Here is a 144,179-nt window from a genome sequence, read left to right on the forward strand (position 1 = left end):
GGCATCCCTCGCATCCATCCAATCTTGACCGTAATGTGTCCCTGCCTAGAGTCTCCATGCATCCACTCATTCACGGTCCCCAGTTGCGTGGCCCAATAGTAGCACTGAAGGTCGGGCAGGCCGATTCCCCCCTTGCCCCCTTCAACGCAGAGCGTTGCAGTGTTTTGATGGCGATGCATGGCTGCTTCCCACCCCACAACAACCAGTAAAGGGTAGCGTTGATCTTGGCAAAAACCGAGTTGGTGTCTGGGAGTGGAGCGTTTTGTAGTAAATATAGGAATTTTGGAAGAGTTAACATCTTAAAGAGCGCCGCTTTACCCAGTAGTGGAAGAGACTGCTAGTGTGCCATATTGAGTGCAAACCTATCCCATTCCCCCATCCAGCCACTCCAACCATGCAAACATCTTACCCGCCATGTGTCATGACTCATGGACCTGACTCTGCACAGCACAGTGTACTGATTTAGCAGTGTCCCACGTGACATTGCGAAGCCCCTCTTGTGCTGTGATCAGTGTCTTGTGAGATGCCCGGGAACCAGAAGCGAGAAACCCCTCTTCCAGCTGGAGAGATGCCCCCTCAGCCTCCTCCACCTTCTGTGCATGCCGTCTATGATGTGCTGCCAGAAGAGAAATTGCCTCCCCTCTTAGGCCCACCTTATAGCCATCCCAAAGTGTAACCGGGGCTGTCAACAGTCCCCTCACTAATCTTAAAGTATTCCACCGCGGTACTGGACAAACCCTCTGTGAATTCAGAGAAACCCAAATAATATGTGTTAAATCGCCACATCACTCCGGGTTTTGCCCGTCCACTTTTCAGGTCGACAAGCAATGGTGAGTGGTCTGAGATCCCTCTGACCAAATATTTTGCAGAGAGAAGCCATGGGCCAAGCAGAGTGGGATAAAAAATGATTGATCCATGACATTGAGGCATGTACCCCAGAGAATAAGGAGTACCCCCGGTCTAATGCAGGCATCACCCGCCATGCGTCCGCCAACCCTGTAGCTGTAGCAATGGAATGTAGCTTTGTGGGGAGATTGGGGAATTTCTTGTGCCCATGTGGGTCCTCTCCAGTCTTGGGTCCACAACCTCATTGAAGTCCCCCCCCAACACCTATGTGTCACATTGGACCTGTAGTTTCAATGACTGGAGGTCATTCAACAGCTCAAGCATGCAAGGGGGAGGGACGTAAACAGTCACTATGCCTCATGTGGCCCCCCATAGTTCTCCCTTGAGCAAGACACCCACGCTGCTCAGGGCACGCTTCTATGAGCCAGAAGGGCCATCGTCTTATGCATCAGTATCAATATTGCCCGTGCCCCTCTCGAGAAGCCTGTGTGAAAGGCTGACTTGTAGTTAGATCTTTGAAAGAACTTGCAGTCCGTTCCCACCAGGTGTGTTTCAGTAAGGAGTGCAAAGCCTGGCGCATACCGTAGAGGAACTGTAGTACCAGCCTCCGCTTATCCACGTTAGGAAGGAGACCACCCCCTCATGAGACATCAACCCAGAACATTGGCTTCAAGGATCGAATAATGCAGAAATTCCACCCACTCGCCACAGCCAGCATGTCAAAATATAGTCGCCCACCACCTGGTCCCGTGGGTATTCCAAGCAAGGTAACAAACTGAAATGCAACAACCATGAAAACTTCCCCAACAGTCCCCCCTACCCCGTACTTCCCCCAAAGCAGAGGCACCTGTCGTCCTAACCCTGCATGAACCGGATGCGGGAGAACCACATCAACCATGTGTGGGGTGACCAGCACTGAGGCCGGTGCAAGCCCAAGCCCCCCCGTCCAGGCACGCCAGTAGACAAAGAGCCCTATTGTTAAAATAGTGAGTGTCCATGGGCCGGTACCATCCCGGCAGCCAGTTCAGCCATTGCCATCTGTTTCTGAGACCCTCCAGGCCAGCGGACCGCTCCGTGGGTTGCATCTCGAACAGAACTGGGGATGCCTCCAATTCCAGCTCCAGCCGTGGCTGTTCCCTAGGAGGCTAAGTCCCAGGTGTGGACAAGATCTGTGTTTCAATCCAGATCCTTGAGTCCTTGGGGTTATGAAAGGGGTGAGCTGTCCCTCCGTGATACACCATAAACTGAGCAGGGATGAAGAGGGCATACTTGACACCCAACGAGATCAGCTTTTCTTCACTGAATCAAAGGATTTACGAGCCTTCTGGACCTTCCTAGTGTAGGCAGGCAAAAACCCTATCCTGCAGCCATTGTAAGTATCTCGGCCAGTGGCCCTTGCCATTTGCAGCAGAGCATCCCGATCCCTGTATTTCAAGTCTTGCAATTAATGTGGTCGGCCAATCGAAACCCTGTGGGCTCGTTCTATAGAGAAGAATTTGGAAAGCTTCATTGGTACAAACAGGTCCGCCAGCCATTGTTTCAAAAAGAGCTCCATGTTCGGCCCCTCCTCTCTTTCTGACACCCCAAAAATGCAGAGGTTGTTGACCCGTGACCTTCCCTCACTGTGTTCTGCTCTGCTTTCCAGGCGCCAAGTGCTTTTCCATGTGCCTGATAGCATCCTTGGACTCCGAGATGCGCTTCTCAACCTCCCACACTCTTGAAGCAAGTTGTCAGCAGGTCACGCCATAAAAAGGACACTTCTGATGCTAGGCCATCCATGTTTCCTTCCATGGAGGCCCTGGATGCACCACCTGTGCTCATAATGTCATTAAGGGAGAGTTGAGAGTCCAGCACCTCATGCCAGTGTCCGCCATCACCGGTGTGAGCCGTAGAGGGCGGGGTCCACTTACGGTATACTGATCTGTTTTGTTCTGGAGCACTGCTTTCTTTGCTTTGTCATTGACCATGGCACCGTTCGAAACAGACTTTGTGGGCGTACCAACTTGCAGCGACCACCTGGCGCCTGCCACCCCCTGGCTCCTGTGTCACAGGTTATGTTGCAGCCCTGCTGCCTTCGAGGTATGTCTGTGGCTCTAGCGAGGCTGCCGCGCCAATCTCGCCTGCCCGCTCTGCTAGGATGATGCCCCTCCAGTGTACAGCCCAACCAGATCCCAATGGCCAGGAAGGGGCTATGATGTTGTGTGCTCCCAGGCGTCGACAGAGGGACCAAAGGCAGTGTCCCCTCACTCAATGTTACAGCACGCTGAGTCAACCAATGAGGAAAGGGGGCATCCCCTCACTTCTTCCTGTAGTGTGTGCTTCTTTGGCTTCCGGCTTACACTGCCCTTATAGTAACAGGAAGTCAGTTCTTCACTAAGGGGCCCCCAGAGCAGGTGCGCCCTCCCACCAGACCACCAACAGTGGCAGATGCTTTATGCCACTTTCTCACCAGCGTTCTTTGCTGGGGCCCGGGAGCCCACTCTCCGCATTATAGCACCCACCCCCGCCACTGGGAGTATCTTCTGGGCACCCGCTCGGGTTCTGGTGCCCCCACAACCAGCAGCATCCATGGTGCTTGGGCCTGCAAACACCTGTCTTGCCAACCCAAGCCTCGGCCAAAGCCGCTGTCACCACTACACACTTTACTTCTCTCCGATGGTTGCTGGTAAAATGGACCTGCAGGCACACCACCAATACCGGGGTCCTGGCGGTCTGTGTTGCTGGGCTCCAGGCGTGCCTGAGCCGGCCACTGCACTATTGTGGCTACTCAATTGATCGATGTTAGCAGCCACAGACCGCCAACCTCACTGGCCTCACTGCCAAGATGGCACCCGGGAGCTTGTTACCACGAATGTCGTTTCAAGGTCTCCAGGCACCACTTCCTCCCCGGATCAAAGTGGAATGTAGCCAACAAACTCTAGTTCCCGAAAATGGGCCGCTTGCACCAGGATATGCAGGCAAAGCAGGATTTTTACTTAAGGAGAGCAGCAACAGAGGCTCACATCTACATTAGCTCCCTGCGCAACAGCGTCGCCCCGATTCTAGGTTGAATTTGACACTCTACCATATCTCCCATCTTCTTTTCCATTTCACTATTTGTGGTTGGTGATTTCAAATTTCTTATCCCTCAGGTAGACTCTTCTCAGGATCCTTTCATATTCTCTGCTACAAAATAATCTCTCTTTGGTTCTCTCCCCACCTACGCATATTAAGGGAGCTATTCTTGATGTTATATTCACTTCAGTCTGATATTTCTAATGGTTCTTCTGTACAGACTTTTCTTCATTCTCCTTACCACGTGTGTTTGTTCTATGCTCTTCTCCCTCATCTCGTTTTTATCAGCATGATTTTCGTAAGACTCCTCTCTACTCAGTGATTCTATTTCCACAGGCATCTAATCCCTGGTTAAGTTCTACTAAAAAATCAAATGATTTTGCAAATTTGTTTCCTCATCTAAAATTACGACATCAGATCTTCTTTAGATCTCTGTGTGTCTTCCTCTTCATCTAAGAAACCTGTGATTACAGACCCTGTTATTTCTTTATCTACGTTTGTCCCGGTTTCAGACAGTGATGTCTTATCTATTATCAGTTGTTTTCATCCCACATCTGCCCTTTCTGGTTGACTTCCTGCATGTCTGGTAAATGTCCTTTTCCTTACCTGTGTTCTTCTTTTCAATACTTTCTTTAATCTGGCGTTATCATCTGGTTCTTTCCAGCCTTTATTGAAGAAACCCTCCTTGCATATCGCCAAGCTATCAAATTTTCAACCTATCCATCGTTTGCCTTATTTATCAAAGAATCTTCAATGCGTTGTGTACTTTCCACTTCCTTCTTATCTGAATCTTCATCATCTTTTTCCTTCATATCAATCTGCATTCCGCCCAGGTCATTCTACAGAAACCACTCTCCTGTCTGTTTCCAATTCTACCTTACATGCTTCTCATCTAAAACTTCTTCTATACTGATCTTGTTTGACCGCATTGCTGCCTTTTGACGCACTAGATTACCCAACATTGATTTCTACTTTATCTTCCATGGAGATTTTGAGTAGGGCCCCTTAGTGGTTTTCTTCCTATCTTTCTTGCTGTTCTTTTGTTGCATCTTGGATAAATTATTCATCTAATTCTTTTCTTCACCTCTTTGGAATACCTCAGGGGTCTCTTCTTGGCCCTCTTCCTTTTAGTCTTTATACTTTGGGCTACTTGATTTCTGCTCATGGTTTTCAGTCCCTCTTACATTGATGACATCCACATTTTCCTTTCTTTCCCTTCCTTTAGTGGCAACTATCTATCAACGTCTCTCTGCTTGTCTTTTGGTATGAACAATTGGGTGTGCTCTTGTCTTCAATGACTTAATCCAAAGAAAGCAAACATTCTCTTTCTTCTCTGCATCCTCTTCTATCACTTCAGCCTCCTCTATTGTTTTTCCACCTCTTACCCCACTGGTTCTCTCTCCTACTGGGCTTAACTTTTGATTCTGCTTTTTCCCTTCAAATTCAGATTTCTACTATTGCTCAACCTAGTCCTTTTGAACTTTGTAATATGAAGAAAATTCCCCATCTTCTAGCCTTTTCTTCTACTAAATTACTATTGCACGCGTTCGTTTTTTCTCGTCTTAGTTGTTGACATTCTTCACACGTTGGTTCTGCTGTTTATGCTCTTTTTCCTCTTCATTCTGTCCTCCATTAGGCGGTTAGAGAATTGCTTGGTCTATATCATTCCTCTAATATTCCTCATTTTTTATCCTACTCTGTTGACTTCCAATAAGCAAGATTTGAGTTTAGTTTTCTTTGTCCGGTTTTTAAATGTGATCACGCATTGGCTCCTGGTTATTGGTCTTTTTTCGTTTCCCTATATCATCCTCCTAGGGTTCTTCGTTCTAAATCTGAATTTCTTCTATCTGTTGCTCGTCCTTCCTGTGCAACTTCTCGTTTTCGTTCTTTTGAATTATTTTCTCCTAAACTATGGGTTTCCCTCTATCTAGATGTTTGTTCTTGTTCTAACTTACAAAACAAAGGGGGTCTGGGAGTCTCTCTACCAGCACGAACACAGCCCATTGACCTGTTCTTGGGTGGATAGCCCCTGGGAGAGCTCAACCATGTTTTTAGCTCACTGTCCTGTTCGCAGAGGAGAAATATCCCTGCATATCAGTTTTTATGCTGCCCAGGGGCAGTCCAGCAACGAAATGCTAGGCAATTCTTCTCTGAACAAGAGTACCAACAGCAACCCCAGACACATGTTTCGGCCTAGTCGCGCATCATCAGTGAGATGGAGCTGTGCCTCTATAGGAACAGTGAGCAAGGGGTCCACTTCTGGATTCCCCTGGTAACCCAAAGTTACTTAATATGCAAAACAAAGGGGGGTCTGGGAACCTATTTTCTGTCTGTTGTTGACAAGTACATTTTGTTCAGATCTTTTCATCCAGTAATGCTATGTTCACTGTGGTATACATAGTTTGCATGGCACAACACCTGTAGCATTCTCACCTTCCTGTGTGTATTATATTGATCATGTGCAATGATACATCTGAGTGTCCCGATAGTTCAGAGGATAGCTCAGTGTGTTAAGCATTCATTGCAGAGATATGCGTTCACATGCAAGATTACAATACCAAATTCCAGCAAGGCCAACTCAGCATTTCCAATGTATGAAATTGTTAAGCCTGCATGTACATATACTTTGTTCTATAGCACCCCAGGTGTTCTCATCACCAATGTACCTGCACTAGATAGTGGTTGCTATAGAAACTAACATAGCATCAGTATGGTGATGGTCTAGGAATTGGTTTGTTTAGATGGGGAGTTGTAAAACCTAAGCAGGCACCTCCAATGATGACAATAAAGTGTTAGAGGTGTTTAAGTATTCCAGACTGTGGGACCAAAGCGTTCATGCTTGGATCCTGGCTTTGCCAGCAGACGAGACAGTGATCCTGGACAAATCGTATATCACTGACAGTACTGTACTGCCTTCAATGAAAAGTTTTCTTCTCACATACTGGTGGCATTGTTTGGCCAATTACCTGATCTTTAATATCATGTAGGCCATTTGAGTGGAAGGAGTTCCAGACAGAGCAGATCAGATATTGCAGGCTTCTTACCAGAAGATTTTAAGGTCTGCTTATGTGACAACAAAACAGTTGTAGGCACATTTTTAAATAACATTGCACAAGCCCGTGTTTGGGGTGTATTTAAAGCTTTACAATACAAAAGAGAAACCTACCTGAAATCTTTTAAGATCACATCCATTAGTGTGCTGGTATTTATATACTTTCCTTGATGATGGAGACAATGAAGCTAGAATCATTCTCTTTTTGAATAATATGTTTCTATAATGTTTTGTTTTTTAAATGTTTATATTGGGTTATGTGATCTTCATATTTTCCAAGTCAGTTCTGTTAATACTAGAAAATATATTGGTAAAACCAGAAATTGTGGGTACGAATCCCAGCTTCACCTCTTAATCAATGTGTGATCCTGGGTATCTCATTTAATCTTGTATTTCCTCACTTGTCAAAATTGCAAGTCCATAAACCTTTCAAAATTGTCAGCCCTTCAGTGTTATTTCGTTCTCAGGGTATGATCTTTAAAAAAGACTAATTCATGGTTTCACTGGCTATATATAGTGTTGCTTGCTCTATAATGATAGTGAGCATTGATATATTGCACACCACAGCCACCTGTTTCTTTGCTCTCAAATGGTGACACTACTTGAAAACCATGTCCTCATAGTAATCTCAGTCTGTTTGGATACAGACACCTTCCTGGTATCTTCAAATCGTCATCCACTCTCTATGCTATGGTATCTGTGGTTTGATCCTTGCTTCCCATTGGTCGCCTGTATCCATGCTTGAACACTTTTGCTGTCTCTGAGGCAGCTAATCTCAGACTATACTGGATTATGCGTACCTTTGTAAAATCTGTGCCATGCAGTTATACTATGTTGAGTATACCTTACAGAAGGCTGCTATTGATGAAATGTTTGCTATACCTATGCTTGAACATAAGTACCCTCGCATAGACTGCTAATGTTGCCCTTGAAATGCTACTTGTTTATCACTCTGATTACAACATGAATGAACAGTGTAGGGTATCTGAAAGGGAGTTTGCCATGCTTATTTTGATCTCTGCGAGACAGCATATCAAGCTATGGTTTGTTATCGTGACACAGGGTGGGGCGCACTAGATATTCTATATCCCTTAATTCCTTTGGTCTGTTGGAGGGGGTCCCCAGAGGTGTCCTTGCCCCGGGCCCCCAAAGTGCTTAAGATGGCCCTGTACCCAGGCTCAGAGCCTTCAGCACGAAAATACTCTTCGGAGTGAAAGATGCTCTGTATAAAACCTACACAGTACCATGGGCCTCATTCCAAGTCTGGTGGTAATTCGGAATTTTTGGCACTACATTTACAAGGTGATACTCGTGGGTTGGCAGCACAGCAAATGCCGCAGTTCACCAAAAAAAGTGTTAGTAATGGATACTGCCTGGCCAAACTTGTACCTTTCATTTTTGTTAAATGGGGTCATTACATCTGAGTACAACATTTAGGGGACACTAGTTTGCGCGTCTATGAGGTCGGGCTGTAGAATGAGTGACTTTAAGTCGCCATCCACCCTTTTATAAGCCATGGCAGTGCCGTGTCTGTTTCACGCTGCTCGGTCCCGAAGACGCCTGCAGCTACCAGGCACCTCAAGTGACCGGGACTTAAAAGGAGCCCAGAGGCTGGCAGGCAGCTTCTGCCCGTGCCGTGGCCAATATCCTGCAGTTAACAGTCATCTCCTGTGACAGAGCGCTTCAAAGCCCCCAAGGCGGAGCGCGCAGCTCCGCTGGCCCAGGCCCCCAATGCTCCTGCCACAAAGACAGAAGAAGAATCCCACAGCCAGCAGGCAGCCCCTGTGACAGTGACAGAAGCGTACACTGAAAGTGACAGGGAACAGTGAAAACCTGTGTCAGACTTCCACCATGATCTCTCCGCCAGCAGGCAGCCCCCGTGACAGCGACAGAAGCGTACACTGAAATTGACAGGAAACAGTGAAAGCCTGTGTCAGACTTCCACCATGATCTCTCCGCCAGCAGGGAGCCCCCCGTGACAGCGACAGAAGCGTACACTGAAAGTGACAGGGAACGGTGAGAACCTGTGTCAGACTTCCACCATAATCTCTCCGCCAGCAGGCAGCCCCTGTGACAGCAACAAAAATGTACACTGAAAGTGACAGGGAACGGTGAAAACCTGTGTCAGACTTCCACCAGGATCTCTCTGCCAGCAGGCAGCCCCGTGACAGTGACAGAAGAGTACACTGAAAGTGACAGGGAACAGTGAAAACCTGTGTCAGACTTCCACCAGGATCTCTCCGCCAGCAGGCCTCCCCGTGACAGTGACAGAAGCATACACTGAAAGTGACAGGGAATGGTGAAAACCTGTGTCAGACTTCCACCAGGATCTCTACGCCAGCAGGCAGCCCCCGTGACAGTGACAGAAGCGTACACTGAAAGTGACAGGGAACGGTGAAAACCTGTGTCAGACTTCCACCGTGATCCCTCAGCCAGCAGGCAGCCCCCGTGACAGTGACAGAAGCGTACACTGAAAGTGACAGGGAACGGTGAAAACCTGTGTCAGACTTCCACCAGGATCTCTCCGCCAGCAGGCAGCCCCCGTGACAGTGACAGAAGCGTACACTGAAAGTGACAGGTAATGGTGAAAACCTGTGTCAGACTTCCACCAGGATCTCTCGCCAGCAGACAGCCCCCGTGACAGTGACAGAAGCTTACACTGAAAGTGACAGGGAACGGTGAAAACCTGTGTCAGACTTCCACCAGGATCTCTCTGCCAGCAGACAGCCCCGTGACAGTGACAGAAGCGTACACTGAAAGTGACAGGGAACGGTGAAAACCTGTGTCAGACTTCCACCAGGATCTCTCCGCCAGCAGGCAACCCCCGTGACAGTGACAGAAGCGTACACTGAAAGTGACAGGGAATGGTGAAAACCTGTGTCAGACTTCCACCAGGATCTCTCCGCCAGCAGGCAGCCCCCGTGACAGTGACAGAAGCGTACACTGAAAGTGACAGGGAACGGTGAAAACCTGTGTCAGACTTCCACCAGGATATCTCCGCCAGCAGGCAGCCCCTGTGACAGTGACAGAAGCGTACACTGAAAGTTACAGGGAACGGTGAAAACCTGTGTCAGACTTTCACCAGGATCTCTCTGCCAGCAGGCAGCCCCCGTGACAGTGACAGAAGCGTACACTGAAAGGGACAGGGAACAGTGAAAACCCGTGTCAGACTTCCTCGATGATCTCTCCACCAGCAGGCAGCCCCCGTGGCAGAGGGGTACTCTGCACCTGACAGGGAACCAGGCCCGGCCTTAGTGGGGGCGTGCCAGGCACCATTAGCCCTCACCACTTCAGGGGAGTCTTTCAATGGCTTCCCTGAGCTGGCATAGTGGCAGAAGGCGTGGCAGACGCCTCACTGTTACCAAAGGTGCCCGCGGCAACGGAGCGCATCACCAACAACAGGGTACGAGGAGGTTTTAAATTATTATTTTTTTAAAGTGCCATCTCCTGGCCCCGACCCCTGTTGACCAGGGCAGCGCAGGGGAAGGGGCACCAATTCGCCCAGGGCGCTGCTGCCTCCAAAGCCGGCCCTGCAGGGAACAGTCGCACCTGTGTCAGACCTGTGCATGATCTCTCTGCCAGCAGGCAGCCCCCGTGACAGTGACACTGAAAGTTTGCGTCCTGGTGTGAAAGTGTCAGCCTTGGCGAGGAGCGGGGAGCCTGTGGAAGCATCACATGTTCATGTTTAAGAGATGTCGCGGTTAATAAATGATGACTGTTTACACCGGTTGCTAAGTGTCTTCCTTGTCCACTGCATTGCTAGATCGCGGGTGGCCACTGCGTCATTCCGCGTTCCCTTCTGCGTTTCCCGCTCACTTCTCCTGTGCAGTGTTGCTGGTTTGGGGCGCAGCTGAGTTAAACTAAAACTAAAAAGTGATGGATGGAAGATTTTGAATTAATCATAACAACTGTCATGGCCCTGGGCAATCTTTCAAGCCATTGTTTTTAGACTGTCTGTGCTTGGAAACCTCTGGGTATTAAGCGTGTCATAAATAACCAAATATTATAATAATACAGATGGTGGAAGGTTACAGGCGAATTGTTCCTGTACCTGTTACCAATAGGGACAGCCCGCCATGAGCTTCTAGGCCATGTCCCCTCCGCACAAGAAGGCAAGCAACCCCAGACATGTTTGGGACTTGGTGCGGGCCACATGAGGAAGCTGCACTATGTTTCCTAGGATGGAGCCAGCAATCTCCATCCCCCCCCCCCGCCCCCTCCCCCCCGCCCCCTCCCCCCCGGCTGCGGAATCCCTGCTCTTTAGTTTGCCAATTGGGATGGCTATGCTCTGATGTGAGTCCCACCAACACCTCACTGACGAGGCCCATCCAGACTGAAAAATGCCTAGACTTATTTGTGCTCTCCTGCAAAAGGGGTTTGACTTAGCAGTTTGGGTTTGATTGCCCCTTCTGGGCTGATTTACAGATAATCTTTCCCCTTCTGTGATGGCATGGCCTTTGAGGGTCGGAGGATTGCCAGTGGCAATGCCATGGTTATGAGTCATTCCAAGCCTTCCAGCCATCACTGTTCAGTTTTCCCTCTTTCTTAACCCCTTAACTGCTAGGCATTTATGCAAGTCTATGCAAAAAGGACAAGCATACTCGTCCTTGGCACTTATTAAAGGGCCCATCAAATGGCTACTCCAACCTAGAACAACAATCGGAGCTCAGACGCTGGCAGGTGCTTCCAATGACACACGTGACGGTATGTTCGTGCCACAGTTCACTGTGACTCTAATGTGTATGTATATACACACATATACACAAGAGTCCCAGTGGGCACGGTTACACGACAATGAGAATGTACACAGGAAAATGCAAAAACGCCTTCCTCCCTATGTTTCGTTGCCATCCCCGAGAGGTCCCCCCATCTGGTGTGGGACGCATCCAACCAGATCCGCAACCTCTTCTGTAGTTTCACCAGCGTTTTCATCGCCAAAATCGAAATGCTTTCAATTGCGATTTCTGCAGAAAAGAAGGGAAGAGCAGACCCTCAGGCGGTACACCTCGAAATTGCCAGCCCGACTCGCAAGTTGCTTGCCACGCACTGGCCCTTATCCGGAAGGTGTGCACTCTCGATCTGCCAAAGTCGAGGTCCGTTTTTAAGGAAAGTGATCGGTCTATTTGTTAATTTGCAGTGGATCCATGCAATAATGTCGCCTGAAAAATGCGTCATGTTCTGGCGACTTTTTCCTGGCTACTAACATTCTCTCCCCAAATATTCTAGCAGGGGTATAATTACATATTATTACCTCCAGTCCTATAATATATGGGGAAATTGTTTGATAGCCTGGAGGGTGAATTATGAATGCACTTTTCTTTTAAAAAAGACGCCAACCTGACTACTTTTTTCATGGCAACATTATTACCTGACCCCTTTGCAGCAATAGGGTCAGAGGGACAAAAGGAAACATACAAATCACACAATGACAAATGTACCACAGTATGTAGAAGACAATCTTCTGCATGCAATAGTGCCAGAGGAGCAACACGAAAAAGACATATACCCGCAAAATGAAACACACCCCATACAATATACAAGACAGTTGTCCGCATCCAACACAAAGACACCCAACACACACTGACACACATAGGTGCACCCTCCTCTTCCCAAACCATAACAGGACTGGAGAGACAACATACAATTAAAAATATACCAAATTAAATGCCACACACGTCATCATCCGTTGCACTCACCACTCAGTTGAGCCAACGGGACAACATAAAAATCCCAAATACACAAATATATCACAAAATGAAAAGTAAATAAGGAAGCATAAAAGATGATCCTCTGTACACACACCACCGCAGAACACAATCTAATCCGCTACTCCTAATGCACCCACCGCAGCCACACACACACACCGCAGCCACACACACACACTGCAGCCACACACACACACCGCAGCCACACACACTCACCGCAGCCACACACACCCACCGCAGCCACACACACACACACACACTGCAGCCACACACACCCACCGCAGCCACACACACACACACCGCCGGACCACCAGATGCTTGGATTATTGCATTCAGTGGAGCACGCGCGGTACAAGTTAGCACAATAGCCAGACACACAAAAAAAGAGCAGAGCAGTGGAACAGGAACACATGTTAAGACTGTTTAAGGTTACTATTGATAAAAGTGGGAATTCTACAAAGGCGGTAGGTAGTGTGTTTCAATGTGACACATAAATATACATTTGTAAAAACAGATTGTTTTGAAGGTTGAGGTACCCCAAATCTATGTGTGTAAATGTACTGCAAGTTTTCCACATTGCTTCCGTAATATTGTTTTTTATTTCTGTGTATGTCCCAATTCCCGGAGCATTGAAGCACGGAATGTGTCCCAGTGGTGTTCGCATCCCATGTATCGTAGAGTTCTTTGCTTTTAGTTCAAATATGTTTTGGAGCACAGTCCACCTTTCGGTTTCCCTTTTTTGTTATAATTGTCAACTCTATGTCATTATATTTACTGACTTGGTTAGTCCAATTAGCAGCATTTAATTGAAATAACACATTTTAGCACATGTCTCAAACCTAAGCTGTTTCCACATTTTTAAAAGCTGCCATCATTAGAATGGAATAAATGTGGAGCTTCATATAATTTGTGTATAATTGGTTATTAATAACACACTTTTAGGCGCGGACCCAGGGATCGAACCTGTGTTGCTTGCATCGTTATACTGCCAAAGCGAGCACGTTGCCCCTGAGCTATCCTCTGGAGACGGAGCTTTAATCTTACTCTAATGTAAAACCAGGATTGCAATAGACGCGTAACATCCTGCTGTTATGCATCAGCACAAGACATGTTTAGAAAAAATCCTCTAGGCCAAACGCATACGAGAAAGTTTGCTGTATTACATTCATTCCAATATAATCTATTTGAGAACATAAAAACTGGGCCATCTGATTGTGGGCGTTCCAAAAACAGGCATATAAATGAATTCATTTCAATTTCAGGTTGCTTAATGTTTCTTAAAGAAATATTTATTTTGGTTCGATGGTATACTATGGGCCTCATGATAAGTTTGCCGATCTGGTAACAACGGTACTGGTAAGCTTGCCGGTACCGTTGTTACCGGATCAGCAAACTACGAGTTCTGATTGCGGGTGCCTTCCCGCCTGCCAGGTCTGGCCTGGTGGGCATACCGGCACCGGCGAGCAGTGCTTGTCGGAAGTACCGCACCATTCACCAACGGTGCCGGTGCATCCGACCTTCCCATTCCCACTCAATGGGAATGGGGAGCATTTTTTCTGACACCTGCGAGTGGGCAAATACCGGGTCCGGCCGGGCGGTAATGACCCGGTAATGGTCCATTCGCGGGCACCGGAAAAAAACTGATACCGGCGGCAGCCGTGCCATTTTTTACCGGCACGGCTACAGCAGGTCTCATAATGAGGCCCTGTATTATTAAACAAACAATTAGCGTCTCAATGCCTCTCGGTTGTTTGTGTGCTTTATAAATTAAATAAATAAATTGAACTTTAATCCGGTTGATTTTTCGGATAGCTGTTACCAGAGTGATTTTAATATTCCTGTTGTTTCTGCTACCTGTTTATTGGCGTTCAATATTAATGTGCAGAGTTTGTGGGTGTTTTGGCCTGTGTGTGTAATTCCTGTATATATAAATTGCTCTCTCAGCGTTGTGTAATCATTCCTGTTCCAATGCAGCGTGCCTAGCATGGTTCACTTTTTTGTGTGACTGGATAATCCCTCTCCGACATTCATACCTGGTTCCAGGAAGTCCTAATGATATCCTCTGAATAGAGCTTTAAATGAACGTGTACATTGTCATGATCGAGCCAAGGAATACTGGCCTTTTCTCTGAACGTTTCTGCCAAAGACCCTTCAGAAATGCTAAACAGCAACACAGACAATGGGCTCCCTTGCCTTATCTGGTATCATACTGCAAAAGATTGATGCATGGCCCTTGGCAGTAGCAGAAGACCTGGGTGATACCATAGGAAGGTTTAGTAGCTGCACACCATCTGACACACTCCTACGTCCCATCGACTTGTTCTAGTCCCTGTTTCTTTTCAAAGCTGAATCACTTTGTCTGTGGGGATTATCATGCCATATCTTCTTATTGTACTTGTCTTACTTAAGCAATCCGGTTCGGGTCTTTAGCATCCTGGGTTTTAAATCCGGAAACCCAGGGTGCTAAGAGCAATTTATTTTCTTTCAATGAACGGGATGCTTTTGAGCCGCCATGCATCTGGACAGTGGGGCTCCATACAGAGTTCCTCTTCCATTTCCATGGTGACCCAGGCGGCTGGAGCAATGGTGGTGGCGTTAATGTAGCCGCCACCAAAAGAGATCAGGTAAGTGGTGTGGGAGGCGGCCGGAGACCTGAGGGGAAGGTGGGGGGAAGATGGCGGGCGGGGGAAGAAGCCATCATGTTGCTTGGAATGTGGGCTTGGATCATGGGATTCTGAGCAACCCGAATGGCTGGCTTCCCTGCCCTGGGTGCCACATGAATATATTGCTTCCCAAACCAGAGCACTGTTATCCTTTTATTGGCCTCTTTCCAAAGCAAATGAGCTTCCTGGACTAAGATATTGTTTGCTGTCTTGTGACTCAACCCATCCAACCCATCCAATGTTACCTCTCTTATTTCTGGTTTGAACTCGCGAATAGTCCAGCTCAATAGCTTCATGTTCTCGATTCTTGTCTAACACTCTCGATAAATCCGGTCTCTTCTCTCTTCCGGTTGCCAGACTAACTACTTGGACAGTATTGTACAAAAGGTTGATGGAGGGTAAGTCCCACGCTTTGACTCTTCTTTACATTTCTAAATTGAATTGCCACACAACACTTTTGGTAAAGTGACCCTATAAACCTGTCACTATAGGTACTGGGGAAACAAACATGCCCTGAGAGTGCATATTGCACCAATACATACAATCAAAGTAGCCTGGTAAGTGTAACTCAGCAGTAAGACCCTAATCTTACTAAGACATACATTAATAAAGTTCCTAACACAATGAGTTTTTAATTCAATTATTTAAAAAAAAGGTTTAATTCTGACCAGCCACAAATGAGTCCCATAGTCCAAATATAGCCTCCCACCATGTGTGTCGCCCCACCCTGGCCTTTCGCAGGGCTAAGCAATGTTCCCCATTCTGTCTTCTTGTGAGTCTCATACAATTTTACAATTCTGTTAATTCACATCCCACATCATCATGGACTCCTCTTAAATATTCCCAGCACGCTTTCACGATTTTGATTGATTTGCACCAAATATGGTTATTGCTTCCTACTAAATATTCCAGTCGTGCAAAATCCAATGTCCGTTTTATGGTTCCTCCAAACTCAGAGCCCTTTAATCGATTAAGAATAGTTCTTGTGACTGTACAAAGTGAATTCAAGTCTTGTTCTGAATCTTCCAAATTCACAGTTGCTGGAATGTGGTTCACGTAGCTTGGTCTCTGGACTCCATCGGCCACCATGAGATGTCTGTTCATCTCGGCCATGTTCGGCCTTCTTTCGCTTTAGCATATCCCTTTCCTGACTTATTTATATGCCTTTTGGTTCCTTACTAGAATTTTTATTTTGTGAGGTTTTATATGTCCGTTTGATGCAAAGTGAACGATAGGGTGGTCTCCGACCAAAGCTCATAACCTCGATAAAATGTCTTTAGTGTCCTCTTTTCACCTTCTTATATTGATTAGTCATTCTTTAAAATCCTGTGCGTTGTTAAAGGCCTTCATTGCAGAAAGACTTTGAACCAAGAAGTCGGCCATTTTATCCTGCCCTTATGCTGAATATTGTGCCCTATTTTGGATCCCTGTCTGCATGCCTGAGAAGGGGGAGAATTTGACTTCTGATCCACCAATCTTTTTCTGGTCTGTTACTTGACCATTTCATTTTCATAAACATTAGATCATTTCATTGTTAGACCCCTCAGGAACCTCAGGAACATTTTCTTCAAAGGTTCTACTCTAGCACCTCTGGGAATGGGTGGATTTTGATGATATCATCATAAACCACTTAACACTTACAGGCTGACTCTCAGACAGGGATAAGAACCCTTGACCAAAGCTTTCTCCTTTATTTGATTCTGATGAAGTACACAATTTTAAACAGATGCAAAAGCTGTGCTGTCTATGTCAATCTTAAGACTGTGTTTCAGTGTACCTAGGAAGTTTTTATGGCAGGTTTTGGCTAAGAAAAATATATCAGGTCACCTGCTGGCCATAATACATGAACGGTATACAGATAACAGGGCGGTTGTGCGATAGGGCCTGAGGAGGAGGTGATCCCTCCTTTCAGTGAAGAGAAAGGAGGGAGGCAGGAATGCATCATTGACCTGCTGCTTTTTAGTATCTACATCAATGAGGTCTTCGAAGAGCTGGTCAAGTACGGCCTTGTTCCGCCCAGACAGGGCAGTGACAGACTGTCGGACCTGTTTTTTGCTGACAATGCAGTTTTACTTGTAAGGAGTTGAAACTGGAATTAAAAAGAGAAGACCAAAGGAATGGTATTTAGGCGTAGATTGTCCAAGCATACCAGCCTGAAGGTTGAGGTGGATGGTCGCAGATTAGACCAAGTTACCTTCTACGGTTACCTAGGCGACAGAATCACAGAAAATGGCTTGTGGACAGCACAAGTGGAGAAAGCTTGTGTAATATTAGATGAGAAGAGCGGGGGCATTACAAGATCTTCAGCCCGTCCTGGAGGGGGCAGTAACACTGGCATTCGAGATCTACAATTTGTAAGCCCTATCTTCAGCCCTTTATGGCGCCAAGATCTGGAGATCCACTCGCGCTCAGTCTCTGGCTGTCATAGAAAATAAGTCCATTAATCGATTGCCTACCCTACCCATGAGTGCCCCTAATGCATTGATCTACACGGAAAGCGACTTGCGACCAATGGGGGAGCTTGCCAGCCTTAAACCACTGCTTTATTGGGTGAGGATCTGGGGTACACCAGGGTTGACAAAGTACAGAGAGGCGCTAATGCATATGTTGTCATTAGAGCGAGACCGTGTCCCCCCCACCCTGGTTTACCTGGCATGCGAAGCAAAGGCTATCTGCCATGAATTTAAGTAGCCTTTGGTTAAATCCAAAGGACATGATAAGTGAGAGCAAAGGCATGGTTAAAAGGGCCGCCATGATGTCTTTCAGGACAGGCATGGAGGATGCTTGCCTTAGATTGAGCAGCGGCATGTCCTATGTGTGCAATAAGCAGGAGTTTGGGTTTGAAGGCTTTTTAGATGTGACAACACTGACATATGCACGTGCACTCTTCATCAAATTCAGGATGAATACACTGAGAGTGGCCAGCGTCACTAGAAACTGGCCTGGGCACAGCTATGCTACGTTTCTGGCCAGTGGAAATGACGAAGAGTCTGTTACACACTTTATGTTTTTCTGCTATGGTTTTAAAGAACTGACAGCATTTAAGGCTCCTCCGCACAGAAGAAGCCATGGCCTACTGTGAAACCACCAGTAATTTAAATGTCGTCTATTTTGCATCTAAATATATTCACTGTGCATGATTTAGGAGGACCAGACTAATCAATAGTTACACCCCTGTTATACTGAACACTATAATGGCATCTTAACCTCAAAGTGTCTTAAACTGCATCTTTAATGGGGTTTTATTTTATCCCCATCACAGGGATATCCTATATTTTTTAGCTGTGTGTTCTCTATGTTACATCAACATTTATCATGTACTGTGTGTTTATGGTTTACACTGATTAAATCGAACAAACTGATATTATTTGCACTCTTTTTTTGTATTTATAGTTTAAAGGGTGGACCTAGGTCGAGAGCAGGGGAGCGCTGTACAGAGTGTGGGTAGCCAGCACCTGTGCTGCCATCTTTAAACAGTTGTGCAGTACTCTGAAGTCTGGATGTTGGTCTGTGGTAATTTGGTCAAATTTCGGTGCTCCTCTAATAAGACGTGCTGCAGCATGGTGGACTGTTTTTAGGGGAGTTAAGTGAGCCGCTAAAACCCCTGCAGGAGAGCATTTCCCTCATCGATGCGCAAGACCACAAGGGTCTGCATTACGGTCCGGAAGTCCTGCGTCAGGATGAAGAGTTTGATTTTTTCGAAGGTAGAGATTCTGAGCCATGCTATTTGGGCCTTCTTGACTATGGGGGTAATTCATAGATTTCAGCGCAGAGGCAGCTCACGCGAGCATTGCAGAGAGGGAGCGTGCGCCAGCGTGCACTAGCCGTGTGTGCTAAACAGCATTCTGGCGCACCGCGTATTAATGGAATTTCCAAGCCATTTTGAGCGCTGGCGCAGCGAACATCCCGCAGCGCCAGCTACGCCCCCAAAAACGCCAATTGCGCAAGGAAAAGCCATTGAAATCCCCAATGCAGCACAAAGGGGCGCGCTAACCCTGGACCAGTTTACAGGGCCGCTACACTGTAATCGCGTGAAAATACTACGTGTACCCCGCTCATGGCAGCCTAAAAGCATGAAAATGTACTCGCGCACCCCTCGGAATAAGCGTACCTCGCTCGCGCCAGGTAAATTGCATAGAAAAAGAACCCTCTGTGGTGTGGGCTGTCTGTGGGGCATGCCCAGGACATATGGCCTGCCTGCGGGGCCTGGGGAAGGTGAGTGGGGTGCCTGTGGGGCATGCCCAGGTGGCTGGGGTGCCTACGTGTATTCCGGCGTTATGCGGGAAGTATCACATTGGATAGGCCTTGGGCAAGCATGGCACATGTATTTCGGGGGTGCGCTGGAAGTTTCACACGCGATAGGCCTTGGGCCAGCGGGGTATGTGTATTTCGGGGGTGCGCTGGAAGTTTCACACGCGATAGGCCTTGGGCCAGCGGGGTATGTGTATTTCGGGGGTGATTGGAAAGTTTCACACGCGATAGGCCTTGGGCCAGCGGGGTATGTGTATTTCGGGGGTGCGTGGGAAGTTTCACACGCGATAGGCCTTGGGCCAGCAGGGTACATGTATTTCAGGGGTGCACAGGAAGTTTCATACGCGATAGGCCTTGGGCGAGCAGGGTATGTGTATTTCAGGGGTGCGCGGGAAGTTTCACACGTGATAGGCCTTAGGCGAGTGGGGTACGTGTATTTCGGGGGTGCGTGGGAAGTTTCACACGCGATAGTCATTGGGCCAGGGTGCACAGGGTGTTTAACACGCGATTTGGCATTGTGGCCCCTCCCGGGTGTGCCCTTCCCCCCTCCCCATGCCCTGCAGGCATCCCACACCACAGGGGACTACCATACACCCCTCACCATGCCCTGCAGGCAGCCCACATGGCACCATGCACTTGTGAGCGCACTTGTGAGACCCGACTCATGTCCCCCACCCAGCCACCCACCCACCATTGACGGGCACCTGCCAGCAGGCCCCGACTCATGTCCCTCACTCACCCAACATTGATGGGCACCTGCCAGCAGGCCCCGACTCATGTCCCCCACCCACCATTGACAGGCACCTGCCAGCAGGCCCTGACTCATGTCCCCTACCCACACACCATTAACGGGCACCTGCCAGCAGGCCCCGACTCATGTCTCCCATCCACCATTGACGGGCACCTTCCAGCAGGCCCTGACTCATGTCCTCACCCACCCACCCACACACCATTGACGGGCACCTGCCAGCAGGCCCCGACTCATGTCCCTCACCCACCCACCATTAACGGGCACCTGCCAGCAGGCCCGACTCATGTTCCCCACCCACCCACCATTGACGGGCACCTGCCAGCAGGCCCGACTCATGTCCCCCACCCACCATTGACGGGCAGCTGCCAGCAGGCCCCGACTCATGTCCGCCACCCACCCACTATTGACGGACACCTGCCAGCAGGCCCCGACTCATGTTCCCCACCCACCCATAATTGATGGGCACTTGCCAGCAGGCCCCGACTCATATTGCCCAAACACCCACCCACCCACACACCATTGACGGGCACCTGCCAGCAGGCCCCAACTCATGTCCCCCTCCCACCCACCATTGACGGGCACCTGCCAGCAGGCCCCGACTCATGTCCCCCCACCCGACACATCATCACACTCCAGACCCATGGCCCTTATGGATACCCAAAAATCACCCTACGCCACCCCAGTCCAAACACCCAACCATGCATTCCATCCACTCCACATTGAATTCCCAATGTCATGATAGAAAATACATAACTAGCATGCCCATGAATACATGTCCCTCAGACCCACACAATGGCGACACATGACTGTGAAAAACAACATTGTGACATGCACAAAACAAATGAGAGATGACCACACAAGTAAAGTATAGAAAAAAAAGTGTATTGAAGAATAAACCAAATGAATAAAACAAAAGCACACAAAAATATTCCAAGTCCGGAAGTCCAAAAATGAAAAAAAAAATGAATGCTGTAACCAATAAAATCCAAATGAAAATGGCTCCAATGGGTCTGTCCATCAAACAAAAATCAGAGTTTTAAAAAAAAAGTATTCCACCATGGGTCCAAGAAAAAGAAATCCAGGTCCAAAACTATTTACAAATGAACATCCAAGGGTCCATGAGCCCAACAATCCAAAGGAACCCTAACCTAAATCCTACCCAAGTAATAACTATATACAAAAAGGCGGGGCCCCAAAGGAAAAAAAATAGAAAGGAAACTTACACCTACAAAACTATTTACTAAGGTGGCGGGCAAGTCCCAGGGCTCACTTGTTAATGTTCAGGGCCAGGGCATCATCGAACTCCTCTTCAACATCCCTGAGGCGGGCCTCTTCACTGGCCCTGAGGTCTCGCAGGGATGCTGCCATGGCCTCCTCCAACTCCATGTGAGTTGCCTCGAGGCACTCAGCCCGCCTCAACGCCCTGTGCATGGAGTTCTCCGCCCTGACCATAGTGAGCATGCCTCTTCCGCCCATCGCCGCTCCGCATCTATTTTCCGGCACAACCACTGGCACACGGAAGACACTCCCAATCCAAGGTCTTCCTGCCCTCTGGCCGATGCCTGCCCGTCTGATGTTGATGGCCCTGAGCCATCATAGCTCCCACCTTGAGCCTGCTGCTGCCGTGCATGTGCCCTGCTTGTTGATGCCTGCACGTCCTCCTCCTGCTGGGGTCCAGTTGTTGTGGTGGCCACCCCTGCTGGACCTCCGACTCCTGACTGTGGCAGGGATGTGTCCTCCACCAGCCTGGCCGCTGGGTCAGGGGCAGCTCCACAGGGTGCCCAGGTGATACTTGGGCAGGAAGATGGCACGGAGGACGACTGGCGCATAGGGGGTTCAGTTGAGGAGGGGGTCGGTAGAAGGGCCAGCACACAGAGGAACCCAGCACTAGTGACCAGTCCTAGTAGGTCGACGCGGTCAACAAGGCATCTGAAATAACGTGCAGTGTCCTCATGAGAACCCTGCACGTCATCCCGAATGCCACGTTGATGCAACGCCACCCCAGCCAGGACAGGCTCAAAACGGTCCCGGATTGCCATGTCCGCAGGGAGAGGAAGGCCAGTTATTGTGTGCGCATCCCCTCCCTGAAAACGGGTCTGGACGAAGGCATCCCTGCTGGTGCGGATGATGCAGTCACTCATGGGATCGGGGGACATGATTACACACAGGCACCACCGCGGCCGCCTGTGCTACCTCCTGTCCCTACCCCTGGACTGCACCATTAGCACCAGTGGAATCCCCCCTCCAGACCCCGCGTGTGGGCCTTCCACGGCCTCCTCCTCAACCAAACCCCCCACCAACCTGGATGACTCTGTACCATCTTCCTCCATAGGCCCCTGTGGGGTCTCACTTGCCCCTTCTGATGCCCAGGGGTCCACCTCCGACCTCCTCCTCTTGGACCTACCCTCGGCAGCTGCAGCCGCGGATGCGGCACCAGACTCCTCACTCCCCGACGAGATGACAACATGGGAGGGGAGCTGGGCCTTGCGTCTCCGGCTGGCGGTGGGATCCCTGCCGCTGTGCTCCACAGCACCCTCTCCGCCCTCTTCATCAGTTGACGCTGCAGACAGGGAGAGACAGAACACAGGCATCAGGGCACTGTACAATGGTCTGATACACACATGACAGTTGCACATGAGTGGCAGTGTCAAACTTCACACATGGCATCACACTCCCCAACACACATATCATTTGAACCCACACACATGCGCAAATTAACAGGAATGTTGCAGCAGGCAGCACCATCCATACACATACAACAGCATGACCATGCGAAGGTTAGCCTGACGTCACATGCAACACGGGGAGTGCCGAACAAATGCACACACGCCACCAGACATACATGCATCTGTACATCTCCACCACCTGTCGCAGTGAAATCATCGGCATCCATGTCACATCTGCCAATCAGCCTCCTACATGTCGGTGTCACATGCATCCATGGTGTATCACAGTGGCACACATGTCAAATACACACACATGCACATTTACATTGTGCACATACATGAGGGGGGAACCAGCATCCATGTGTCACACCACAACCATGCCACAGTACATACACAGAAATGTAAACATGTGTGCACCCACACATGCATTTGGGCATCATGCATTTGAACACATGCACCATTGATGTGCGTCACACATGACTGGACCCACATGCGGCAGGCTCATGTCCCTGTAAATACACATCCATACATGGGCCTTTCAAGACATATGTCCAACATGCACATTCCTGGCACACTTCAACATGCACTGCGTCCAATCAGTATGCATGGACACTTACCGCTCGACTCCGGACAGGTCTGCCTCTGAAGGACCTGGAGGTGGAGCGATGGGTGTATGCGTTCCAGGACCCTCATCTGGATGTTGGTAAGGTGGACCCGGCACCCCTCTGCATGCGCTGCCTTCAAGAGGCGCCGGGCCTTGCTGAGAGTCTTGGACCTGAAGTCCTCCCAGGCTTCCAGTCATGTTGCATGTTGCGGGCTGCCACCCCCTCCACGTTGATGGCAGCCACATGTCCTTCCAGATCTTCTTCTGTCCTTCATTGCCGGTGCGTGAACCTCCGAAGAGGGCATCATAATGCACCAGGACTTGCTCCACCAGGATACCAACTTCTGTGGCACTGAAGCTGGTAGCCCTCTGCTACTCTGGCTGGGGGTTGCCAGTGGTCTCCAATGGTGTTCCCCCCCGACATGGCAACCCAAGAGGCAGGTGAGGGTGGGCAACTGGGTCCTGGTGCTGGGCCGTGGAGCGATGGAACTTCAGTCGGGAGTCTTCTGTCCAGCAGGGGTGGTCACAGCAAATGGACCCCTGCAGATGGCTGAAGTGCAGGCAACAAATAGCAGGGCACGTGGCCAGCAGGCAGGCAGGCAGCAGCAGATGGCAGGTGGAAACGTGCTCGGGGGCAGGAAAATGGCCTTCTGGGCAGGAGCATGGTCTTCCGTGTGTTGTCGCGTGGCCAGCTTGATACAGAGTGAATTGGCACTTGAAAAAATAGTACATCTGCGTGTAATTCGAGGAAAGGTCCTTAGCGTGTAAGCTCGTCTGTGACGTAACGTGTAAGGGCACGGGTGCATGTTGATTGTACACGTGTAAAAACTGCACGTCCGGGTGTCACTGCGTGCAATTGGAGGAAAGGCCCTTAGCGCGTGCACGCGTAAGTGACGTTAAACTTGTGGGCTGGGTTAAAAGGTACGCGTAGGACGGCATTTACTTGTACGTGCTTTTTGTGGAGAGCGAGCGGGTGATTCTTGTACTTCTTGTCAGTTCACACACGATTACTTCACAACGGTTCTAGTTCGTACTCCTTGTATACTCAGACAGCGTTCAATGCTTCTTTTGGCAGGGGTATTGCCAACGTGCACACGCCGCGCGTCTTTTTCACGTTCTTTTTCCAGGCAGATGGTGAGTCGCGCACGTATTTTTCAACTGTTTGCCCCGTGTGTCGCGTTCCCATTCAGAGGTCATTGTAGCCTGCGTGCACCATGCATATGCCTATTTTTGTGTTTCTGGGTTCCACAGCGTAGTGTGGGTTCTTTATTCCACGCACGTGGTGTCAAGGCGAGTTACGTTCCACGCAGAAGCAGCACGAACTCCTACCTCCCCTTGGCGGTCTTGGTGCCTGGATTAGGCAAACGCAGGTCACCGCGACCCCAACGGGGAAAGAGGGTTGGGGTCCTTGGATTGGATGGCTAGAGGGTTGTTAGGTACACCGGATTGAGGTTTAGGGAGCGGTTATGGATAGGCAGGGGATTTCTAGGAAGGGCATGCTCCTTGGCCCTGTCCTCGGCTAGCTGTTACAATAGGCAGAGGTATTGCAGCCTTCACGGCTTTTTCCACATCTCATGCATTCCCTCATACATGCGTTACCCTTTCGGGGATCAAGACATGCATTCAACATTCATGCATGCGTTACCCACATGGTGTTGCAGCCCCACTCTCTGTTTTAAAATCAGCACAGAGGTGGACATTTGAATTGCAGGTTAGAAACAATAACACAACAGTATGCTATTCAGTGTCTCCAGTTGTTCAGGAAAATAAAACCAAATACTAGATTGGAACGAGCACTCCTGCGCGTGTACAACAAAACAGATTGTTTTCATGCATAGGCAAAAAACTTATAGGCACTTAGCTCTGGCTTCGCCAAGCGTCCAGCTCCCTTGCGGTTTGGGCGGATTCTGTAGGCTGCTAGGGCTGAGGCGTTTTCGTTCCTGACACACACACAAAAAGAAAACTGTTAGTGCAAGCCCCCCTAGAAGTGTGTAGATCCTGTCTCCCAATCAGCCCAAACAATGCCCGCAACTGGCGAGCATAACGTAGCATGCAGTTAGGAGTTAGTATGTTGGAGCGTTCCGCTATTCACTCGTGGTCGCTTCCCAAAAGTTAGTATTTCAGAACTGGTCAAAAACCCGCTCCGGAAAACTTCCGTAGCAGTAACACTAAAGCAGCACTTATCTCATGAAGCGCGGGGCCAAGGAAGGTGTTTTTCCGGCGAGGACGGGCCCCACGAGGTAGGTTTGCCGGAGCTCCGCTGAATGCGTCCTGTCCGATGCAATCTCAAGCGCGAACAAGCGTTCGCGGGTTGCGCATGCGCGGTAGCTCTCTCGCGCATGCGCGATGCCTTGGGCGTGGACTTGGGCGTTGCCTGGGCCTTTTGCTGGTCCCGTGTGCCTGGCTTGTTCCAGAGAGTCGGCTGGGCAGCTGAGGCTGTGGTCCTATGCCCGGAGGCTGCTGGGATTTGAAGTCCTGCTACGAGCCTCTTCTTGCTTCTAATAGTTGTCCTGCTATCACACAAAGCACATCTGCAACCTGGACACAAATGACATCTACTTAATGGCTTACCCATACCTGTTCCAACAGCAACTTTATGCTTTTCTTCATTAGTGTTCGCCTTTACGACAGTACACCCCCTCCCCACCAAAGGGCCTGGCTTAGAGGGGTGGTTGCGATGGAACAGGCGCATGAGCCGAGGAGCATGTACATTAGAGGCGGGTTCCCATGATCTATCTTCAGGACCAAAACCCACCCAATCTATGAAGTAAAATAACTGGCCTCCCCGTATTCGTGAATTAAGTATGGCCTTTACCTCATATTCTGGAAACCCCTCGACTATAATGGGTAGTGGTCTTTGCATTCGTATGTGAGGGGCTGCAGGCTTCAAGAGAGCCACATGAAAAACAGGGTGGACCTTCATGTGGGAAGGCAAACGCAGTCGCATGGCCACTGGGTTGATAACTTGTGTGATGCAGAATGGGCCAATAAAACGTGGTTTTAGCTTTTGAGGGCCTGATATACGTAAGTGCTTGGTTGAAAGCCACACCTTATCAGCTATTTGATATTCTGGGTTGGCTCGACGCTTTTTATCAGCATATTGTTTGTTCGTGATTTTAGCTTTTATCAAATTCTGATGAGCCTTTTTCCAAGTTTCTGTTAACAAGTTTATTCTTGTCTGCACTGATGGTAAAGTATCTGGAAGTACTGCGGTAGATGGTTGCACGTGTGGATTATACCCATATGTTGCGAAGAACGGTGAGTACCCAGTGGCAGTATGTTGTGAGTTGTTGTATGCTAGTTCTGCAAGCCACAGGGTGTCCAGTCAACTTTCTTCTGCCCCATGTGTAAAACAACGAAGATATTGTTCGAGAGTTTGGTTCAAGCGCTTGGTCTGTCCGTCTGTTTCGGGATGGTAACTGCTGGACAACTGTAACTGTATACCGATCTTTTTACAGAAGAGACGCCAGAATTGGGACGTAAACTGAGACCCCCGATCTGAAATGATGTGTTGTGGTACTCCATGCAATCGGACTATGTGCTGCAGGAACAAGTCTGCAAATTCACCCGCAGACGGTAGGCCTTGACAAGGAACAAAGTGAGCGAGTTTAGTGAATGAGTCTATTACCACTAATATGGTTGTGTAATTCCGGTCCGGAGGCAATTCCACAATAAAGTCCAGTGACACGGTATGCCACGGCTGACATGGTGTTGGTAAAGGTCTAAGCAGACCCATGGGTTTCTTGTGGTCTGTCTTGTTCCGAGCACACACTTCGCATTGTGTTACATATTCTCGAACTTCTTTATGAAGGTTCGGCCACTAGTAATGTCGTTGAATCAACTCCTGAGTTTTATTAATGCCTGGATGTCCCGCTAATGGCGAATCATGGCACCAGTTGAGTGCTTGGGTTCGCAGTGTTTGCGTTGGTAAATACACGACCTTGCCCTGATACGGTATCCCTTCTTTCAATCGTCGCTCCTGTGTTGGATCTTCCCACTGGAGCAATTCCTGTGCCGTCATTGCATCACCAATTTGTTCCAATAAGGTATTGGTTGTACCTCCTATGATTTTAGTTGAGGGTACTATAGGTTTTGCTTCCTCATCAGTGTTAGGACAGCTTGGTGGCTCTGGATACCTAGATAACAGGTCAGCTTTCTTATTCTCTTGACCTGGGCGGTATGTTACCACGAAATCAAAGTCCGCGAAGTACATGGCCCACCGTAGTTGACGTGGGGTAAGGGCACGTGCAGATTTTAAGAATTGAAGGTTACGATGATCCGTTAGTACAGTTATTGTGTGCCTTGCCCATAACAAATAGTGTCTCCATTCCGCAAAGGCGGCTTTGATAGCAAGTAGTTCAAGGTCAGCGATGGTGTAGTTCTGTTCTGCAGAATTGAGTTTTCTTGAATAGTAGGCTACCGGATGTAATTGTCCAGACTGATCCCGTTGTGACAATATAGCCCCCAATGCGTAACTAGAAGCGTCTGTTTCCACCAAAAAAGGCAACGTGGGATCTGGATGGAGAAGAACAGGCGCTGAGGTAAACGCTTCTTTCAGTTGTTGAAAACTATGTTCCGCCTCAGGCCCCCACACAAATGGTTTTCCTTTTCTCAGCAGTCGAGTGATGGCTAAGCTTTTTTGCGCAAATCCCTGGATAAATCTTCGATAAAAGTTTGCAAACCCCAGTACGGATTGCACTTCTTTGATGTTTCGTGGGGCCGGCCAATCCAGAATTGCTTGTACTTTATGCGAATCCATCTTGACTCCGTCGGGTGATAGAATGAACCCGAGAAACTCCACCGTAGTACAATGAAAAGTACATTTCTCCAATTTGGCGTATAGATGGTGCTCACGCAAACGTTGTAATACAGATTTTACATGGTCTATGTGTTCCTGTTTGTTACGGGAGTCAATCAGGATATCGTCGATGTAGACCACGACGAAAACATCCAGGAATCCTCGCAGAACCTCATCCAGAAAATGTTGAAAGGCGGCGGGTGCGTTACAGAGACCAAATGGCATGACCTGATATTCGTAGAGTCCGAACTTCGTCCTAAAGGCGGTCTTCCATTCATCTCCTTGACGCACCCGCACCAGATGGTAGGCCCCGCGTAGGTCCAGTTTTGTGTAGATTGTCGCTCCACGTACTTGGTCCAATAAGACTGGTATCAGGGGGAGTGGGTATCGATTCTTAATCGTGATCCGATTTATTGCCCTATAGTCTATGCACGTCCTAAGGTCCCCGGTCTTTTTCGGGACGAAGAATAATGGCGAGGAGACTGGGGAAGTAGAATGGCGGATGAAACCATTTCGGAAGTTGGTGTCTATGTACTCCTTAAGATGCCGGTTTTCTGCTTCTATGAGGGCGTATATCCGACTGCACGGTAAGGTGGCTCCGTGTTCCAAATTTATCCTACAGTCAAAGGATCTATGTGGTGGTAAAGTCTCGGCGGCTCCCTTGCTGAAAACAGCGCAGAAGTCCTCATATTCTTGGGGCAAATCCCCTAACAGACTACGGTCATCTTCGTTTGTGGCCCCCAACACTTGCACCACGTGTTTTACGTTCTTGGTGCAATGTGTATTGCAATATTCTGAGGAAAAGCGAACCGTGCCATAACTCCAGTCAATTACTGGATTGTGTAACATGAGCCAAAGCAGACCGAGGATGAATACAAATTGGGGGGCCGCAATAACATCAAATCTGATTAGTTCCTTATGACCTCGAATGTCCAATACCATCTCACCCGTTTCCTCCGTCACAGGCCCGGACTTCAATGGAGACCCATCGACTGAACAGACCGCTTCTTGTACCTCTTTAAGTTGTACTGGTAAGCCCATCTTTTGAACATAAGCAGCATCCACGAAATTGCCCGTGGCTCCCGAATCCACCATGAGAGTGACGGGCTGATCAGCTTGACGTGTCTGTAGAATCCCTGTGACGGTGATGTGTATTTTACTGCTGTAAATTACGTTACCCAATGTGTGCTTAGGGGCGTTGTGATGGTTTTGGCTCGACAGATTTGCCCTACTCACTGGCGAGCACTGGCGTTTCCCAAAGGCGTGCCGGAACTTCCCTGCGATGACATTTTGTTTGGTTTTACTTCACATTCCTTTACGAAATGTCCTGCTTTGCCACAATACAAGCAAAGCTTTTCTCGCCGCCGCTTTTCCCTTTCTTCTCTGGAAATCGGTCCTCTAATTGACCCTATCTGCATGGGCTCTGACTCTGGAGCTCTTTCTGCCTTAGCTGAACTGATCGGGCCTTTCTGATAGTCCAACCTAGCCGAGTTTGGTTTATTCTCCCATCTCCTTCTGTCTTGCCTTCTTTCGTTTTGACGATGATCTAAGCGTAAGGCCAGATCTATCATTGCTGAACACGTGGTTGGTTGGGGATCTACTTGTGCTATCAAGTCCTTTAGCTCCTCCCGAAGTCCCTGATAGAAGAGGGCCATTCTCTTCTCGTGTGGCCACTCGGCCTCCACTACCAGACGATTGAAGGTGGTGACATATGTAATCAAATCCTTGCTTCCTTGTCGCAAAGTGAGGAGTTCCCGATCCCGTACTAAAGAGGCTGCTTTCCTATTGAATATTTTCCCAAATTCTTCTTGGAACTCCCCCAATCATACAAAATGGCATCATCTTTTTGCACTAACGGGGTTGCCCAGGCTGCGGCATCTCCCGTAAGATAAGAAATAAGAAAAGCGGTCCGGGATTGCGCGGTACGAAATATAGTTGGTTTGGTGAGGAAGTGTAACTGGCATTGTGTCATGAATACTGAGTATTTGTGTGGGTCCCCCCCGTACCTTTCTGGGGCAGTCAAGGGCATAGGTGGCTCAGTAGTCACTTGGACCTGCACCGGGGTTGGTGGGGGCCCCCCTGGTAGTGGCCTACCCTGTGCGGTAAGCTCCTGCACTCGAGTGGTCAAAGTAGCATAATCCTGCCTAGTAAGATCTAGTGCAGCCTGCAGGTCGTTTAAGACACAAGCTATGTCCTCCATTTCTTGTTTCTGAGTTCGTGCTACTTGGGCGTATGAGTTATACGTGGGTTCGCGCTTCTGTCAAGGCGAGTTCCATTCCACGCAGAAGCAGCACGAACACCTACCTCCCCTTGGCGGTCTTGGTGCCTGGATTAGGCAAACGCAGGTCACCGCGACCCCCACTGGGAAAGAGGGTTGGGGTCCTTGGATTGGATGGGTAGAGGGTTGTTAGGTACACCGGATTGAGGTTTAGGGAGCGGTTATGGATAGGCAGGGGATTTCTAGGAAAGGCATGCTCCTTGGCTCTGTCCTCGGCTAGCTGTTACAATAGGCAGAGGTATTGCAGCCTTCACGGCTTTTTCCACATCTCATGCATTCCCTCATACATGCGTTACCCTTTCTGGGATCAAGACATGCAGTCAACATTCATGCATGCGTTACCCACTTGGTGTTGCAGCCCCACTCTCTGTTTTAAAATCAGCACAGAGGTGGACATTTGAATTGCAGGTTAGAAACAATAACACAACAGTATGCTATTCAGTGTCTCCAGTTGTCCAGGAAAATAAAACCAAATACTAGATTGGAACGAGCACTCCTGCGCGTGTACAACAAAACAGATTGTTTTCATGCATAGGCAAAAAACTTATAGGCACTTAGCTCTGGCTTCGCCAAGCGTCCTGCTCCCTTGCGGTTTGGGCTGATTCTGTAGGCTGCTAGGGCTGAGGCGTTTTCGTTCCTGACACACACACAAAAAGAAAACTGTTAGTGCGTGCCCCCCTAGAAGTGTGTAGATCCTGTCTCCCAATCAGCCCAAACAATGCCCGCAACTGGCGAGCATAACGTAGCATGCAGTTAGGAGTTAGTATGTTGGAGCGTTCCGCTATTCACTCGTGGTCGCTTCCCAAAAGTTAGTATTTCAGAACTGGTCAAAAACCCGCTCCGGAAAACTTCCGTAGCAGTAACACTAGAGCAGCACTTATCTCATGAAGCGCGGGGCCAAGGAAGGTGTTTTTCCGGCGAGGACGGGCCCCGCGAGGGAGGTTTGCCGGAGCTCCGCTGAATGCGTCCTGTCCGATGCAATCTCAAGCGCGATGCCTTGGGCGTGGACTTGGGCGTTGCCTGGGCCTTTTGCTGGTCCCGTGTGCCTGGCTTGTTCCAGAGAGTCGGCTGGGCAGCTGAGGCTGTGGTCCTATGCCCGGAGGCTGCTGGGATTTGAAGTCCTGCTACAAGCCTCTTCTTGCTTCTAATTGTTGTCCTGCTATCACACAAAGCACATCTGCAACCTGGACACAAATGACATCTACTTAATGGCTTACCCATACCTGTTCCAGCAGCAACTTTATGCTTTTCTTCATTAGTGTTCGCCTTTACGACACGTGGGCTACCAGGGGTCGCGTGCACATTAAATTTTGTTTTGGGGTGCCTGAGCATTGCGTGACCCACCATCTTCCCCCAGGGGTCACAGACAGCCTTGCTAGAGCACTAGGGTACGTATTCCATCTAGTACCATGCCCCTTTCACCCCAATTGCCCAGGACAATTGTTTACTGCACCTCCCATTCGCACAAAAACATCAGTGCCATGGTTGGGAGGCGACCAAGTGGTAAGGGAGGCAAAGGTGGCCGACCTACAAGAGGTGTCCGGTGTAGGAGACATGGCCAAGATGTGCAGGGTGGCCCAAGAGGCCAGTGTGTGAAGGACCAATCAGGGACACCTATGCCCCCCCCCAATGGGTCGGGTAGATGCAGCTGACACCATCCCAGCTCAGGCGCTGTTAATCTGGTCTATAATGTTGACCTGCACCGGCACAGGATGACTCACAGGCCGACTTCCGTGTCACCAAGTCAAAGCCACGTGTGGTGGTGAAAGTTGCTGTCACCAGGCCACGTGGATCTGGGGCAGCAATGTCATCTGCTGCCCCAAGTAGTCAAGGTGAGGAGGCTGCAGAGGCAGCTGCAGCTCAATCCACCCCAGCTCTGAGTCACCCAGCCGGGACAGTGTTGGTCCAAGACCATCACACCAAGGTTGATCCTGCCAACATCACCCAGCAGCCAATGCCTGCAGTGAGACCTTTGGTCATCGTGCCTTTGGCTACTTCATGTGCCCAGTCCACCTGCGCTTCAGCCCCTACCGACCAGAGCAGCGTAAACCACTCAGGGTCCGCACCACCTCTCAAGAGGAAGAAGGGTGTTCTTGCGGTACAGGCTGGGACCCCAGACACGGCTCCCCCCTCCGGCACGTCAAGGAAGCAGAGTTTCAATGATGTAGAACTAGAAGCACTTGTGGGCTACGTGTCGGCTCATGGCCGTGAAATTCTGGTGACTGCAGGGTGCAAGACTACGACTGCTCAACGTAAGGCCCACTGGCAGTGCATCACGGACCAGATTAGTTCCCTTGGATGTGTGAGGAGCACAGCTGATGATTGCTCTAAGTGGTGGAATGACCTCAAACGCAGAACACAGAACAAGCTGGCTTCCAATCATGCCTCTACCTTGGTGACTGGCAGTGGGTCTCCACCAGAGGAGGAAGTACTCACAGAACATGAGTCAATCGCTGGAGGCTTCATCACAGAGGATCAGATCCAAGGCGTGGGAGACCTACCAGATCTTGAGGCAATATCCGGTGAGTGGGCATGCATGTGTGTGCAAACCATGTGTATGTTGCTTGGGTGATCTGTTCTGATTGAGTGCCAGGTGAGGCTGTGTAGTCATGACTGCTATGGGTCACCCATGTGGTGCCTCCAAACCATCCCCCGGCCCTGGGTTTGGGTTTTACAGTATCCCTTCTGACCACAGTTAGCAATTTCCTCCTGATTACTGCACTTGCCCTTCAACTGCCATCATTCCACAACATTGTTCATACTGTTTTCCTGTTCATTCAGCCTGATTGATGGAATCCTTTGCATGTTTAACACACATGTTTGTGCCGTTGTGCCCCAAAAACATACTTCAGACATAGATTACACCCCACAGTGCCCCACATTTATTTACTTATTATGGGAGTGATTTCATCAAACAGGCTGATTGAGTTTTGTGCACCTACACATGCCCTGCACACAATCACTTTGGGGCCCTGTTTGAATGTTCAACATGACAATTGTCTTCTGTCATCTCCAAGTGACCAACCATTGATGTATCCATGTGCCTCCCGTCACTGCATTAGTGAACACTGGCTTTGTTGCAGCGTGTGGCACATGTGTGTTTTGTCACACTCTTTTGAATGTTCTATTTCATGATGACCATATCACATGTATGGGTGACAGTACTGATTTGCTAACATCTGGGTGTCCTTGTCAGATTTGCCGTGGCTATGCTACGTGCCATCTGTGTGCTGGCATGTGTCATGTATGTGGATTGTCCATGCCACTCACAGGCTGATGTGTGATGCAGGTGCTATGCAGCATGCAGCGCGTGTGTTGCTTTTCCATCTTGGAGTCCTCAGTGTCTGCTTTCTGGCTCCCCTTCCACTTCATTGCCAGTGCATGCATGCCAGAGTTATTGTAATGTGTTGCATGTGTCATTTATGTATTCGATGTCTACCTCGTCATGGTTATGTGTGTGGGCTATGCTGATCATGCCTGTTTTCATTACTTTTCTTTTATGTTTTTACAGGTGATGAGGCACTAGATGCTGTTGAGGAGGAGAGGATGGCGCAGAGGTAGGAGTACTCACAGCCACAACCAGTCACCAGTGGAGGACGTAGGGTGGTGGTGGGTGAAAATCCATTACTCCTACAGACCATCCTGTCCACGGGTGTCTCTGGGTACACCTCCGGAGACCTCTATGAATCAGGTACTGAATCTGACATTGAGACATATGTCCCATCGCAGGTGAGTGTTTCTGGCAGGGATGCTATTCTGTCCAACCCACCTACACTCGGGGTAGACCCCTCTATGGGCCATTCAGTGTTGGAAAGTCCACCTGTGGTGGTTAGGGATGCAGGGTTACACTCCACTATATTTACTCCTGTTCCTGGGCCAGCAGATCAAAGGAGGAATGAAGTCCTGCAGCCTCAGGCAGTGCCAGCACAGCAAGGTGCACATCACTTTGCCCCAAACAGGTGTGGTGCCCGCCAACACGGTGGCCATGCGCCACCAGGCAATACTGTGTGGGAGAACTCCATGTATACTATTGCAGCACACCAGGGGGCATCGTGTGAGATGATGGCTCAGGCCGTGGATAGGGTGGCCACTTAAATTTTCCCCACTGAAAGGCAGGTGGAGCTCCAGCAGCAGGCAACAGAGTCCATGTGCCGCTCACACAAGGAGGACATGTTGGCGTCCAACAGGGACCGACGGGCTGGACTGGAGACTCTGCGCACAGACATATCTGCAGAGTCACAGGCCCACAGGGATGCCCATGAGGTTGGAACACAGGTCCCTCAGAGATACTCTGGGTGCATTTGAGGTGTCCCAGAGTACAAGGTCAGAACAGCAGCTGGAGTAACTAACACGCACACTCTCAGCTGAGCTCCAGGCAACCCGTGAGGAGATCCGGGCATCAAGCGAGGCCTTGCAGGCAGAAATGCATGCTACGCGTGAGGTGCTGCATGGGGATCTCCCTACCATCATCCTGCAGAACCAAACATTTCAGACCCGCATGCTTGCATGCCAGGGCTTTGCGTGGACTGCCTCCCATATCATGCCCACCTTCTAATGTACCACCATCGGGTGATGACAGCGACAGCAGTTCTCCCACTGTAGGGTAGCCATGCAGGCCATGAGCCCATGGAGTTTTTTTTTCTCAACATCCACGCATGTGGGTGTTGGGGTGCACCATGTACCTCCTCCCTCCTGGGTGCCCCCCCCCGGTCCACACATGGCCATTTTTGATTTTTCTTTTTCTTTTACTTTTTCTTTTGGTTTTTTCATATTTCATTCCGAATTGCAAAATAGAATTAGTATTTAATTCATTTATTATCTTTTTTCATCTTCTTTTTTCTATTTATTATTTTCATTTTATTTTCATTTTTAATTTATTTTAATTTTCATAGATTTTTTTAAATTTAAATTGTATTTAGATTTTTACTTTATTATTTTATTTGTTTGGTTTACTTTACATTTACTTTTTCTTTTTCTTTATTTAATTTGCATTTACTTTTTTGTGTAAACTATTTTCTTTCAGATTGTGAATTCATGCTACAGTGTGTTGCTTTGTGTGGCTCCCGTAGGCATCCACTCTGTATTCCAGCTGGGCATATGCAGGCTTGTCCTGTCTTTGGGTTAGAAACTTGAGTTCCTGACACACACACCCCTCCTGCTTCCCCTTTCCATGGACTCGCAAAGGGTGTGACCAAGTGACAGTAACTTACACAGAGGCATTGGGCTCCCATAAGTTGTGTGCGCAGTCTGTAGTCCAAACTGTGTATACATCCCTAGTGGGGATTGATGATTTCTCCACTGCATGGTGGATTTGTATATGGTTTTACATACAGGACTTTTTGCATATATACATGTAGCTTCTTCATGTCTTAACGAGCCCATCTCCATTGCAGATGCAGTTCATGTTCTATGCAGTACACTGCCACATTTGCCTACCAGCAACACACTGCAGTTGCAAGGGGTCGCTGTGCTGCCTTTGCCAGGCTGTGACACTTGTACTACTTTCATTCTTTACTTATGTTGCCACTGTTGGACCCTGTACTGATGTTTTGTCTTGCTGGTAAATATTTGTTCACGTGTGCTGGTTTTTTTTCCTTAGTGAGAGGAAATTGCCTCTGGCCTGTTTCCGTTTGGGATGGTGCACTTTGTGAGACTTGTGTCATGTGTTGTGCATTCATTTGGTTGCTTTCACATCGCATGCCATGCCATGGTGTGTTGGGTAGCTGAGATGGGATTAGGGAGGGGTTGGGTGACATGCCACTATTTGGTTGTAGTATTTTGCAAGGGGGTAGTCCTGCATGCTGCATGAATGTGTGCCTTTTTACTGACACAGTGTGTTTAAGTAGCTAGGGATGCACAAAACGTACCACTTCCAGGTAAACAATATCAGTGTGGTATAGTTGTGACAGTTCACTGTCCCTTTTGTCATCATCATAAATTGTCAGCTGGTATGTGCCAGGCCTGTGTGCACTCCGCAGGGGTGGGATTTTAGGTGAAGAAATTTGCCACAAGCTGGGTACGGGCTGCCTCGACACGTGCCCTTTCACCTCCTATGCGCAGCGGCCGTGCATGTGGTTGGGGATGTGGGGACACCACCATGTCCACTGCACGCCCCGGCGGGTTGCAATGGTGTGCAGGACACATGCTGCCACTATGATTCTGCACACTACTGGGGGCGCATATAGCAGCTGCCCACCAGAGCAGTCAAGGGAGCGAAAGTGTGACTTCAGCACTCCGAATGTGCGCTCCACTATGCCCCTGGTTGCAATATGGGCTGTGTTGTATCTTACCTCGGGTGGTGGGGTTCCGTATTGGCGTCATCATGTAGGTGCTCAGAGGATAGGCACTGTCCCCTGGGGAGGGGATAATGGTTGTCATTAGTTGGGTTTTCCCATTTCTCAGTGTCTGACATGCATGCATGTGGAGAGGCATTTATACTCACCAATCAGCCATGTGTCGCCATGCCGCCCAGCTTCCAGGTCCCGGTTTAGGGGTGACATTCGGAATATTAAACTATCATGGCTGGACCCTTGATAGTTGGCATATACTGAGGTGATGATTCTCTTGGCATCACATACTACCTGCACGTTGATGGAATGCCAGTGCTGGCGGTTTCGATAGATGTGCTCAGTGGCCCTGGGAGGACGTAGAGCCATATGGGTGCAATCAATGGCACCTAGCACTTTGGGGAAGTGTGCCACCCTGTAAAAGTCCTGGATGACGGCCTGCCTTTCTGCAGGTGTTCTGGGCAGGTATATGTGCCTGCGGACTGAGGGGCGTGCAGTCATGATCGCCAACACCTGGTGTAGGCAGCATGACTGCGTGGCCTGTGAGACACCCCCAACTATGGCACTTGTCCGATTTTCACACTTGCGCTCCCCTTTTTGGCGCACATTTATTCCATGAATTACCCTATATGTGTTTCTGGAATGACAGGCTGCTGTCAATTGTGAAGCCTAAGGATTTTGCTGACTCTGAGAGTTGTGGATTAAATCCTTCTAGGCACATATCATCGAGCCATTGCCGGACAAGTACCTGCTCAGGATGTTTGCATGCTTGAATCACATTCCAAGAAAAATGTGTCAAATATGAAAATATGTGCTCATTCTTATGTTCCCAAAATGGACTTTGATATTACACAAACCAGCCAGGAGCCCACATTTGTGACATTTGCCCACCTCCCCTTCCAAAAAAGATATTTTAAATAGAATTAAATTAAATAGAATTAGGGACATTTTCTCAGTTATTGAATTGTTTATACATGGACCATGAGAGTGATTTAGGTACAGACAGAGATGTATTTACAAACTGAGCCAGAGACAGATTTATTTACAATATGCAGACTGGGTGCATACAAGACCATGTGAGGCCATGTTGCCTGGCCCAGAAAACATGTTTGCAGGTTTTCATGATGTATTGTTTAGGACAGGTAGCCACCTGCCGCCTTAAGGCCGTGCTGGACAGCCACGTCCAGCACTTAGACCACACCCACTTGTTAGACCCCCTGTCCACCGATTTCTCATCCCACTTAAGGCACTCAAAAATACATAGCACATGTTAATGGCAATCAGAACTGATCAATGCAATTTATCTATAAGGCCACCATTTGTACTGCAAGAACTGGGGGCAAGGACAGAGTAGGGAAGAGGGGAAAAGGAATGAGAAACCACCATTGGCAACAACAGTTTGGGCAATTGTGTACGCATGGGCAAGCACTTGCCAGGCACTGCCGTAGTGTTATTACTGGTCATTGATTATAGCGGGTGAGACAATGCTGCGAGTACCTGGGCATCTAATAGCCGTGCCTGGCAAATGACTAATACTTATACACAAGTCAAAACTTTTGGCTTTACCAATGCTTGTTTGTAACAGGACTTCAGTGTAGGACAGGCAGAGTGCTTATAAATTAAGTGGCTGACGGCAGACATAGTTAAGACTTTTTTATTGCGCCAGTAGCACATTTTCAGCTTCCGTTAAGGCATTAACTCTGAGAAGGTTGCTTTGAAAAAACACTGGCAGGCACTTCGAGCCCAAAGTTTGATAGTAAGTCTTTTAAAACAAGCTTGAAGAGTTCCTATGAGGAGGTTTTTCTGGGCAGGCAGAGAGGGGCAGGAACTGGTGGGAATGGCCACAAGGATTAGCATGGCCATGGGCAGTGAATGGGTGGAAAAATAACCCAACAACACCAACAGGCTGTATGTCCCGTCACATATGACATTTCTGCCTATCTGTACTCTGATGCAATAGTTCTGGCTTATAGTGGCGTTTTAGGCCCCCCTACTGGACCAAACTAAAAATGTATAAGCTGTTACTGCTAACAGCATTCAGGAAAGTTCTCTCTCAGAGACGCTAAGAACATTGAGGAATGTTCTCTCTAACGAGACCCACGGAATGGTTCTCTCTCAGAGACAGTCAGCGAATTTCTGGAAATGAAACAGGGAGTAACATATGCATGGCTATGTCTGACCTTCTTGGTGTCAGCACTGCCGTGTTGGTGTGCGCACTGAACACCGAGGGTATCCCAACTAATGCTCTACCTGAGCTAAGAGGGCCTATACAATTTTAATTAAAGACGTTCATTTTTTATGTTAACTATTGTGCACAAGGAAAATATTGGAATAGCTATGTTTTTAACATGGATGTTCGTTGTTTCTTGCCTAAAAATAATCTAATCAACAATGAAAACAACGGTTGTGCTCCAAGAAAAATCCTTCCACTAACAATTTCCAAACGAAGGGAGCAAAGTACCCTCCGCCTCTTAATCGTAGCAGGTGCAAAATGGTGTGAGTACTTGGGCCTAATAGCAGTACCTGGCAAATGCCAAGTACTTGTACACAAGCCAAAACTGTTGGCTTTGCCAATTCTTGTTTATAACAGGATTTCAACGAAGGACATGCAGCGTAATTACAAATCGAGTGGCTAAAGGCAGACCTGGTTTAGACATTTTAATTACATTAGTAGCAGTTTTACGATTCCAATTAAGTCATTCACTGTCAGAAGACTGCTTTAAAAAACACTAGCGGGCACTTCAAGTGCAAACTTTGAAAGTAAGGCAAGATTAAAGTGAGCTGAATTAATTCTCATGACAAGGTTCTATGGGGGTGGAAGGGCAGAAATTGGGTGGGCATAGTCATAGTGATTAGTCTGGCCGTGGGCAGTCAATGGGTGGCCAAATAACCAAACAACACCTAGAACCATTGTGTCCCTCCTCATATGCCATTTCTCACTCTTTGTACTGTTATGCAATAGTTTCAGCTTATAGGTGGCACAAGCGACACCTAATAGCCCAAACTAATAATTTGCTACGATGGTGTAGCGGTTTAGAGTGAGTGAAGAAGGTGTGACCTGCATCAGAAACAAAACCATCAATTTCATTAAGAAGTATCTCTCGCTGGCAACTCAGACTGGGCAAAAGGGTGATGATTGAAGGGCCAATCCGATTGGATAGTGTGGGGACCACTTTAGAAAGTGGAACATAGAGAGCCTATTTTATGTGTTAGCCCACTGCACAGCTCGTAGTTTTTACCAATGTTATTGTCACAATGTCTATTAAAAGACACTATTTGCAACATATTTTACCAGAATTGTGGCCATAGTTTGGGGATGCTTGTGGCCATAGTTTGGGGATGCTTGTGGTCTCGTGCAGAAGAGCTGTGAACTAGCAGTTCGGGCTGGACCGCCCCTTTTTGGGGTGGAACCAAGCCTGATTTGCATATGGTCTTTACCCTTCTGTAATGGCTTGGCAAGCGAAGAACAATGGTCTGGAAGGTTGCCCAGAGCTTTGCCCATGGTTATGATTCATTCAAAACCTTTCAGCCATCCTCTTTCTGTTTTGCTTAAGTCACCCCGAGTGGGACCGGTATACCCAGACACGGGTCCCGAGTCTGCCGGGCCTATTGACCCAAGCTAATCCTCACTGATGAGGCCCAACAAGGGTGAAACATGTTTGGGGATGCTTGTGGTCTCGTGCAGAAGGGATGTGACCTAGCGGTTCGGGCTGGACTGCCCCTTTTGGTGTAGGACCAAGCGTGATTTGCATATGGTTTTTCCCCTTCTGTAATGGCTTGGCAGGCTGAAAAACGATGGTTTGGAGGGTTGCCCAGAGCTTTGGCCGTGATTATGATTAATTCAAAACCTTCCAGCCATCACCTTTCTGTTTTGCTAAAGTCACCCCGAGTGGGACGGGTATGCCCAGACGTGGGTCTCGAGTCTGCTAGGCCTAGAGACCCAAGCTAATCCTCACTGATGAGGCCCAACAAGGCTAAAGCATGTTTGGGGATGCGTGTGCTCTAGTGCAGAAGGGATGGGACCTCGCAGTTCGGGCTGGACTGCCCCTTTTAGGGCGGAATCAAAGCCTGATTTTCATATGGTCTTTCCCCTTCTGTAAAGGTTTGGCAGGCGAAGAACAATGGTCTGTAGGGTTGCCCAGAGCAATGCCAGAGGTTAATTCTAAACCTTTCAGCCATTCTCTTTGTTTTTGCTTTGTCACCCTCAGTGGGGCGGGTATGTCTGGGGATGCTTGTGGTCTCGTGCAGAAGGGATGTGAACTAGCAGTTCGGGCTGGACTGCCCCTTTTGGAGTGGGAACAAGCCTGGTTTGCATATGGTTGTACCTCTTTCTGTAATGGGTTGGCAGGCGAAGAACGATGGTCTGGAGGGTTTCCCAGAGCAATGCCAGATGTTAAGAGTCATTCTAAACCTCCCAGCCATCACCTCTTTTGTTTTGCATAGTCACTTCTCACACGTTTTTGGCAAAAAGCAATACATTATAATTCTTGAGTGTGGACAAACGTCTTAGTGCCGTGTCCCTGACTGACCCGGCTTGCTGAGGCAGTCACGGGGGAGGGGATATGGGACTAGTGGCCCCATTTCAGTAGTGAACACAAAGCATCTTACTGTAAACACCTGCTTTCATAAAGCGTCTTCTGTAACAGTTTCGTTGTTTCACAGCACTGCAAAAAGCAGGCGTTGCCATCTCAGCGCTGCTCTTTCTTTCAGCGTTGTCATATTTGAATCTTTTAGTGCAACACATATAGTGCACCTCGACCCCGATTACTTCAGCTATTGGTGCAGCGCTGCTTTGCACGGTATTTGGACGCTGGCAAAAATGACCCTGCCCCAAGAATTCATTAAAACAGTACGTACTGGGGTAATTGTTTTGCCACGTGTCAAACGCTATCTAAAGTTGTGCTTGCACGTGTGAAGTGTTTATGTGCAACGTCATAGTTTCAATTCCAATGTCAAGTAGGTGTTGCGTAGCAATTCTGATTGTGTACGCATGCGTGGGCCGCATCGAGGCTCGCGTATGCGCAGATAGCATTAAAGGCGGTGCGCCGGCAGTTCGCGCCGGCGACCGAAGCAGACACACGTCTCCGGCGTCATCTCTCTGTGTGCCTGCCTGCATGCGTGAGTGTGTGTGTGAGTGAGGCCCCGGCACGCCCCAAAGCCCACAACACTGGCGACGAGGGCGGACACGGAGCCATCCTCTGCTCCGACGACATCGGAGTGAAGGAACGCTACTGCGTGTGTATCGATCGGATGCACACGGACCCACGCGCACGGACGGCGGCCATTTTCTTTCTCTTCTCTACACGCGGATTGCAGTGGTTGCGGCCCGAGTGGGTGCTCGTGCGCCATCTGCCTCCTGCACTGCTCCAGAGCAATTTTTGGAACCACCACAGCCCAGACACCACAGGGTTGTGGTAAGGACAAGAAAGAGGGTGCGAAAGCACTCTGAAGGTCACCAGTTACCTCAAATCCTACCAGACAAGGATCACTATGAGTACACAATGGGGGAAGAAGGAGAGGAAGAAGATAATGCTGTTGCCCCAATACCTCGCAGAATGCATAGTACTCTAGCTCTTATGCCTGAATTTGATACCACGGGCCCCCCATCCAAGTTAGGGCCGAAGTGGATCACATGGGTCAAGAAGCTGGAAATGTTTTTTAGAGCCTCGGGGGAAACGGAAGATGAGGCGAAGATTGCCATCATGGTCTATTCTGCAGGGACCGAGGTTCAACGCATATATGACACTCTCAACATTCCAGCAGCGAATTATGATGCAGTCAAGCAAGCCTTCCGTGACCACTTCCTTCCTATGGCGAATGTTGACTTTGACAGGTTTGTCATGGGCGCTGAGAAACAATTGGAAGAGGAATCATTGGACCAGTTTTGCACTCGTCTGAGACAACTAGCGAGCTCCTGCAGATGGGTCAACGAGGAAGAAATGGTTTGCAACCAACTGCTGCAAGGTTGCTGCTCAGGGAAATTGAGGAGACAAGTGCTAAGAGAACCTGGACTGACTCTGCAGCAAATTCTGGACATGGGGAGAGCGAACGAACTGGCGGAGGCAAGAGGGGTGAAAATGGACGCTGCTACACGCTCCAGGAAGGAGGCAGAGGCATATGCAATAGGGCGTTCGGCCATGGGGAAGGCAAGATGGACACCAAAGAGAACCGAAGGGCCCACAACGCAAGGGAATGTCTCATCGTGTTCATACTGTGGATACGATCTGTCACATGCGGGAGAGTGCCCAGCAAAGTCGAGGACCTGTGGTCGATGCGGCACACTGGAACACTATGCGAGAATGTGCAGGGCAACGACGCCAGTTACAGTTTTGAGAGGACCAGAGAGAGTTGGCAGGGGTGTCACTGAAAGAGTAAGGGGTGTGTCCTCTGTCGAACAAGGAATGCAAGATCTCAATATCGCGGAAGAGGAGGAAGAAGATGAAGAAATATTTTTCATCTCAAGCATTGCGCAAGGCCCTGGGGACCGTCGACAACCGCAACATGCGCACAGCGAGGGCCACTCTGAATGAGAAAGAGACTGCACGGCGGAGACTACCCGAGAGGGCGATCGCAATAGGGGACACCATGCTGGTGCGCAACAGGAAGCCAGAGGGGAAGCTATCACTGCCATTTGAACCACAACCATTGGGCGTGACCCATGTCAAAGGGTCGATGGTCACGGCCGCCAATGCAAGAGGGACTGTTACCAGAAATGTTTCGTTCTTCAAACGCATAGAAACTGCAACCCCTGAAGCAGCCATCAGAGATGATCCCGACCCGAGTACGGGAGTGCTGGTGGAAGACGATGGGCCGCCAGAAGCTCCGGTGGCACCCGAGGACCCCGACGCCGGAGCACGCAGGTACCCGAGCCGGGTGGGGCGCAAGCCACCGCTGACGTTCAAAGACTTCATCATGGACCCTACCTCGTAATTAAGGCAGAGGTATCGTGAAAGTTATGATGGACCCTGTTGGTCCCCATGTTTGATAACGTTGATTTTGTTTTGGGGGAAAAGGAGGGATGTTGCCTGGCAATTCTGATTGTGTACGCATGCGCGGGCCGCATCGAGGCTCGCGCATGCGCAGATAGCATTAAAGGCGGTGCGCCGGCAGTTCGCGCCGGCGACCGGAGCAGACACACGTCTCCGGCGTCATCTCTCTGTGTGCCTGCCTGCATGCGTGAGTGTGTTTGCGAGTGAGGCCCCGGCACGCCCCACGGCCCACAACAGTAGGGTACAGAGTTACCCATGACCAACCCATCCCCAGAGAATTCAAATGGAAGTCACTAGATGTGCTAGCAGGCGTAGGACGAGGAGGGGTACAGGTTTCATTGCCCTTGGAAGGAAAGTAAGGGGCTTTAGACACCCCAGAAGTGGAAGCTCTGACCCCAAGCTTGCACAGATCTCAGCAGACGGCGCTACACTGTGTCAGGAAGCTGGCCGGCAGGGGGGCCACGCAACAGTTCCAGCGCCTCGCTCCCAGAGACCCTATTTACTGGGACATCGTCTCGCCATCTTGCCCACTGTCAAGGCTGGCGTAATCAACTCTGCATACATTTATCCGATATCTGCTGGGTTTTCTGTCTGGAAAAATCTGCGCCTGACATCTTGCTGAGCGCTCCTCCCGGTCTAAGAACCGTGGGCATCCCATTGCAGGCCAGCATATGGCAGGCTTCCTCCCACCAGCAGGGGGAGCGCGCCCGGGAGCGCGACCGCGGGCTCTGCAGGGTCTTCTTGATCCGGCTGCTCCTTGTTGCACAACAAAAAGCCTTGATGTCTGTGAAGGAAAACATGCCCAGGCCTTAATCAGAAAAGCTGGTGGTGCCGGTTTGAAATCTTCATCTCCAGCCGGTCTCTGGGTGCTGTGACACTTTGAGGGGGGAGTCTGGGAGTTACCCACAGCCTGACTGTTCCTCCGTGCAGAATTGAAGGCACAGAAATACACTCATAGGCTAAGAAAAGCACTGAACATTCAAAAAGGCTACCGTTATTATTAACATTGGAAGTGACATTAAAAGTGGGGAGTGCACCCATAGAAAAGTCCAACTGCTTCCACCTGCATCCAAGATGGTGTCCATTTCTGGAGCGAACACCCATTTCTTTATTATTTATTTATTTATTCACATTTGTAGAGCACGCAAGCAGCCCAGAGGCCTTCATGTGTCGGTCATCCTTCTCACTGGGCCTATTGTAGATTCAGTTTAATTTACTTATAAATCTTCTCGGTATCTCAGCGCCGTTCCGCTCAACGGGCGGACCACAGCAGGTGGCAAAGAGTTCCCAGACACTCAATAACTGTGTTGGTTTACCTCTCTGCTCTCGTGCCTACCCTGGGAGGTGGTAACATAAGAAATGATCTATTCCGGAGAAGTTGATATCACCAGGTGCCTCAACTGGTACCACTCTTCCTCTACTGGTGACTACAATCGAACTGGCCACTGGGTGGTAGCTCAAGCTAAGGGTGGTGGTTGGGGAATCAAGTTCCCTGCCACTCGCCAGCCAACATGCCTTGGATGAACGCAGCAAGGCTACTAATACTCAGGCCAAGTGATGAGGCTACTCCGCCGGGTCCCTATTCATGACATTGTTTTTGTTCCCTGTGGGGTGACGTTTGGATGCACGCCACTTGATGACTCACGCCCCTCCCCCTAACAAGTCTCCCTAGCCTAGAGGACCTTGTTAGCGGTGCAGTGCGGAGGCCTCCGGATTAGGCTGTCACACCACCTTCTGTGCCCATCAAAACACAATATCACACAGATACGCAGAACTTGGGCAGCTGCGTATTTATTTATTTATTTATCTATTTAGCATTTATTATGCTTAGAACTGCGTCATTGCAGCACCGGCCTGAGTCTGACTGCAGCCAGAATTTGCACACCCTCTGCGTTTGCGCCAGGCCCTCAGGTGATTGCACATGTATTGCCCACACTGCTGGAAAATGTTGCACCCGTGCAAGGAACTTCCAGGAAGGATCTTTGCACTTACAGACCGGTGCAACACTAACGTTAGTGATCACTGACCATTGCAAAGGTCTCTTCGGGCTGGGAAAACTGGCCAGCTCTGGTGCAAGTTATGTCATCTGCACCTAGGGTTCAAAATCCAAATCTGCTGCAGTTGTCAGGGTTAGGATTGTGCAAAGAGCAAACTTCACCGCGCAAAAGGGGCATTATTATAAAATAACTGCACTGTGGTGAAGAGTGGCTCCGATCGATTTCACTGCTTTGTTGTGGCTTTCGTAATGAGGACTGGAGTAAATATACATCACGCATAGTTTTTCACTAGGCGAGGATTGTGAAAATAGTGTAAAACCTTGTGAAGTATCTATTGCTTCTTTTACTTAAGTTATGTTATACTGTCCAATATTTATACTGCGCCCATCGCCACTGAAGTGGTTTGATGGCACCTGGCCTTGTCTGGAAGGTGGCATATTGTGATCCTGCCAGGGTGTCGTCAGACCTTAGCCTGTGGAGAAAAAAGGGAGGGTGGGGAAGTAGGTGATGTGAAAGACAATTTAGACAACAGAATGACCAAAATCAGAGAGGAAACACAAGTGGGGTGAGTATGAGGGTATGGTTGTTGAAGTAGGGGTGCATGTTTGCCAAATACAGTGGTCGAAGTGAGCGGGAACTGTCCGGAGCGGAGTTCCACTACTTTTATTGTTTACTCTTAAACAGTTCCACTAGTATTTGCAACCATTTTCACCCTTCCGAAACTGTTCTTTGTGAAGTTGAAGCACATTTCTCCACTTTACCACCTAATAGCAGTTACAGCTAAACTGAAATCTGTTTCAACTGAATTGGCTGTCAAACAGCATGGTTACAACCCTTGAAAAATGTTTTGTACGTTGCTCCCTGCCCGGGTCCCAGTTTTTCGACTTTTCTTGGTAAACTTCTACCACTGCCCAAATGTGATAAGTTATTGGTAAACATGAGTGCAGCAAACTGATTTATCGCTGTTTTTGGTGCTTCCATTTTGCAACACATCCCTTCTTTCCCATCTGAAACGTGGATAACATGTGTTTGCAACATTTCTTATCATATAAACACATCAACAGAAATGCAAACCCAGTTGATGTCAGTCTATTCGACCTGGGCAATAAGGGTGCATTTGGAGAAAACTTAGTGTCTTTCCCTATATAGCAAGCAGCAGATGGTGCCAAATGCAGATGTTCTGGTCTCTGCAGCTGTGCAGGAATGACAGAACAGATAGCACTGGTGCCAAACCACACCTTCATAGATAGGAGAAGTACAGTCCAGCCTGGGATCTCCCTCCACTGAGGTCCCGACACCTGCCTCTCGGATACAAGTGTTAGTTCCTCCATGATAATTGAGACGAGAGAGGAGACATCAAGCCATCCGGGTCACTAGTTGACTTAGAGGACCTCATACCAAGTCCAGCTTAAGTGGTGAAATACATCGCTTGCCTTTTTGCTCTACCAAGAGCCTTCATCTGCTAAATGCAAAATGGATGTGGTCAAAAAAGGCTCATTGATTCTCATTTCAAGTAGTTAGTTATCTGTGCAAGTACTGAAGAATGGAATTTTGTTTCATACCCTTATAAACGGTACAGGAGCAGAAGCAGGCGGTATATTCTACAGGCACCTAAAACACATACATCCAAAGGTGGTGCCTTACCCAAATTCTACCTCTCCCATTCTACCCCTGACATCTGCCTCTCTCTCACCCTGAGCTCTCTTCCAGTTTCCCTTTCACCAGGACCTCACTCCAATCTCCTCAATCTCTCACGGTGCTACCATCCTCTAATTGCCTCTGTCTCTCTCATTCTGCCCCTGCCTGCTGCCTGTGTCTCACTCTTAGCTCACCTTCACTTTGCCTTGCACCAAGACATCAATCCTCTAATCGTCTCTTTCTCTCCCATTCGACCCCTGAACTCTTCCTCTGTCTCACCCTGAGCTCTCTTCCAGTTTCCCTTACACCAGGACCTCCCTCTAATCTCCTCGATCTCTCACGGTGCTACCAACCTCTGCATCAGTCTCACTCTTATCTCGCATCCACTGTGCCATCCAAAAGGACATCAATCCTCTAATTGCCTCTGTCTCTCCCATTCTGCCCCTAACCTCTGCATCAGTCTCACTCTTAGCTCGCATCCACTTTGCCTTCCACCAGGATCTCCATCCTCTAATTGCCTCTGTCTCTCCCATTCTGCCCCTGACTGCTGCCTCTGCCTCACTCTTAGCTCACCTCCACTTTGCCTTGCACCAAGACATCAATCCTCTAATCGTCTCTATCTCTCCCATTCGACCCCTGAACTCTTCCTCTGTCTCACCCTGAGCTCTTTTCCAGTTTCCATTTCACCAGGACTGAGCTTAGGGCCCTTTAGGAACATGTATGCAATGGATGGGTTCGCAGAATAACTCTGAGTCCAAATAACTGAACCAACTCAGGAAGATGGCAAAGTACTGTTTTATTAACAATTATCTAAAACAGGGAGTTTAGAACGAACATCAACGGACATACGCTCAGTCTCTCAGCGATCTTTATACAAATCATAGCTTTTATATCAAAAATACGTCAGAGGGGACGTCATACTAGGTGGCAATAATGAAAAACCTATCAAGGGTTGGAATTGGCTTAGGGGAACATCTAAGTATACTTTCTATAGGAACTAGGATTGTGATTGGCTGCCCACTAACAGGTGGACAACATATTCCTACCTCTAGAACATGTCATCTTCCAAAACATTAGATACACAGTTTCTCAGTGGTCTTCAAACTATAAGGTCCTTCATTATATGGACTACTATAACTGGTTGGCACGCTTGTGCCAGGTCTGGAACATTCAGTTCACTTAGCAGCACGTAAGCCCAGACCCAGATGCAAGGAGATGGGGCATGACACTACCTCCCCACCCAATTAGCCCAGCATCTCTCATCGCCCATGCCTTCTGCCATGAAGATTGTCTTTGAACTTGGCCTTGCAAAGTATCCTTGTCTTTAGAATACACAGGAGTGAGAGCACTCACTATCGTGTTCTGGGACTCCAAGTTCAAACTCTGTTTTCATCCTCGGCTCACATGACAGGAGACCACGATTTGGTCCATTTCACAGGTTTTAAATGTTTTAAATGAATTAAACTTGGCACTATTGGTGTTCTTTCCTTGCACTTTAACAAGGGATGATTCTCTGCACGTTCGCTCATTTCCAGAATAGATAGTTGACCTTGGCTGTTCCAGTCTTGACTCCAGACCAGATAGCCTCGTCTTGCAACTTCATGGGTCCTGGCATACTAAATTTATGATGCAATGTCCAGCTTCTATGTAATGGCAGCTTCACCTGCAGTCTATTCACTACGTATAGCCAGCTTCTATGATGACTTAGTCTACCTTCCATTTCAGTATCTGTACATTTATTGAATGGTTGGTTTTGTACGGCACTTTGTGCATGCGTATTCTTTGGTTTGTATTTAAATTTCACTTGATTCTTTACTTGGGTATTATTTTCTTTAGAATCTATGCATCCTCTTCAGTCAGTATCTTGGGATGTCGTACATACTTTTTATGATGTCACTCACTTATTTTCTTTGCTCTTTCTCATATTCCTTGAGGGAGTTCCCCCCTTAGGTTGTCATCACTTCGGGGATAGATTTGATAGGGTTGTCTTAATGAGCATCTTCTTTCGAACACACGCTGCAGTATTGGCACAATGGGTGGTGTCAAACACGGCACTGTCTCATATCTCCAACATATAGGCGAAAGGGGGGCAGGGTTTCCTGAAGAGGTATGCAGCTGCTCCTCTACATTCCCGCCTCTGGTCGGATCCTCGACCGCCTCCTTAAGTGTTTCTACATCCTGGTATTTTATCTTGAAGAAGTGTTTCTTGGGTTTCCATATTTTCATCACCCACCTCAGGGTGCCTGCTGATTTGACATTTTCATCTACACTCCAGGTCATGAAGTTACATTTTCCATTCAGGGTACAATAGACCTATCGTCCCACATACTGCTTATGATCCTTTGGATACAGAAACTTTGTACCCTCAGGTGCCACAATGCAAGCCTTTATGTATTCTCTGACCGCATTGTCAATCAGCTCGTTGGCATTTATATTCATCATTGGCATCAATCATGATCTTCATTCCTACCACCTTCTTTGCCATTTTCTTCCATTGGGCAATCACCATCCTGACTATACAGAATCCAAACATTACTAGAACCAGTATTACTCCAAGAACCTTGAATACTTTTACCAACCACTGAGAGATCCATGAGAACAAGGAGGTAAACCACTGTCATCTTCAATGTCATCTGTCTCGTCTTCCATCTTGGTATGCAGGTCTGTCAACATCGATATGGCCTCTGTCAAGGTCCCTTTCTGGCCATCGTGAGAAGGTTTAAATGTGCCCCATGATGGCCCAATTTTGGCGCGAACACCTCATTCCATCGCTGCGATCATATCAAGGACATACCTATTCTGGAGGGTCATCAATCGTATGGCCATCAGCTCTTCTTTAATGGCGTTGAATCCTTTAATGGTAGTGTTGATTGTCTGCAAAAGCTCCCATCTGGTGATTTGCAACCATTTGGTGTTCACCACTGTCTGAATTCCAAGCAAGAATATAGCTGTCATTATAATAGCAGTCTTGCTGAATAACTTGTGCTCCTCAGGAATAGTTTCATACGCTGTTATTGATTTGTCTGAGAAATACGTTTCTCTTTTCATCTGCCGAGGTTCAAGCAATCTTATTTTTCTCAAATGGTCATATACTTTTGGAGATTCATCAATATTTAGATCGCTCTGAAGAATTGCTAATGCTGGAACATGTATGAGCAACAGGTAACACACTCCGCCCCATTCCTTGCGCAACTTAGTATAGGCTCTAGAGCCACAAGTCCAATATCGATCCATAAGCTAAAAATGTCTTGCCCCATTCCGCAGAAAATAAGTAGCGACCATGGCACTGATGTACATAGCTATCCCCCAACATATGGTGTGAGCCACCTGATCAGACATCATTGTTACATTTCTGGAGCAGTTAAACAGATGGTGACCACACTGCTAATGTCTTTATACCCGGCCTGCATTATGCCACTCGATGTCCTCATTTAGCCCATGTATATGACTTGGTGTCTTAAAAATTATTTTCAACAGTAGACGTTATGCTGTTTTTTTCATATGGTGGGTCTGGGAGTTTGACAGAATGTTTTGTTCATTACCTTGCTGTAGGATATGGAGCAAATAGCTCTGATGTATTGCAATACGCAGTCACAAAAGTAAGTTGGTTGTTCTGGCCGTGCTACATATTGTGAGTGGCAACTTTCATTGGAGGTACGTAATGGAGCCGTTGTGTGTGGTCTGATGGGATGTAGACTCACATTTTGTTTGTGAGTGTGTTGGGTAATATGGCATACCTCTGTGGGTTTCTGTTTTGTGCAGTGCCATTCTCAGACCCATTATAAGGGTGTTGTAAGAAAGAAGTCCTATTGAAGAGGATGTTTGTCATATGTGTTCTCCATTAGATGGAATTCTGTGATGCTACAAGAGCAGGTACTTTTCAGCAAAAATTAAATGCTGGTGTGCTTATCCATGCATACCAAGATGCTTTATTAATGAATGCCATCTTGATAATTGACACATGGATTGATTTCTTTGGGTAAATTGGTGTGGTGACTTTCTGTTTTTTAATGTTTTTTGATTATTAGCTTTTTTAAGTGACCTTCTTCCCAGGAACAAAAGTGTTTGGAATAGGATACCCCCTGATGAAGGCCTAACCACAATTTGTTGACAGCCTCGTGTTGACAGAAACATTTTGGGTTCTTTGTAAACACAACACAAGAAATAGATCAATTTGGTATTAAGTTTTGTGATGTGTTTGTGTTTTAGGTAATTTGTGTAATGGTGTTTATAAATGTGCATTGTTGGATGTGATGTGTTTGGCTATCTACCTGGGTAAAGGGTATTTATAAGGTGTTTTAGAATTGTATTAATTTGATATTGAATGAAATAAAAATAATGTATATTTCTTACTATTAAAAAACTTTTTCTACACTTATTATTAGTGTTTTGAAAAAACTAACAGGTCACCTTTGGAAAAAAAAGGTAACGTTGTATACGTCCTTTTTTGTAACTATTGTATGTTGTCTTTCCTTGGCAGTGCAGTTAGTTGTGTCTTGCAATAGACTAAAATTAGGGAAAGTATACAAACCTGTATGATAGTAATGCTTACAAAGTTTGTTCTCTGAATTACATAGGTTTCTGTTAGTGTAATGTAACCATAGCATCCCTTTAAGAACGTTTTTTCACTGAATTTCATGGGTTTTTATCAGTGCACCCTAATTTGCTACAACTTCCTAATATAATACTTAACTCCAATATAGCTGCATTTTCGACCAATGTACAAAGTTTTAACTTAAAACTGTGGCATTCCCCACCTCCTAGCAACATTCTTAACACTTTCCACTGATTTTGTGTTCATGAATGTCTGATGTCTCTGCGTACTTTAGGGACAGTGTCACCTGACCTCGCGCACGCGCAGAATGATGATGTGTTAGTGAGTGCGTCCGCACTTCGTGAACGGGTACGTGCTTCATGAACAGTTGGAAACAGCATTTGGATCTGATCTAGGAGGTTTTAAACTGAAAATTTACCCTTGCACAGCTCCTGTGCCTATTTTTACTGATTATCCATTTGCAATCTAGGAAACATCACATGCTTGGAAGAATATTAGCAAAACTGCTATTTATCTTAAAAAAGGCATCAGCTATTGCCATGCCTACTCCCCAGGAGCCACCATAACTACTACCACCAGCTGGTAAGAAGTGCAATAATTATGAAAACAATCAAGAGGACCAGAAAGATGAGGTAGATGAGGTAGAAGATGAGGTAGAGGAAATGCCTAGCTCTAGCACCCAGAGAGAATCATGAGTGTGGTAGTTCTTTACCACCATTGACAGTGTACCAAAGGCTAAAGCTACCAATGTAAAATGCAACGTTGTACTCAGCCGTGGACAACCTGGGCAATACTCCTACGTGGCCACCACCATGTGCCGCTACACCAAATCCAACCACCGGGATGCTCTGAGAAAGACTGTTTCTTTCTCAGGAAGTAGTAGGCTGTCTTCCTCTTCATCATCTTCGTCAACCAATACTGCCACCAGCTAGGCTACTCCTGTGGCACACAGGATCCCGCTCGCTACCTTGCAAGCTATAAAAGAGGCTGATGATCCTTATCTTTCGAAGACAACTGTACACTGTGTATACTGCAACACACCACTCGGTATGGGGGGGAACAGTTTCAACGCGCTTTCGAGGCTGCAGTCAAGGAGCGTGAGAAACACTACCCCCTACCTTAGATTTAATGCATGGCCAAAATCTTCGGCTGTTCACCTGCCCCTCCATAGCTGTGCTTGCTACCCCTTCCCTTACTTCCCTCCCCACCTTACTTCCCGGCCTCTCCTGCAACAAACAAAAAAACATTAAAATAAAAAAAACACCAAAAAAAAGGTTCCTTCAGGAATCACCTTTTAGAGTTAAAAAATATAAGTAAAAAATATAAGCTTATAGACTCCATCTACTTAACATTATTCATTAAAGTAGTTAGACTCAATAGGATTCTCCAGCATCCCCATTAACGTGTTGTACTATGCTAATTGGAATAATGGACAATAGTATACTTGAGGAAAAGAACAAAACACAGAAACACATTTCTGTCCCAAATACTTTTTTCTAGCATACACCATGGACCTTCATGACTATCCGGGGTCTCCACAGTCCCCTCTCTAGGCCAGGCATCATTAAAAAACCTGGATTGCACGTGTACATCATCGCACAAAACAGCCATTCTACCCTTTTTACTGTTATGCTTGTACCACTCCCTCATTATCTACTTCAAAACAGTCATGCATATATCCACCAATTAGTTAAAGAAAACTCTACATATAACCCTATCAACATATTAAACTTCCACACACCAACTGCCACTTAAAAACATTGTACAAATCTTTTCATATGCATTTCCCTTGATTATCCAAGAAAATTGTAAACACAGCTGCTATAAATGCACATGTGCATTGTGCAGTAAAAGAAGTGCATGAATGGAAAGAGAAGTAGTGAATGCCAAGTGCTCATAGAAGTCCAGAGGAAAAGTACCAGGGGATGCCAAGGTGGGACGCTACTAGCTACCTGCTGGGGCAGACATTTCCCAAGGGTGTGGTACACAGCCACCAGGTGGTACACCTGCAAGTGCAGTGCTGAAGGGTGTAGGAGTGTACTGGTTTCAACAAGATATAGGAACTGGGACCTTTAAGCTTTATCAGGGGTCAAGTCACTAGTGTCAATGGCAGGGCTATTTGTTAGCAGGGAAGGGATTGAGTAAAACAGGATCACAAAAGCACAGTTTTCAGAAGTTTTTGGAACTTGAGGAAGTCCAGCTCAAGTATAAAAGGAGCAGGAAGGCTGTTCCAAAGAGTGGTTCCGGTCAAAGACAGAGACATGCCTCCTGTTCTCTGTTTTAACAAGCATTTCACAAGCAGAGTATTGGAGTTACAGCAGCAGAGCGCCATAACCGGGCAGTATTTACAGAAACAAAGTTGGACATATTATAGTCCTTGCAATTAGCAGTACCCAATGTACACATTTTCGGGATGCAGCGATACCATCCCTGGTCTACAGGCCAAGGATAAGTCTTGCAGCCCTATTCTAGATTAGCCAAAGGGGTTATATGCAACAAATGGGGAGGTTAAAGAAGAGGCTATTGCCGTAGTTCAGCCTACACAGTACCAGGGCTCTACAAACGTTGAACTTCTGGGGGAAGGTAATGAACAGTACAATACCTGACTAGGCCTGTTACATGTGCTTGAGTTTTTCTCCCATTTTGGATCCTGAGTTTTGCCCTTGTTCCTCTTCTTCGCACCGGTTTAATGCTTTCTGTGCTTCTTGTTTGTCCTGTTGTTTTATGTGTGCACGCCCTGAGGCCCATGGGCATGTGGTGCGATGTTACAAGAACTTTAAATAAATATTTAAATTCCTGTAAGGAGGTGAAGCTCAAACCATAGGCTTTCTTTACATGCTCCAAAATGTAAGGAGTAAAAGAAAGAAAAGATTTAAAGATAACTCCAAGGTTTTTGGCCTCACAGAATGGTAAGAGCAGATGGCCCAAAGATAACAGCCATGGGGTAGGAGAAAAACAGGGTACAGGTGTCATAATGAGAAAGATCTCCGTCTTACTGTCATTGTGACAGATATTGTTAGCCACACACAATGCCTAAATGGCGGTCAGACAATCAGGGATACAAAACAAGGAGAACAAATTAGTTCAGGGAAGTTTAAAGAAAGCTGTGTGTCATTAACATAACACTGGAAATGAGAAAAGAAGAAAGACTTCAGCAGAGTAGGAGGGAGGAAATACATATGTAATTGCCACAATGGTAGGATAAAACACTGAGGTACTCTGCGGGTACACAGTGCGGTGGTGGTGTACAAGCAGCCCAGTAGCAGCTCGAAAAGGCGGTTTGTGAGGAAACAGATGAGCCAGACCAGTGCCCGGTCCATGATGCTAAAGATATCATATAACCATTTAATAATGATACAGTGCTTCAATGTATGAAAGGTGCATGAGACATCAATAAGCACTATTCAATTGTAGTACACTAATAAATGCCATATACACTTTAATGATATCTTTCCACCATATTACAAATACTGTACACGCCCCCTGTATTACCTGTAATTACTATACACTTATTACTATACTATGGGCCTCATTACGAGGTAGGAGGTAGCCAGGGTGCTCGAAATAGGGACTTACCGGGTCATTCCAACCTTGGAGGACCCGGTAAGTCCCCATTCCGAGAACCATTCCCCATTCCCATTCGAGCCCCCATAGGGCTCAATGGGAATGGGGATGGAGCTAGTAACCGGCCCGTTATTAGCTCTGAAGTCCCTTAGCGGCTCCCGCCTGGTGGCGGAACCCGCTAAGGGACCTCAGAATAGGGTGGTAAGAGTTTACCGGCACCGGTCTCCTTACCGGTGCCCAATAACACTTACCGCCCGCCTCGTAATGAGACCCTATGTGTTGTCAATGGCTAGATTAGGAATCTGAACACTGGCCACAACCACCACAGTAGATTTTTACATACAATAAACCTTCAAATAACAAAACTCGCCCAGAACTCCCTGCCATCTAAATAATGTCCGTGGACAGTAAGAGGTGACTGTGGACTCTGTGGCACCTGCACACCCCTTTTTCACCACCTAGAAAAACAGCTTTATATTATCTACATTCCACTGCCCTACCCCTTCTATGCCCTCTTTCAGTCATCAAATAACCCCAAATGTGTTTCCAAATTGTTCATTCTGAGCGCTGTCGGCAGACTATCATGGTGTCCGTGGACTGGGTGGCACTCGCACACACTTTTTTCACCTAGAAAAACAGCTCCACATAAACTTTATTCCACACCCCTAACCCCTCCAATCCCTCTTTCAACCACCATATAATCCCAAATGTGTTTTCCAGACTTTTCCCCACAGCGCTATCCACGGCCAATGGACGCTGTCTGCGGATCCAACATGGTGACGTTTAAAAAAATATGACGCACCTAACGCTTTTCACCAGCGAATCATATAACTTTGCCCCCACTTGATGATACCACACCAGACCTCGCAGAATCATTCCGCAGGGGCCATATACTTTGTTTGCAAAGTTTGGTGAGAATTCGCCCATTGCGGGTGAAGTTATAAGCCACCCAAAAAATGCTCTTCCTTTGGGTTGAGCTACTTAACCATAACGACTGTAATATATATACACACATATATCTATAGTAGACCAAGACAACATATTTCCTTAATAAGGGTGAAACCAGGCATGCAGTTGTCCTGGCAGACTTGCAAGTGTCTGTCTTGGGTTGATTAAGCTTTGTATAAAGTAGCACTGCCCTCTTAGACAAAGACACTTTCCTGGAGAAAAAGGTTTGCTTCTGAGCTAATTTGCATACCCACAATTCCTTGCTGTTGTGGTTCAGAACTGGAGGTGAACTTCCAGCGATGGCTACTAGGTGGCCTTGTGGAATGTGTGACTTGGCTCAAATGGACTTTCCTACTGATACATATATATATATATATATATATATATATATATTATAATTGGTTATTTATAGTGCGCTTAATACCCAGAGATTTCTAAACATGGACCCGGGGATCGAACCTGTGTTGCTCCGCATCGTTTAGCGCGTTGCCCATGAGCTATCCTCCCGAGCCTATATACACCCTCTAATGTACATTATAAGAATAGTGGAAGTCACTCAGGACTGAGCAAATAGAGGCAGGAGGAGAAGGCCGAGTGCTTTTATAAAGTCGCGGTCCTCCAAGGTGACTTGGAATATACTTTTCATATGAGGTGTGGGTATTTTATGTCTTATTTCCAAGACTTCATGAAGATGTTATCTCATTGATAGAGAGGCCAATTCTGCATTTTCTCGGGCGACATGCAGCTGAGCTGCCGCTCTAGCCAGGCTCCAGGCTCTATCACCCCAAGGACACATTTATGATCAGAACACCCGACCACACTGTCAGTCTCTGTATGTATAATTCACGGGGTGCTACACCCGCGACCCCCCTGAAATGCAGCGCAGCCTTCCGGCTGGATTCGTATGTTCCTTTAAACGTGCGTTGCAAACAGATATAATCCCTCACAGATTCTGAGCACTGCGTAAGAGGGAGGAATAGGAAAGCGAAGAAAACAGATGGAGCGTTAATTGCATTCTGCTTAGACAAAGATGGGCCCAATTAAGACTCCGTGTGAGATAGTTATCAAGTGAGAGTTCCCTCCGCTCCTTGCTGAATTCAAATGCACCGACGCCCGAGACACTCTGCTCGTTTACTTCAATGGGCTCTCGTCCACCCACCTGGGACGGGTGGAGGGGGGCATTTGGAGAGCAGGACATGTGCACCGGGAAAGGACTAGGAAGCAGAGAGGGTGGCAAGCATGCAGAGAAACTATAGAGGGCATTAACTCTGCAGCCCATCTCCTGATAAACCCCCACGGGTAACAGAAAGCTGGGGTGCACACACAGTCTTTATTCTACTTTAAAGTCCAACTGAAGCCTGTTCACAAGAAAGCCTTACATCAAGCCAAGTGTTCCATAAAACACAATCTTTTTTTCTAAGCAGGCTTTTCTTTACTCTGAAGCGCTGCTCTTTTTCTGGCTCTGCTCTGATATGTTTAACACGGACATAATAAGAGTGACAAGGCACCACTTGAAACATTCGAACTGGCCTTGTACTTTGGTCCACACCAGAAATCCCCTTGCACTGGGGGCCTAATAGGTAATCACACAATACACCCCGGCTACTTCCTGGTCAGCGACTGGGGGAACCCTAACTGGGCACGACACCCAGCAATATCTACATTTGAAGCATTTGGTAAATCGTGCTTCTCTGCTACAGCCTTTCAGCCAATGGCCAGTCTGGACTTCATCACGTAAGGGTCTGATTGGCAACATGTCTGCCAAGAAGGAGGATTTAGAAGGTCACCAGTGCCCATTCCCCAACTACTTCTGATGTGTCATTAACCTAACTTCAGAAGCAACCCATATTTACACAAGATGGCCGACACCTGTGGCGCGTGAGCACAATAACGGCTAGTAAATAGGACTGGTTCTTGGGTGATAAGTGATTTTGTAATACTGTGTCCATCAAGAATACAAGGCTGGGGAATTCGTATTTGTGTGGTTCTGATAAATTGTTGTGGGGTAAGGGGACAGGTTAAGGTAGGGGGAAGTCTACTCCCTACCCCCGCATTATTGTCACGCCTGTCAATCCTGTTGCCCGTTCATCCAAAACTGTACACCATCAAGGGACTCATTTTGCTCATAGAACGGCTAAACCGTTCTACACGAACTGGCCGATTCCTTGCCAGGAAAGCGGCCATTACTATTTTCTATCCGTTGAGATCAGGTGTTGGTTCTAGTCACGTGATTCTCCACGTACTCTTTAGCGGCGCTAGTAAATCCGCCCGCTGCTTCTGATTGAGTTCTTTTCGGCTACTCTGCTTCCTGAAGCTACGTTTTGTTCCGGTAGCTTGCAGATTCTGTTTATTCTTATCTCTGCGGCTCCGCATTTCTAATTGGATTTACGATGCTGATTGCATGCGGTACTCTCATCAACCAGGCCGAAAGGAAGGTCTAATTCCTTAAGCATCCGGTTCCTGGTTATAGCGGTCCTCGCTTGATTACCGTCATGTCAGCATATTGCAGACTCAGTGGCTGTCCTTGGCCCTCAGATGCCGTCACCCTGACACGGCGGTTGTTTCTCTCAGCCACTACCGCCACGCTGACTCGACGGCTGTCAGTTACTCGCCGACACAGTCGCATTGACCTGGCTGCTGTCGCCCCTCAGTTCCCAGCCACACAGACACAGTGGTTTCTCCAACTTCAGTATACAACCATATTGCCACAGCGTGGGCAGCGGCATTGTTTAAGGTAACGTTATCCTCACATTAACTCTCTCTGGTTTTCTACTTGGACACCCCTGGGAACTGTTTATTTCTGTTCAAGGACATCACTGTTCTCCTACTTGGATAATCCTGGGAATTGTTTATTTCTGTTGCAAAGGCATTGATATTTTGCTACAGGCCAGAACTCCCACTCTCCAATTGACTCTCCCACATCATTGTGTTTACTTGTGCACATGACTATTTAGACGCTCTCGTGTCATTCGGGATAAGTTTCCTATACTAACTTCCCTTTCCTGTCGTTGTTTCCATTTGGAGTTTTGGTGTTCCATGACGGATTTGCTGTGTAGTTCATATACCGACAGGTTAGTGGCTACGTTGCTAGTTCATAGCAGCAGAATCATACAGTTCGAACATCACTGACGAGCCTATTCTTGCTCTCACAGCCTGGAGTGTATCCTGCCCTTACCAGACCTTTCCATTAATTCCTCCCTCTGACTGTGGTAATCATCAGTCATAGAGTGTCATCAATTGGAAGGTCTTCTTTCGCCAGTCCGCTTCCATCGAGCCGTTCTCGGGGAGATTTTCAAGAAGCGGGTACTATCCTTATCATTGTACCCTTTATTGTGGTCATTGACCTGTATCCTTTCACGCATATCAATACTGTGAATAAGTGCTATATTCATGACAATTCAAAACAAAAACATGCAATTACAAAAAATGTGGTCATTTCTCAGTAGGGCATTTGTTTCCATTCATTTCATGGTAATCCAGTTTTTAAACATCAAGCAATTAGACGATCCTTTAAGGAGTTACCAGAATTATGGCAATTGCAGTTGCCATACAAAAATTCGCCATACGAAATACGTCTGTACTCCGGAAGATTGGGTGACTGCTCCTACCATATAGCGCTGCATTTGTATTGGTAGGTTTGTGAGACAATGTACACTTTAAAAATGTGTAGTCAAGAAGCTCCATCTTCCTAACAGGATATATTGAAGAGAATGCAAGATTCAGATCATTCGTGTTGTCCATTTCACTGGGCTTTTGTAGCTGAGCAATAGTCATTTTTCAAATGATGAATGAATCACCTATGCGGTGTGACCAGAGCACAGTCTGATGTACGTAGTTCTGATTGTTGCTGTTTGAGGCCAACGTCTCCTACCACCAACCCATAAACAAAACAGCTTAGGTTGGGATGACCCTGCGGTGCTGCCCCTCTTCTCTTTGAAATGTTCACCTTTGGAAATGAATACCTTGTGTCACCAACAGCCTTTCACTGTCTCAACCATCCGCTATGTGTGGTGCATGCATCTGGAGGAATTATTGGAGACTCGGCTAGCTTGAGCAATCAGTCGTAGCGTTGTTTCAATTTATGATCTCAGAATCAATACGCTTGGTTGCAGATGCGTGTCTATATGTCCAGTTGTGGGTTCTTGGAGCAAGGTTAATGATAAGGGAAGGATCTGCTGGGGTGCAGGTTGGGCGGGATCCTTGCAGATCTCGGGCAAGATATGAACATTGGAGTGATACTGAACCAACATTTCATGTTGATTGTAGACCCAGTTTATCTGCGAGGCATTCATATTCTCATTTGACGTGCATAGGTGGGTCTTGATGAATTTTATAGCAACATGGGTTGAATTACCTGACTCGAGGATGGAACCACCGAATCTATCCACACCATGCATGAGTCGCGGGTATCCAGGGCTGCCGACTCTTCTGAGCGGCAAATGCTGAGTCGTAAAAAGCATGGTCCACTTTCTATGACCAGTGCTTTCTGTGAAGAAGCAGGACGTGGAACGGCGCGCACTGAGGAGAAAGAGGTTAGGTGGCCATGTTTGCGGGGTAGGGTTAGGGGGTATGGGGTTGGTTAGGTGAGCGGACATGGGCACAGGGAGTGGATATTCCAATTCCAGGCACAGATGCTAGTGGAGTGGGGGCTAGGGTGCTTGCAGGCAGTTGATGCTGGTATATGGAGGGTAGGTGGGGACTAAGGTGTGGTGGGCAGTGGAAACCAGGGGCATGCAGTTTTACATTTCCCCATTATGGAACAGACGAGGGGTTGGGGGAGAGACAATAAACACATTCCATGGGGTGGATTTGGCGGTAAAGGGCTGTGCGATCTCTGATCAGTGGATGGGATGTGCTGGGTGGGATTCGGCAGGTGTACGGATCTGAGAATGGGAATCGCTGCACACACATAGATCCTTCAACAATTTGTGTGCTCTGCAGCCACTACCACTCCACGCCCACCCACACCCACCCCATCAACTGCTGGTTACAAGTCCACCCCACTACAAATGAACCATTTACTCAGAGTAGACGACTACTTCACAACACTGGCTTTCCATGATAGGTACATCACTGCAATGCAGCGCCACTAGGTGTCTGTCAACAAGGGTCGAGGCGCCGGCACTGGTGCGCCCCGTCCCAAATTCACGCCGGCGCTCTGTTCCCAAGCACGAGCCATAACCAGGGCATCATTGCACACAGTTAGGGCACTCAGCCTGGGTGAAGCAAGAAGCCAAAAGTGCTGGGTTCAAGCCATGTCACTTTTTATTTAACAAGGCATCCGTTATATTCTTATGGCATGTATGTATGTGACCGGAACTAGTTAATTGCAATAATACTTTTTCCCCAAAATAAATCTGTTTATCACTTCTCCTCTTTCTTTTGAACTTGCTTTGTGTAGCTTGGTCTCTCCGTCCATAATGGTGTAAGGGTCATGTTTTTGACTGGGTCTTCTAGAGGAATGTCTCCCCTTGGAGTCTGACAATCTTACTGAAGCCCACTCCCACAGCTGGCACTGGACTGGCAAGAGAAGTAGCTTCAGTAAAATCACTACTCATCTGAACCAAGTTCAAATCCATGCCAACCCCACACTGTATGTATTGACCCCCTTCCATAGCATGCCACAGTGCGTATTGACCCCCTTCAATAGCATGCCACAGTGCGCATGCCACAGTGCGCATTGAACCCTTCATAGCATGCCACAGTGCGTATTGACCCCCATCCATAGCATGCTACAGTGCGTATTGACCCCCATCCATAGCATGCTACAGTGCGTATTGACCCCCTTCAATAGCATGCCACAGTGCGCATGCCACAGTGCGCATTGAACCCTTCCATAGCATGCCACAGTGCGTATTGACCCCCATCCATAGCATGCTACAGTGCGTATTGACCCCCATCCATAGCATGCTACAGTGCGTATTGACCCCCTTCAATAGCATGCCACAGTGCATATTGACCCCCTTCAATAGCATGCCACAGTGTATATTGACCCCCTTCCATAGGATGCCACAGTATGTATTGACCCCCCTTCTATAGCATGCCACAGTGCGTATTGGCTCCCTCCCATAGCATGCCACAGTGCGTATTGACCCCATTCCATAGCATGCCACAGTGCGTATTGACCCCCTTCCATAGCATGCCACAGTGTGTATTGACCCCCTTCCATAGTGTGCCATGGTGTGGATTGACCCCCTTACATAGCATGCCACAGTGTGTATTGACCTCCTTCCATAGCGTGCCATGGTGTGTATTGACCCCCTTCCATAGCATGCCACAGTGTGTATTGACCACCTTCCATAGCGTGCCAACGTGTGTATTGGCTACCTTCTATAGCATGCCACAGTGTGTATTGACCCCCTTCCATAGCGTGCCACAGTGTGTATTAACCCCTTTCCATAGCGTGAACCCCCTTCTATAGCGTGCCACAGTGTGTATTGACCACCTTCCATAACGTGCCACAGTGTGTATTGACCCCCTTTCATAGCATGCCACAGTGTGTATTGACCCCCTTCCATAGCATACCACAGTGTGTGTATTAACCCCCTTCCATAACGTGCCACAGTGTGTATTGACCCCCTTCCATAGCGTGCCACAGTGTGTATTGACCATCTTCCATAACGTGCCACAGTGTGTATTGACCCCCTTCCATAGCATGCCACAGTGTGTATTGACCCCCTTCATGGCGTGCCACAGTGTGTGTATTAATCCCCTTCCATAACGTGCCACAGTGTGTATTGACCCCCTTCCATAGCATGCCACAGTGTGTATTGACCCCCTTCCATAGCATGCCACAGTGTGTATTTACCCCCTTCCATAGTGTGCCACAGTGTGTATTGACCACCTTCCATAACGTGCCACAGTGTGTATTGACCCCCTTCCATAGCATGCCACAGTGTGTATTGACCCCCTTTTATAGCGTACCACAGTGTGTGTATTAACCCCCTTCCATAACGTGCCACAGTGTGTATTGACCCCCTTCCATAGCATGCCACAGTGTGTATTTACCCCCTTCCATAGCGTGCCACAGTGTGTGTATTAACCCCCTTCCATAGCATGCCACAGTGTGTATTTACCCCCTTCCATAGCGTGCCACAGTGTGTGTATTTACCCCCTTCCATAGCGTGCCACAGTGTGTATTGACCCCCTTCCATAGCATGCCACAGTGTGTATTGACCCCCTTCATGGCGTGCCACAGTGTGTGTATTAACCCCCTTCCATAACGTGCCACAGTGTGTATTGACCCCCTTCCATAGCATGCCACAGTGTGTATTTACCCCCTTCCATAGCGTGCCACAGTGTGTATTGACCCCTTCCATAGCATGCCACAGTGTGTATTGACCCCCTTCCATAGCATGCCACAGTGTGTATTTACCCCCTTCCATAGCGTGCCACAGTGTGTATTGACCCCCTTCCATAGCATGCCACAGTGTGTATTGACCCCCTTCATGGCGTGCCACAGTGTGTGTATTAACCCCCTTCCATAACGTGCCACAGTGTGTATTGACCCCCTTCCATAGCATGCCACAGTGTGTATTTACCCCCTTCCATAGCGTGCCACAGTGTGTATTGACCCCTTCCATAACGTGCCACAGTGTGTATTGACCCCCTTCCATAGCATGCCACAGTGTGTATTTACCCCCTTCCATAGCGTGCCACAGTGTGTATTGACCCCTTCCATAGCATGCCACAGTGTGTATTGACCCCCTTCCATAGCGTGCCAGTACTTAAAACAGAAAAAAGGCAGGCATTTTCATGGTAAAACGTCTGCTAATGTTACACTGGCCAATGTTGGGCCAAAACACTGGGAAGGATTGAAAGTGTGCAAATTATTGCAGGTTCAAGTCAGTGTTTGGCAAGTCTCGAGCTGTTAATGGCACCAATCTCTAAAGGGAGACTGGCGCATTCTACAACAGGCCGACGATACCATGGAAACAGCTCAGGTTAGTTGACGGACCACTTTTGAGATGTGAGGCGTCTGCCATGTAGAGGAGAACACCCCAGAAGGAGAACGAGAACGCCCTCCCCGAAGGCTGGGAAAGTTTCAGCACCTTGAAGGAAAACACCTCCCTATTCAGGCCTGAAGGTACATCCCCGCGCCGAATTCTGTGCCTCTTTCCTGTCTCGTCCCCAGTTGTAAACTAGAAAATGTTCCAATGGCATTGGAGACATTTCATACAGGGTAACGCTCCTGTGTGCTGTGGTCTACCTGTTTCCAAGGCTGCTTTTCATGTTCGATTGGCCCTGAAAGAGTTTGCTATGTGGATACAGCCCTGTGTGTTACGCGCTTACCATTTGTGAGGGGCCATGACATTAATATGCAGTATGTCTTTTTTTTCCGCCAGCAACTGAGCTGCCCTCCAGTTCTGATCCTTGTCCTGGAGGAAGCATTGCCACAGGATTAAACAATATCAAGTGGGAGAAGGAGAAGGGGCCAGAACAACCTCCCCACAATCTCTGTGATGAAGCTGGGGTGCAGCAAGTCCAGGCGGTCGCTCAATAAACCAGTGGGCGACTCCATCAAGTGGGAGAAGGAGCCGGGGCCAGGAACATCTGCCTACTCTGTGATGGATCTGAGATGCCAAATGTGCAGCGGCAGGAGACACAGGGTGAGAGAGCGATTCAAATGAAGGAGGAGGATTCTTGGGTCCACATACATCAGGCCAGGTAACTGCAGGGCTGGGCCTGCCCCCACACTGCTGAATGCAGAGGATTTTCATAGAACTCTGTGCTTGCACTTCCCAAGCAACAATGTTCACCTGTCAAGAGACGCTGTGCCAGGAGAGCATTGAGAAGTCAAGCTACAGGTTAAAATACATGGATAAACACTGGGGGGGGGGGGTGCCAGCAGTCACCTCCTTTGGTGAATAATGCATTGTTAAGATAGATGCCTTGGGAGAAGAACCAATTGCTTATTCACCACCGTGCCCTACTTCTACCTTTGACACAATTTCCTCTGACTTGACTTTTGAACCCCCATGGCACCTCACCCATTAACAGATGTGCCCAGGACAGCTTCCTACTCACCTATGCCCAGGACATTGGCATCCCAGTAAACTAAATGCCTCCTTGCGCCCCATCCTGAATTCTCCTGTGGTAGCACCCATCCCTGGCACCATTGTCCCTGGAAAAAGAGCCCAAGTTGTGAGACAAACAGCAGGTCATTGTTAACACCTGGAAACCACCTCCAGGTGATATGGCCTGCATTATGTCAAAACATGTGGTGACTTTCAAGAAGTATCAGCAATGGTTTGAAAAAGTCAACAGGGGTGGTTGGACAACAAAGCATCACAGACTCATAGTCTGAGGAACACAATACTGTCCCTTGCCCACTCAAGGGCTGAAGGGGGTCAGGCCTGGCACTCCATAAATAATATGCATGAATGTTTAAGGATGCAGGGATGGCATGGCTGGCTACGGTTGGGCACCGCCTCGTCTGAACCTCCCAAGTCAGACAAAGTCCTGTCTCACCTTCTTCAGGACAACATGCAGTTGGATCCTTCACCAACTGTCCCCGTATTGGAAACACCACACAACTGCACCCCCAGCTGAATACCCCCTGATCAAACATCAGGAACATTGGATCCGTCGCTGCTGACATGCCTGTGCTGTCCATATCAGAGCCAGTCTGTGGTTGGGTAAAGGGCTTCATGGACAAAACCCTGCCGCCCTGTGTCATCCTTGCCACGGTCATTACCACGTTGAGGGGAATTTGCTATTTTGCTCCTGCATGGTTCTGGCGAACATTTGAGGGGGGTGTTGCACATGGGTGAAATAAGAGCCCCATTGCCACGGTTGAAATATACAGTACAGTGCAGTGTGCCGGACCCTCCTGCACTATTCCTCCCCATACCACAAGGCCACTATAAAGATACATACTCTAAGCTAAGGTTGGCAATATGCATTGTCTGGTCACAGAGGCAGAATGAGGGTGTTGTGTATCAGAATGGGGTTTCTGCTCATCAGCAGAAGGCTGTTTGCACATTCAAAGTGAGAAGTACTAATGTGTGTCCCATTCCATCTGCACAAGTTGAATCGAGCAGTAGACACCATTGGCGGCCATTTTAATGCCGCAGCATTGGCATTGCTCCAGTGAGTAGTTAGAAAATGGCGGTCAACCCCGCGTGATTGCTCAGAAAGAGACTGTTCTGTAGCCACGACAGTAGAAGGGAAGGTGTGGCATCTTGCGCAGCACACACCGATAGTATCACTGGCGTGGAATGCTAATTCCAAAGGGTACCAGTGAAGAAATGCACCATTCATCATCCCAAATCGCCGGGTTACGTGATCCCAGTGCGCACCTGGACACAGAAGCCGGCTTAGCGCAGCACATTCCATGACTGAAGACTGCAGGCAAGTGTTCGTCCAGAGCAGGACGCATTGGTCCATGAGGCCAAAGGGAATTGTATTTTAATTTTGCATCTTTGCGTGAAGCAAAGTAATTCTGAATGGAGTGCTTTAGGAGCCGAGGCATGTATAGGGTTATCAAGCCATGGATGTGGTACAGCTGTTGGATGTGTACACAGATGGATTTCTGTGAATAGACATGCCACTAGGTATTTTATTTATTTAATGTATTTATTTGTTTGCATCGTGCCGGTCACCCGCGGTCTTCAGGGCGCTACAAAGAGACGCTAAACAGTAGAGACATACAATGACAGGACAACGGGCGAGCCAGAGTGAACAGAACGATAATATAAGGTGTGTTTGTATCCTATTTACCTGAAAAGATGGGTTTTCAGATTTTTTCGAAAGCTTGTGAGGTTAGGATCTAATCTCAGATTTAGCAGTAGGTAGTTCCATTTGCCGGCGGCAACTGTTGGGAGAGCTCTACCTCATCCATTTGCTCTCTTGTATGTGGGTACCACTATTTGGCCAGTTGTTTCCGATCTAAGGGTTCGGCCTGACACATATCGAGAGATTTTGGATTTAAGATAAACCGGGGCTTGCCCATGAAGGCACTTGTGGACCAGTGTCATTGCTTGAAACTGAACCCTGTCTTCTATCTTGAGCCAGTGCAATTGTTTCCTGGCGTTGTTAATGTGTTCGGCTTTAGATTTCTGCTTAATGATTCTAACCGCATTGTTCTGAATGTGTTGGAATTTGGTAATACATTGTTTACTTGCACCGAGCATTAAGGCATTCCCATAGTCAAGACGTGAGAGGATGATTGCTCTGGCTAGGGTGCCACAGGTCTCCTCACTTAGAGCGGTTTAATTGCTCTTAGGAGTCTTAGATAACATGAGCAATTCTTGCTCACGTATGCTGCCTGAGCATCGGTGCTCATAGAGACCTCAAGATACACTCCCAAGGTCTTGACCTTGCTCATTACTGATATTGGGAGATCTTTAATGAGGAAGGGCTCGTATTGAGGTGTTAATGTAGCTCGTGCTTGGTTGGATCCGAAAACAATCAGCTCGGTTTTATTGCTGTTAAGGCAGAGCCAGTTATGGTCCATCCAAGATTCAATGTTGTTCTAGAATGTCTTAATAGAGTCGCTGTCCTTCCCATAGTCTCCATTTAGCTCCACTACCAACTGAGTGTACTCCGCGTAATTAACGAAATAGACATTGATGTGGTCAAGGAATTTGCAAAAGAGACATAGATATAAATTGAAAAGTAGAGGGGATATACTGGCTCCTTAAGGCACACCACACAGTATGTCCATTAAGTGGGAGCATTTAAACCTTGGATTTCCTTTTGGTTAGAAATGACATGAGCCATGCGGTTGCCTCCTCCGAGCAATTAGCGACTCTCTCCAAGGCGTGTTGGATCAGGCCGTGATCATTGAGGTCAAAGGCTGCACTTAAGTCGAGGAGAATGAAGAGGCTTGTCTTCCCTTTATCTACTAAGTTCAGCATGTGTGTCTGGAGATCAAACAAAGCAGTTTCCGTACTATGGGCTACTCGGGAGCCGGATTGCTGGTGGTGCAGAATCTCATTTTCCTCTACGTGGGCCTGTAAATGGCCGGTGGCCACCTTGTCCAACACTTTGAGGACAACGTTGCAGTTATAGGTCTTAATATGCTCAGGTCTCTGTGGTCTAGGTTAGGTTTCTTCACTGGGGGGGTGACAGTGACAGTCTTAATGCTAGATGGGACTTCGCTGTCCCGAAATCCAGCATTTATTACCCTCATAAGCAATGGGGCAAAGATGTCTGCATTGTCCAAAATCAATTTGGGTGGCAGAATATTCTCTGCGCAAGCTGATGGTTTCATTGTGGCACGGGTTTTCAGTGTGTCTTCCACAGTGATCTCTTGGAAGTAAAAGGTTTTAAAATGGTTAGGTGTGACTATAGTAGGTAGCTGAGCGGATTGTGGCTGAGATGTTTGTGCACTTGCCGGTCAAGTGGCACAGCGAGTAGAGCGCTCGCTTTGACATCAGTGCAGAGCCTGCGAACGCAGGTTCGAATCCCGGCAGCGCCAAACTCAGCGTTTCATCCTTCCGAGGTCGATAAATGAGCACCACACACCGTGGGTAATAATAAGCAGCGCTCAGATACCCGAGGGTTCGTAGCGCTATATAAATGCCAAATTATTATTATTATTATTATTGTGACCTGCTCGCAGGCTTTTTAAATATTATTAAAAAATGCTGCCTGACCTTTGTCACAGTCTTCCTGTGACGGAATAAAGGTGGTGTTTATGGCTGTAGGCTTTTCGATTGATTTTAATATATCTAAAAGTTTACTAGTCGCATTAGTTGCTGATTGAATTTGGTCATTAAAAAAGTTTTTCTTTGCCAGGAGTATGCCTTTCCAGTAGGCTTTTTCGGATTCTTTCCAACTGTCTTTATTTGTTACGGTGGTTCTTCCAGCCTACTCCTTTCTCTTTTTCGTTTTTCCTTTTTTAGTGTCACTAGATCAGGGTTGAACCATTTTTGGTGTGTTATTGGTTCTAATCAGTTTAGATGTTAATGGTGCTTCTGTATCTACTAGTACCTTCAAATGGTGGGAACAGTTTGACAGTATGGCTTCACACGTGTCCTCTTCCTTGTGTTCAGCCACGATTTTGTTGATACAGAATTCTAGCGGTGCCTCTTCAATTTTCTTGTAATTGTGGCTAAGGATCCTCTCTGACTCATTGGAGCTGCCCTGTTTGGGGTGCAGAGGAGTCAGATTGAGAGTTACTCTAAAATGGTCTGTCCAAATACATGGTGTTGTGCTGTAGTTACTTGTTTCTAAGTTATGGATAACTACCCAGTCTATCTGGTGCCCATTAGTCATGGTCGGGTCACAATTCGTGACCTGGAAATTAATGTTATTTAGTGCTTTCTCAAGCTTTATAGCTTCTTGTCTTTTGCATTCCCTCTCCATCGGTGACCCATTACCAGACTGGTGGTACTTGGGCCTTGAAGTGAATTGAGTTGCTGGGTTAATTCCACATTAAAGTCTGTTTTGAGAGATGGGGGTCTATACATTTAAATTATGTTTATAGTGCTGTTATTTGTGGGTGATTGTTTCAGGTGTAAAACTTCACAGCCAGAACCGGTCGTAGTGGATGGATATGTATGGATAGAGTCCTTGATAATAATGGATACGCCCCATCACAGCCCAGTCTCTGTGAGGCAGTCAAAGATTATGTCTGTTCAAAAGGAATCATTAATGAAGGCCGTCAGGAGCGGTGCAAAACGGTCTGCACAGTCCTTGATGAGCTTAGGAGGACATATGTCCCCTTTACACATAGAGGGTTTGAGGTTTTTGAGGAGGTCCATTACATCTGATTCAGTGATGTCACTGAGGGTGAAGATGGGTTTAATGGAGTTAGTTGAGGCGGGAGTAGAATTAGTTTGCTTATGCCTAAGATGAGGAGGTAGGGCTTTGAAGTGATCCTGATTTTTTTTTTAAGGAGATCGATTTTGTTTAGCCTGGCTGCTTGAATACTGACAACACATTCACTATATGCAGATGAACATTAGGGGAGGGGAACCGTACCGTGGCTTCATTCCTCCTCATCACCGCACCTGTCCGGTCCCCCTCCCTACTCTGCATTCAAAGGTGTTGGGAGGTTTTGCTGGATCCAGTTGGTATCATGAGTATTTTGTTCCGTGCGGCAGGGGTGTTGCTAGGTCTGGAAAAGATCCGGGGCTAGGCTATTGTCGGGACTGTCGGGACTCAGGGCTAGCTAGCCTTTTGGTTATAGCCCCTGAGAGCTTCTATATAGGCCGCACAGGCCCCCCCGTGACACCGCAGCACTGCCTCTGCAAGCCGGTAGGGGTGTTGCTAGGTCTGGAAAAGATCCGGGGCTCGGCTAATGTCGGGACTGCCGGGACCCGGGGCTAGCTAGCCTTTTAGTGGTAGCCACTGGGCTTCTTACCGGGGCTACAACCAAAAGACCCGGGGCTATAGTCCTCCAGCCCCCAGACCTCCCTGGCAACGCCTCTGCTGGCAGTATGAGTGGGGCATTTCATGACAGATTCAAGACTCAATGCTATGTATTATTTTTAATATATCATGTATTTGGAAAAACAGAAAAGAGTGCATTTTGGTGGCAGACTGAGTATTTGGAATTCCAAGAGTAATGAGCCATTGCTGGGTTTCTTTAAGTGTATGCCCAGCCCTGATCCCCTCTTTCTGTTTGGGGCTCGGCACTGGGACACATATTTTAGGCATGTTAGGAACTGTGCGGTACCAGAAAGGTGGAGTGTGCAGCAGGTGACGCAGGCCATAAGGCGGAGGAGCAGAAGGACGAGGAGTGGTCTCGAGAGGCTGAAAAGTCTGGAGTTGGACGTTTTCATATCCAGCTGAGCCCAGCTATCAAGGCATTGCACCTTAGTAGGCCCTGTCCTCTGCATCCCCTGCGGGGGGAAACCCCCCATCTGCAAATGCACGAATCAACAGCTCGCAAGAGGACAGAGGCCCCAGTCAGTATTAGAACAGCATGCGAGAAAGACATCACAGCGGGGAAACCGAGCCCGGAGACAACACAGGCACTGACCCACCACGCACAGCAGGGGGCCTGGCATTAAGAAAATAAGCAGAGAGCTGGCACAGTGGCTTGACAACAGCTTGCGCTGCCAGCCACTTCGCAAGAGGACTCTTTTGCTCACCCCTTTAGCGGGTCCCTGTAAAACACCCTTTATGCCTTGTTTCTAGTCAGCCAATGTGTTAATAAACAATAACAGGCATTTGAATCCATCAGTATATGTCTCGTTCTGCACTCATTTGTGTGTTAAATTAATTATGGGACATGTAGTGCTTGATTCATGATATGAAAGAAAAGTAAAAACTCAGCTGGAGCTAAAGTTCTCTCCTACCTAGGTGTGCTCTTTAAACAGTCGCACACATTTCATGGAACCATTGTGTTGTATTTGTGCATCACTGCAGAAGGAAAGCAAAAATGGCATTGGCTGTCTCGGTGGTCCGGGCTTGGTGATGTTCCTGGTGGGTGGGCTACCGGCAGCTATCAAGGCAGCGACGGACTACATCAGCTGCCACAGACATGCGCCACCACAGCACCAGTGCACGGAAGACTCTCCTGTCATGTGTCTCGCTGTGCGCACCTCCACTCGAGCAGCACTTCATTTAAGAGGCGAAACTATACTTTTTTTGTATAACTGATGATAATAGCATTTTTTAACTGTGTGTTGGATTCCTACACTTTACTTAGGTGCTCCCTTTGTTTGAACGGTGAATGATTTAGTCCACTCGTTTTGGTTTGATATCATTTAGAAGTTTATTCATCACTGTGGGTGCCGACACGTGTTTCGACCATTGCAAGGTCTTCATCAAGGTTAGAATATGGTATTCTTTCTGAATTGGGTGTTCATATCAGGTAGTCACTGGTCATTGCTATCACTGCATTAATGCTTCTGTCAGGCTCAGTGCCTTTAAAATTACGAATTGCCGTCTGCCGTTCCTACATTGTATTTCTCTTCTTTTCTCCAGCACTGGTATAGGCTGTTAATCCCACAGACATTGGCCCTCATTATAACTCTGGCGGTAGACGTGCCCTTATTAAGGGCGCGGCTGCCGCCGGAGTTATTTTTTTTCCGGCACCCGCGAATGGGCAATAACCGGGTCATGCCGAGTTTGGCGGACCCGGTAATTGCCCATTCGCGGGTGCCGTTATGGCCGGCCTCCCGATCCCCATTCTGCCCAATAGGGTACAACGGTGCTGGTGCAATCATGAGTTCTGCTTGCGGGTGCCACTTTGCACGCCTGGTCAGACCAGGCGTGCAGTCCGGCGAGCAGAACTCGTCGTGTGGTGGAGAGGTAACAACGGCGCCGGTAGCACTAGTGGCACCGTTGTTGCCTTTCTGCCACACTCATAATGAGGCCCATTGTGTATTGTCCTCTATCCTGGTGCATATCCCATTATCCATGTTAATACTCCAGTCCTCTTAAGTGCGTGTCCCTTGTATATTGTAGACTATCCTTTTATTAAAATAAATGAACTTGTGGTAATGAATTGAGATGAAATGTCATTGTGCGGCTGAAAATATTTATGTTTCTGTGTGTTTATGTGTGGTCGTGTGTGTGTGTAGGGGAAAGGTGTATAGGGGTGGAAGTGTTAGTGGCAGGGGTCAGAAGTGGGTGGTGGGTTTTGGGTGGACACCCAATTACTAAAAAAAAAAACCCACAAAATTACATTTCAGCCAAGTATATTACCAAGAGGTAAATTACTTTGATGCAAAGACATACAAGCCTTATATATTGCTGCATAGTGATATACAGCTTCCTGTCATGTTGTACTGCAAAAAATATGTTGACCTTTGTCATTTTGCATTTGTACGTATTATATTTAATTCATTGCAAAATATTACGTTATTGTCCTATGATGTTTAATATTACTATGTATTTGTATTAGTCATTCCCTGTTATACTACTGCATATGGCTGTATCGTCACATTCTCTTTTATAGTGCTATATATTTGAACTAGCCTTTGTCATGTTATACAACTGCCTATTGATGTATTGCAGCTTGTCCTTTTACACTGCTATATATTTGCAATAGTCTTTGTCCTCTTATACTACTAAATTTGAATGTATCATCGTATCCCCTCTAATGGCGCTGTATATTTGTTCTAGCCTTTGTCCTGTTCTATTACTACATATTGTTGTCTCGCTGTTTGTCGTTTGATACCGATATACATTGCCACTAGTCTTTGCCCTCTTATACTACTACCTTTTGATGTATCATTGCGTGCCCTTTTATACTGATATACATTTGTTCGAGGCTTTGGCCTGTTATATTACTACATATTCATGTTTTGTTGCTTGTCCTTTTACACTGTGTGAGGGGTCAGAAATGCGAGATGGACACAAAGATAAAGTTTTCTCAAAGTTTGCCATTTATTCAAAGTAAAATGTGTTTCTGATATATGCCTAACATTCCTTAACCTAACAGAGATATCCCTGCCTAGCAAATTAAACTAAAGAAAAATGACCTAGTGTCCAAAATATCTCCGGCCCTCACACTTACACATACAATCAAAGAATACCAGGAAAATATGGCTGAGTTTTGTCTCAATAAATACAGTCTTTGTAATTCAAACTCAAATGTTCTTGGAAGTACTCCTTGTAAGCAGGGATGTATTTCCTTCCGCCGGATAATTTCAGGAATAATTAAATTATGGTTCGTATTCAACAACATTCCATTCAAAGAAATAGAAAAGTAATTTTCAACCACTGTGTCTTTCCCAGAGTAATCACAAATGTCCTTTTGGCCACAGTTGATTGTTAACTAAAAACAAGTCAATGTCTTTCACAATACCCTTCTTTGAAAGGAGGATTAACTTTCTTCTAAAAAAAACAAGTTCAAAATCAAAACCAAAATGCAATTATATTGTTACCACATAACACTTTCTTCAAAGAAACTACTTCTTGTCAAGATAGCACTCAATCTTTCTTATACTTCTTCTTGATTCAAACACTTTTGTCAGAATAGCATAAAGCAATTAGTCTCAGTAGTGCTACTGCTTGTCGGACACATGTGACAGTACATGAATTCTCTTCATTCAACAAAGATGCTCTTCAAATAACTGTCTGCACAAAGATATCAAACCACCATCGTCTTTCCCGGTCCACTCACCTGCCTGAACGAACTACTATATGCCCTTTCCTGGTATAATCGCGTGCCAGGAAGAAAACTCCTACAACTAACTTCAAACTTGGTGGCAATATCGATTCCAAGATTCTCCACACCAGTCTCTCTTGGAATGAGGTTTGGTGAACAATTGTTTTTCTGATAACATTTTGACTCTTGACATTTTGTATTCCAGTTCTCCCTAAACTGAGAATGATATGTACAAGAATTATTCACAAATGGTTTTTCTACAACTTCTTGACAACCTTTTGATGTATAGCAGTTTGGGTTACACATTTCCTCCAGTTGAAATCCCAAAAAGGAAGAGTTGTGCCCTTGTCTCTTTAGTTTAGTTTCACAGTCACTTGGTTGTTGGCAATATGGAATGGAAGTTTTCCTAAAAGTACATGTCTGAAATGGGAATGTATGCTTTGGTTGCTTTCTTCAGACTTTATCACAACTTCTTGGCTCAGGGTAATGTTGATTTGGAGCTTTTCTCAGGGGTTGCCTTAATATAATTTACCCATAGCCTCTGGACTGTGGGTAGAATTGGTTAGAGGTTTTCCCCACTGGTTTTTTTTCCAAAGTCTTTCGACAGCAATACCACCTATTGGCTGTAGGTAGTATTGGTCATAAACGTGCCCCTCTTGTTGTTTTCCCAAAGTCTTTTTACAGCCTCTTGGCTGTGAGTAGTACTGGTTATTATCTTTCCCTTCTTGAAGTCCCCTATAAGAGAACTCTTTTTTTCACCACTTAGCTTTGTGTCCTTTAGTTGTTCTGCATTCAATAGATGAGTTTTGCTTTGCTTTATCAATTGTTTGGTATTCAAATGACTTCCGTTTAACAGCTTTCGTATTGGGAGTGCCCCGGGGTCAGCATTCACTCTGCCAACTCACCAGTTCTCTGCGGCGCCACCTGCTTGCTGCTGGGTTTTACAGTGGTCCTTCAGCATCTGGTCGGCTTTCTTCTCCACCTTCCTGAGCCTTGGGTAAATTGTGCTTCGGTCTTTGGGAGCATTGACACCTCTGTTGATCTTCCACGATTTTACCGGTCTGCGACACACTGCTCTGGGAACACTTCTCCTCCTCAGCTGTGCGTCTTCTCAGGTCGCCGCCTTCCACTGCATGTACTCTGCAGTTCTGCTGGGCTTCACCTTTCGGGGTGGCTCTTGCTTGTCACACACCACTTCGGGAACACTTCTCCTCCTCAGCTGGGCTCCTTCTCAGTATGCTGCTTTCCGCTGCGTGTACACTGCAATTCAGCTCGACTTCGCCTTTTAGGGTGCCTCCTGCTGGCGGGCATCTCTCCGTGGCTGCTCCTGCACCTCATATGTCAACAGCTTCCCAGCTACACCTCCCACACCGCCATTAACTGCTCCTCAACCTTCTTCTTCTGCTGCAATTTCGTTCTCCTCATTCTCATCAGCCTCAACAACAACTCCCTTCAGCTGGTCCTCATCTTGGGATTTAAATATCCCGCTCAGGGGCTTGAAATGACAGCAACTAGACTGCACCTTTGAATATTCACCATTTTGAGGTCATATTGCCTCTGAGCTCCTCTTCCTCATCCCAGTACATTTGGCACCATGGGAACTGAAGTCCATAGAAGAATGCATAACATTATGTTTTTTTTATGTTATTTTCAATTGTTAGAATGTTCCATGAACTGAGAGTTATCAGAAAAAGGGAGATTGTGGAAGGAGTTTGTAATTCCACATTAGAATAAGGATTTCTCTAAAAGGCAGACTCCTCATGGCTTTGATCCCGAATTCCTGAACCTTTGAGGCACCAACTTCATCCTGTGTCCCTGACTTTTTATAACATGCTCTTTGGACATTAATATTGGAGGGACTGGTATATTGATAACATGCCATTAAGTGTGCGGGAATGATTTCATCTTCATCCTCAAAGGAAGAGGAATACTGTGTTTCTCCTATTGGAGTCACCACTTCACCTTGATAGCTGTCTCCTCCCATATGATCCTTCCCCCTGGGACCACCCCCAGGGCCAGGATCAGGTAGCAGTTGCCTTCCCCTGGCCACATGGGAGGAGACTTTAGGCTGGGGTTCAGTTATGACTCTGCAGAATTCATCACAACCCCTATACATTTGTATTAGTTTTTCCCTGTTATGCTACATATTGATATATTGCTGCTGGTGCTTTTATAGAACTATATATTTGCATTAGTCTTTCCCTGTTATACTACTACATATTGCTGTATCGTTGCCTGTGCTTTTATAGCGCTGTATATTGGAACTAGCCTTATCCTGTTATACTTCTGCATTTTGATGTATTGCCACTAGCACTTTTGTTTTAACTGATTACCCTCTTATTTTGATGCTGACACAGAACCCACTCGAAAGGCTTTGACCTTATTTGACCACACGGATGGGGTGATATTTCTGTCTGCACTTCCTTATCTGCATAGAGTGGTAATAAGCATTGGGAATCTGGGTGGACCCAGGATTTGTTTTTGTTCCTTTTACCGCCCTAGGCGGATAATGGGAGTACATTTCTGATAAGCGTGCATGCACGTGCGCACGCTGCGGCGTTCCATTATGGCGGCTTACTATGGATTCTGACTGCCATTATTGGACTGATGCCGTGGATAAGCATGCAGGTCCCTGCATGCCGACTCCGTCTCTGCATCCAGAATGGGGCAGAAGCATGGAAACCTGTGGAACCATTGTTCCTGCAGGGTTCTCTGCATCTGCACCATTCTGTCACCCAATCCGAATGTGTCTGATCTTTTTTTGCTGTCCCATGCCCGTTTGAACTGTTGCATATTCTTGTATTGCCCCTTAGCTCTAGGTGGACAGTTCACAATTAAAAAGTTCACCTGGCATATGGAGCCCGCCTGTTACTAGTCTTAGTAAGTACGATATCTGTAGCAGGGCCTACTCAGCCCTTCATCCTTCCCGGGGCAATAATTTGAGAACCATTAATTGGGTAGTAATAATAATACCTGCTATTATAGCGATTAGAAGCAGCTGGAATTCAGGATGGTAGGCCTGAGTTTTCCTGGCTGCTATGTATCCAAGTGCTCTGAAGCCCTGTGAACAGATATTGACAGCAGAGGGCCTGTGCCCTAATGAAGACTAAAGGTCAAAAACATTCGACACTGCCACCACACAAGAGGTCTTTTGGGAATATCAGTAGAACAGCTCCTTGAAAATGAGTAAGAATACTTGAAGCACTGTCCCCAGAACAAAACAGAAGCTAGGCTTTGGCACCAACCAGGTAGGCTACAGGCAATCATTGCATCAAAGATCTGTCGTGTGCAGCAGCATTTGAAGAAATGTCTACTTGTCAAGAACATGTCAAGAACTATGTGGCTCAAACTCTGCACACACACTTGCAGTGCATGTGCTCTTCATTATCGCAAAAAACCTGATGGAGAGAACTTTGCAGAGGCTGGTACATAGCAGGTGACAGGGCACCGACTAGCCTGTATCGTGGCCTATCATGGAGGAGTAGATTTAATCTCTAAGTGTCCTTTTCCGCAGGGTGCATATCCACTGGACCATGCACGGCGATGACTGGTGATGGGAGTGTTTTGCTTCGCAAGCATTGCATGGCTCAATGGACATGCGTGCTGGCAACTGCACATTGGCATGCACATGGGGTGCTCCTGCACCTCCCTGCACATTCAGACAGTCTGAGACTAACCTTTGGTCGCTCTGGCTCCAGTATGGGCAGGCCCCTTAGTCACCTCAACCCAAGTGGGCCCACCACTTGAACAATGAGTGCACACTTTGTACTTAAAGCACGTTTATTGTAAAATGTTCCGGAGAGCAGATAGATGGTGTTGTGGGACCAAACTAACTCAAGGGTCAACTAACTACATTTGATATATTAGACATTTTTGGCAACAGTTAAATACTCCAAAATATGTTATTACAATCTACCCCCCAAACATGATTGGTCAAAACATTTACAAAGACATTCCATCTTTTCCAAATTCATTCTTTCTCATTGGTCACTGACAAACTTTACGACCATCTTCAGCTCGTGTTCGAAGTCTGCCTTTACTGGGGATGGGTCCTTGGTAGGTTGTGACATCATACAATGAAACATTCACATACATCATTCATTACTGTCTAACAACTGTCCTAAGACCTTTAACCTTAAGTGTGTTTGCACATGGTCCGCTAGAATATTTTAGCAATACGAGGAAGGCCTGCATAAACAGGTTTTTTTTTAACTACTGATTGCTATGTCTTCTGCCCTAGACTCGTGGATCCTATGAAGACATACTAATTTATGCAACCACTCCTCCAGCATATACAGCCTCTAGTGCCAAGTTGATCGCCGGACACCCTGACCTTGGCATCATCTTTATTGCCCGCCTAAGCAAACAGTCAACCCCCTCCACAAGACTTCAATGCAATGAGCAAGATTATATCTGTTCCCTTGCAGAGCTGTTAAATCATAAACCTGTGTACTGTACGCAAACTGACCTTTTTACTACATGACTCATTCTTTTTTCCATCAACCCCCCAGGCCCAGAAAACCAAAATGTCCCCGCTACTTAAAATTAATTGTCCAGCTGCTAACCATGAAGGTTTCTGAAGTTACTCATTCGCCTGCCCTCTGCAGGTGAGATTCATGAATTCCGCATGTATTTGTATTATCGTGCGTGTATGTTTTTACATTTGGTGGGTTTAACATTTTATCTTTCTGCATGCATCCAAGCTAATGTGCATCAATTTCCATAACACTAAAGTAAAATATCCCATCCATAATTACATACACTCAATGTATATTTAAATCTCAACCCAGGCCCAATTTGCTGCCCTCCCAGTCATCAATATGGTGCATGCAACATAAACCCTTCATAATCATGGGGACCCTTCCTGACCACCCCAACACTCCCGAGCACATATACAGGAAGCAGGAAGCGCTATGTGCAGCTGGGTTCCTGTTCTTATGTGCGGTAGCCAGCGGGCATTTCATTGTGGGTGGCAGTGTCATAGAGAGCAGCACAATCTGAACCGGGGCTCTAGGTAAGAGCAGAAATGTAAATGTATTTTGTATGTTGTTATGTGTACATGTTGTTTTGTGTGTATGTATGCGCGTATGAATGCTCTGGTTGTGATGCATGGCAGTTTGAGTGTAACTGAGCGAGTATATGGTGCATGTGTGTGCATGTGTGTGAATGAGCAAGTGAATGCTGTGTGAATGTTGTGTAAATGTCTGTTTGAATGCACACACCTTTGAAGGCTAATATAATGTGTAGAAGGGAGGTTTGGCACACTAGTACATTAAGCAAAGACTTAGAAGAAAACCTCTGTTAACCATGGAGGAAGTATCTCTGCTGTGTATATGCTTAACGGTGTACTCTTACATGGGCAAATACTGGCATGTTGGAGCAAAGTCTTCACAGATATGTTCTTACGGGGGCAGCAGTTGGCATATTACGGCAAGGTGTGTCCTTATAGCAGCAAATACTGTCATGTTGAAGCAAAGCCATCACAGATATGTTCTTATGGGGGAGCAGTTGGCATATTACGGCAAGGTGTGTCCTTACAGCAGCAAATGCTGGCATGTTGGGGCAGAGCATTACAGGTGTGTCCTTGCAGGCACAAATGCTGGCATGTTGGGGGTAAACTCACCACATGCATGGCCTTAAAGCAGTGAATGGGGGCCTTTTGAGGCAAAGTCATCCGACCTGTGTTCTTAGAGGGGCAAAGGCTGGCATTTGGGGCAAAGTCATCATAGTTGTGTCCTTACGGGGACGAATGCTGGCATAACGGGGCAAAGCAATCACAGGTTATCATTATTAGCTCTGTGGCGTTTGCGTATTGGTGGATGCAGATGTTGTGTGGAGCCAGGAAGGTTCCAAGTGACTCCATGTAAAGATTGAAGATCACGGGGGAGAGGATGGATCCTTGCGAGACTCCACTAATGCACTCATGCTGGGGCAAAGCCATCACAGGTGTAGTCTTAAAGGGGCCAATTATGGCGTTTTCTTGCAAATTAATCACAGATATGCCCATAAAGGAGTAAACGCTGGCATGCTAGAGCAAAGCCATCACGGGACACATCCTTACAGGGGCAAATGTTGGCATATTGGACAAGGCAATCACAGAATGTGCCGTTACATTTCCAAACGCTGGCATGTTGGGGCAAAGCCTTCACAGGAGTCACCTTAAAGGGGCAATTACTGAGATTGTGTGGCAGCGTGATCACAGGTTATTCCTGAAAAGTAAATTCTGCCATTTTGGTTGTCTTTACAGGAGTAAATGAGGCATGTTGTGGCAAGGCAATGTCACATGTGTCCTTACATGAACACACGCTGGCATGCTAGATCAAAGCCATCACAGGTGAGGCCTTAAAGGGGCAAATGCTGGCCTTTGGGGCTAAGCCATCACAGTTATGTCTTTAGAGGGTTGAACACTGGCAATGTGTGGGACAAAGCCATGCCGTGTGTGCCCTTATAGGAGGAAAGGCTGGGCTTTCGGGGTTATAACAGTGGTGGCCTTATGGGGCAAATGCTGACAAGGCACAGCCATCCCAGGGGTGTGCTTAAAGGTGCAAATGCTGGATTGTTAAGGCAAAACTACCACACGTGTGTCATTAAATCGGCAAATGCTGGTAACATTTGGGCGCAGCCATCACAGGTGTGCCCTTAGAGGGCAAATGCTGGTAATAAATGGGAAGAACCAAATACTGTCAGTGTTCGGGACAGGAAATAATATGTTTGTTCTGAGAGTGGTAACAGTGGTTATATTTTTTATTTATATGTGATATTACTAGTTTGAACATATTAAACCTTGCAAAATTCAAAGCACATCCAAAGAAAGCAATTCATCATGTAGCTCATCTTACAATTCCATTCATAAAAAAGATTTAATATTACATTAACAAAACACACAGAATATATACTAAAATGCATACAAGAGACAGTGTAGTGAACATATAATATTTAGTAATGAAAACGTCCATCATCTCCTACCAATCTCAATTACAGCTATTTTTCCCAAATATTTCAGGACAGCTATTGGAAGTGACATTTCATTTCCTGGTGACAAACGTTGCCAGAAATAATTTCCCCGTAACCAGTCAATGTGATCCACGGAACTCCTTAACATCGAAAATCCTCTCCTACTGCGCGGCCAGGCATTCTACCATTAAATAAATATATAAATAAGGGTTGATTAGAAATAGGCGCTTTCCGACTCTAGTATTAGCCTACCGATAAACCTAATTTCTCCGGATTGCAAGAGATTTAACCTAAACTCCAAGAATAGATTTCACCAATTAGCGTTGGGAAACTTGGAGCGAGATCTGGGCAAAGTCCTGCTGGGTTTATCAATGTTTAGTCAATGACCATAGGTTCTATATTGGACCCTTTTTTCAATAGTTTCGCACCAATCCCTTTGGAATAGCTGCTTCTCAACTGTCAGTGGATTTGTGATTAAGTTACCAGAAGTTACTGATATAGTATTTATTTTCAGCATAAAATTATACACAGCACCCACTTTCCTATTTCAAACAACTCTATTCAAATCACAAAAAAAGGATTTGTCAGGGGAAGCAAGAATAACCCGTAGAAAGTTAATTCTTTCCACATTACCCACCCTGCTAAAGAGAATCATTCCAATTCAGGCCTTAGTAAACCCATGGGAACACAGTTAGGTGGCCCAAGCCCTGGCATTATTAGTTTTCTGGCCACACTCCATAGCTGCGGGCATTCCACCCAACATCTGGGCCTGGTATATTTTCTGCACATGCACTCAATCCTTATTCCTGTGCGGAGTTACTTGTTTCTATTTTCCCTAGCATACTCTCCAATGGGCCCTCATTATAACTTTGCCGGTGCAAAATTAACGCACCGGTATTACTATATACCAGCATGTTTCCGCACCGGCAAAGTGCCAGTTTGCCGGTGGGGTGGAGGAATTACCTCCAGCCAAGAGATGGAGGCATTTCTGCCACCTTACCGGCAGAAATAGCCGGTATTAGCGGCACCAGTATTACCAGTGCCGGTAATACCGGCAAATCCCCTCATGGAGTCCTATGGGGCTAGGAATGGGGATTTACAACCCTTGCCGGCACTCGCAATCCGGCAGTAATACCACCGGCCCGAGTGCAGGTAACAGTGTTACCATTTGTCAGTATACTGCCAAAATTACCACCAGGATACCGGCAAGGTTATAATAAGATCCAATTATTGTGCCTTATCAGTTACCAGTAATAATAAATAACTAAAAAAGAAAACTGAGAATGAAATTATTTGGTGCCTACTAGTGGCATCGCCACTTTGACGAGAAGAGCCATGGATCTGCTGCCAGCCACCCTGCAACCTTTCCTTACTGGCAAATAGTCAATGTTTGATCACTGAATTAGAAAATTCAAGAAGTCTGGTGCTGCAGTCTTTTGTTTATGTTTATTAGAAAGCATCAATCACGTGATTTAACATGAAAACAGCTCAAGGATGGTCTTTCTGAAGAAAATGAGGTCACACCACCCTCCCCAAATTGCAGAGAGTTTTGATAAACTATTGAGTCATGGTGAAGAGACTATGCTGTTTTCGATGTATAATTGCCTGCGTCATCCACGCGGTAGGAATAATACCGTCCATATGGGCTTTGCGCCTAAAGGGAGAGCTGGGCTGATTAATGTGACACCATCTACCTTACTGGTCACTGTAGGGTTCAAAGGTGAAATGCAATGACACTCCCACCTCTGCATTTCTCATGGGGGGCACTCAGAAAATAGGTAGAGTCCTTGCGTGATTTGTAAGCACTACATTTATATAACAAAACATTTGCACCAATTATGGTGCAACGTTCCCCTTATTAGAGAAATAAACTGTAGTCAATGGCAAGTGATTCACCGTTTTTGTAAGGAAAAACAAGGTGGGCTCCTGCAAGCATGAGCATCTCTGTAACACCAAATATCATTTGCAAGATTTAATGAGGTAATACGAGGGGCCGCACGGGTCTGGACACAGGTGTGTCGGAGACACAAACCATTAGACCAAGCAAATGAAGGTCCTGGCCTGCGTGCACTCCCAATCCATGATAGGAAAGATGACAACAGTAAGTTTCCGTCTTTACAATGATTAGAAAATGATTTATCACTGTGTTTTAAAAATAAAAAGTTGAATCTCAGCCAACACGTGTTTCGACCTGTGCAGGTCTTTATCAAGGCTTTTAAAATTCTTTAAGGACCAATCTAATTGGTCAATCCCAAGGCTGGCAACACTTCCAAAATCCAGCTTGGCCAATTGAGAACCAGGTGTTCCAAAATAAGGTTGGGTGAATCTGCAATTCTGCTAATGACTTAACGTGTACATAAAAATAGCTTATCAAAGAGAAATAAAACATTCCCCAAACCACTTGCCAAACACATTGATAGTTAAGCGAGTTAATCAAATCTTACAAAGAGAGCCTAAGCTACTCTCAAATATCAGCTGACTGATTGAGCGCAGCACCGCCAGAGTGGACTTACATGGCATGACCATTTTTATAACCACCTCTTTCATTCCAGTGATATTTTCCGCCATGGGAGTACAACCACTCAGGAGGATAGCTCAGGGGCAATTCTCTCGCCTCGGAAACAAGCCGACTTGGAGCAGCACAGGTTCGATTTCTGGGTCTGCGCTAAAAATCGCTAGATATTAAGTGCGTTATAAATAACCAATTACATGAAAACCATTGCATTGTTTTCATGCAATGGTTGCATTCTCAAAGAATAGTTACAACTTCCCGCAGGAACACTGCTTCATTTCATTACCACGGTAAGAAGAAAATGCATTCAAATCAAAATGTCTCCCACAGCCGCCTCCTATGCTACCTGTCCACACCTCCCTGCCTCCCCCCTTACTCTGAATGAGCCCCCCAACTCCCTCCTAATATTATTTTTCCCTAATTTCTTCCCACGATGCACTTCAACTCCTGCGGTAATCTCGCTCTGCACCCGTGCAATCCCGCGAGAACATGACATGCCTGCAAAAGGCCTCCCTTGCCCTCCTGAAAGTGTCAACATCACCACGCGGTCCTCTTTCTTCCTTTCCACACACTCTCTGGTGTCAAACTCTCTCTTTCCCTCATCCAAACATCATTTTGGGCACTTTTCTTTTCCTGCTCCCACAGGATTATTGTAGAAATGGCTCCCATGAAGCAAAAAGAAAAAAAAAACAAATAGCTGATTTTAATTTCTAAAAAACCTGCTTGTGATGCGCAGTCACCTTCAGCATAACAGCTAGACGGATTTACAACAGACCACCAAAATGTACATCTGCACCGCTTTGTGCCCACCTTGTTTATTTGGTGCAAATCCATCCAGCGGTTTTCACTATGCATGTGTCTAGAGGATGACCCTTGTCCAGTTTGTGAGGCCCCCTGCAAGGCAATATTTTGGCAGCAAATTCTCGCGAGATTCCCGTGGTAAAGTCACAAGACGCGCTTGGAAAGAAAATGCGTCACACAAATCAGTGATTGAAAGGGAGGAATGGGAGAGGGCAGGGAGGACTTACATAAAGAGAGAGAGTGGGGGCTGTGAGGGACCTAGAAAGAAAGAGGGTAACACATGGTAAGGGGCAGTCTTTTAAGTGGCGTTTTTCTGTTACCGCTGAAATCGGCGTATGCCGCATTACTGCAGGAATTATTACTGGGAATGATTACCACAGGACTAGGAGACGGCACTGATGTACCCATGAGTTGTTAGTGTGATCATTTATTGGGGGAATACAATGAGTGGGGGTAGGCCATGGGCCAAGGGCCTAAATAGGTACAATATGTACAGTGGCCGTTGCCAGCGGGCGGTGAGGAAAGTATTGTCACATTGTTCAAACCTGGACATAGGTGGGATCTGGTTACTTTGTAGGCTGAAGGCCGTGGCCAGTGTGCCCCGTGGAAGCTATTGCCTGTTTCTACTTGTACAAGGGACATGACCACCGGGCATGGCTAGTGGGATTGGCTTAGTTACTAGGGAGGAGCATATGAGTCATGGTCGGTGCAACATCTACAGTGGGTTCAGCCTAAGGCCTTAGCCAGTGGGCCCTGGAGAAGATATAGCATTACAAAACCGTTGAAATTCAGCAAAATACTTCAGTTAAGGCAGAGCTGAAATGATTGTGGTTAACGCAACAAAACCCCCTGAAATTCAGCAGAAATACTTCAGTTGAGGCAGAGTTGAAATTATTAAAATTAACGCAACAAAAACCCCTGAAATTCAGCAGAAAAAATTCAGTTATGGCCGAGTTGAAATTATTGTAGTTAACGCAACAAAACCCCCTGAAATTCAGCAGAAAAACTTCAGTTAAGGCGGAGTTGAAATGATTGTAGTTAACGCAACAGAAAAACCCTTGAAATTCAGCAGGTGCGGGAAGTGATGACAATCTTAACTCAAAGTCCTCCCTGTTGCTCAACCATGAGCACACACATGACATCACGGCAGGGGAGGGGGCAACAATGAGATACAAAATCACCTCACAGGGACATCGACGGGGGACTCTACATTAAGATCAGTGCTTTAAGTGTGCCGGGGCCAGCGGGGCCAGGCCCCGCCAGTCTCCCAAAAAGTGGGGCTGAGCCAGGGCATTGCCGGGGCCCCACAGTCCCACCAAAATTTTGGCAGGATGCATTATCCCGCCGTGGCCGCAGCCGCGACGGGAGATGCGCGCACCATTAAATGAGGCGAGCTGACTGAAGTGCCAGCCTGGCAGCCAGCCACAGTATTGCTGTAGCTGGCACTTTTGTCAGTCACTGTAACTTCCTCTGGTGACCCCTCGCACAAGGGGTCACCAGAGGAAGTTACTGTCCCTTTGTTGCCCCAGGTCGCGGAGGCGTCTTTAACCATCAGCGAACCTAGGGATTCCATTAAATATTTCGAGGTTTATAAAATATGACTTGAAAAGTACTCAATTCAAGCCATCTTCTTTTATATAGCTTTGCCGACGGACAATGACGCGTCGGGCTTTGTCCGTCGTCAAAGCTTTAGGAAACATGGCTTGAATTGAGCACTTTTCAAGCCATCTTTTATAAACATAGAAATGTTTAAAAAAGACGGTTTGAAAAGTATGCAAACCATAAGGTATGCATACAAATATATAACTCTTATATATCTGTGTGTGTACCTTACTATGGTTTGTGTACTTTGCAAGCCATCTTTTATAAACAGATATATATAGAAGATGGCTTGCATAGTACACAAACCATAGTAAGGTATGCATACAAACATATAAATGCGTACATGCATTTATATATTTGTTTGCGTACCTTGCTGTGGTTTGTGTACGTTTTAGGCCACGCCCACCCCATAAGCTACGCCCCCAAATGAGGACCCACACACGCTGAATTTCAGAGGTTTTGTTTTGATCAATCGGCACCCCTTAACTCTAAAGTCTTTTCATGGAATATATGCAGATAGCGAAGGGGAGCTTTGGCCGCCGAAGACTTCTTCGAAGAAGAATTAATCGAATTTATTTTAACGAATATTTCCCGCAAATGTATGTGAGGGGAGGGTGTAGGTGAATAAATAATGTAGGGGTCATAAGGGGGGGGGCTTCTGTGGTCTCCCCCGCACATATTTGCGGCAAATATGGACCAGTAAAAAAAAAACACATGGAACATATATAGGTATTATAGCTGTCCAGAATGTACATCTATGACTGACACACACACACACACACACACACACACACACACACACACACGCGCGCGCGCAGCGAGCCAGTGTTGAAGCAGCAGAGCGAGCAAGGTCCTTGAATGACAGGCAAGTCTGACCCATAGACTCCCTCTCTCATGGGGGCGAAGAGGAGGCAGGCAGGACCCTTGGATGACTGACAGGTGTGACCCATAGAAATCTCGCTGCCTCTCTCAATCTCTCGCCCCGTCGCTCCCCTCGTCCTCTCTCGCGCTGAGCTGTTGATGGCTCCTGCCAGGCGACTCACCCCTGGCGTTGAGTCATCGCTGAACTCCTCTGCACACAAGCACGACAAAATATTTGGCTGCTAAGTAATTAACCGAACTACTGACACAAGTAAATGAGCTGCCGCGCATTTCCGCGCGGGGCTGGAGGGGGGCGGGAGGGGCGCCCTGCCCGTTCTTGCTCCCGAGCCGTGGAGAAGGTGGACCTCAGCAGAGCGGCTAATGATGTCCCAACACTTGCCAGGCTGTGGGCACGACAGCCCCCACACCCTGAGCCAAAGCTCTGCCGGCCCATCCCTCCCCACTGTTCCCTCCCGCTGCCGACAGCCCATCCTCGGCCATGAGAGCGTGCCATCTCCCTCCACATCACTTCCAGCAGATTCCACAGAATATCTCACTGCGTCACATCTCCAATAGCCCATCCTCTGCCATGAGAGTGTGCCATCTCCCTCAACATCGATTCCAGAAGAATAAACAGAATATCTCCCTCCATCACATCTCCAATAGCCCCTCCTCAGCCATGAGAGTGTGCCATCTCCCTCAATATCACTTCCAGTAGATTCCATGGAATATTTCCCTCCGTCACATGTCCGACAGCCCATCCTTGCCCATGAGAGTGTTGCATCTCCCCCAAAATCACTTCCAGCAGATTCCATGGAATATCTCTCTCCGTCACTTCTCCAACAGCCCATCCTCGCCGATGAGAATGTTTCATCTTTCTCAATATCTCTTCCAGTAGATTTGCCAGAATATCTCACTGCGTCACATCTCCAATAGCCCATCCTCGGCCATGAGAGTGTGCCATCTTGCTCAATATCACTTCCAGTAGATTCCATGGAATATCTCCCTACGTCACATCTACGACAGCCCATCCTTGCACACGAGAGTGTGCCATCTCCCTCATGACTTCCAGTACATTCCACAGAATATCTCCCTGCGTCACATCTCTAATAGTCCATCCTCGCCCATGAGAGTGTGCCATCTCTCTCAACATCGGTTCCAGTAGATTCCACAGAATATCTCCCTCCATCACATCTCCGACAGCCCATCCTCGCACATGAAAGATGAAAGTGTGCTATCTCCCTCAGTCTCACTTCCAGTAGATTCCACAGAATATCTCCGACAGCCCATCCTCACCCATGAGAGAGTGCCATCTCCCTCAATATCACTTCCAGTAGAGTCCAGGGAATATCTTGTTCTGTCACATCTGTGATAGGCAATCCTCGCCCATGAGAGTATGGCATCTCCCTCAATATCATGTCCAGTAGATTCCACAGAATATCTCTGACAGCCCATCCTCGCCCATGAGAGAGTGCCATCTCCCTCAACATCACTTCCAGTAGAGTCCAGGGAATATCTCCCTCCGTCACATCTCCGACAGCCCATCCTCGCCCATGAGAGAGTGCCATCTCCCTCAACATCACTTCCAGTAGACTCCAGGGAATATCTTGTTCTGTCACATCTGTGATAGGCCATCCTCACCCATGAGAGTGTGGCATCTCCCTCAATATCACATCCAGTAGATTCCACAGAATATCTCTGACAGCCAATCCCCGACCATGAGAGAGTGCCATCTCCCTCAATATCAGTTCCAGTAGATTCCATGGAATATCTCACTCTGTCTTATTTCCGACAACCCATCCTCGCCCATGAGAGAGTGCCATCTCCCTCAACATCACTTCCAGTAGAGTCCAGGGAATATCTCCCTCCGTCACATCTCCGACAGCCCATCCTCGCCCATGAGAGAGTGCCATCTCCCTCAACATCACTTCCAGTAGACTCCAGGGAATATCTTGTTCTGTCACATCTGTGATAGGCCATCCTCACCCATGAGAGTGTGGCATCTCCCTCAATATCACATCCAGTAGATTCCACAGAATATCTCTGACAGCCAATCCCGACCATGAGAGAGTGCCATCTCCCTCAATATCACTTCCAGTAGAGTCCAGGGAATATCTTGTTCTGTCATATCTGTGATAGGCCATCCTCACCCATGATTGTGTGGCATCTCCCTCAATATCATGTCCAGTAGATTCCACAGAATATCTCCAACAGCCCATCCTCGCCCATGAGAGAGTGCCATCTCCCTCAACATCACTTCCAGTAGAGTCCAGGGAATATCTCCCTCCGTCACATCTCCGACAGCCCATCCTCGCCCATGAGAGAGTGCCATCTCCCTCAACATCACTTCCAGTAGACTCCAGGGAATATCTTGTTCTGTCACATCTGTGATAGGCCATCCTCACCCATGAGAGTGTGGCATCTCCCTCAATACCACATCCAGTAGATTCCACAGAATATCTCCGACAGCCAATCCTCGACCATGAGAGAGTGCCATTTCCCTCAACATCATGTCCAGTAGATTCCACAGAATATCTCCGACAGCCCATCCTCGCCCATGAGAGAGTGCCATCTCCCTCAACATCACTTCCAGTAGAGTCCAGGGAATATCTTGTTCTGTCACATCTGTGATAGGCCATCCTCACACATGAGAGTGTGCCATCTCCCTCAATATCAGTCCAGTAGATTCCATGTAATATCTCCCTCCGTCACATCTCCGACAGCCGATCCTTGCCCATGAGAGAGTGCCATCTCTCTCAATATCAATTCCAGTAGAGTCCAGGAAATATCTTGTTCTGTAACATCTGTGATAGGCCATCCTCGCCCATGAGAGTGTGCCATCTCCCTCAATATCACGTCCAGTAGATTCCACAGAATATCTTTGACAGCCCATCCTCACACATGGGAGTGTGCCATCTCCCTCAATATCACTTCCAGTAGATTCCATGGAATATCTCCCTCAGTCACATCTCCGACAGCCTATCCTCGCCCATGAGAGAGTGCCATCTCCCACAATATCACTTCCAGTAGAGTTCAGGGAATATCTTGTGCTGTCACATCTGTGATAGGCCATCCTCGCCCATGAGAGTGTGACATCTCCCTCAATACCACGTCCAGTACATTCCACAGAATATCTCCGACAGCCAATCCTCGCCCATGAGAGTGTGCCACCTCCCTCAATATCACATCTAGTAGATTCCACAGAATATCTCCGACAGCCCATCCCAGCCCATGAGAGAGTGCCATCTCCCTAAACATCACTTCCAGTAGAGTCCAGGGAATATCTTGTGCTGACTGATCTGTGATAGGCCATCCTCGCCCATGAGAGTGTGGCATCACCCTCAAAATCACATCCAGTAGATTCCACAGAATATCTCTGACAGCCCATCCTCGCCCATGAGAGAGTGCCATCTCCCTCAACATCACTTCCAGTAGAGTCCAGGGAACATCTTGTGCTGTCACATCTGTGATAGGCCATCCTCGCCCATGAGACTGTGCCATCTCCCTCAATATCACGTCCAGTAGATTCAACAGAATATCTCCGACAGCCCATCCTCATACATGAGAGTGTGCCATCTCCCTCAATATCACTTCCAGTAGATTCCATGGAATATCTCCCTTTGTCACATCTCCGACAGCCCATCCTCTCCATGAGAGAGTGCCATCTCCCTCAACATCAGTTCCAGTAGAGTCCTGGGAATATCTTATTCTGTCACATCTGTGATGGGCCATCCACGCCCATGAGAGTGTGCCATCTCCCTCAATATCATGTCCAGTAGATTTCACTGAATATCTCCAACAGCAGATCCTCACACATGGGAGTGTGCAATCTCCCTCAATATCAGTGGCAGTAGATTCATTGGAATATCTCCCTCGGTCTTATTTCCGACAGCCCATCCTCGCCCATGAGAGAGTGCCATCTCCCTCAACATCACTTCCAGTACAGTCCAGGGAATATCTTGTTCTGTCATATCTGTGATAGGCTATCCTCGCCCATGAGAGCATGCCATCTCCCTCAACATCTCTTCCAATAGATTCCACAGAATATCTCCCTCCTTCACATCTCCGACTGCCCATCCTTGCACATGACTGTGACATCTCCCTCAATATCACTTCCAGAAGATTCCAAAGAATATCTCCCTCCTTCACATGTCAGATAGCCCATCCTCGCCCATGGGAGTGTGTCATCTCCCTCAACATCGCTTCCAGTCATTTCTACCAAATATCTCCCTCTTTCACATCTCCTACAGCCCATCCTCACCCATGAGAGTGTGCCATCTCCCACAACAACAAATCCAGTAGATTCCATGGAATATCTCCCTCGGTCACATCTCCAATAGCCTATCCTCTCCAATGAGAGTGTGTCTTCACCCTCAACATCTCTTCTAGTAGATTCCAAAGAATATCTCCCTCTGTCACATCTCCAATAGCTCATCCTCACACTTGAGAGTGGTCATCTCCCTCAATATCACTTCCAGTACATACCACAGAATATCTCACTCTGGCATCTCTCAGACAGCCCATCCTCATGCATCAGAGTGTGCCATCTCCCTCAACATTGCTTTCAGTTGATTCCACAAATCATCTCCCTCTGTCACATCTCCAACAGCCCATCCTCGCCTCTGACAATGTGCCATCTCCTTCAACATCACTTCCAGTAGATTCCATGGAATATCTCCCTCTGTCACATCTCCAACAGCCCACCCTAGCCCATGAGAGAGTGCCATCTCCCTCAATATCACTTCCAGTAGATTTCACTGAATATCTTCCTCTGTCACATCTCCAATTGCCCATACTAGCCCATGAGAGAGTGCCATCTCCCTCAATATCACTTCCAGTAGAGTCCAGGGAATATCTTGTTCTGTCAAATCTGTGATAGGCCATCCTCGCCTATGAGAGTATGGCGTCTCCCTCAATATCACATCCAGTAGATTCCACAGAATATCACCGACAGCCCATCCTCGCCCATGAGAGAGTGCCATCTCCCTCAATATTACTTCCAGTAGAGTCCAGGGAATATCTCCCTGTGTCGCATCTCTAATAGCCCATCCTCACACTTGAGGGTGTGTCATCTCCCTCAATATCACTTCCAGTAGATAGCACAGAATATCTCACTCCGGCATCTCTCGGACAGCCCATCCTCGCGCATGAGAGCGTGCCATCTCCCTCAACATTGCTTTCAGTAGATTCCACAAATCATCTCCCTCTGTCACATCTCCAACAGCCCATCCTCGCCCGTGACAACGTGCCATCTCGTTCAACATCACTTCCAGTAGATTCCATGGAATATCTCTCTCTGTCACATTTCCAACAGCCCATCCTGCCCATGAGAGCGTGCCATCTACTTCAACATCACTTCCAGTAGAGTACAGGGAATATCTTGTTCTGTCACATCTGTGATAGGCCATCCTCGCCCATGAGAGCGTGCCATCTATCTCAACGTCACTTCCAGTGGATTTTACGGAATATCTTCCTCTGTCACATCTCCAATAGCCCATCCTTGCCCATGAGAGAGTGCCATCTCCCTCAACATCACTTCGAGTCCAGGGAATATCTTATGCTGTCACATCTGTGATGAGCCATCCTCGCCCATGAGAGTGTGCCATGTCCCTCAATATCACTTCCAGAAGATTCCATGGAATATCTCCCTCCATCACATCTCCGACAGCCCATCCTCGCACATGAGAGAGTGCCATCTCCCTCAACATCACTTCCAGTAGAGTCCAGGGAATATCTTGTTCTGTCACATCTGTGATAGGCCATCCTCGCCCATGCGAGTGTGCCATCTCCCTCAACATCTCTTCCAGTAGATTGCACAGAATATCTCCCTGCGTCACATCTCCGGCAGCCCATCCTCGCACATGAGAGTGTGCCATCTCCCTCAACATCTCTTCCAGTAGATTCCACAGAATATCTCCCTCCATCAGATTTCCAACAGCCCATCCTCACACATGAGTGTGACATCTCCCTCAATATCACTTCCTGAAGATTCCAACGAATATTTCCCTCTGTCACATGTCAGATAGCCCATCCTCACCCATGAGAGTGTGCCATCTCCCACAACAACACATCCAGTAGATTCCATGGAATATCTCCCTCTGTCACATCTCCAATAGCCTATCCTCTCCCATGAGAGTGTGTCTTCACCCTCAACATCTCTTCTAGTAGATTCCAAAGAATATCTCCCTCTGTCACCTCTCTGACAGCCCATCCTCGCCCATGACAGCCTGCCATCTCCCTCAATATCACTTCCAATAGATTCCACAGAATATCTAGCTCTGTCACATCTCCAATAGCCCATCCTCACACTTGAGGGTGTGTCATCTCCCTCAATATCACTTCCAGTAGATAGCACAGAATATCTCACTCCGGCATCTCTCGGACAGCCCATCCTCGCGCATGAGAGCGTGCCATCTCCCTCAACATCACTTCCAGTATATTCCATGGTATAACTCTCTCTGTCACATTTCCATCAGCCCATCCTGCCCATGAGAGCATGCCATCTACCTCAACATCACTTCCAGTGGATTTTACGGAATATCCTCCTCTGTCACATCTCCTATAGCCCATCCTCGCCCATGAGAGAGTGCCATCTCCCTCAATATCATTTCCAGTGTAGTCCAGGGAATATCTTGTTCTGTCACATCTGTGATAGGCCATCCTCGCCCATGAGAGTGTGCCATCTCCCTCAATATCACGTCCAGTAGATTCCACAGAATATCTCTGACAGCCCATCCTCGCCCATGAGAGAGTGCCATCTCCCTCAACATCACTTCCAGTAGAGTCCAGGGAATATCTTGTGCTGTCTGATCTGTGACAGGCCATCCTCGCCCATGAGAGTGTGCCATCTCCCTCAATATCACGTCCAGTAGATTCAACAGAATATATCCGACAGCCCATCCTCATACATGAGAGTGTGCCATCTCCCTCAATATCAGTTCCAGTAGATTCCATGGAATATCTCACTCTGTCTTATTTCCGACAACCCATCCTCGCCCATGAGAGAGTGCCATCTCCCTCAACATCACTTCCAGTACAGTCCAGGGAATATCTTGTTCTGTCACATCTGTGATAGGCTATCCTCGCCCATGAGAGCATGCCATCTCCCTCAACATCTCTTCCAGTAGATTCCACAGAATATCTCCCTCCTTCACATCTCCGACTGCCCATCCTCGCACATGACTGTGACATCTCCCTCAATATCACTTCCAGAAGATTCCAAAGAATATCTCCCTCCTTCACATGTCAGATAGCCCATCCTCGCCCATGGGAGTGTGTCATCTCCCTCAACATCGCTTCCAGTCATTTCTACAAAATATCTCCCTCTTTCACATCTCCTACAGCCCATCCTCACCCATGAGAGTGTGCCATCTCCCACAACAACACATCCAGTAGATTCCATGGAATATCTCCCTCTGTCACATCTCCAATAGCCTATCCTCTCCCATGAGAGTGTGTCTTCACCCTCAACATCTCTTCTAGTAGATTCCAAAGAATATCTCCCTCTGTCACATCTCTGACAGCCCATCCTCGCCCATGAGAGCGTACCATCTCCCTCAATATCACTTCCAATAGATTCCACAGAATATCTCCCTCCTTCACATCTCCGACTGCCCATCCTCGCACATGACTGTGACATCTCCCTCAATATCACTTCCAGAAGATTCCAAAGAATATCTCCCTCCTTCACATGTCAGATAGCCCATCCTCGCCCATGGGAGTGTGTCATCTCCCTCAACATCGCTTCCAGTCATTTCTACAAAATATCTCCCTCTTTCACATCTCCTACAGCCCATCCTCACCCATGAGAGTGTGCCATCTCCCACAACAACACATCCAGTAGATTCAATGGAATATCTCCCTCTGTCACATCTCCAATAGCCTATCCTCGCCCATGAGAGTGTGTCTTCACCCTCAACATCACTTCCAGTAGATTTCACTGAATATCTTCCTCTGTCACATCTCCAATAGCCCATCCTAGCCCATGAGAGAGTGCCATCTCCCTCAATATCACTTCCAGTAGAGTCCAGGGAATATATTGTTCTGTCAAATCTGTGATAGGCCATCCTCGCCCATGAGAGTATGGCATCTCCCTCAATATCAGTTCCAGTAGATTCCATGGAATATCTCCCTCTGTCTTATTTCCGACAACCCATCCTCGCCCATGAGAGAGTGCCATCTCCCTCAACATCACTTCCAGTACAGTCCAATGAATATCTTGTTCTGTCACATCTGTGATAGGCTATCCTCGCCCATGAGAGCATGCCATCTCCCTCAACATCTCTTCCAGTAGATTCCACAGAATATCTCCCTCCTTCACATCTCCGACTGCCCATCCTCGCACATGACTGTGACATCTCCCTCAATATCACTTCCAGAAGATTCCAAAGAATATCTCCCTCCTTCACATGTCAGATAGCCCATCCTCGCCCATGGGAGTGTGTCATCTCCCTCAACATTGCTTCCGGTCATTTCTACAAAATATCTCCCTCTTTCACATCTCCTACAGCCCATCCTCACCCATGAGAGTGTGCCATCTCCCACAACAACACATCCAGTAGATTCCATGGAATATCTCCCTCTGTCACATCTCCAATAGCCTATCCTCTCCCATGAGAGTGTGTCTTCACCCTCAACATCTCTTCTAGTAGATTCCAAAGAATATCTCCCTCTGTCACATCTCTGACAGCCCATCCTCGCCCATGAGAGCGTACCATCTCCCTCAATATCACTTCCAATAGATTCCACAGAATATCTCCCTCCTTCACATCTCCGACTGCCCATCCTCGCACATGACTGTGACATCTCCCTCAATATCACTCCCAGAAGATTCCAAAGAATATCTCCCTCCTTCACATGTCAGATAGCCCATCCTCGCCCATGGGAGTGTGTCATCTCCCTCAACATCGCTTCCAGTCATTTCTACAAAATATCTCCCTCTTTCACATCTCCTACAGCCCATCCTCACCCATGAGAGTGTGCCATCTCCCTCAACATCACTTCCAGAAGATTTCACTGAATATCTTCCTCTGTCACATCTCCAATAGCCCATCCTAGCCCATGAGAGAGTGCCATCTCTCTCAATATCACTTCCAGTAGAGTCCAGGGAATATATTGTTCTGTCAAATCTGTGATAGGCCATCCTCGCCCATGAGAGTATGGCATCTCCCTCAATATCACGTCCAGTAGATTCCACAGAATATCTCCGACAGCCCATCCTCGCCCATGAGAGGGTGCCATCTCCCTCAATATCACTTCCAGTAGAATCCAGGGATTATCTTGTGCTGTCAAATCTGTGATAGGCAATCCTCGCCCATGAGAGTGTGGCATCTCCCTCAATAATCTGGCCTGCCCGAACCTATACCACTCAGTTCCACTAAGCAAACCTCACGCCACTTATAAACCTATACCAACGCCTCTAAGCAAACCTCACATTCTCCACCCAGCTCACCCTCATCCACCGCTACATGCAAAACCACTACCTCAGGGGTTAAACTGCCTGTGTTCAAGGGCGCTCTTATCAATGCTAGATCTCTCACAGCACACGCATTAGACATAGCCAACCTCATCAACTCTGCTGACCTTGATTTCATCGCCATATCCGAAACCTGGCTACATGCCGCATCTGGCCCCTCTCTATCCCTGGCTCTACCACCGGACTACGGCATCACACGCTGTGACCGCGCCTCTGCCCAATCCAGAGGCGGTGGCGTGGCCTTCATCCACAAAAACTCCCTTGACCTAAGAGTGGTATCCGACTCCAAACTCGAATCAGATGAACTGCTGTCAATCAAACTATTACTAACGCCCAATCAAACGGCCACCCTTCACCTTATCTATAGGTCCCCAGGTCCGGCACCCACTTTTGTCAGTGAAATTTCTACTCTCCTCCTTGACAAAACGAAAAACAACTCACAAACAATCATCCTAGGCGACCTCAACTTAGGTTGTGGTGACTTAAAAGATCCCGTGGCAATTGATCTGGAGAATGTTCTAACAGACCTTGGCCTCACACTGTACATCCAAGAACCGACCCATATCAAAGGCAGGACCATTGATTGGTTAGCCGGCTCCAATTGCAACATCCAGGTCCTCAACAATACCCCATGCTTATGGTCTGACCATCACATTATAACTTTTAATATTGAAGCAATCCCACGAGCCCCAACACTGATAGCCCCAGCACTCCCCACTTTCAGTAAAAAAAACATAACTAAGGAACAACTCCTCCCACTGTTACTCCCTTCCCTCAACGCGGCTACCAACTCATGTTCTTATCCCACCTCCCTAGCAGACACCTATAACCAAACTATGCTCACGGCTATAGACTCTATAGCACCCATCAAACTTAGGAAGGCCAAACCATGTGCACATCTTAACTCATGGTTTACTCCACAGTTAAGAATCCTCTGCAAAGTTAAATGCTGTGCGGAAACTCGCTGGAAAAGCCACCCATCTGATGAGCATAAAGGTGGTTTCCTTCTTGCCTCCCTCACCTACAAAGATGCCATCATCACTGCTAAAAAAGAGTCGCTTAACAATCGCATCCTGCAAGCCGACTCAAACTCTAAGGAACTCTTTAGAATCCTAAAAGAGCTCGAAACTCCAGTCTCCCCTCTAGACACATTCACGAAAGATAGCAAATGGTGTGCTAACATTCAAGCAGCCTTACTAAATAAAATCTCCACGCTGCAATCCAAAATTAAAGACAAGCAGAACAGCCTGAAGCCTGACAACCACTCACTCTCCCCTGCCAGGTCCCTCTCTCTAGACACTGCTAGCACCAAACCTTTCACCTTCTCACCGCTCACCGTTACTGAGGTAGAAAATATCATCCTGAGAATTAGGTGACCGTTGCCCAGCTCCCATCATTAAGGACTCTGCCCATGATCTTGCTCCTTTCATTACGGCCTTCATCAACTCCTCCTTTAAAACAGGTATTGTCCAGGACAACCTTAAGGACGCATGGGTGATCCCGTTACTCAAAAAATCTTCCTTAAACCCAAGCATACCTACAAACTTCCGACCTATCACTACAGTACCGTTTTTGCTTAAGATTCTGGACCGTGCAGCTTACCTTCAGATCCAAAACTACCTGGAATCTAACAATCTGCTAGGTCTACGACAATCCGGATTTTGGCCCAGACACGGGACCGAAACTGCTCTAATAGACCTAAAAACCCAGATTGAAGTATTGAAGGACAAGGGCAAACTAGCTATGCTATTACTCCTTGACCTCTCCGCCGCATTTGAATTGGTCAACCACCAGATCCTTTGCAGGCACCTCCACTCTGCCGCCAACTTCTCATCTTCCGCTGCGGCATGGATCAAATCTTTCTTGAGCAACAGATCCATGAGGGTCTTTGCACCTTCCGTGCCGCGGACCCCTCCCCTATTCACTGCGGCGTACCTCAGGGCTCTTGCGTGTCACCTACACTTTACAACATTTTTACGAAACTACTCTTTGATGTGCTTGACTATCTGGGTGTCTCCTACACCAACTATGCGGATGACACCCAGATACTCATTCCCATCTCAGGTGATTATCTAGCTGACACCAAGGCCCTCAATGACGTCTACCTGGTCATCCAAGCCTGGATGTCCCAACACCAGCTATGTCTAAATGACGATAAGACGGAGCTCCTTATCCTGGGTACCTCACAAAGCCTGAGCAAACTTGAGCCATCTTATCAGTCATTCACCATAGACGGTAATGTCATACGAGTCTCGAAAAAGACACCAAAACGTTAGGCTTCTACCTTGACGCCACCCTATCCTTATCGAGACAAATAAATGCAGTCAGGTCTGCCTCTGCTTACACGTGCAAACTTATCGCAGCCTGCAGACCGTTTCTTACCACCCCCAACAGTGTCATACTAGCTAGAACCCTCATTATGGCAGAAATTGATTATTGCAGTGCTCTTTACTTAGGTACCAGCCAAGAGAACCTGAACAAACTCCAAACTACCCAGAAGAATGCCATTCGAGCGGCTTTGAACATCCCCCACAACCACCACATGTCAGAATCCAGAACCAACATAAAGTGGTTACCTGTCAAGCAGAGAATCTCTGTAAAAACACTTGCCCTCACGCACAAATGCCTGGCCAACAAAGCCCCGATCTACCTCTGCAGTCGGCTATCTCGCCACTCTACCTCCCGACCACTAAGAACTGCCCAGACTCATTGTCTATCGATACCCAGGTTTAAGCTTCAAAAAGCAGGGGGCACCAGCTTCCCTGTCTTAGCCTCCAAACTTTGGAACACCCTCCCCGCTACTATCAGAGCTGAAGATTCCGTCAACACCTGCAAGACCAAAACCAAATCTTGGCTCTTTGGCCAGCAATAAATTATGCTCTGCATCTCTGTTTTACATACTCTGGCCAGCTTCCTCTGATACTATTTCTGGCCAGCTACCTCTGTTACTATTTCTGGCCAGCTACCTCTGTTACTATTTCTGTACACCCTAGGGTATATCCTCTGTTAATTCTAGTGGCACTGTAATTTATGTAATATATGTAATTAGAAAGACGGTTAATATGCTGTTACTGTAAATTCTGTAATGTAATTTTTGTCTGTATCTTACTGCAACTGTACAATTTGCACCCTGATGCCTCCGGGCCTGATGGTTTGCGCGTTATAAATAAACAAATCCAAATACAAATATCACGTCCAGTAGATTCCACAGAATATCACCGACAGCCCATCCTCACCCATGAGAGAGTGCCATCTCCCTCAATATCACTTCCAGTAGAGTCCAGGGAATATCTTGTTCTGTCAAATCTGTCATAGGCAATCCTCGCCCATGAGAGTGTGACATCTCCCTCAATATCACGTCCAGTAGATTCCACAGAATATCCCCGACAGCCCATCCTCTCCATGAGAGAGTGCCATCTCCCTCAACATCACTTCCAGTAGAGTCCAGGGAATATCTCCCTCCGTCACATCTCCGACAGCCCATCCTCGCCCATGAGAGAGTGCCATCTCCCTCAACATCACTTCCAGTAGACTCCAGGGAATATCTTGTTCTGTCACATCTGTGATAGGCCATCCTCACCCATGAGAGTGTGGCATCTCCCTCAATATCACATCCAGTAGATTCCACAGAATATCTCCGACAGCCAATCCTCGACCATGAGAGAGTGCCATTTCCCTCAACATCATGTCCAGTAGATTCCACAGAAGATCTCTGACAGCCCATCCTCACACATGAGAGTGTGCCATCTCCCTCAATATCAGTTCCAGTAGATTCCATGTAATATCTCCCTCCGTCAAATCTCCGACAGCCGATCCTTGCCCATGAGAGAGTGCCATCTCTCTCAATATCACTTCCAGTAGAGTCCAGGAAATATCTTGTTCTGTAACATCTGTGATAGGCCATCCTCGCCCATGAGAGTGTGCCATCTCCCTCAATATCACGTCCAGTAGATTCCACAGAATATCTTTGACAGCCCATCCTCACACATGAGTGTGTGCCATCTCCCTCAATATCACTTCCAGTAGATTCCATGGAATATCTCCCTCAGTCACATCTCCGACAGCCCATCCTCGCCCATGAGAGAGTGCCATCTCCCACAATATCACTTCCAGTAGAGTACAGGGAATATCTTGTTCTGTCACATCTGTGATAGGCCACCCTCGCCCATGAGAGCGTGCCATCTCCCTCAACATCACTTACAGTAGATTTCACAGAATATCTTCCTCTGTCACATCTCCAATAGCCCATCCTCGCCCATGAGAGAGTGCCATCTCCCTCAACATCACTTCCAGTAGAGTCCAGGGAATATCTTGTGCTGTCACATCTGTGATAGGCCATCCTCGCCCATGAGAGTGTGGCATCTCCCTCAATACCACGTCCAGTACATTCCACAGAATATCTCCAACAGCCAATCCTCGCCCATGAGAGTGTGCCACCTCCCTCAATATCACGTCTAGTAGATTCCACAGAATATCTCCGACAGCCCTTCCTCGCCCATGAGAGAGTGACATCTCCCTAAACATCACTTCCAGTAGAGTCCAGGAAATATCTTGTGCTGTCTGATCTGTGATAGGCCATCCTCACCCATGAGACTGTGCCAATCCCCCTCAATATCACATCCAGTAGATTCAACAGAATATCTCCGACAGCCCATCCTCATACATGAGAGTGTGCCTTCTCCCTCAATATCACTTCCAGTAGATTCCATGGAATATCTCCCTCTGTCACATCTCCGACAGCCCATCCTCTCCATGAGAGAGTGCCATCTCCCTCAACATCAGTTCCAGTAGAGTCCAGGGAATATCTTATTCTGTCACATCTGTGATGGGCCATCCTCGCCCATGAGAGTGTGCCATCTCCCTCAATATCATGTCCAGTAGATTCCACTGAATATCTCCAACAGCAGATCCTCACACATGAGAGTGTGCAATCTCCCTCAATATCAGTGCCAGTAGATTCATTGGAATATCTCCCTCAGTCTTATTTCCGACAGCCCATCCTCGCCCATGAGAGAGTGCCATCTCCCTCAACATCACTTCCAGTACAGTCCAGGGAATATCTTGTTCTGTCACATCTGTGATAGGCTATCCTCGCCCATGAGAGCATGCCATCTCCCTCAACATCTCTTCCAGTAGATTCCACAGAATATCTCCCTCCTTCACATCTCCGACTGCCCATCCTCGCACATGACTGTGACATCTCCCTCAATATCACTTCCAGAAGATTCCAAAGAATATCTCCCTCCTTCACATGTCAGATAGCCCATCCTCGCCCATGGGAGTGTGTCATCTCCCTCAACATCGCTTCCAGTCATTTCTACAAAATATCTCCCTCTTTCACATCTCCTACAGCCCATCCTCACCCATGAGAGTGTGCCATCTCCCACAACAACACATCCAGTAGATTCCATGGAATATCTCCCTCGTTCACATCTCCAATAGCCTATCCTCTCCAATGAGAGTGTGTCTTCACCCTCAACATCTCTTCTAGTAGATTCCAAAGAATATCTCCCTCTGACACATCTCTGACAGCCCATCCTCGCCCATGAGAGCATACCATCTCCCTCAATATCACTTCCAATAGATTCCACAGAATATCTCCCTCCGTCACATCTCCAATAGCTCATCCTCACACTTGAGATGGGTCATCTCCCTCAATATCACTTCCAGTAGAGTCCAGGGAAAATATTTTGTTCTATCAAATCTGTGATAGGCCATCCTCGCCCATGAGAGTATGGCGTCTCCCTCAATATCACGTCCAGTAGATTCCACAGAATATCACTGACAGCCCATCCTCGCCCATGAGAGAGTGCCATCTCCCTCAATATCACTTCCTGTAGAGTCCAGGGAATATCTTGTTCTGTCAAATCTGTCATAGGCAATCCTCGCCCATGAGAGTGTGGCATCTCCCTCAATATCACGTCCTGTAGATTCCACAGAATGTCTCCGATAGCCCATCCTCACCCATGAGAGAGTGCCATCTCCCTCAATATCACTTCCAGTAGAGTTCGGGGAATATCTTATTCTGTCACATCTGTGATAGGCCATCCTCGCCAATGAGAGAGTGCCATCTCCCTCAAGATCACTTTCAATAGAGTCCAGGGAATATCTCCCTCCGTCACATCTCCGACAGCCCACCCTTGCCCATGAGAGAGTGCCATCTCCCTCAACATCACTTCCAGTGTAGTCCAGGGAATATCTTGTTCTGTCACATCTGTGATAGGCCATCCTAGCCCATGAGAGTGTGGCATCTCCCTCAATATCACGTCCAGTAGATTCCACAGAATGTCTCCGACAGCCCATCCTCACCCATGAGAGAGTGCCATCTCCCTCAACATCACTTCCAATAGAGTCCAGGGAATATCTCCCTCCGTCACATCTCCGACAGCCCACCCTTGCCCATGAGAGAGTGCCATCTCCCTCAACATCACTTCCAGTAGAGTCCAGGGAATATCTTGTTCTGTCACATCTGTGATAGGCCATCCTCGCCCATGAGAGTGTGGCATCTCCCTCAATATCATGTCCAGTAGATTCCACAGAATATCTCCGACAGCCAATCCTCGACCATGAGAGAGTGACATCTCCCTCAACATCACTTCCAGTAGATTCCACAGAATATCTCCCTGCGTCACCTCTCTGACAGCCCATCCTCGCCCAAGAGAGCCTGCCATCTCCCTCAATATTACTTCCAATAGATTCCACAGAATATCTCCCTCTGTCACATCTCCAATAGCCCATCCTCACACTTGAGGGTGTGTCATCTCCCTCAAAATCACTTCCAGTAGATAGCACAGAATATCTCACTCCGGCATCTCTCGGACAGCCCATCCTCGCGCATGAGAGCATGCCATCTCCCTCAACATTGCTTTCAGTAGATTCCACAAATCATCTCCCTCTGTCACATCTCCAACAGCCCATCCTCGCCCGTGACAACGTGCCATCTCGTTCAACATCACTTCCAGTAGATTCCATGGAATATCTCTCTCTGTCACATTTCCAACATCCCATCCTGCCCATGAGAGCGTGCCATCTACTTCAACATCACTTCCAGTAGAGTACAGGGAATATCTTATTCTGTCACATCTGTGATAGGCCATCCTCACCCATGAGAGAGTGCCATCTCCCTCAACATCACTTCGAGTCTAGGGAATATCTAATGCTGTCACATCTGTGATGGGCCATCCTCGCCCATGAGAGTGTGCCATCTCCCTCAATATCACATCCAGTAGATTCAACAGAATATCTCCGACAGCCCATCCTCACACATGAGAGTGTGCTATTTCCCTTAATATCACTTCCAGAAGATTCGATGGTATATCTCCCTCCATCACATCTCCGACAGCCCATCCTCGTCCATGAGAGAGTGCCATCTCCCTCAACATCTCTTCCAGTAGATTGCACAGAATATCGCCCTGCGTCACATCTCCGGCAGCCCATCCTCGTACATGAGAGTGTGCCATCTCCCTCAACATCTCTTCCAGTAGATTCCACAGAATATCTCCCTCCATCAGATTTCCAACAGCCCATCCTCACACATGAGTGTGACATCTCCCTCAATATCACTTCCAGTAGATTCCACAGAATATCTCCTTCCATCAGATTTCCAACAGCCCATCCTCACACATGAGTGTGACATCTCCCTCAATATCACTTCCTGAAGATTCCAACAAATATTTCCCTCCGTCACATGTCAGATAGCCCATCCTCACCCATGAGAGTGTGCCATCTCCCACAACAACACATCCAGTAGATTCCATGGAATATCTCCTCTGTCACATCTCCAATAGCCTATCCTCTCCCATGAGAGTGTGTCTTCACCCTCAACATCTCTTCTAGTAGATTCCAAAGAATATCTCCCTCTGTCACCTCTCTGACAGCCCATCCTCGCCCATGAGAGCCTGCCATCTCCCTCAATATCACTTCCAATAGATTCCACAGAATATCTAGCTCTGTCACATCTCCAATAGCCCATCCTCACACTTGAGGGTGTGTCATCCCCCTCAATATCACTTCCAGTAGATAGCACAGAATATCTCACTCCGGCATCTCTCGGACAGCCCATCCTCGCGCATGAGAGCGTGCCATCTCCCTCAACATCACTTCCAGTATATTCCATGGTATAACTCTCTCTGTCACATTTCCATCAGCCCATCCTGCCCATGAGAGCATGCCATCTACCTCAACATCACTTCCAGTGGATTTTACGGAATATCCTGCTCTGTCACATCTCCTATAGCCCATCCTCGCCCATGAGAGAGTGCCATCTCCCTCAATATCATTTCCAGTGTAGTCCAGGGAATATCTTGTTCTGTCACATCTGTGATAAACCATCCTCACCCATGAGAGTGTGGCATCTCCCTCAATATCACTTCCAGTAGAGTCCAGGGAATATCTTGTTCTGTCACATCTGTGATAGGCCATCCTCGCCCATGAGAGTGTGCCATCTCCCTCAAAATCACGTCCAGTAGATTCCACAGAATATCTCTGATAGCCCATCCTCGCCCATGAGAGAGTGCCATCTCCCTCAACATAACTTCCAGTAGAGTCCAGGGCTTATCTTGTGCTGTCTGATCTGTGACAGGCCATCCTCGCCCATGAGACTGTGCCATCTCCCTCAATATCACGTCCAGTAGATTCAACAGAATATATCCGACAGCCCATCCTCATACATGAGAGCGTGCCATCTCCCTCAATATCATGTCCAGTAGATTCCATGGAATATCTCCCTCTGTCTTATTTCCGACAACCCATCCTTGCACATGACTGTGACATCTCCTTCAATATCACTTCCAGAAGATTCCAAAGAATATCTCCCTCCTTCAAATGTCAGATAGCCCATCCTCGCCCATGGGAGCGTGTCATCTCCCTCAACATCGCTTCCAGTCATTTCTACAAAATATCTCCCTCTTTCACATCTCCTACAGCCCATCCTCACCCATGAGAGTGTGCCATCTCCCACAACAACACATCCAGTAGATTCCATGGAATATCTCCCTCTGTCACATCTCCAATAGCCTATCCTCTCCCATGAGAGTGTGTCTTCACCCTCAACATCTCTTCCAGTAGATTTCACTGAATATCTTCCTCTGTCACATCTCCAATAGCCCATCCTAGCCCATGAGAGAGTGCCATCTCCCTCAACATCACTTCCAGTATATTCCATGGAATAACTCTCTCTGTCACATTTCCATCAGCCCATCCTGCCCATGAGAGCATGCCATCTACCTCAACATCACTTCCAGTGGATTTTAAGGAATATCCTCCTCTGTCACATCTCCTATAGCCCATCCTCGCCCATGAGAGAGTGCCATCTCCCTCAATATCATTTTCAGTGTAGTCCAGGGAATATCTTGTTTTGTCACATCTGTGATAAACCATCCTCACCCATGAGAGTGTGGCATCTCCCTCAATGTCACGTCCAGTACATTCCACAGAATATCTCCGACAGCCTATCCTCACCCATGAGAAAGTGCCATCTCCCTCAATATCACTTCCAGTAGAGTCCAGGGAATATCTTGTTCTGTCACATCTGTGATAGGCCATCCTCGCCCATGAGAGTGTGCCATCTCCCTCAAAATCACGTCCAGTAGATTCCACAGAATATCTCTGATAGCCCATCCTCGCCCATGGTAGAGTGCCATCTCCCTCAACATCACTTCCAGTAGAGTCCAGGGAATATCTTGTGCTGTCTGATCTGTGACAGGCCATCCTCGCCCATGAGACTGTGCCATCTCCCTCAATATCACGTCCAGTAGATTCAACAGAATATATCCGACAGCCCATCCTCATACATGAGAGCGTGCCATCTCCCTCAATATCATGTCCAGTAGATTCCATGGAATATCTCCCTCTGTCTTATTTCCGACAACGCATCCTTGCACATGACTGTGACATCTCCTTCAATATCACTTCCAGAAGATTCCAAAGAATATCTCCCTCCTTCACATGTCAGATAGCCCATCCTCACCCATGGGAGTGTGTCATCTCCCTCAACATCGCTTCCAGTCATTTCTACAAAATATCTCCCTCTTTCACATCTCCTACAGCCCATCCTCACCCATGAGAGTGTGCCATCTCCCACAACAACACATCCAGTAGATTCCATGGAATATCTCCCTCTGTCACATCTCCAATAGCCTATCCTCTCCCATGAGAGTGTGTCTTCACCCTCAACATCACTTCCAGTAGATTTCACTGAATATCTTCCTCTGTCACATCTCCAATAGCCCATCCTAGCCCATGAGAGAGTGCCATCTCCCTCAATATCACTTCCAGTAGAGTCCAGGGAATATATTGTTCTGTCAAATCTGTGATAGGCCATCCTCGCCCATGAGAGTATGGCATCTCCCTCAATATCACGTCCAGTAGATTCCACAGAATATCTCCGACAGCCCATCCTCGCCCATGAGAGGGTGCCATCTCCCTCAACATCACTTCGAGTCCAGGGAATATCTTATGCTGTCACATCTGTGATGGGCCATCCTCGCCCATGAGAGTGTGCCATCTCCCTCAATATCACATCCAGTAGATTCAACAGAATATCTACGACAGCCCATCGTCACACATGAGAGTGTGCTATTTCCCTTAATATCACTTCCAGAAGATTCCATGGTATATCTCCCTCCATCACATCTCCGACAGCCCATCCTCGTCCATGAGAGAGTGCCATCTCCCTCAACATCTCTTCCAGTAGATTCCACAGAATATCTCCCTCCATCAGATTTCCAACAGCCCATCCTCACACATGAGTGTGACATCTCCCTCAATATCACTTCCTGAAGATTCCAACAAATATTTCCCTCCGTCACATGTCAGATAGCCCATCCTCACCAATGAGAGTGTGCCATCTCCCACAACAACACATCCAGTAGATTCCATGGAATATCTCCTCTGTCACATCTCCAATAGCCTATCCTCTCCCATGAGAGTGTGTCTTCACCCTCAACATCTCTTCTAGTAGATTCCAAAGAATATCTCCCTCTGTCACCTCTCTGACAGCCCATCCTCGCCCATGAGAGCATGCCATCTCCCTCAATAACACTTCCAATAGATTCCACAGAATATCTAGCTCTGTCACATCTCCAATAGCCCATCCTCACACTTGAGGGTGTGTCATCTCCCTCAATATCACTTCCAGTAGATAGCACAGAATATCTCACTCCGGCATCTCTCGGACAGCCCATCCTCGCGCATGAGAGCGTGCCATCTCCCTCAACATCACTTCCAGTATATTCCATGGAATAACTCTCTCTGTCACATTTCCATCATCCCATCCTGCCCATGAGAGCATGCCATCTACCTCAACATCACTTCCAGTGGATTTTACGGAATATCCTCCTCTGTCACATCTCCTATAGCCCATCCTCGCCCATGAGAGAGTGCCATCTCCCTCAATATCATTTCCAGTGTAGTCCAGGGAATATCTTGTTCTGTCACATCTGTGATAAACCATCCTCACCCATGAGAGTGTGGCATCTCCCTCAATGTCAAGTCCAGTACATTCCACAGAATATCTCCGAGAGCCTATCCTCACCCATGAGAGAGTTCCATCTCCCTCAATATCACTTCCAGTAGAGTCCAGGGAATATCTTGTTCTGTCACATCTGTGATAGGCCATCCTCGCCCATGAGAGTGTGCCATCTCCCTCAAAATCACGTCCAGTAGATTCCACAGAATATCTCTGATAGTCCATCCTCGCCCATGAGAGAGTGCCATCTCCCTCAACATCACTTCCAGTAGAGTCCAGGGAATATCTTGTGCTGTCTGATCTGTGACAGGCCATCCTTGCCCATGAGACTGTGCCATCTCCCTCAATATCACGTCCAGTAGATTCAACAGAATATATCCGACAGCCCATCCTCATACATGAGAGCGTGCCATCTCCCTCAATATCATGTCCAGTAGATTCCATGGAATATCTCCCTCTGTCTTATTTCCAACAACCCATCCTTGCACATGACTGTGACATCTCCTTCAATATCACTTCCAGAAGATTCCAAAGAATATCTCCCTCCTTCAAATGTCAGATAGCCCATCCTCGCCCATGGGAGTGTGTCATCTCCCTCAACATCGCTTCCAGTCATTTCTACAAAATATCTCCCTCTTTCACATCTCCTACAGCCCATCCTCGCCCATGAGAGTGTGCCATCTCCCACAACAACACATCCAGTAGATTCCATGGAATATCTCCCTCTGTCACATCTCCAATAGCCTATCCTCTCCCATGAGAGTGTGTCTTCACCCTCAACATCTCTTCTAGTAGATTCCAAAGAATATCTCCCTCTGTCACATCTCTGACAGCCCATCATCGCCCATGAGAGCATACCATCTCCCTCAATATCACTTCCAATAGATTCTACAGAATATCTCCCTCCGTCACATCTCCAATAGCCCATCCTCACACTTGAGAGTGGTCATCTCCCTCAATATCACTTCCTGTAGATTCCACAGACTATCTCCCTCCATCACATTTCCGGCAGCCCATCCTCGCACATGAGTGTGACATCTCCCTCAATATCACTTCCAGAAGATTCCATGGAATATCTCCCTCCTTCACATGTCAGATAGCCCATCCTCGCCCATGGGAGTGTGTCATCTCCCTCAACATCGCTTCAGCCCACTATATCCTGTCCGGCACCAGGGCTGTCCCTCCAGTTACAAAAAAACGTGTATAGAGCGCAACACCGGACAGCAGTGTGGCTTCACGACGCTAGGGCCTGAACAGACTAAAACAAGGCCTTCGCTGCTTTCCTCCAGACAGGTGGGCGCCGCTACCCTGAAGGATTGCGGGTGGGAGGTCCAACGCATGGGCGCCTCCTAGGAGAAGAACCAGTCTCCCATGCTTGCAGTCTATTTGCTGGCGAGTGAAGACCTCTGGCAGGAGGGCGGGACTGTATTCTAGCTCTTATAAACCCTGGCCCTTTATTGTGCCTAGCCGTGACCTTGTAGGCCAAGCAGAGGATCTTGAACTGTGTCTGCTTGGCTACTGTTAGCCAGCTCAACAGTCCGACCGTCCTGTGCTGCAGAGGAAAGGGGCAGCTGCATTCAGTCGCCTTTGCAGTCTGTGGTCAAGTCAGGGCTGTTGCTAGGTCTGGAAAAGATCCGGGGCTACGCAAATGTTGGAACCGTCAGGACTCGGGGTTAGCTAGCCTTCAGCCCCTGAGCTTCTATCCAGGGCTACAACCAAAAGATGGAGTCTGGTGGCTTTGTGCAAATGCCTGGGATCCCTATGGAGTCTGCTGGCTTGGGATCCCAGTGTAGTCTGCTGACTTCGCACAAATGCTTGGGATCCCTATGTAGTCTGCTGGTTTAGCACAAATGCTTGAGACCCCTATGGAGTCTGCTGACTTGGCGCAATTGCTTGGGATCCCTATGGAGTCTGCTGGCTTGGTGCAAATGCTGGGGACCCCTATGGAGTCCACTGGCTTAGCGCAAATGCTTGGGATCCCTATGTAGTCTGCTGGTTTAGCACAAATGCTTGAGACCCCTATGGAGTCTGCTGACTTGGCGCAAACGCTTGGGATCCCTATGGAGTCTGCTGGCTTGGTGCAAATGCTGGGGACCCCTATGGAGTCCGCTGATTTAGCGCAAATGCTTGAGACCCCTATGGAGTCTGCTTGCATGGCGCAAATGCTGGGGATCTCTATGGAGTCTGCTGGCTTGGTGCAAACGCTTGGGATCCCTATGGAGTCTGCTGGCTTGGTGCAAACGCTTGGGATCCCTAGCTGGCTTGGTGCAAACGCTTGGGATCGGTATGAAGTCTGCTGGCTTGGCACACACACTTGGGATCTCTATGGATTCTGCTGGCTTGGCGGAAACGCTTGGGATCCCTATGGAGTCTGCTGGCTTCGCACACATGCTGGGGATCCCTATGGAGTCTGCTGCCTTGATGCAAATGCTGGGAATCCCTATGGAGTCTGCTGGCTTGGTGCAAACACTGGGGATCCCTATAGAGTCTGCTAGCTTCGCACACATGCTCGGGACCCCTATGGAGTCTGTTGACTTTACGTACCAGCAAAAAGCAAGTGACGTGCATAGGGATCCCTTGCGTACTGGGCAGGCAATGTTTACTATATTTGCACGGCAGAGTGCAAATGGGGGGGCCAAAGGAGGCATGCACACTTGTACGCCACCTTTTCCCCACCCCTTTTTCACCCGGCCTTGCAAATGACAAAGATTCAGTGGTGAGGATCCGTTTATGTTGAAGTGTAAAAGTAACGAGTCCATGCTGCCAAATTACAGGAGGAAAATGAGCTGTGTGGTCTTTTCACCTCCTCAATTGGATGAGGACAGGGACCGAGGGACCCCTGCATGGGGCAAACCACAAGGGTCTCCTTCTTTTGTGGATTGACTTTAAAAAATGTCCCCTCGTCCAGTAAGGCAGTGTACTGAAACAGTCAGCAAGATTGTCTGGGTTTGCAAGGCTGCCATTAATGGAGACTGTTTATCGTCTGCATAATTACAATATTTCTGTCCAAAATGTCTTTTTAGAATGGCCAGTGCACCAAAATATATAATAAACATAACTGGGGATACTGCAGAGCCTTGGGGTACTCCACATATCACTGGAAACTGCTCTGAAGAGAGCCGGTGAATCACACACATAGGGTTCTCTCCTCTAAGGACGATTCTAGCCACTTAGGACCAAGTCCTTGAACAGCCGTGGTGTTCACTCTCCCAATCAGACCAATGAGAAGCTGCAATGGGACAGGAAGTGAAATCAGAGGACAGGAAGTCAGGGCAAGGACATGCCAGCCCCTTTTAGTATGTGGGGAGTGACTGGTTGCTTGGGATAAGTTCACTTGATTGGCAGTAGAGCCTGTTTTCGCTCCAACCACACAGTGTCAATGTGCATGAAATGTAACTGTGGTGAGGAAAACCTGAACTCCAATGCATCTATTCATGTTAACTAACTACTACCCAGCATTCTCACCCAACATCACTTCTTCAATACTCACTTTTATTTGTCCAAAAATATACAAATCCCACAAGTGGTGTTCTGCGTCCCCTGGCTATTAGCTTGTATCATGTTTAATTCCTGTCATATAATGCGAATTATCACATGTAAGTAATTGTTGACCTCCCCTCGGCCAATCAGAATGTGCAGAGAGCATTCAATAACTACTGGTATTGACTACAGTCTGAATATACTCGCTTCAAAAACAGACAGGGAAACAACAATGGCATTTCCAGGCACGCGCTGACTTCTCTGTGATGATGTTTTCTTTTTATCATTGCAACATCCAATGTATTGCACCGGAGCGGAAGCTAAAACATGTGACCTGCTTTCACTTTTCTATGAAGAAAACTGTTTAGGTTTAACTCGAATGCCTTTGCATTCAGCTCAGTTGGCAATTAAAATGTTGAACCAATGGAGACAAGTTTGTTCTTTAAATAATTCAAAACAAAAGTACATTTTATTGACTAAGACACGTTATTGATTTTATTCACTATTAAACAATGATTTATACTTTACAACCGCAATACCAAAACCTATTGTGTTTTGACCAGTTTGTGCTAATAGCCTCATAGACCTCGGAAGGGGTAATTATCGCTTGTGATAATAATCCTTCCCCTACTTATGGTTAGAGGCGTCCATGCCATTATTGTGCGATAATGACCACCGGCACAGTTTACAAGACTAGATTGATATTCCTTCAGCTCTGGTTCAACAGCTCACACCTGTCAAAGGACAAATTGCGATCTCTGTACACTTTCCTACTATTTTAAAGACACACTTCAAAAGAGGCTGCGCTAAAGTGACATGCGTGTAGTAATTTTTTGACACAGGCATGCAGGTCGGTGTTATGCACGATGAGATTCAATCTGCAGTGCAATTTAACTAAATGTTTTTTTTTAAATTGTAATTGACTCGTCAGCTTTGAACAGCTGCTTATTTTGAGTGATTTCTTTGTTTTCATGGTCATTTACCAGTCCATTCTTGATTAGGCCGCCCTTGGCTCAGGCTTGCTGTCTGTGGATTTTCACCTGGTGTCCAATGTACAGAGCTGACCGGGTAAATCAGCCACCACACCCCCAGGATTGCCCCAGAACACTCTTGAGCCCCTCATGCATCCAACATTACATTGTGTATTAACTTGCAATTCCCCAGATCTGCCCAGGAAACATAACCCAATTATCACAACACTTGACAAGGTATCCGCCCCCTCCCTTTTGCAGAACTATGATCCAGCTCACAGCACAGCCATGCACCCCTGCTGACACAGAACATTATCCCTGCCAGTGCATCCCTCCCACCATGCGTTTGTAGCATCTATGAGGGGAGGAAGGATAGCTCAGGGGCAATGTGTGTGTCTTGGAAGCAAGACAACGTGGTGCAACACAGGTTTGAATCCAGATCTCATGCTTAGAAACCACCCGTTGATATTAAGCCCGTTATAAATTAACAATCAAATATTTCCCCCTTTCCCAACCTCTTATCTTTCCCTCACTCATTGTTCTCTCTTCCAGCAATTGCTGCAGGTTGTGATTGAAGTGCATCGACAGAGCTGTGCATGGGTCCCTTAACTAGGAGAACTGGAGTAATTGCAGGTCAGGATTAAGGTGCATCGACAGAGCTGTGCATGGGTCCCTTAACTAGGAGAACTGGAGTAATTGCAGGTCAGGATTGAGGTGCATCGACAGAGCTGTGCATGGGTCCCTTAACTAGGAGAACTGGAGTAATTTCAGGTCAGGATTGAGGTGCATCGACAGAGCTGTGCATGGGTCCCTTAACTAGGAGAACTGGAGTCATTGCAGGTCAGGATTGAGGTGCATTGCTAAAGCGGATTGTGGGTCCCACCAATGGAGAAGTAGGACAGTTGGAAGGTCAGGCCTGAGGTGCAATGGCAGAGATAGCAGTGTGTGAGTTTGATCACTCGAAAAACAGAGGTGGAAGAGTGTGAGGGGGTCACACGATTGAGGGTCTTTGAGGGACCTGATTGTGGGTCTCTTGAATGGAACAACAGGGTTGCTGCATTGGAGCAGCAGTGGGTGCTGTGTGTGAGCAAGATTGAGGTGCATTGGCAGAGATGCGTGCTGGTCCTACTGGTTGAACTGCAGGGTGTGTTGCATTCCAGCACTGAGATACACTGGGAGATCTTGCTGTTGGAGTTAGAGGAAAAAACAGAGGTCAGGGCATTACAGGGGAGAGAGGCATAGCTGTTAGGAGTGAGATGTATAGTTAGAACTGTAGGGGTCAGCACTGAGACAGCTCAGGTGCTAAGTATCAGCAGGATTGAGGTGCATTGGCAGAGCTGTGCGTGTGTCTCGGCACTGGGACCATTTTTGCAGTGCATGTGTCTCGGCGCTGAGACAGCTGGGGTGCTGCATATCAGTACAATTGAGGTGCATTGGTAGAGCTGCGCATGGGTCTCTGCAATTGAGGTGCACTGGCAGAGCTGCACGTGTGTCTCGGCACTGGGACAGCTGGGGTGCTGCATATCAGCAGGGTTGAGGTGCATTGACAGAGCCTGATGTGGATCTTGGCACTGGGAAAGCTGGGGCGCTGCACATCAGTAGGATTGAGGTGCATTGGTAGAGCTGCGCATGGGTCTCGGCAATTGAGGTGCACTGGCAGAGCTGCACGTGTGTCTCGGCACTGGGACAGCTGGGGTGCTGCATATCAGCAGGAAATTGACAGAGGTGCATTGACAGAGCCCGGTGTGGATCTTGGCACAGGGATAGCTGGGGTGCTGCATATTTGCAGGATTGAGGTGCACTGACAGAGCTGCACATGTGTCTCTGCGTTGGGACAGCTGGTGTGCTGCATATCAGCAGGGTTGAGGAGCACTGACAAAGCCCAGTGTGGATCTTGGTACTGGGATAGCTGGGGTGCTGCATATTAGCAGGATTGAGGTGCACTGGCAGAGCTGCACATGTGTCTCGTTGTTGGGACAGCTAAGGGTGCTGCATATTAGCAGGATTGAGGTGCATTGGTAGAGCTGTGTATGGGTCTCGGCACTGGGACAGCTGGGGTGCTGCACATCGGCGGGATTGAGGTGCATTGGCAGAGCTGCATATGGGTCTTGGAGCTGGGACAGCTAGGGTGATGCACATCAGCAGGACTGAGGTGCACTGACAGAGCCGCTCATGTGTCTCGGCACTGGGACAGCTGGGATGCTGCATATCAGCAGGGTTGACGTGCATTGACAGAGCCCGGTGTGGATATTGGCACTGTAAGAGCTTGGACACTGCATATTAGCAGAATTAAGGTGCACTGGCAGAGCTGTGCATGTGTCTGGGCGATTGAGGTGCACTGGCAGAGCTGCACATGTGTCTCAGCACTGGGACAGCTGGGGTGCTGCATATCAGCAGGATTGAGGTGCATTGGCAGATCTGTGCATGTGTCTCGGCACTGGGACAGCTGGGGTGCTGCATATCAGCAGGGTTGAGGTGCATTGACAGAGCCCAGTGGGGATCTTGGCATTGGGACAGCTGGGGTGCTGCATATCAGCAGGATTGAGGTGCATTGGCAGAGCTGTGCATGTGTCTCGGCCCTGGGACAGCTGGGGTGCTGCACATCATCAGGATTGAGGTGCATTGGCAGAGCTGCATATGGGTCTTGGAGCTGGGACAGCTAGGGTGATGCACATCAGCAGGACTGAGGTGCACTGACAGAGCCGCTCATGTGTCTCGGCACTGGGACAGCTGGGATGCTGCATATCAGCAGGGTTGACGTGCATTGACAGAGCCCGGTGTGGATATTGGCACTGTAAGAGCTTGGACACTGCATATTAGCAGAATTAAGGTGCACTGGCAGAGCTGTGCATGTGTCTGGGCGATTGAGGTGCACTGGCAGAGCTGCACATGTGTCTCAGCACTGGGACAGCTGGGGTGCTGCATATCAGCAGGATTGAGGTGCATTGGCAGATCTGTGCATGTGTCTCGGCACTGGGACAGCTGGGGTGCTGCACATCATCAGGATTGAGGTGCATTGGCAGAGCTGCATATGTGTCTTGGCGCTGGGACAGCTGGGGTGTTGCCCATCAGCAGGATTGACGTGCATTGGCAGAGCTGCGCATGTGTCTCGGCATTGGGACAGCTGGGGTGTTGCATATCAGCATGGTTGAGGTGCATTGACAGAGCCCGTGTGGATCTTGGCACTGGGACAGCTGGGCGCTGCATTTCAGCAGGATGGAGTTGCATTCCGAGAGCTGCGGGTGGATCTCAGAACCTGAAGGCGACAGGGGCGCTGCAAGTCCGGTTACAGGGGCATAGATTGCTGGTCACGAGACTGTATGGAGACACCGCAATAAACCTTCCAAGAACACCGTCATTTAATTTTCAAGGCGAATAAAAAAATAATAAAATTCTTGCTATGTTTCCCTAGCCCTTGCCTAGGAGTTGGGCCGGTTGCGTTTGCAGAGTGTAGGCCGGGCAGGGCTGCCTCGCGTTCCCGGCTTCTCATTGTTCCCGGCAGGCGCGGGCCCCGCCCGGCTGCTCATGCCTGCTGCAGCCCATGTGTGAATTGAAGAGGAGCGAGAGACAGATGGGGCCGGGCCCCGCGATCGGGTTACCTGTCACCTCAGCGCATGTGCCGGCCAGTCAATCACCCAGAGCCCCGTGACAGCTCCGTGGGGTGAGATGCTGGAAGAGGACGCCAGGATGCTGCTAGGGCGCCTGGGACTGGCAGCAGCACTAATAACTGGGGGTGAAAATGGACGAGGGACGGGCCTGTGACGGGACATTGGACTGTGATTTCTAATGGAGCCCTGATGGGGCCAGACCTGGGAATGAAACACGAGGGCGAGGCTCTCAGGAAGCCATTAATAGTGCTAGGGTTATTTACCGGTAGTCTTCATTACGTCATGCCTAGCTTCCTTGCCCTAGTACGTCCCCTGTGACTGGCAAATCACTGTGGTGCTGAAAAGGACGCTCCGCTATCCCATCCCTTATGAGGGGACGAGTCCCATTCCCGACCCCTCCCCCAGAGGATAGCCTAGCTCCAGAAATAACAGATCCCAAAAGGGGAGGGTGGTAAGTAATGGGACGAGGAACAACCAGGTGGAGTAATAAAGATTACCAGTAAGTACATCATACATTACTCCCCACACTGCTAATTCGTCCCTGTCCTTATATCTTTAAACTATAACCCACTAGCGCACTGCTTCAATCAGAAAAAAAAAAACACATCAATTTCAGAAATCATGTTTGTGGTGTAATAAATGAGGAATCAGCCAGCTGATTTATTTGTCGTGGTAATAACATGCAATTAACTAAGAACAAGGTGACGTGAAAGATCATGTGAAAGGACTTTTATATGGTACTGGACGACAGTGTCCTGGGCTGCCTGAGGTACAGGGGCAGTCTTAAGTCTCTGGTAATGGGAAGCGCCGGGAGCTCGACCTGCTCCGGAGCTCTGGCTCCTTCAGGATCAGTCTCTGGTGCCTTTTGCGGCTCTCGCCGGGTGGCGCTCGAAATCTCGCGAGACTACGCGGTTGCGTAATCTCACGAGGTCCCGACACACCTCACTTTGATAACCAAGCAAAGTTTATTCCATTACAAAGTCATCAGACTTCACCGGTCTTCTGTGCTCGCTTCTCGGACGATCTTCCTTCCTACCACCAGCGTCCTGTACTTGACTCTCTTCTTGGAATGTTTCTGATGCCTCTCTTTCTGAATCTCTCTCCGTGATTTCTCTCGCAGATGTTTCTAGTTCTCTCTCTAGTAGCATCTCTCTCAGGGCTTCCACAAGGAGTGCTTTCCTCTTGGGTTCTTACCGTTGTGTGATGCTTTTCAAAAATTGCCACACGCTCCATGTTCCACGTGAGGCCATCCTCTGTGCGAATGTGTTTTGTCCCTCTGTAGATTACTTTTATGGGTTGACTGAACCTGTCGTTTGGTCTTCACATGGTAGGTGTATTTTGATCCAGTCGCCTTCCTTAACTTCACGACTTTGGGTCATTCTTATCTGATCACTCCATCTTTTCATGCATGCTTTTCTGTTTTCCAACCTCCACCCTACTTCTGCCATGTCTACTTCATCATCTTCTTTTACTCTGTTCAACCATGGCAGTACCAGTGTGCGTGCTGCTCTCCTCCCCCTCAGCATTCGAAACGGTGACACTTGAGTGATGCTGTTGGGGGTTAATCTGTGGGCTCCCGACGGCCTCCTTGACTGTTTTGAGAGGATGCATACCAGAAGCCTTTGCCAACATGATGGCCCCTTTGATGAACCTGTTTGCCCTCTCCACTAGATCATTTGCCTGGGAATGGTAGAGCACAGTTTCCCTCTACTTTATGTTATGTTTGTGCAGGAATGACTCAATTTCCCGTGAAACTAGCTGTACTCAAATGTCGGTGACTAAGTCTTTGGGGAGATCTTCCCTCTGAAAAATGGATGTGAGTGGCTGTAGTAATGTTGGGGACGATCTCTGCTTCTACGCATTTTGACAGGTAGTCTACCATCACAGTATCATACCGATGCTCTGTAGCCATTGCCTCCAATGGTCCTATGAAGTGCAACCCCACTTTGCTTCACACCGCTTCTGGGATAACTGCTGGAATCATCAGGGCTTGTCTGGGCTTCAAGCATTTGTCACTATTGAGACACTCGTTGCATCTCCTCCTTTCCTCTCTTCTCCCCGGATGAGGTTGCTAGACAAGTCTGATCTATGAAAGCCTCATCCAAACAGGTCCATCCATGTTCCTCTAAAACCCTTAAGGACCACATTGATAGCCTTGCCAATTTCTGTAACTATTCTTTTGCCTCTGGATCTTTCCCCTCCCCGCTGAAGCACTCCCTGTGCATCCTCTCCTCAAGAAACCCACAACTGATCCCTCTTGTCCGGCTAACTATCGCCCAATATCCATTACTCTCTTTTTGGGGAAGCTCCTGGCCTTCTCCCAGCTTAACCTTCATTCCGACTCTGTTGACTCTCTCCATGACCACCAATCTGGTTTCAAAGCTGCCAGAAGCACGAAAACTGCTCTCCTGAACATCTGTGAAGACCTGCTCTCCAACCTTGACTCTAACATTCCCTCTGTCCTCATCCTACTTGATCTCTCCTCTGCTTTCACCACGGTCAACCATACCATCCTGCTCAACCGTCTCTGTGATAACCTTGGTATCACCGATCAGGCCCTGGCCAGGCTGACCTCTTTCCTTTTTGATACAGCCTCCCAGGTACAACTGGGGTCCTTCCTATCCTCTATCTCCCCCTCTTCCTGTGGTGTTCCCAAGGGGTCTGACCTCTCGACCTGGCTTTTCAACCATTACCTGGCAACTCTCGCCTACTGCATTTCCATTCTCTGCTCAAACTTCCAGTGCTATGCTGATGACACCCAACTCATTTTCAGGCTTCCCGCAGACACCTCCTCTCCTTCCCTCATCTCTGATTACCTAATGGCCATTCAAAAGTGGTGTGCCGCCAACAGTATTTGTCTAAATGCCAACAAGACTGAGATTTTCCTCAGTGGTACTCATTCACCATCCTTTCCCCTCACTCTCTGGCTGGCCTCCCTTGGCCCTCCTCCTACCCTGCGAGGCTGAGAATGTCGGGGTCATCTTTGACTCCACATTTTCCTTCTCCGCACACATCTCTGACGTCTGTAAAAAGTCAAACTTCTTACTGAACCTCCTTAGTGGTACGCTGCCTTTCCTCTCCTTTCCTCAGAATCTCACTGTCTCCTAAGCTCTGGTTCTCTCTAGGTTGGACTACTGTAACAGCTTCTTTCTAAATCTACCTGCCTCCACTCTCCGCCCTTTACAATAATCCAGAACAAGACTGCAAGACTTGTCCTTGGCCTCAAGCCCTGGGATTCTATCTCTCCAGCTCTGAAATCCCTTCATTTGCTCCCAGTGGATGCAAGGATTAAATGTAAAACCCTCTGCATTGTCCATAAGGCTTTCTGGGGCCTGGGTCCAAAATACCTTCAACTATCCCTCCTGTAAATACCTCCCCTCTCGAGCCCTTCGCTCCTCTACTTCTAACTCCCTCAAGGGCAGTCATTTTTTAAAGAAATGAGCTAGGGGTAGATCTCTGTGTTCGCTTGGGGCCTCCCTTTGGAACAGTCTCCCGACCACCTTGAAACTTGAGGTGAACCATCTCCGGTTCTGGAAGCACCTCAAGACCTTCCTCTTCGCTTCTGCCTTTGCTCCTCTTCTCCCCTGTTGATCTGTTTTTCTCTCTCGACACCATGCACCTGGCCACTCTCTGTCCTTCAGCCCAGGTACCTGCTCACCCTGCCTCCCTCCTGCACTGCCTCCGGGCCACCCTTTGCACTGGGATCTGTATCTGTACCCATACAGCCCCCCATTATTCTTCTGCACTTATCAGATATTCCCTATGTGACTAATCATGCACATGCCACTTTTTCACTTGCTGGCTGCACTAGCACTTTTTCACTGCCTTATGTATTTATTTATTTGCTCTTATTATTTATTCTGTCTCTCCTCTGTTCTGCAATTTCCAATTCTCCCCCTTCCATGCACTTTCCCCTTTATCCCTTTTCTATGTACTTGCAAGTTCTTAATGTCACTGGGCCTAGTATGATCGTTGTTTTTGTTCTCTCATGTGCCACTTCCTTTACTTGGTCACGCTCTGAAACACTTGTATATGAGCATGATATAAATAAAATATCATATCATATCATATCTCTCAATCATGGAACGTATTCCCTAGTCCATGGCAGGCCACCAGTACGCCTCTCTTACCCCGTCACTGTGTCATGGTGTTTCCTAAATGCCCCGTGTGGGCCCTGCACAGGATGAGTCTTCTCATTCCCACAGGTGGTATTACTTGGTCCCCCTGGACGCGCAATCCCTCTATCTCCGAGATGTCTTCTGCCACTTTCCAATATGGCCTCATGTCTTCCCGTATGGCCCTTTCTTATGGCCATCCGCTCCTGACCCACTCTCTAAGTCTCACCATGATGGGGTCTTCACCGTCCTCTTCATTCCAGTATCCTTCACTCAACTCCAGAAATTCTCGAACCCTGAGGTCTTGAATGGACGCTACTATGCATTCATCTTGCGGAAACGTGGTGGCTATCTCTTTGTTTCCGTGTAACCTCGACATGCAGTCCACCTGGGCATTTCTCCAACCGGCAATGTGGGTTATTTCAAATGTGTATTCCTGAAATTTGACCGCAATGCGTGCCAACCGGGTTTGTTGATGACTTTGTCCCCCCTGGACTGAGCATTTGATTGAGGGGCTTATGGTCAGTGACCAGTTTGAACTTAGTGCCCCATATGCAAGTCCTGAAATGCTCAACAGCCCATGTACAGGCCAACATCTCTTTCTCCACTGTGGAGTAATTCTTCTCAGCCACGGACAGGGCTTTAGAGGCGAATGCTGCAACATGTTCAGTATCGACTTTCTTCTGGGTGAGTATGGCACCTAAACCACACGTACTGCCGTCCATGGTGATGACTGTATCCCACCCTGGATTAAATGGCTGTAGGCACAGTGCTTCCACTATCCGTTCCTGTATGTTCTCTACAGCTTCTTTCTTTAGTAGACTTCTCAGTGGCGTAGTGGTTTATGGAAAATTGGGGATGAACTTGGCGTACTATTCTGCAAGTCTTACAAATGACCTCACTTCCTCCTTGTTGGTTGGCTCTGGAGCCTTGACAATGGCTTGCACCAGGTTTTGTTTGGGGCTTATACCCCCGGAAGACATTTTGTACCCCACGTATTCAACCTATGTTGCTCTCAGGATGCACTTTTCGTATCTCAACTTGACTGCAGTTTGGTGAGGTCCTTTTTGAGAGTGACATCCTGGGTGTGTTCATCTGCGGCATAGACCAGTATATTGTCCTGGAAGTAGGACACGTTTCCTATGATGCGCAGTAGTAGGTCCATCATGCGAGGGAACGCCAAGGCTGCGGGCCACAAGCTGAAGGGCATCTTTGTGATCTGGTACGTGACAAACGGGGTGATGAACCCTGAGAGTGGTTTGGATTCTTTGTGAAGATGAATCCGATGATATGCATCCCTCATATCCAGCCTGGAAAACACTCTAGCTTCCTACATCATGAGGATGAGTTCATTTATGCTGGCGAGGGAGTAGCTATCTGAAATGACCTCCAGGATGAGGCTGCGCAAGTCTGTGCAAACCCTCAAATTTTGGGTGTTTTGCTTCTTGATGAGGACGATGGGGCTCAGCCACTCTGAGACTTCCACCTCCTCAATGGTGCCCTCCTTCATCATTTTGTCGATCTTGGTTCTAAGTATGTCCCTGGCAGTCACTGGCAGCGGCCGTACTTTATGCTTAACGGGGACTGCATGTACTTTGAGCATTATCGTGTGTACAAAGTTCTTGATTTTCCCTGGCCCTTCTGAAAACAGTTTAGGAAAGTCTTCTTTCACTACCGGCACTCCTCTTGTATTGACTGTTAATACTCGATCTTCCGTGCAGGGATCGAATTTGATCTTGAGCTTGGCTTGCTTGTCCCACCATAGGACTGCTGGGCCTTCATGTGTGACGCATACTCTCGTGATGGTCTCTCTTCCCTTGAACTCCACTGTTTCTTTGATATACCCTAGTAGGTCTACCGACTTACCTCCGAATATGGCGGGTTTGTGTCGTGTGCTGAGAACTTCAACAGTTTCAGTGCCCATCATTTCTTTTTAGGTGCGTAGAGGCAGTATGGTCAGATCGGAGCCAGAATCGGCATGACTCTCGTCTCCATGCCGTTCCCTCTGATTGCACAGTGGGACCTTTCCCTCCTGGCTCGTGAGCTGTTAACCTTTAACACTGTGTGTCTCCCTTCTTCTTCGAATGAGTATTCCCCTTGTACGTTGTGTTCAGCATTAATGTTCATAACTTTCCTATTTCACCACCTGCATACCAGTGAAAAGTGTCTGATTTTCTTGCAAACAGAGCATTCCTTTTCTCTCGCTGGATATTCCCTGTCGTTGGCTAAGTGTTTGGTGCTGGTGCATCTGACACTTTAGCGGTCCCTTCCGTCCCCACTTCCCTTCTCTTGCGTCAGTCGCTTGTTTCTCCTTCTTGTTCCTAAAGGCGATCGCCTGGACCTCTGCTGGGCCAGAGTCTCCTGCAAACTCTTTCTGTCGCCCTGCGGTTTCTTCCACAGCCCTCGCAATCTCGATGGCCTTTTCCAGATGGAGTTCCTTCGCCAATATTTGTCCTGCACTTTTCTGCTGTTGGTGTAGACTGTTAACTTGCCGCAGATCATTATTGCCAAAGTTGCACAGTGCGGTTAGTTCACGCAGCCTGGTGATGTAGTCATCTGCGGGTCCTGACGCTTCTTGCTTGCAACTATAGAAACGTATCCTGTGCAGCAAAATATTTTCTTTGCTAGCAAAGTGCATAATAATTCTTCTGACAGCCTATTTGTAAACATCGCCGTTCTCATCCACCCCTCCTTCGGGCATAAGGCCTGCAAACACTCATTGGCCTTCCACACCCAGCGTGTTTAATAACGAAGCTCTGCGCCCTGCCGCTGTGTACCCTGCACCTCCTAGTTCTTCCAGGTAAGTTGTGAATAGGGGATGCCATTGTGGCCATCGAATGGCAGGCCTACCTGGTGTTTGAAGAAACGGCGGGGGCGGTGTTGCTCCATGCATGATGATGCGCAGGTTCTAGTCTTGATCCTGGTCGCATAATATGTGGTATAATAAATGAGGTGTCAGCCAGCTGTAGTTGACAACTTTATTTGTCGTAGTAATAACATGCAATTAACTAAGAAGAATGTTCCTTGAATGATCATGAGCAAGAAAGTTTATATGATGCTGGACAAGTGTCCTGGGCTGCCCTGAGGTACAGGGCAGTCTTAGGTCTCTGGTAAGGAGAAGCGTCGGGAGCTTGACCTGCTCCAGAGCTCTGGCGCCCTGAGGATCAGTCTCTGGCACCTTTCGCGGCTCTCGCAGGGTCGCACTCGAAATCTCGCGAGACTGCGCGGTTGCATAATCTTGCGAGGTCCCTACAATGTTGTAAACCTGTGATCAAAACCATTCCAAATGCAAAGCTGGTTTCCAACCCGTATTTCCAAACGACTCCTTTTGATCACCCTCATCCAATCGATGGTGAGGACAAATAGTCAAAGCAGAAGCCTTAACAGCCAAGGAACCAGGGCAGGAAGTGCTCATGTCTGTGACCCGCCATCAACATGGCTAGCCGGATTCGTCTGGCCAAGATGCCTTAAAAACACTTGCCACCCTGGCCAACATCTGCATAAGGCTCTTGCATTTCCCAAAAGACGGATGTCTCTCCAGATGAATCTCTGCAGCCATCCTTTCATCTGCGGGAGCAGCCACCGCTCCGCAAGAGAGGAAGGGGCAGGAACTAAGGAAGGCAATATTATTACCTGAGTGAACTGGAATTAGAAGATCTCCTCAGCTAAAAACCCAGAACCCAATCGAAGCATCACAAAGCCCAGAAAAATCCTGAGATAAGGAGCAACTCCCATCAGAGACACCAATCCACCAAAAAATCCTTCAGCGGTAACAATTAACGGGAGAGTCAAGCAAAGTTTTAAAAGGATAATTCTAGGGGGTGGGGGGCAGCAGTAAGGATGGATCCAAGGCAGGGGCCAAGGTCATAAGTGCAGGTCAACATAAGGAATAGCCCTTCAGAAGATGCCGGTCAATGGTCTCCTAAGACTCAACCACTCGCAAGGCAGGCGGAATGCCCCTGAGAGTGAACTATTTAACTGTAAGTGGCAGGAAAAAAACCCAAGTAAAATAGTTTTAGTAAAAATGTAAACAAGAGAGCTGGCTCAAAATCTCAGGAAGGAAAATCCCTCTCAATTGCCTGGCCAGAGACCTTTTAAGAATGGTTGTGCGATCAGAGATGCAAGAACGAGATTGCCGAACCTGAGACTAGTCTTTCAGGAACCACCCTCTCAACATCCAGACCGATAGGCAAAGGCCTAGTCTAGTCGACCTAGTCAAAGGTAAGTCTGTAAGGAGTGCACAGGAACTGTAAAGGTACCATTCTGGGAAAACTGCTATCTACCTGAGATGAGGGGAGCCAGAACCTCATCTGTTACAACAAGGGCTATTACAGTAACCAAGGAACCATCCTTCCCCTCTCTGAAGATGCATCTTGCAAATCCTGCAATGAGAAGAAAGGGTGGAAAGGCCTACAGAAGAAGAAGGCTGGTGATACCAATGAGCAACCATTCTCCAAACCGCCTCCTTCTGAAACGTGTTGGAAAACACAGGGAGCAAGGCTATCTCCTAACTAGCAGAAAGAGCCACAGCAGACGTCCCACATCTGTTGCGTCACTTTAAAAAAAGTCTTTCTGGGCTAGATGCTACTTCTGGCAGGATGAAAAAGCCCAAACCAGTCACTCCAGAACAGAGTTGTTTATACCCCCAGCTGAACTTCTGCGAAAGAGAAAATGTTTCCACTAATTAAAACTTGAATGCTGCATTAAACCGCTCAAACCGGATTGCGCAGCCAGTCTCCAGCCTCTTCATCATCGATTGAGCCATTGAAGTGAGCCTAGTGGCCCTCACAATACGGAGCCCCTCAAACGCTTCATTGAACCAATCACATGAGAACTGGCCATCCAGTCACCAGCATCTTCTCATTCAAACCAACTGTCGAACCGACCCTGGTGGCCCTCACGATTCACACTTCTTCAAGCATCACCTTTGAAACACAGCAAGCTCGTGTACGACCACTGCTCAACACGGCTCCCCATTTGGAACAACGTTACCGCTGCACTCAAACCTCTTCAAACGCACCAAGAAGCCTGGTTCGGAGCCATTGAACCATCAAGAACAGTCAATGGTATTATTGATTGCTAAATGCGCCCTAGTCGACCCTTGGGCCCTAGAGACTGGTTGGGTCACCTTAAATCCCTTTTTGCAACAGAACATATCCTTTTTAGAAACATTGGGCCTCATTACGAGTGTGCCGGTCTGCCAGTAAGCCTACGAGCACCGTTGTTACCAAACTGGCACACTCTGAGTCTGCGGGCGGCTGCCGTCCCGCCCTGCCAAATCTGACCTGGCAAGCGGGACGGCACCTACCCGCAGACTTTCACAGAAGCACCAGCACCGTTATTAACGGTGCCGGTGCTTCCGTCATCCTCATTCCCACTGAGTCCTATGGGACCCAAATGGGAATGGGGATTAATAATTTTCCGGCGCCTGACTTCCAGGAACACCAGGGTCATAATCCCTCAGTGTTTCCGTGAAGCCAGGTGCCGGAAAAATTCATAAGTCCGGCGGGCAGCCTGCTGGTTTTACTGGCGTGGCTACCGCCAGACTCATAATGAGGCCCATTGTGGTTTTTACTTGCGTTACACGCCTGATGCATGGCCCAGAGTGCTACATCTTTATATCTGTATATATTCTGTGTTCTTTCCTCAGGGGTGCGTTTCGTGTAGTGTTTTTCTATTTAGTAATTTTTTTAGTTATACTTTCATTAAAGTATATATATATGTATATATATATATCTCTTCAAAGCACTGATAACATCAGGCAGGGTGAGTAGCTCTCTTCACATCACCGAAATTAGCAAAGTCCGGACACCAAAATTGAAGTAAAATAACAGTCTTTATTGATGCCTTGCAAAGTGGCACAAAAATTAAAAAGCCATCGAAAAATTTGGCTCTCCCAAAGTGTCAGTGCGTGTTGGGAACGTTAACGCGTTTCGCGGCTTGCCTCGCCGCTTGGTCACAACAATGCGTCCCCATCAAACCACAGAGTTTTAAAACATGGTGCAGTGCAGACCATTTTTGCCGAAATAGAGGCGAGACTCCGTTGAAAAATGCAGCCCACTTGGCGCAGACCCATGGCGGACATCTTTGCCTATTCATGCCGCACTTGTAGCGCGGAAGCAAATGCATAACACTACCGTCTGATGGGATTGTAAGGTCCCTGTTCGTTATCCTTAATAGGGATCTGATACGGAGTTACCATGTGTATTTATTGCACTATTTGTCCGCCATGGCCTGCTACAAGTGAAACGTGTGTCAATGAAGCCCCTCGATGCCTACCACATATTTAAATGTTTTCCATGCATTTTGGACATCTTGTTTTCTTTGGATGCCGGACACATTGAAAATTCCATAGACATTAGCATAATTCGTAGATCATAAAAATGCAATTGGTTGATTAATAAGGAGGTCCTAAATGCGCTGCCTGTTGGCAAAGTGCCAATATAACGGCTGCGCCACTGAAAACACACACCTTCTGCGTTCCGTCGCGGCATAGCATACACTTTTTTACCTTACACCCAGCTCTCAATATGCTGCTGGCTATAGGAACTAGCAATAAGGTGCAATGGTCACTATAAAGTGCATGATGCCGAAAACACGATAAAGTGCAACAATCTCTCTAAAGTGCATAAGTCACTATAAAGTGCATAATGCAGGGAAATTGTAATAAGGTGCATTGGTTATTGTGAAGTACAAGTGCACAGTTCAACAGTCTGGGACTTTTCTTATTAGATCAAAGTGTCTGCCATATCGTCTCTTACACATTCTGGTTCAGCAATTGTTTACGCAAGCTCTGCACTGCATGTTCAAAATCAAACTCTGGTTAAAAAACGGAATCTAATGTCACACAAATATCAAAATATTACTAAAAAGACAACCACCTGGTGAATTAAAAAGTGTACTTACAAACAGATTAAAACCAGTATTAAAATGAATGTTTACAAAAATGGAGGGGCAAAGATGATAGTTGTCCCCCTGTTGATCCTATTTTGTAATTAAAAAATGAGCATCTTACAGTATTTTCGGACTCGACATTTACAGAACTACTCGGCTTCCCTTTTCTTGTTATTTATATTGTCTGAATCTTGCAAGAGAAGGAGAAACAGAGGAACAAAGAAGAGAAACAGAGGAAGAAGAAGCAGAAGAAAAGAAAAAGCATTGGTAAAAGAAAACAGAAGCAGAAAGAATCACTCAACTAACAATCACTAGCCTAAAAATGTATTGAGTTCCTCATCTTTATTGTGTCCATTAGGAAATGTACTTTCAAAGTCCAATATGTAGCGAGTCTCTTTCTGTCTCAGGATTTTTTCTTTGTCGCCTCCTCTTGTTCCTTTTATGCACACCAAAGAACCCAAAATATATTTATAGAACCTTGATTGACATGCCCTTTATTTTGGACTGTTGCACTTTGCTGTTTGGGTTGCTACTGAGCCACATTCACACCCCTTCCTGCTGAGAGCATTGCCTTCCCTACGCACACATTACCACAAAAGATGAAGGAAGTATATCTGTTAGCTGTGCCTGTATAACCGTTATGACTGGGATCACTCTTGGGTTGTAGCAGTTTGAGTACAGAGTAGGCGCGTTAGCCACTACTCACCCTTTCACTCCTGTAGGGCAGAAGCCATTTCCTCACACTTTTACCTTCCCTAGAGCGTATGCACATTGGGAGCATCAGAGGGAAATTACTCCGAGCACAGGCCTTCAAAGACTTCTGTGTCTACACAATGGGATTTGTAAAGTAATCCTCAGTTCTCACGCACCTGTCCACACCTATAACCCCAACCGGCGCTCCTGGTCAAATTTGCACATATGCCATTGGGTCAACGGAAACTGTGTGCATTTTCATTTTTGCTAAAGAGGCCTTCATTGCCTTTTTGCAAAAAAAGATGCATGAGTTCATGTGTTCAGTTGATGGGTCAGTTCTCACCTCTCAAGCAATCATACATTAAAACAGCCCCCACAAAAGCAGCATACCTGCCTGTTTTACCCCTAAAATTAGCCAAATATGCACAACAAAGAAATGCAGGGAGTAATAGCTATGCAGATGTCTGCCATTTCTTGCCACAAGCATTGCTGTGTTAATGGGTTCAGAACAGTGGCATGAGTAGGATGCGTGGAAAACAGGAGGCCTGCTATGTGTGTCTGATCTGAAGAGAGCCTGTAACATTGACAAAAGATCATCTTTTCATGTGTGGTCATTGCTGGGGATAGGAAATGATGTGTTGAAACAAGAATACCTCTGTTTTTAAGATTAAATGTGTGCTTTGCTTTCTACAAATAGAGGCATCAACAAAGACACCTACATTTTTCCCTCCTAAAAGATCGTGCTACTCCTAATCTCCAAACGTAGGGAGTAAAATACTCCCACCTAAAACCTTATTTAGAGCTCTGCTTGTGCGTGCATTTCTTTTGGGGAGAATCAAAATGGAGAACTGTTTGCATTGAGAGCAAACATGCTTTAACCTAATGAATACACCACAATTGTGATTGTAGGGCTGCATTGTCATGCTCTTCGAAAGTCCTTTTTAGCAATTGGTGTAGTTGATTAGTAAAGTGTTTCACAAAATGTCAGGATCAATGCAAACAATCATCAATCAAGGAGCACTCTTTCACAGGTATCGTGAAAAAATACTGAAGCCTGTGGGAATGGTTTTCAGCTCATTCTCTAGCGCACCAGCGGGGCCTCCTTTATTCTTTGTATATAAGTAAACTGGAGACTGAAGTATGTGTGTCGATAATAGAGCACTAAATTCTGCTCCAGTCATGGAAATGTAATACCTTGTGAGAAACACAGAGACCTGAATTCCATTCCCTTAATGCACATTGTCCGGTGCCGCTTACACCTGACCTAGTAAAGCCCAGGAGAGATGCAACTATTGTCTGCAAATGTGATCATTGGGGTGTATAACCAGGTAAGACTATGCCCTGTAATGAAGGAAAGCAGCTTTGAAATTCACATATTTCAAACCCTGTGGTGCATTTCTGTCTTTGTAATACCCCAGGTCTGCTCAAATGTTCACAAATGAGATATATGTGTCTATAGCACTTACTTTGGCATAAATTAGAGCACTGGAACATAGCACACTGCTATATTTTCTGAAACTGTTCTATACAAATAATTCAGCTCTGGTGGGTTTGGATGCAGATGGTCATCTCACTGCCCCCATAAAGACCAACATAGGCCTGAAACAGGGTTGTGTCCTGCCGCCTACACTTTACAATCTTTATATGGCAGACATGGACGCACATATGAGAATGGTGAGATGTTTTCCTCCTAAAGTGGGGGTGGCGCCAGTGACTGGTTTATGCAGACAACACTATGCTGCTAGACTTGACACCTATAGGACTCCAACACTCCTTAGATGCACTGGCAGACTATGCGACAAACAACAATATTAAAATAAATATTGGAAAAACAAAGGTTTTGATGATTGTTAAGGGGAGAGGCAGGAATAGAAAATTCGAGTGGAAGATGGAGAAAAACTCGAAGTTGTGGATTCTTATATCTATCTGGGAATCCCGATGACTGCTACCCCTAACTATTCATATGTGGGAAAATATGTCCGAACCAAAGTAATGAGGAAATGGTTAGCCCTGGGGAATTTTATTAGAAGAAAGTGATGCTCTAATGTAGAAGGCAAATTTATAGAACAGGAATTATACTGTGCATTATTTATGGAATGGAAGTTCTTCTGACAAAAAGGGTTAACTGGTTGGATAGCCTAGAGGGTAAATTACTACGCTCCATTGTGAGTGTCTTGCAGGCAGTACTAGTGGAGGCACTCAGCTGTCAACGGGAGTACCTTCTTTGTCTGCTGTCTGGAAAGTACCTACAACTGAATTCTATGTTTCACTTAAGAATGCTGAGGCCAAGAGCAACAAATTGCTACATATTTTTGCTAATGACAATAGCAATAAACATAGTAATGACCTTTTTTGGATCTGGAAAAGTCGGTCTTAAAACACCTAGTACACATAGACCTGCAACTCCCGGACGAAAGCACATTTCCAGTATTTAACAGGAATTTGAATTAAAAACACTTTTATCCGGGATCGCTCCAGTAAGATAGACAGTTTGTCATCTAAGAAAAGACTTGAAGAATATAGCAGACAAGGCTTCTAGCCGTTAAAACCATGCAGCTATCTGACCAAATAGTGCAACAGGTAGGTGAGTCACTTCAACGAGGCTACATGTATTACCTACATTAGCCTATCCAGCAGCCTGGCAAAATCTAACAGTACTGAGACAAGCCGCCACCTCTTACCGCTCTGTGGAAGCTTAGAAGTGACATATAAATTGGCGTATGGTAGATTTGTACAATTCAAAGACGGCCATGAAGAAGACCAATTCTGGAGCCCTTTATTAGGGGGAGAAACCTTAGATATCATGACGGCATCACTCTGTGTGTGGAAGGAGATTATAAAATCATTTAAATAAATTGTAAATGATTGTAATTGAATGAGAAACGTTTGATTGTGTATATTGTATAAGCATGGGTATATTTTATAACAGGAAAGGTTTTAGAAAAAAGGTTCTTAATCAGTAGATGTATCAAGGAATGAGATTTAATAATGTAATAATGCATGTATTTATGTAGATAGTGCAAAAAAGGTTAATGTATTTTATTATTTAACCAAAACTACACTTTAATAAAAAAAAGAACTAAAAAACATACAAGGTGTCTATATGCCACTGTACCTCAAGTATATACTTATTGCATTGCATTCCAAAAAATCACAAATGCATGCAGGATGTATATTGCTGCCTTTGACGAACCCGCCTTCATGCAAGTTTTGAACAACGCCTCTTCAATACAACCGTACATCTGCCTCCATGATGTGTTCCTTGACAGTATAAAAATAAAGCCTTCGGGTACATAATATTGTCGACTCTTGCTAGAGGAGCGGGTCTGATGCATTCGGTCCAGTTCAACAACTTCATCATCCGATATCTTAAGGAGTACGCAAAAGAGATCTCTCACATAATCAGCCAGATCTGCATCCACAAGTTGGGTTGGGACTCCGCGTACCCGTACGTTGTTCTGGCAAGAGCAATTTTCCACATCCTCCTGGCTGGTTTCGAGGAGGTCGTTGCGGGCCTCCAACATCTCAATTCACCAAACCTATTCACTGGTCTCATAAAATGGCTCGCAAAGCATTGTTTCTGCTTCCTCCAGGCGCTTTTCAGAGTTTTCCACATGCTTATGAAGGGAGGCCATTTTGTGCGACAACTCCGACAAGCTACTCTGAATTCCCAACTTTGTTTCAGTACGCCGATGTCGGAGGCCCGATTCTGTGGCCCCTCTGGACGAGTTAGCTGGTTTTCCGCTTCTTCATGAACCATGGCCACCGCAGTTTGACTTTTCTTCCCCTTATCCTTTGCCTGAAGCAGTGTGGCTATGTCCAAGGTCTTGTGCCATTTTGTGGTTTTGCCATAATGCCAGCTCTGGAAGATTAGGCTCCAGTGATGAGGCAAGGAGAGCTAGCGCTGGTGAGTGCTCTGGCAAGTAGTGAAAAGGAATATTCCAGCGAATCTGTACCGCAGTCCCGTCTTAGAGAGCCGATCTGATTTCATCCACAGTGTGGGCACCAAATCTAGGCGAGCCTGCCATTTGCCATGACTCAACGGGGGGGGGCACCGCAAACACCAGTGCATCAGCAGCCGCCAGCAGTTCAAGGGATGCCACCCCGATCACTGAGATTCAATTCTGTCCAGGCTGGCATCCTAGGCCCATGCCCCTCTCCAGGATTCCAGCTGTCTGCAAGAGACCACTCTCCCCCGCTCGCCTCAAATGGAGGCCCAGGCAGAGTTTAGAAGGACCAGCACACCCCTCTGCTCCTACAGGGGACTGTGCACAAGCAAGGATATTGGGGCAGGAAGCACGTCCCTCTCACCGGCACCTCCCGGTATACTGTTACTTTAAGGCCGCCAAACTCATTTACCATTATCGTCATACCGTTCCAGGGCATTAACATGGGATAACGGTTTGCGGCACGATGGTGTCAGTCCCCATTTTGTCCATAGGACTCCATGGGAGCATTTGGGGAATTACTGCAAGCAGTAATTCTGCTGCAGTAATTCTGAAGATTTTTCACGATATGTACCCCCAGCTTTTAGCTGGAGGTACATCCTCCATCTTACCGCAGAGACTTGTGGTATGGCGATGCATTCATGTGGCAGTATTGCGGCTGGAACAGAATTACTGCCACTTTATCGCCATTTTAACCACCCCATCATGCCCGTAATGAGGCGCAATATCTTTGAGATATATGCTTGCTTTGTATCTTTAAATATGGGATAAAGTACCCCCTACTGTATGTTATACCCATATTCTTAGTCACCGAGCAGTTCCGTCGTGCACCTTCGTAAGGTCACAGGACTCTGAGGTGACTTGCAATCTCGTTTTTACATATAATAGTGGGTATTTTATTCCTTATAATACATGACAATGCACAGGTCTCTTGCCTAATGTAATACAATGTCTTCCAGTTGTTGAGACATAATGAATGCAGAATCTGTTGGATTAAAAAAAAACAATTATGCAGTGTCCAAAGCGTGGCGGAAAACTAATTTAATCAGTTTAATAAAATACATCTACAAATCATTTTCTTTTTGTGCTTCAAAGTAAGCGATAAGATGCATATTCTTGGTTTCATGCATTAAAGTCCAGCAGCGCACAAAATAAACATACAAAGATAAACACTTTGCATTTATCAATTTATAAGGCACGTTCACCTGTGGAAATCGATATAATATTGTGACCCCAATCGCATCGTTTAAATGTATGTTGGCCTACGCCAAGCTGTCTAAAGAATATTATGTACATAGGTTCCGCGGCAAGGTCTTGACCTTAATGTATCGTGAAAGCTGCCATCTTGGATTTAGCCGCCATTTTAGGTACTCTTGCCGTGCGAAAGTCACCTCGAATCACAAAATGGAGGCCGAATGACATTTCAAGTAAGACTTCGGCCATGGTGACCTCCGCACACGTGAATGAATAATATGTCCGCAGGCTACTTGTTAGGGTCATGAACTAAGACCCTGTCCTCTGTTTAACCTAGGTGTAAATATGTAACTGTATCAGCGAAACCGATCTAATATATGGAAATTGCATGTTCGACCTGGCTACGAACCCTAGCCGTTGTTCTAAGAATGGTTAACTTACAAGAGGGCTGGCCAATGCAGTACAAAATGTATAAAAACCCGAGCATCCCGATGATCGCTCTCTCCCACTTTCAGTGCGAACCTAACGTTGAAGGTTCGTGTGTTAGTCAGAGGGCCGAATAGCTATTCGCATGTCAATTGACTTTGGTAACTTTGTAACTTTGAAATAAAGCGCTTTGTATGTCCTTTGTAACCTGTGTTGGTGTGTTTCCTTTTGGGCTTCCCGGCCTCATGTCAATTTCTCTGTTTCCACAGTTGGCGCCCGAATAGGGACCCTCAAGATTGATGCCGGATCATTGAAGGTTGACGCAGACTATTGAATCGGGATCGGACGGTGTGATTCTGCGGGCCCGACCGATCGAGACGCGATACCTCGGCAGCGCTGCACGATCCGATCCTTGGGCGATAGTCGTGCGGTCTGACACGGCATCTTGACGAGGGTCCAATTCCGAGGCGGGCAGATTTGCCGAAACCACCGAACGCAGGTAAAATTTGTTAGTTGAAGTCCTTTGTAAACCGTACGGTCCTCCTTAGGTTTGGTCAGGTGTAGTCGTGACCCGGCTCTTAATTTAACCCTGACAATTTGAATTTGGCGTATTGTATCTGCAGACACAATTATTGGACCAGGTAACACCAATTCTTTGAGAAATGCCTGGGAAATTGTCTAGCTGCTTTAGGGTTCTGTTCCGCAGCGATCGACAATCTTTGGAATTTAGCCGTCCGGCACCACAGGAGGGGTCGCCGGCGTGTACTATGTACTGTAAGTATGGCATTGGTAGTATTGTATTTAATGACATTTGGCACAGACAGACCAGAAATGCCTCCGAATTTCAGTGGCCAATCAATGGTAGCTTTGAGATCCCCCGTATTGAATACTTAGAGTCGATCTTGCTTAAAAAGAAGGCTAGGCCAGCAGCCTTTGATGTGTTGCAAAACTGGAAAAAGGAAGCATTACAGCAGTTTAAAAGTAGGGATAAACATGCACGACGTCATAAAACGAATGCCGAAAAGGCATTGTTGTATGACAAGGAAAAACGATTAGATGAAACCCAGAAGATGGATAGAGCTTTCTCGCTCGGGGTCCAGAAAATTTACCCCTCTAAAGATTTCCATGTTTCCGAGGAGTTTATTGAGAAAATATTAAACGAACAGAGACCTGATTCTTCAGCGCCACCTCCGTATGCTCCCGTTGTGGGCACCTTGCCCGTTCCTGCTATTGCTCCTATCGTTATTCCTACTCCTCCTGCGCAGCCTACTGCCCCTAGTTCTTTGGTTGTCGCTCCTCTGTCTATTTCGTCTATTACATTACCTCCTTCCCCTGCACCCTTGTTAGGTTCACCTACACTTCCGATTCCGGGGAGTCCTGTGTTCATTAAATCAGATCCCGGTGCAGGGTCGAGAATAGTGACTCGTAGTACTGTTCCTGCAGGCAGGAAACAGGAACTATTTGCTTGGGCTAAACATTGCATGGAAAAAGGTGATCAAACTGATGTATTTTCAACATTGTCTAATTTGCACGATTTTCCCGAGAAAAACGTTTTTATTGAAGGACTGGGGATTCATTTATGTGTAATGTGGGGTAGATTGCAGACTTCGGATCTCCCACAAGGGGTGAGAGATCTGAATGCCTTGGCACTCTCGAGGGATACAGAGCAGAAAGTATATGGGCATGTCAATAAGTTGTTTGAGTTTAGAAGGGATTTTGAAAGGTTACAAAACGAGGATGATGAGGACGATAGGATATATGTGCAGAAACGGTTCCTTTCGTGCCGAAGATCAACACCTGAGGAAGTACGGATTTGTACTAGAGATGCGATTCGATGGATCTCGGATTCATCGATACCGCCAGATGAGGTATATGACACATATAGTCAATACACGGTAGAGATGCAAAGGAAGGTGATCCAAGTGATGGTACAGCATTTACAGGAGGAATGTATAAGGAAAAAGATTGGTTGCCCCACAGAGTTATTAGGTATTTGTAAAAGAGCTTTTTCGCCCGACACTTCTACAGCCGCTTTAGCGCTCGATTTGGCCTTATTACTTAGTAAACGGTCGGAGGTCCCTATATCTCAGTTGCCTATGAGAGAGGTCCCTCCGACCCTTGTCCCAAAAGTAGAAATCCCCGCCAACGCGGCGGCTGGTACTCCCGCGGTGGATATCCCTGCACATTACGTATCACAGTTTGTTCACGTCCCGTTCTCTCGACAGGAAGTGAACACGATTAGACAATCAGTTCCTGATATCAGGAAGAACCCAACAGGATTTTATAAAGAAATAGAATCCGTTTTGCAATCTTCTGTGTTCACCTTAAGTGACATGGATTTATTGTTTCCAGTGCTTTTGCCTGTTGATGTATGGAAACAGGTACGAACAATAGATGATGTGCCGGGGTTAGGGGATACATGGGTAAATCTGACTAGAATAGATGGGGAACGACCAGCTGGTGAGAAACCACCCCAGGTAATACTCACTTTACCCGATAGAATAGTTGCTAAATTAAAAACTATAATCCCAGAAAAAAGGATTATTTGGGACAAGCTTACGGCCTGCGTCCAAGGGAAAACTGAAGGTACGACTGAATTCTTTAATAGATTCGAACAGGTGTTCTCCGACTTCAGCGGACAGGATTTAGGTACGGAGTCGGGGAAGAGGTTGTTTGTGGACAAATTTGTGCGTGGATTGTTGCCCGACATCCAGTCACAAATTATGTCCTCAGAGAGCGCTTGGCAGGCAAAATCTCAGTCAGAAGTCTTGCATATGGCTCAGTATTACGAGAATCGGGTTAATAATGAAAAAGAGAAAATTGAAAAAAGAAGGGGTGACCTAAAGACTAAGGTATTGTTGCAGCAAATTGTCAGACACCCCAAAGGAGGTACGACACAAACTAGAGGTCAGTACATTCCAAGAGGAAATACTCCTCCAAATTCTATAAATATTAATCAGTGTGCTTATTGCCGCCAGGAAGGTCACTGGCGAGCACAGTGCCCTGCCCTCCGTCAGAGGTCAGGAGGCACATTCGGAGGAATGGGTAGGCGACCACGGGGCCGCCCTGGAGCAGGGGGCCCTGATAGGGGTCAGCTTCTACAAGATCCCCAGCAACCTTTTTCACGGGAAAATCAGACTCCGAGTATGGATTCGAGAAATATATTTGATCACCCTTCCGCCGCCTATCTTTCTGAGGAACTTCCCTTTGATGAAGTTCTGCCTTACTAGGATTGCCCGAAGCAGCGTTTGGAACCTTTACCTATTCCTGTTATTCAGAAGGGCCCCTATGTTGAATTATTGGTGGGGAATAGGAAACATCAGTTTTTGATCGACACTGGAGCACAAAAGTGCTCAATCGACCATTCGAGGGTTCCAAACATCCCACTGTCAGGGCAAACAAACGTCTCTATAGGGTTCTCTGGTATACCAACTGTTTGTCCGGTTTCTGCGCCGGTATCCGTTTCTTTGGGTCCTTTTACAGACCAGTGCCCTTTTCTTCTTCCTTCAAACTGTGGAGAAAATTTGCTGGGGTTGGATTTGTTGAAGAAACTGAATGCAGTGATTCATTGTTCCCCTGACGGAATAAGATTAACAGTTTCACCACAGCAACCCTTTAACTCCCAATACTTGACCCGACCTCTACCTCCCGAATTCGACATTGTCCCAGAATGTTTGTGGGCAATAGACGATAATGATGTCGGGATATTGCACATCGAACCTGTTAAGATAATATTGAAACATGGGGTTAAGCTACCGCGCATTCCGCAATATAAAATTTCAATTGAAGGAGAGCGCGCTCTGAAATGCATTGTCTCCGATTTTGTACATCGTGGAGTGATCGAAGAGATTACAGGTAGCTTATGTAATAGCCCGATCTTGCCAGTATATAAGAAAGGCGACAATGCAATTCCGTACCGGTTTATAATAGATCTTCGTGCTATTAACCGGGTGGTAGCCCCACAATTTCCAATCGTGCCTGATGTAACAACAATCTTAACAATGATCCCTGCTACGGCTACACACTTTAGTGTCGTAGATTTGAAAAACGCCTTCTTTAGTATTCCGATACACAAGGAGAGCAGGTATTTGTTTGCGTTCACCTTGGGGGGACGCTCGTTTACATTTACAAGGGCACCTCAAGGGTATACTGAAAGTCCTAGTATCTATAGTAGAGCCTTAAAAGAGCAGCTCGACACCCTTGAATTGCCACCTACTTGCACACTGCTTCAGTATGTAGACGATCTGCTCCTAGCTGCAGACTCTGAGAAAGCTTGTGAAGAAGGCACTATATTGTTGCTTGTTCATTTAGCTGAACATGGTCACAAAGCTTCACTTAAGAAATTTCAATATTGTTGCCAGGAGGTTGCCTATTTAGGCTACCTCCTGTCAAAGGAGGGGAGAAGATTGACACCTGAACGAATAAAACACATTTCTGGCATGTCTGTCCCAAAAACACAGAAGGAAGTCAGAGCCCTGATAGGGATGGCGTCCTACTGTAGACTGTGGATCCCGAACTTTGCCCTAGTGGTAAAACCGATGTTGGCTTTGACGAAGAAGGGCATTTCTCTGCCACTGCCATGGGAATCGGAACATCAACGATCATTTGAGCTTCTCAAAGCCGCGCTGTGTTCAGCACCGGTTCTGGGTACACCAAATTACGATAAGGCCTTTGTGTTGTTTGTGCATGAATGTAATGGATGTGCTTTGTCTGTGTTAACACAGGAACATGGAGGGAAGAATAGGCCGTGCGGCTATTATTCCTCCGCCCTCGATCCTGTTGCATGCGCTTTGCCGCGATGTCTGCGCGCTGTTGCTGCTGCCGCTGCGTCTGTAAAACAGAGTGAGGGGATGGTCCTAGGCCACGATTTAATTTTGATGGTGCCTCACTCTGTTGATATTCTATTGAATAAAACTCAAACACAACACCTTACTTCTGCCCGGTTGACCAGGTATGAATTAGTTCTATTTGCTCCTCATATCCAAATTAAAAGGTGTTGTGTTCTCAATCCGGCTGAACTTTTGCCTCTCCCGCAAACTACTACTTGCGGCGATGACGGATCACATGACTGCCTGTATGCCACCGAACAAGAAACAAAGGGCAGAATAGACCTCTCAGATACTCCTTTGGAGAATGCGGAAGGGGAGCTGTTTTGTGATGGCTCCTGTTTTAAACTTCCGAATGGCACGTCTACAGCTGCTTATGCAGTTACTACTTTGAACAAGATTGTAGAAACTAAAAGGATTCCGCATAACTCCGCGCAGGCCGCAGAGATTATAGCGTTGACCCGTGCTTGTGAGCTCTCCCAAGGGCATAGAGTTAACATTTATACGGATAGTCAGTACGCCTTTGGGGTGGCTCACAACTTTGGAAAACTGTGGTCGGAAAGAGGGTTTCTGACCTCACATGGGACTAAGATTCAGCATGGCCCCTTAATAGTACAACTACTCTCAGCACTCTCACTCCCTGAACAATTAGCGATCATGAAATGTGCAGCACATCGGAAGGTCATAGACGATGTGGGCAGAGGAAATGCCTTTGCAGACTCGATAGCTAGACAAACAGCCACAGACCTTAGTACAGACATGTATACCTCGAGGGAAGTGAGAGATGGTTGTATAATAGATGAAGGCATTGGGTCTGTGCAAGATATTCAGACTGATGCCTCTGTTGAAGAATCTAGGAAATGGGCTGAAGGCATGGGGAAATTGGATGACGAAGGGTGTTGGGTGGACGCATCTGACGGGAAATGGTTGCTTCCTGATTCTTATGTATTAGCAATGGTCACGATGGCACATGGTTCAACACATGTGTGTGCCCAGCAAATTGCGAAGATATTACAGCAGGTTTGGGTGAATGATAAAATTTTGGAAACTGCAAAAAAATATGTGCAGAACTGTATGATTTGCCTGCAGCACAATGTGGGTAAAGGGACAGTGACTCCAAGGGGAAGTTTCGGGCCCCCCTCTGTCCCCTTTGAAACCATTCACCTTGATTTTATTGAAATGGAGCGATGTAATAACTTGAAATATGTTCTTGTCATTATTTGTGCTTTTAGCAAATGGGTCGAGGCTTTCCCTGTCAAAGATGCTACCGCCATGACTACCGCAAATATCCTGGTGAAAGAGTACTTCCCTTGATTTGGGCTCCCGAGGATAATTTGGTCGGACAACGGTCCCCATTTCATCGCAGCCGTAATGTTGCAAATATGTGTTGCCTTAGGGATAGAGAAACGTTTTCATTCAGCTAGGCACCCTCAAAGTGCGGGGTTGGTAGAAAGACACAACGGTATTTTGAAAAACAAACTTGCAAAAACATGTGCCGACACTAAATTAAAATGGCCAGATGCTTTACCTATTGTGTTGTTAGCTATGCGCACCACACCCCAGACTAGAACTGGGCTCTCTCCATTTGAGGTAGTAATGGGAAGGCCTGCTAATATTTGGGGCCTCCCTAAACCTAAAGCCCTGAGGGATGTGGAGAATGTATTGCTCATAGACTATTGTAATCAATTGACTAAAAACCTGTATTTCATTTACCACCAGGTGAACGCCGCCTTACCTGTACGGTTTACGGGCCCAGGACACGATATATTGCCCGGCAGCTGGATCCTGGTGAAGGCCTACGAGAGGTCTTCCTGTCTCGCGCCTCGCTGGCGGGGACCCTACCAGGTTTTATTGGTCACCAGGACGGCAGTGCGGGTGGCAGGAAAGAAGAATTGGATACACGCAACGCATATCAAGAAGATCCCTCACCCGGCGCCACACGTTACAGAAGAAACAGAACCCCTCGCTGATGCTACACTCTCTGATCTCGGAGTAGCAGGCAGCGTTGTGAGTGCGTCGGAGAAGTTCTCTGAGCCTGAGAAGCTTGGGGAGCCGTCCATTTTGTCTCCGCACTCCCTTGATCAATCACTTCCGGAAAACCTTGTTTCGAGCTCTGCGACTTCCGTCGCTACTGATACGACGCTCCCCTCAGGGAGCGACGATACTTTGCTTTCGGATTTAACAAACTTGGGTACCATCCGGTACAACCTTCGACCACGCAAATAAAATCGCTGCACGAGTATCGTGCATCTGGAAGAAAAAGGAGTGATTGAAATACTATCGTCTTCCCTTTTTTTGGAACAAAGAAAAGGGGGGTTTCTGTTGGCTAGGGTTGGGAAGGACTAAGAAGTCGCGCGGCCGAAGTGACGCCAGCAACGAACATTGGGGCCGTCGATCGGGATAACCATGATGCCTGCCGCCTTCACCGCTGCTCCTCGTATTGAACTATTAGATAAGGAGGTGACCAAATCGAACAATGGACAATGTGCCTGGGCCCTGAAAACGTACTGTGGTGTTCTCGTTTTGATTATTGTTAGTTTTGCAACTGCTGCCGTGGGGCTTTGGTACTTTGAAGAAATTTATCCTTTGAAGCCTCTGTTACCGACCAAAATTGTACCAACTGTTTTGACTCCCTCTGTACACCTTCACACTCTGTCCCCTAGGGACTCCCGGCATAGACAGAAATATCATAATAACACTTTGATGATAGTAATGAATGCTACGCATGCTATTCTTAATAGGAGTAATTGTTGGATCTGCACTCACTTACCACAACATGGGAACAAGGGACTGGGATGGTATATACATCCCCTACCTCTGACGACTTCCTGCTATGCCTCTCTTAGAGCACTTTTCTTTGGCCGGTGGAATGATAGCATCTCAGGGAACTTCGATGGCACTAATTTGAATGAATTTGAAAAACGTGAATTGACTCCCCTGGGATGCTCGCTTTTCGCAAATAGGAGTAGACCTAATATTGCTTCTATTAGGCCGTCTGATAAACTTTCTTTTCCTTTTCAAAGTCTAGTTTCTTTTAAGATGGCTCCGATAGGCAATAAGGATGCCATGCCTCCTTCTTATTCTATAAATCACAGTCCTGATTCTGTCCCTTTCTGTGTACAAAGAAATGGCACTAGGCCAATGGGAGATTTCGAGCCTTGTGTAAATATTGTAAATTTGACTGGGGAAAATAGGCCTTTGTATGTAGGGGGACCCGTTTGTTTTGTTTGTGGTAATTTAGCTTTTCCCTGGTTGCCCAAGGATTGGCAGGGGACCTGTTATTTAGGGATATTGTTACCAGGTGTATTTGTAGCCAGTACCTTAGAGGTATCTAAGGCTCGCCCGCGACGGGATAATGATGGAGATACCCCTGGACAAGTATTCGGGGATATAGCCAAATCAGTAGTCCCCTTCTGGGGACAAATAGCAAATTCAGAAAACATTAGGGGGTTAGCGAGGGTATTGGAGAAAACGATCAACCGGACCACGGACATACTTTACAATATGACCTTAGAGCAAAAGGCGATAAGATTGGTAGCACTTCAAAATCGAATTTGCATTAGATGTCATTTTAGCTGAACGAGGTGGAGTATGTAAATTAGTGGGGTCCGCTTGCTGTGTTTTCGTACCAGATTCTTCATCAACAATATTCAAAGCAATTCAGAATTTACACACTCTTAGTTCTGAAGTCCATATCCCTGTAGGAGACTGGAGCCTTAGTACTTGGTTTTGGGATTCTCTACGATCTTGGGGGTGGAAGGTGCTTTCTGTTATTTTAAGTATTTTAGGGACTCTGTTATTTCTTTGCTGTTGTTTTCAATGCCTCCCGAGTATATGCGGAATGATAGGGGGATGTTGTGCCCAGGTTATGAGCGCAATAGGGCGTAGAATCTATACCTCGAAGACAGCATCTAAAGAATTTATGTTGCAAGAAGTTCTTATGAACAACTTTATGGCTATTGACATTTCAGACAATGATGCGGAACCTATAAATGATAATGCTTTCAAGTATTTTCAAAAGTATTAGGAAATAATGTTTTAGCACTTGGCATAGGCCAAAAGGAGGGTCTGTGGAAATCGATATAATATTGTGACCCCAATCGCATCGTTTAAATGTATGTTGGCCTACGCCAAGCTGTCTAAAGAATATTATGTACATAGGTTCCGCGGCAAGGTCTTGACCTTAATGTATCGTGAAAGCTGCCATCTTGGATTTAGCCGCCATTTTAGGTACTCTTGCCGTGCGAAAGTCACCTCGAATCACAAAATGGAGGCCGAATGACATTTCGAGTAAGACTTCGGCCATGGTGACCTCCGCACACGTGAATGAATAATATGTCCGCAGGCTACTTGTTAGGGTCATGAACTAAGACCCTGTCCTCTGTTTAACCTAGGTGTAAATATGTAACTGTATCAGCGAAACCGATCTAATATATGGAAATTGCATGTTCGACCTGGCTACGAACCCTAGCCGTTGTTCTAAGAATGGTTAACTTACAAGAGGGCTGGCCAATGCAGTACAAAATGTATAAAAACCCGAGCATCCCGATGATCGCTCTCTCCCACTTTCAGTGCGAACCTAACGTTGAAGGTTCGTGTGTTAGTCAGAGGGCCGAATAGCTATTCGCATGTCAATTGACTTTGGTAACTTTGTAACTTTGAATTAAAGCGCTTTGTATGTCCTTTGTAACCTGTGTTGGTGTGTTTCCTTTTGGGCTTCCCGGCCTCATGTCAATTTCTCTGTTTCCACACACCAAACTCCTGTACAAAAAAGGGCAGTAATTAGTGGCAATAGAATAAAAACCAAAAAGAGAGGAACTTTAAGATATATTAGAGAGAAGATGTTTTTTAAGGTGTGAATGAAACAGGGCTAAATATGGACGGAACTAACGTGGAGTAAATGAGCGAAAGCGAGATTGGGCACATAAGGGCAAAGGGACAGCCAATAGGAGCAGGGCTGGGCCGAGAATGATAAGAGAGCAGATATAGGGGGCAGCAAGACCAAGCGGCTGTGATGAACCGCTTGGTATTTCTTGTCTCTGGAGTCAAGGACGGTACCACGGTAACATGCTTCTCTCCCTGACAACTCTCAAAGTAATACAGGGACAGTGAAACAAAAGACGAGACTCAAAGGACAGCTTAGAAACAGAGTGGAGAGAAGGGAGAGCAGAAGCACCAGGGGAAAGACCACAAAGAGTACGGAGTGCAGAGCTGAGAACAGAGCAGAGAGGGGCAAGATAAAAGGTAAGGGAGACCAAAAAGAAGTGAAGAACAATAGTCAAGTTGAGAAAAAGTCAAGATCAGCAGTTTTGCAGCGTGAAAGGAAAGGGCCAGCTTTACAGACGTCGTATAGTTGAAAGCGACAGGAACGAGCAGCGTTAGAGATCTGTACAGAGAAAGAAAGAGATAAGCCAGGAAGACACCCAGAATGTCATTGTGTGCGGTAAAAGGATAAAGGAAATGGCAGAATGAGGGTCAGATGGGGTATAGTGGTGGCAGGAAAGAATTTCAGCATTTGAAGCATTAAGGTGTAGAAAGTGTGAATTCATCCGGGATTGGATAGTGAGGAGACAGAGATGGAAGCATGGAGAAAATACAAATATAAATACAAGATAAACAGTTCCTTAGAAGTTAATGTCTGCCAAGTGTCATAGAAAGCTATTGAACAAGAAAGGAATTAAAAAGCGAATC

The sequence above is a fragment of the Ambystoma mexicanum genome, chromosome 14 (genome assembly GCF_040938575.1).
Source record: "Ambystoma mexicanum isolate Mex_15411 chromosome 14, UKY_AmexF1_1, whole genome shotgun sequence".
Classification (NCBI taxonomy): domain Eukaryota; kingdom Metazoa; phylum Chordata; class Amphibia; order Caudata; family Ambystomatidae; genus Ambystoma; species Ambystoma mexicanum.